The sequence below is a fragment of the Salvelinus fontinalis genome, chromosome 14 (genome assembly GCF_029448725.1).
Source record: "Salvelinus fontinalis isolate EN_2023a chromosome 14, ASM2944872v1, whole genome shotgun sequence".
In the NCBI taxonomy this organism is placed as follows: Eukaryota; Metazoa; Chordata; class Actinopteri; order Salmoniformes; family Salmonidae; genus Salvelinus; species Salvelinus fontinalis.
In genome coordinates this window covers 30,946,433-31,088,450 of record NC_074678.1, presented here as the reverse complement: position 1 = coordinate 31,088,450, position 142,018 = coordinate 30,946,433, and the positions used below count along the sequence as shown (strand labels likewise).

General features: G+C 41.7%; 9 protein-coding genes and 4 non-coding genes across 19 annotated transcripts in view; 10 read left to right on the top strand and 3 right to left on the bottom strand.

Moving 5' to 3' along the window:
* osbpl1a (oxysterol binding protein-like 1A) overlaps positions 1 to 13,178 on the top strand; it is a 23,180-nt gene extending 10,002 nt beyond the window's left edge. The window contains exons 13-29 of one of the 2 annotated variants that reach the window (XM_055861308.1): positions 343 to 465; positions 783 to 864; positions 1,170 to 1,276; positions 4,820 to 4,982; positions 5,477 to 5,648; positions 6,891 to 6,966; positions 7,653 to 7,787; positions 7,968 to 8,065; positions 8,195 to 8,377; positions 8,493 to 8,600; positions 8,721 to 8,810; positions 8,952 to 9,075; positions 9,441 to 9,554; positions 9,721 to 9,844; positions 11,162 to 11,252; positions 11,453 to 11,473; positions 11,781 to 13,178. In XM_055861308.1, the coding sequence (XP_055717283.1) occupies positions 343 to 465; positions 783 to 864; positions 1,170 to 1,276; positions 4,820 to 4,982; positions 5,477 to 5,648; positions 6,891 to 6,966; positions 7,653 to 7,787; positions 7,968 to 8,065; positions 8,195 to 8,377; positions 8,493 to 8,600; positions 8,721 to 8,810; positions 8,952 to 9,075; positions 9,441 to 9,554; positions 9,721 to 9,844; positions 11,162 to 11,252; positions 11,453 to 11,473; positions 11,781 to 11,883 (1,914 nt within the window). In that variant the 3' untranslated portion in view covers positions 11,884 to 13,178. The remainder of the gene's footprint in view (positions 1 to 342; positions 466 to 782; positions 865 to 1,169; positions 1,277 to 4,819; positions 4,983 to 5,476; positions 5,649 to 6,890; positions 6,967 to 7,652; positions 7,788 to 7,967; positions 8,066 to 8,194; positions 8,378 to 8,492; positions 8,601 to 8,720; positions 8,811 to 8,951; positions 9,076 to 9,440; positions 9,555 to 9,720; positions 9,845 to 11,161; positions 11,253 to 11,452; positions 11,474 to 11,780) is intronic. The other variant, XM_055861309.1, reaches the window with a different exon arrangement.
* Positions 13,179 to 30,296: 17,118 nt separating this feature from the next.
* Positions 30,297 to 48,297, bottom strand: LOC129810617 (tetratricopeptide repeat protein 39C-like). 2 transcript variants are annotated; one of them, XR_008752753.1, is made up of 15 exons: positions 47,513 to 48,296; positions 46,241 to 46,289; positions 42,334 to 42,462; positions 40,373 to 40,487; positions 39,790 to 40,150; positions 37,279 to 37,447; positions 37,041 to 37,134; positions 36,798 to 36,905; positions 36,572 to 36,681; positions 36,332 to 36,455; positions 35,519 to 35,616; positions 33,835 to 33,939; positions 33,679 to 33,717; positions 33,352 to 33,543; positions 30,297 to 31,223 (listed from the first exon to the last, which is right to left on the bottom strand). XR_008752753.1 is itself a non-coding variant. In XM_055861307.1 (15 exons), the coding sequence occupies exons 1-14, from the start codon at positions 47,659 to 47,661 to the stop codon at positions 33,439 to 33,441; spliced, it is 1,755 nt and encodes a 584-aa protein (XP_055717282.1). In that variant the 5' UTR covers positions 47,662 to 48,297; the 3' UTR covers positions 30,297 to 31,223; position 33,438. The 2 variants fall into 2 exon arrangements, 1 of the variants encoding a protein (XP_055717282.1); XM_055861307.1 differs by having other exon boundaries at positions 33,438 to 33,543; positions 47,513 to 48,297.
* A 19,722-nt stretch (positions 48,298 to 68,019) lies between these two features.
* On the top strand, positions 68,020 to 74,855 carry LOC129810616 (ankyrin repeat domain-containing protein 29). 2 transcript variants are annotated; one of them, XM_055861304.1, is made up of 10 exons: positions 68,020 to 68,495; positions 69,458 to 69,568; positions 70,072 to 70,170; positions 70,446 to 70,544; positions 71,258 to 71,356; positions 73,274 to 73,372; positions 73,528 to 73,626; positions 73,855 to 73,950; positions 74,120 to 74,218; positions 74,331 to 74,855. In XM_055861304.1, exons 1-10 carry the CDS (start codon positions 68,484 to 68,486, stop codon positions 74,412 to 74,414), a joined length of 897 nt encoding a protein of 298 aa, XP_055717279.1. In that variant the 5' UTR covers positions 68,020 to 68,483; the 3' UTR covers positions 74,415 to 74,855. The 2 variants fall into 2 exon arrangements, with proteins under 2 accessions (XP_055717279.1, XP_055717281.1); XM_055861306.1 differs by lacking the exon at positions 68,020 to 68,495 and having other exon boundaries at positions 69,476 to 69,627.
* Positions 74,856 to 76,299: 1,444 nt separating this feature from the next.
* On the top strand, positions 76,300 to 84,160 carry LOC129810615 (vacuolar protein sorting-associated protein 4B-like). Its single transcript, XM_055861303.1, has 11 exons — positions 76,300 to 76,519; positions 76,854 to 76,965; positions 78,277 to 78,427; positions 80,339 to 80,400; positions 80,569 to 80,688; positions 80,868 to 81,024; positions 81,182 to 81,330; positions 81,534 to 81,615; positions 81,822 to 82,041; positions 82,216 to 82,356; positions 82,737 to 84,160. The coding sequence occupies exons 1-11, from the start codon at positions 76,499 to 76,501 to the stop codon at positions 82,836 to 82,838; spliced, it is 1,317 nt and encodes a 438-aa protein (XP_055717278.1). The 5' UTR covers positions 76,300 to 76,498; the 3' UTR covers positions 82,839 to 84,160.
* A 1,441-nt stretch (positions 84,161 to 85,601) lies between these two features.
* On the bottom strand, positions 85,602 to 92,852 carry LOC129810613 (pleckstrin homology domain-containing family B member 2-like). Of its 3 annotated transcripts, none has more exons than XM_055861300.1 (8): positions 92,789 to 92,852; positions 90,039 to 90,087; positions 89,629 to 89,781; positions 89,411 to 89,513; positions 89,263 to 89,302; positions 89,051 to 89,137; positions 87,206 to 87,323; positions 85,602 to 87,034 (listed from the first exon to the last, which is right to left on the bottom strand). In XM_055861300.1, exons 2-8 carry the CDS (start codon positions 90,073 to 90,075, stop codon positions 86,892 to 86,894), a joined length of 681 nt encoding a protein of 226 aa, XP_055717275.1. In that variant the 5' UTR covers positions 90,076 to 90,087; positions 92,789 to 92,852; the 3' UTR covers positions 85,602 to 86,891. The 3 variants fall into 3 exon arrangements, with proteins under 3 accessions (XP_055717275.1, XP_055717276.1, XP_055717274.1); XM_055861301.1 differs by lacking the exon at positions 92,789 to 92,852 and adding an exon at positions 90,767 to 91,144 and having other exon boundaries at positions 89,051 to 89,119; XM_055861299.1 differs by lacking the exon at positions 92,789 to 92,852 and adding an exon at positions 90,767 to 91,141.
* On the top strand, positions 92,223 to 98,828 carry ing5a (inhibitor of growth family, member 5a). The gene is made up of 8 exons (XM_055861298.1): positions 92,223 to 92,364; positions 95,519 to 95,590; positions 95,753 to 95,919; positions 96,074 to 96,185; positions 96,280 to 96,379; positions 96,474 to 96,609; positions 96,747 to 96,808; positions 96,888 to 98,828. The coding sequence occupies exons 1-8, from the start codon at positions 92,328 to 92,330 to the stop codon at positions 96,925 to 96,927; spliced, it is 726 nt and encodes a 241-aa protein (XP_055717273.1). The 5' UTR covers positions 92,223 to 92,327; the 3' UTR covers positions 96,928 to 98,828.
* On the bottom strand, positions 98,752 to 100,413 carry cep19 (centrosomal protein 19). The gene is made up of 2 exons (XM_055861302.1): positions 99,940 to 100,413; positions 98,752 to 99,384 (listed from the first exon to the last, which is right to left on the bottom strand). The coding sequence occupies exons 1-2, from the start codon at positions 100,073 to 100,075 to the stop codon at positions 99,032 to 99,034; spliced, it is 489 nt and encodes a 162-aa protein (XP_055717277.1). The 5' UTR covers positions 100,076 to 100,413; the 3' UTR covers positions 98,752 to 99,031.
* Positions 99,861 to 112,398, top strand: pigx (phosphatidylinositol glycan anchor biosynthesis, class X). Of its 2 annotated transcripts, none has more exons than XM_055861296.1 (6): positions 99,861 to 99,966; positions 101,123 to 101,204; positions 109,895 to 110,030; positions 110,192 to 110,396; positions 110,571 to 110,671; positions 111,966 to 112,398. In XM_055861296.1, the coding sequence occupies exons 2-6, from the start codon at positions 101,146 to 101,148 to the stop codon at positions 112,122 to 112,124; spliced, it is 660 nt and encodes a 219-aa protein (XP_055717271.1). In that variant the 5' UTR covers positions 99,861 to 99,966; positions 101,123 to 101,145; the 3' UTR covers positions 112,125 to 112,398. The 2 variants fall into 2 exon arrangements, with proteins under 2 accessions (XP_055717271.1, XP_055717270.1); XM_055861295.1 differs by lacking the exon at positions 99,861 to 99,966 and adding an exon at positions 100,469 to 100,601.
* A 100-nt stretch (positions 112,399 to 112,498) lies between these two features.
* LOC129810610 (serine/threonine-protein kinase PAK 2-like) lies at positions 112,499 to 130,477 on the top strand. Its single transcript, XM_055861294.1, has 14 exons — positions 112,499 to 120,013; positions 125,065 to 125,171; positions 125,307 to 125,457; positions 125,545 to 125,576; positions 125,741 to 125,857; positions 125,955 to 126,087; positions 126,201 to 126,264; positions 126,410 to 126,458; positions 126,699 to 126,811; positions 127,003 to 127,120; positions 127,278 to 127,377; positions 128,678 to 128,874; positions 129,061 to 129,198; positions 129,378 to 130,477. The coding sequence occupies exons 1-14, from the start codon at positions 119,824 to 119,826 to the stop codon at positions 129,462 to 129,464; spliced, it is 1,596 nt and encodes a 531-aa protein (XP_055717269.1). The 5' UTR covers positions 112,499 to 119,823; the 3' UTR covers positions 129,465 to 130,477.
* Positions 130,478 to 133,145: 2,668 nt separating this feature from the next.
* trnag-gcc (transfer RNA glycine (anticodon GCC)) lies at positions 133,146 to 133,216 on the top strand. Its single transcript has one exon. It is a non-coding gene; the product is annotated as a tRNA-Gly (tRNA).
* Positions 133,217 to 134,953: 1,737 nt separating this feature from the next.
* trnag-gcc (transfer RNA glycine (anticodon GCC)) lies at positions 134,954 to 135,024 on the top strand. The gene has a single exon. It is a non-coding gene; the product is annotated as a tRNA-Gly (tRNA).
* A 3,408-nt stretch (positions 135,025 to 138,432) lies between these two features.
* trnad-guc (transfer RNA aspartic acid (anticodon GUC)) lies at positions 138,433 to 138,504 on the top strand. The gene has a single exon. It is a non-coding gene; the product is annotated as a tRNA-Asp (tRNA).
* Positions 138,505 to 139,103: 599 nt separating this feature from the next.
* Positions 139,104 to 139,176, top strand: trnav-aac (transfer RNA valine (anticodon AAC)). The gene has a single exon. It is a non-coding gene; the product is annotated as a tRNA-Val (tRNA).
* Positions 139,177 to 142,018: the final 2,842 nt, after the last annotated feature.

The following is a 142,018-nucleotide window of genomic DNA, read 5'->3' as shown; positions in this document are numbered from 1 at the left end:
AGGGAAGGGGTCTGAATACTTTTCGAATGCACTGTATATCATCAATACTGCTTTTCATTGCTTCAGTTCTTTTCTATAGCTTTCATAAGTTAAGGAACATCTTTTTTTTCAAACAAACATTATTTTGTGTTAGAAAAAAACAGCCTACATTTGAATAAACCTACAAACAGTCTGACATGCGCGCAGACAACAAATTACGCTATTCTCATAACCTAACCTAATTTTCATAAGTCATGTGAGAGCCCAATTATTAGCCTAAGAGCAGAACATGCAGCAGCACAGTACAGTGTACTTAAGTCCATCGTGCAGCTCAGATGAGTGCATATTTGTTCTGTCCTGCAGAGGTGGATGGATGCTATGGAGGAACACTCTGCCTACAGTACACACTACTGCTCTCAGGATCAGGGCAGCGAGGAGGATGAGGAAGAAGTCTTGAGTGTGGGAGAGCTGACGGAATCATTACAGGTAACATACCAGGCTACAACCTGTTTATCTGATGGTTGCTATTTCTCTCTTGCTGTCTCTCCTCACACCTCCATCCTCAAAATGTAAATTCTGCTTCTGCTATTTTTTTTAATGGGGAATCTTAAGATCATTAATATTCACAGTTAACGCTAGCGTACCTGTAGACTTCCTGTCATTGCGCTAATGCTAGTTAGAGAAGGTTACCAGCCACTGCTAACTTCCTTCATACTGCATGCAGAGACATACAAATGTTGCAGTATGCCTTTAAGTATGGTTGTCATGCGTTTCCCCTCTTTCTTTCGCCTCCTCCCTGGCAGTCAGCTGAAGCGTGTCACCAGAAGCTGGAGAAGGAGGTTGGAGCATTCCTCTCCTTGGTGAAAGAAGATGGACTTGCTGAGAGTAAAGCCTTTCCTTTCATTGGAACTCCATTGCCACAGACATGTAGTACAATACCCTCATTCATAGCATAAATGTCAAATGTAATTGCACTTTTCATTGTATTTCACTTCCAATAGAAGCTCGTGCCTAAACCAATTGACCCATCTTTAGGGTAAGACTAGGATGCAACGATAGCCCTTTAAAATTTAGTCTGAATTCAGCCGACAAGACTTTAGTGGTACATTTTATGTTACCGTTACAAACACTATTTGACTGTTCTCTCAGAACACCACTAAAATGTCCTGTGGTCTTGTTTGTCCCCTCAGAGCTGCCGCCCGTGATGCTGCAGAAGATGGAGGTGGTGTGTGAGCTGTCCAGTGAGACCTACTCTCATCTCAACCACTGCCTCAGCCTCTTCTCCAGACAGGATGGGGTACATCACTTCACTTCTGTGTCAACTAACTTCGTTGCTCTGCCAATAGACTTTGTTTTTACTACCGATAATCGCTCACAAAGTCACTTGATTACAGAGGATATACTCTGAGGACAAAGATTCAGGCGTATTTCGCATACACGCAGCCTCACAAAAACGCAAAGTGTCCCATTTCCCAGTGCTATGAGAGTAGAATCTGTGGTTTACAAACATTTGATTTGCACAGAGAGAATCAAGTTGAGTTCCAGTATATAACGGAGTTGAGCTCCAAAATAGGGATGGAGAACATTGGGGCTATTAATGAGGCACATTTGTCTATATGCTACCTTACGTTATCTGCTTCCGCTCCCATCAATTCCCAGCCTTGGTTACAGTTGAGCTGTACTGTAGTTCACTGTGGTGTGTGTATCTACCTTCACGACTTTGAGTTGCCCTCACCAGAAACTCTATCCTTGCTGTCTCTTGAAAGTTATTTACATTTTGGGGCTCATATCTGGCTTTATGCAGAGAAGTACCAGCCAAGCCACAGTGTTTCAATGGATCCAAGAAATTCAGATTTTGGACAGGAGAAGGTGTATGGTCATGACGTATATTTTAGGTATAGACCTTTTTTTGGAATGTAAACAATAACAAACTCATTTAAAACGCCAGTCCCCACTCTACATCCGGGGGGATAGCTAGCTCCCCCAGAGAACGCAACATGTCAAATGCAAGTTACAAGCAGAAAAGTAAACAAAGTCTACTTAGATAAATGGAAAAGCAGCGTTACATGTAGCCTAGTCAGTGTATGGAGGAGGCGGAGCTAGCCAGACAGACACTTCAGAGGACGTGGGCTACTTGGCCTGGATAGTGGTGAGATTGCAGGTAGTATTCCATTTAACCCATCTTCAAAGGTATAATTGTAGCTCTCATTTGTTGACAAAGTAAACATGTTAAAATGTGATTGTGATCATTTGAGACTAATATAATCTTTCACAATAAACAAATAATTCACATTAATACTCATAGTAATAATAGGCATAGTAATGAACTAAAAGTCTTTGTTCTGAAGATGCAGAATAATTTACATAGTGTAACGGATGTGAAATGGCTAGCTAGTTAGCGGGTACGCGCTAGTAGCATTTCAATCAGTTACGTCACTTGCTCTGAGACTTAAGTAGTGTTGCCCCTTGCTTTGCAAGGGCCTCGGCCTTTGTGGAGCGATGGGTAACGACCGTGCTTCGTGGGCAACCGTTGTTGATGTGTGCAGAGGGTCCCTGGTTCGCGCCCGTGTCGGGGCGAGGGGACGGTTTAAAGTTATACTGTTACATTGATGCTGTTGACCCGGATCACTGGTTGCTGCGGAAAAGGAGGAGGTTGGAAGGGGGGTGAGTGTAACGGATGTGAAATGGCTAGCTAGTTAGCGGGTACGCGCTAGTAGCATTTCAATCAGTTACGTCACTTGCTCTGAGACTTAAGTAGTGTTGCCCCTTGCTTTGCAAGGGCCGTGGCTTTTGTGGAGCGATGGGTAACGCTGCTTCGTGGGTGACTGTTGTCGACGTGTGCAGAGGGTCCCTGGTTCGCGCCCGTGTCGGGGCGAGGGGACGGTTTAAAGTTATACTGTTACAATAGCACAATTAAATAGTATCCAAACATAGCGTAATGGCAGTGTAGTACAATACAAGGAATCCATGTGCAGTAGAGACAACAGCAGTGTGGGTGTAGAGATCTTGTGACAAGAACAGAATAGACACTTTATCGTCCACTGGTTAGAACAGAAATGTGTCTTCTGCTTTTCCCAACACCCTGCAGTGCCCAACACCCTGCAGTGCAGCACCCCTAGGTGGTGAGCAATTGTGTGTGTGTGTGTGTGTGGGGGGGGGTTTAAGTGCCTTTCTCAAGGACACAATGGCAGGAGATGGTACAAGGAATCCTTCCAGCTGCCAGTTCAATTCCATACCCATTTTTTTTTTTTGGTCATCCTGGGCTTGAACCATTGTAGTCATGGCACCACACGTATTCATTGCTCCACACGTATTCATTGCTCCTGTAGTAGTCTAGCCATAGAGCAGTGTTTCCTGGTCCTAGGGGCCCAAAGGGGTGCACATTTTTGTTTTTGCCTTACCACTACACATCTGTTTTAAATCATCAACGTTAGATATGTAAATCATTTGAATTGGCTGTGCAGTGTTAAGCCAAAAATAAGAAGGCGCACCCCTTTGGGTCCCCAGGACCAGGATTGAGAAACAGAGGTTGGTGAGGTAGACCAGCAGCTGGAAAGTTGCTCGTTTAAGCCCCAGCCCGGGCAACACAAACATGGGAATGGAACTGAACTGTTGTAGTAGAGACATTAGGCTTATGATTATGGGCTAGCATTTCAATATATCTAGCTGGCTACCGTGTCTAACGTTAAGCCTAATACTATAAAATAATGTAGCCAAGTCCTCTATGATACTTAGTTAGTTAGCGCAAGGTCCATTACTGGGTTAACTTGACAAGCCACCCCGTCAGCTTTGGGTGTAAAAAGCTATAGCTATATCAGTTGTTTGCACAGAGCGCAGCTATGGTAGCTTAACAACAATAAATGGATGTAGCTATTGTGTCTCTCAGAATTAGCTATTCAAATGTTAGCTACTGGCTAACTAGATAGAGATGTTACAGCAACCCACAATCACATTTATTTTCCTGTTGCACAGTTATTTTTGGGTGGCATAGACGGCTTTTTACAGAATAAACAGCTTTAGCTTGGCCTTCAGACACCGATAGCTAGCATATTAGCTAATCAAATAACACATTCACGTTACCTGAAGTGAAATGTAGCCAGACCTTCATAGCAGTGATCCACGCACGTTGTCCTGTTTTAACAAACCTCAACAACACCGCACTTGACCCTTATACCTCAGTGTTCGCTACCTTTTTAGTAGCGAAAGCTTTCTAGCTAAAACTTTCACAGGTCAGAATGCGAATTACACATTTGGGACACAGAAAAGGGGAGAGGGGAAGGAGAGCTAGCTACAACATGTTGACGGCTCTCACTACAATCAAAACTAAACAAACTTGTGCCACGCAACAGGAAGTGGTCGGTGGCCAGGATTCAACAATCAACAGTTCTAGAAAAGTATATTTTTATGTATTGTATTTTCACAGAAGATCAAGTAACTAGTATGTATAATTGGCCATTTCCTTGCCTATTGTGGTCATCTGATCTCCTCTGTTCCAAGAGGATCATGTTCTCTGGACAGCCATTTGAGATGGCAAGTTTCAGGCACCTGTCCTCCACTACAGCCAAACAGGTCTTGTTCCTCTCAGCACTGCTTCACTCTGGCCCTGTGATGTCTGTCTGCTGATCTGAGCACAGTAATAAGAGTGATCAGTTAGTATGCTAATCTTGTTGTCTACATACCTACACAATTTAGGTCCTCTCATCCGTACAGCGATCTCTGCTGATATCTATACTCTATTCACTGTATACTATAACTTGCTTTTCAGTGTTGATATTTGTAGGCCATGAAGTGCCATCAAACATATACTGTATGATTATTAATTATTGTGTGTGTGGTTTAGGTGCGCAGTCTGAAATTGGAGCAGGAGGTGGAGAAGAATAAGATCCTGTCTGAAGCGTTACAGACTCTGGCTACAGAGCACCACGAACTTGAGCAGTCCGTTGTCACAGGCTCCTCTCCACAGGGCGCGCTCAGTGAGGATGACTTCCACGACGCTGTGTCTGGTGAGTATGGCTTGTTTTTATTTACGATTGGATTGATTTAGTGAGAGAACTTGTCTCACCTGTTTGACACGGATTATTTTCTTGATGCCTTTAGCTGTTCATGTATTTTATGATCTTTGTGTTTACATATTGTGCTAAGATGACTTGCTTGTTTGAATGTAGTGTGTGCACAAATTTAGTTGCAGTTGAGCAATGCCTACATTCCTACAATATAGTATTCAACTTTGAAAATGCTTATAACAGTCCTTTACAAGATGGCCTGTGATGAAATTTAGGATTTTTGTAATGATCGATTGACCGATGCCTTCATCTGTTGGTTCAGGGCACTTTAAATGCAACTCTATCCAGAGATCAGGTTTGTCCCCTCAGGGCTTTAGGGATGCTCAGGGAAAAGTGTCAGTTGCCGATAGCGACATGCAGTCATTCATAGCACTTTCCCTCATATTTCTAGTCCCTGTCTTTACAACATGCCTGCTTATACCTTTCCCTCTCAGACTCGGAATCGGAGCACTCTCTGAGCGGCTTTGAGACGGTGGCCAGCCATTCGTTCGACGAGGAAGGCTCTGTCCTGTTCAGCAGCGAGCACAGCAGCCCCACCAACATGTCTCGAGAGGATCACCATCAGAATGAGGATGAGTCCCAACCCAATGTGATCGTGAGGCACAGGTGAGCTGAGCCCCCCTGATACACCCCTCCTACCCACCCAGCTTCTATCCCATCCACCTTACATCCAAGCACACACAGACAAGTGCCCTGTTTACATTACACAGCTGTTTTTACTAGAAGGTAGAAGCTTCCGATTAAACATGGAAAGAAAAGTCACTTTGCCTCTTTGCACAATACCTTAACTTTTAAAGTCATATTTTTATTGTTTGTTAATGAACATTTTGTCCCTGACTTTCCATTTGAGAGAAACACTTTCTGTAAAAAATGAATTAGTGGTTTTTAAAACTAACTCAATTCAGAGGTGGAGTTTCTTCCAGCTCCTGAAGCTAAGTCTTGTTCTTTACCTTACTGCTTGTTTACTTGTGTTCCTAGACTGCCAGGATCATACCTATGGGTTATTTTTAGGGTTTTCCCTGTTCCTGCCAAGTCAGTCAGAGTGAATAATTTAGCGAGTCGTCCAGGCAGGAGAAAGGCTCTCATTGAGAAGGCCGAGCAACCTGTAGGACCAGTTAAACATTGAGGTCACAATGTAATGCAGTAATCGGAACGGTAGGATCCTATGTTCACTGGTCCATTCAGTCTGGAGGCTGATCAAGGTGTAGGAGTAGAGGGCAGATTCTTGGGATGGCCATTAATTTGATTGCTTTTTCCACTCGGTCTCATTCAGTGTCTTAAAGAAAGAAACATGAAAAAACAACAACCTGTGGTGGTTGAAATAGCCAAACTCAACCAGACTGGCAGTTAGGAAGTGAATTAAATAGCATATTCACTAAATGGGATGTGTGAACTAGAGTATCCACATGTTTTTATCTTCTTCCGCTGTCTTTGTGTGAGCAAGAATTTATGTTGAATGTAGGTGTTCATATGAATGTACATGTGTTGGTCAAATTACTCTAACCATAAATAGAGTAGCAGTGAAGGCCTCAAGGAGCAGATATTTCCATGGCTGGCTACTGGACACCTTGTATAGGGGTGTTATTTGTAGACCTGGGCCTTAGTCCAATAGTCCGCTCTGCACGTTCCTGAAACAAAACTGAAGGCTTTTGTTGCACTCAGCAGACTATAATGTCCTGAATAAGATATGACTCCTGCATTAGTGAAATAGCATCTGTTACACGTCTAATCCAATGAAACGCAGATCACTGTACCATAAGGGTAGAGTCAAAGTCAACAGAGCGCACAGTGGTACTTGTGTCATTTGTACATTTACCTTTTGTGTGTGTATGATGTCCCTCACTCCAGAACAAGTTTACCAGCACCCATGTTCTCCAGAAATGACTTTAGCATCTGGAGTATCCTGAGGAAATGCATTGGCATGGTGAGCTACCAACTAGCATTCTGCTTTATTGTGGCCATAATAGTCCCTGTATTAAGCTCAGTCAATCCTATACTGATGTTTTGTTCAGTAAGTAACGTACATCTATACAACAATGTGTGTCTTTTCTTGGACTACCGCTTAGAGCATGTACAGGCTCTAGCATGTCATGATCCTGATGTGGAATGTGGTTCAGTAGCCGAGGAGGGTAATATGTGTGTGTGTGTGTGTATATACATACATACATACATACATACATACATACATACATACATACATACATACATACATACATACATACATACATACATACATAACCCTAGTATGAAAACTAATCCTGTTCAATGTTTAGCTATGGCCCGGTACTGTAAAGGATTAAATGTCAGTGCTTCAGGTTTTTTGGGTTCTGTATGGACTAATTGATGCTCTGAGTAGGATGTATGTGTGCATTTTAAAACGGTATACACTAGTATTTACATTTACACCATTACATTTCATTGTTTCACTACAGCTTGTTATGCTATGATGAGACTATGGGATGTTTGAATTATGCGACCTTTCCTTGGTGCATTGCATAACTGCTTATTCCTCATTCCAAGAGAATTTCTTATTTAATGGTTTGAAGATGGGAATCACGTAGTACAACTACTTGTGCTCTCGTTTTCTCTCTTTCTCTTGTTCTCTCTCAGGAGCTGTCTAAGATTACCATGCCAGTGATTTTTAATGAGCCCCTGAGCTTCCTGCAGCGTCTGACAGAGTACATGGAGCACACCTACCTCATCCACCAGGCCAACGCCTCCTCTGACTCCATAGAGAGGATGAAGGTACACACAAGAGAAATGATCTGGAACACGGGTTTGATTATTGATTTATTTTTGTCAACTTTTTGGTACACATTGAGAGCGACAAGCATAGAAAGGTATTGTATAACACACATACTGCATGTAGGGGAAAAAATAGTAATGAAAAGTCTCTACATCAAGTAATCTGTTTTGCATTGACAGTGTGTGGCAGCGTTTGCTGTTTCTGCTGTGGCTTCTCAGTGGGAGAGAACTGGAAAACCCTTCAACCCGCTACTGGGAGAGACCTACGAACTGGTCAGGTAAGAGTGAGGGAGGAGTACATCTCTAGGACTGGTGATTTATTTGGAGGATGAGAAGTGTTGAGCCAGCTATTTTACAGCATTGGTTACTACTCTTACCCTCCCAATCCCCACCCTTTTCTCTGGCAGAGAAGACCTGGGGTTCAGGTTGATCTCAGAGCAGGTGAGCCACCACCCACCAGTCAGTGCGTTCCACGCCGAAGGTCTGAAGAAAGACTTTGTGTTCCACGGCTCCATCTACCCCAAACTCAAGTTCTGGGGCAAGAGCGTGGAGGCTGAACCCAAAGGCATCATCACACTGGAGCTGCCCAGGTAAGCATGCTCATTCATGCACTAACAATAGTTGTGATGTTTTCTCATGTTGTCTGTGTGAAGCCAAAATGTATTGTTCAAAGACATGTTGTTTTAGAGTTATTTGTACTTCCAGGTATAATGAGGCCTACACATGGACAAACCCAACATGTTGCGTCCACAACATCATTGTGGGGCAACTGTGGATTGAGCAGTATGGCAACTTGGAAGTGCTCAACCATAAGTAAGGGAAACACTCTCACGTGTTTAGATTAAGATAGGAAGTGCAATGTGTGAATGAGGAAGTATGACGAAAATGAAAGGGGAAATTATTAAATGGTGTTTTTGCTTTTTTTTTTCACAGAACTGGAGAAAGATGCTGTCTGAATTTCAAACCCTGTGGCCTTTTTGGCAAGGAATTGCACAAAGTTGAAGGCTACATTCTGGACAAAAGGTATGATTTTAATGTTGTGGCGGCTTTGATTTAGCCAGCCTATCAAAGTACCTCACGTTTTTCATATTTCTCCAGCATGTTGCCATATTGTCAGTGATGTCTGCAGTATTTGAACCGACAGTATTTGTGTTTTTGGCAAAGCAAAAAGAAGGTATGTTCTCTCTATGGAAAGTGGACAGAGTGTATGTACATAGTGGATTCTGCTGCATTGGAGGCACATAAGAGAAGTGGGAAGAGGGCAGAGGAAAAGAAAAGCAGTAAACAGGTGTGTATGTAAACAAGTGTGTGTGTGTATGTAAACGGGTGTGTATACCCCATAAACTCATGTAATCCCCATTACATGGCGAACAAATACTTTTGAGTTCTCCATTCCTGAGGGTTTTTGTTAATCCCAAGAATGTAATGTGCTGGGGTGTCAAGTTAAACATGTTGAAAGTGTAACATTTTAAAATGTACTGTGTTATGACAACTCTTACAGTTGTAAGTAGAAGAGCTTCAGTGGAGTGTTCCTGCATTAGATTTTGGATGTATTTTATGAAATTGTATATGCAGGGCTCCCTCTTCAAAGAGACCCTGGTCCCAATGGTGACTCCCTGATTAAATAAAGATAAATGCATTTGTGCTGTTCAGGGCTCTGGTGAGGAGGTGGAGGAGATCCCCCTACCAGAGGCTGACACCGTAGAGGTGATCCCAGGCAGCCAGCTCCTGTGGAGGATAGCCCCAAGACCAGAAAACTCTATAGAGGTTAGACACATAAGAAAACACTCCTGTTTAGATGGATGGTGTATTCAAGCATACAAAGATGCAGAGGCTTAGAAACCTCAAGACCATAAAGCATAATTTTAGTCTTCATGGCTTTGTATTGAAATATTCAGTCCTGGAAAAACAAAATGTTTGTGTATATTTGCAGATGTACAGCTTCACGTCGTTTGCCATGCAACTGAATGAGCTGGATAAGGATATGGAGGGGCTCATCCCAAAGACAGACTGCAGGCTGAGGCCAGACATACGAGCCATGGAGAACGGAGATATTGGTAAGAATCAGGATACGTGCTTGTGTATCATCTGCAAACACTTGGTTTCAAATCAAAGTTTATTGGTCGTGTACACAGATTTACAGATGTTATCGCAGCCATAGTAAAATGCTTATGTCTCTGGTTCCAACAGTGCAGCTCTATATCTAGCAGTACAAAAACAATACAAAAATAAACATTTTTAAAAATGTACAAGAAATTAAGACATCAGAACGATCAATAGCAGAGTCTGGATATATGTATAAAAATGGTGTGTCATTTTTATTTTGTATTATTTGATTGAACCTCTTATTTAACTAGGCAAGTCAATTAAGAACAAATTGTTATTTATAATGACGGCCTAACAAACCGGTTAAAATGCCTCCTGCTGGGGATGGGGGCTGGGATTAAAAATATAGGACAAAACAAACATCATGACAAGAGACACCACAACACTACATAAAGAGAGACCTAAGACAACAACAGTAGCAACACAACAACAACAACAACAACAGTAGCAACACAACAACAACAACAACAGTAGCAACACAACAACAACAACAACAACAGTAGCAACACAACAACAACAACAACAACAGTAGCAACACAACAACAACAACAACAGTAGCAACACAACAACAACAACAACAGTAGCAACACAACAACAACAGTAGCAACACAACAACAACAACAACAGTAGCAACACAACAACAACAACAACAGTAGCAACACAACAACAACAACAACAGTAGCAACACAACAACAACAGTAGCAACACAACAACAACACAGTAGCAACACAACAACAACACAGTAGCAACACAACATGGCAGCAGGACAGACATGGTACAAACAGTGTTAGGCATCGACAACAGCGCAAAAAAGTAGACACAACAATACATATACTGTGTATAGATCATATGAAAAGGAAAGGTTGTACAGCAGTAGTTATATACGATGAGCCATGCCTAGAATACAGTATATGCATATAAAGTGGGTAAAACAGTATGTAAACATTATTAAAGTGACCAGTGTTCAATGACACTATGTACATAGGACAGCAGTCTCTAAGGTTCAGGGCAGGATACCGGGCGGAGGCCAGCTAGTGATGACTGTTTAACAGTCTGATGGTCTGGAGATGGAAGCTGTCCCAGCTTTAATGCACCTGTACTGTCTCTGCCTTCTAGATGGTAGAGGGGTGAACAGGCTGTGGCTCGGGTGGCTGAGGTCCTTGATGATCTTCTTGGCCTTCCTGTGACACCTGGTGCTGTAGATTTAGCACTGAGTGCACAGTTCATCTAAGGTAGATCAGTGAAAACCCCTTGTGTTCTCCTTGTAGATCTTGCAAGTGAGGAGAAGAAGAGGCTAGAAGAGAAACAGAGAGCTGCACGCAAAACCCGTTCCAAATCTGATGACGAGTGGAAAACAAAGTAAGACTGAGAGAAATACATGTTTTGACAATTTAATTTGTTATATTCTCAATGTACACCAATATTTTTTTTATAGGGTATCCCTTCATTTAATCAATTTCTCTTTTGGTATCTGGTTTACTGCTTTATACTAATGCAAAGTCCTACTTTTCTCTTCCATTGTCATGTTCTCTGTATTGCACCTTTGCTTTGATGTGAAGAAACCCTGCCCTTGGCCCCAGGTTTGAGTTGCTTGCTCTTCTATGGTGTGCCTTACATGTGCTCTGCACTGTCAAACTGTTGTGTGGTATCGTCATCTACTGGTGCTAATAAATACTGTGCATGCATCAGTTCTGATCTCAAATTGGAAATAATTGCATACACACCCACTGACTATTTATTACACATAACCAATGCATGATTATCTTTTTAGACATACTGTTTTTTTCACTTATGTAATGTAGATACTAACTCTGATTCATAAAATTACATGATGAAATGCTGACCCCCTACCCACCCATGCTCACTGTATCCCTTCTGTATCTCCAGGTGGTTTCATCAGGGTCAGAATCCCCACAACGGCTACCAGGACTGGTTGTTCTCCACTGGCTACTGGGACCGCAACTATTCCCTATTACCTGATATTTATTAATGGACATTCCTTGAATAGTGAGATTTATTCTTATCCACGTCAACTTCCTTATCTATTATGTGATTCCATTCAACTAATTCATTTTTTTAGACCAGTTAATTACATCCAATATGCAAACAGGATATTAATACAATAAAGCCTTAATTTATTACAATTAAAATACTGTGTATGAAAATAATAACAATTGATGATTTTGTAATACAAAATGTTCAGCTGTTAAACATGCTTAAAAATGTAGCATTCGGTCACATTTCATGCAGCCATTTTAGATCATTTACTTTTTAGCATGTGTATTCACTCCATTGTAGCTTGGTTGACAGGGGTTCATGATTTGAGTCGCTGTTCTGTTTTAACTGCATGATGCAGTGTTTTGATTGTGTATGGTGTGATCTATCATACAGTATTCTATTTGCAAAATCCTACAACCTTGGCCCTTTAGGAACATACAGTATCCACACACTAAATCTGTTGCTCTTAATGTCATGTACAGCTGTGTTGTGTTAACAACTTCATGAAATGTTTCTGTTACAAAAAACAACTGCACTCACATAATGTACATATTCTCAGTGGTTGGGATTTTTTAGTTAGTTTATAACACTTTCTTTACTTATATTTTAGTATTATCCCACAGCTCAACTGTTGCTGATCCTCATTCCCATTACTTTTTAGTCCATCAATGCTCACATTCATTTGTGAGGTCACTGATTTGACGGATGCATAACACAGTGGATTGTTATTATTTTGGTCTATTGCTCCATTGATTGTAGGAAGAGAAAAATACTGGTACAATGCTTACTATTGAACGTTACAACACTGCTTAGATAATTATGATCAACACTACAAGATCTGCTCATGACAATCATTGCGGGAGAAAATTAACTCGACGGCACACATCTCTAAAGGTTATGGTAGTTACATGTTTTATGCACAATTCCCTTCCATTACATTTTTCAGAGCAGTAAGCTATGCAACTATCTAAACAGAGGATTATCCCTGTCTATTCTCTAACAGCTGTCCTTTTACATTCCTCTTTTCAACTGTGAAGAGATCCTATAGGACATGGGTCATAATAGAGAATAATCTAAGTTATGGACTGTTATGTCATTTAACAATAGGGCTAGTGTAATATGGTTATGAGACTTTGTATCATGGTTATAAGGGGGTAAACTTGGTAACAGGGTATCTGGTACTTTGAGGTTATCTGAGAAAATGTATGCAGAGGTAGTACAATCTAATTATTAACATGACCCTTTAACTTTGTTAATGAGTATAATAAAATATAACTAACTTCTAAATGTAAACAAGTTTGTTCATTTTGTCAATGAAATGCTTTACTTTTGGCATGGCTCTGGTGGTTCTTGAAGTCAATCTATGTTCCACAGAGAACATTGAGAGAAGTGCTCTGTCGAAGGCCCCATAGGATTTGTGCGTCTGCTTCTTCTAACGAACAGTAAGTAGTGTGAGTCCTCACCATTATGCACAGGTATGGCACGAGGCAGGGTGCTCTGCAGCGCAATGACACAGGTTTATTTGAGTTTGACAAACAGGCGAGTAGTCGTATGCGCACTGATGGTGGGTCGGTAATCCATGGTGGTTACCGTAGTCCTGAAGAAGGCACAGTGATGCCAAAACTTTGGTGATTTACCCAATAAATTACTTGGGAGTTTATATATGGTGTGCTACTCTTTATTATTTTGGTAACCGTAGTCTTGACATAGGATACTGGCAGGTGCACGCTTGATGATTGCTTCGCTGAGCGCAACAGAATGGCGCACGATATTGTATTGGATCAAATACTTTTCCATGATTCTTGCCATTGCTGATAAGTTTGACCTCTCCATGCTACTTCGTCGTGGCTGTAGTCATGGTTTGTTTCTGGTGACACTTCTTAATCTCTTTGGCGCTGAGTATCTTGATAGTTTTTGTCTGTAAGGCTAAGATGAAAAATCCCTAACCCGCTCGGATTTCTGTTTCTTATTAAAGATGTTTGATGCTTCATGGCAATAAGTAAGTTACTACCTCCAAATATCTTGATCAGGATGCGCAAGTGCTGCAGCGTTGAGTGAGCTCATTTTATTTTTGCGCCATGGAGGTCTCGGGCCTGCGCTCCTAGTGGAGGATTGCCCTGGCACTTGCGCACATGCATCGATCGGAACTCTTCTTCGTTTAGTGGTCAGTATATAATGTGTTTTGACCTAACGGAGTGGGCCTTGCTGAGATCGTGGACTACCTCTGTTGTCTCTTTGACAGGTTTAACTGGTGTGTCGATTCTTTCTTGGTCCTTTAGTTAGATTCGAGTTAGTTTGCTGTCAGTGCATGGATTACTGGCCGCCCCTGGACCGGTGTCTCCGACGGTCCAGTTTCCCCGAACCTCCACTTGATCGTGTATTACTTGAGTGTATATTGGCGCATTGGTGGTTCTGGGGGGCAGTGCCCCTGTGACAACAATTTTGGACCCCCTAAATGTGGAGTATGAAATAATTTTTACATAACTAATTTTTGCTATGTTCTTTTTCTACATCCGTTATTAGACAGTGGCTACGATGATGATTATGAACATGGTCTTTTGCCTGCTAATGCCTGCAATGCAGTGAAGAAAACAATGACAATAATAACGTCTAATGTAACTGGCCCCTCTAACAGTACAACTGGCCCCAGCTTGGCCCCCGCAGTTGAAATGGTCTAGAACCGCCACTGTATTGGCGGGCTCGTTTGGAGTTCCACCTTGTTTGACTTCGGTTTCTTTGCTTTGTGTGTTCACCGACTGCTGTTTTACACTGCTTGATTTAGGTCTCCAGTCAATTGGAACGGGCGTAAAACTCCATTGGTTTAACACGAGGGCAGATTTGGGTCGTGCATAATTATTTTGGCGGCTGTTGACCTGTAAATTGCTCTCCGTTACATTTCTGGATAGGACTGCATCCCCCTTATTTGCTGTGGACGGAAATCCTATTGACCCTGTCTGTAATTGAAAACAATGGTAATGGCTGGTTAATCTCAAGAGCCCCTGCCATGTGCCAACCAAACCAATATTTTTCAATTCTTCCTCAAGACCATTGTCACGTAAACTCTCGGCTAAAAATAAATAGTCGCATGTGAACAAAAATATAAACTCATCATGCAACAATTTCAAAGATTTTACTGAGTTACAGTTCATATGAGGAAATCAGTCAATATTAATTAATTAGGCACTAATCTATGGATTTCACATGACTGTGAATACAGATATGCATCTGTTGGTCATAGCATGGATCAGAAAACCAATTTGCCTCATGCAGCAACACATCTGCTTCACAGAGTTGATCAGGCTAATGATTGTGGGCTGTGGAATGTTGTCCCACTCCTCTTCAATGGCTGAAATGACGTTGGAGGCAGCTTATAGTAGAGAAATTAGCATTAAATTATCCGACAACAGCTCTGGTAGACATACCTGCAGTCAGCGTGCCAATTGCACTGTCCTTCAAAACTTGAGACGTCTGTGGTTTTGTGTTGTGTGACAACTGCACATTTTAGAGTGGCCTTTTATTGTCCCCAGCACAAGTTCACCTGTGTAATGATCATGCTGTTTAATCAGCTTCTTGATATGCCACACCTGTCAGGTGGATAGATTATCTTGGCAAAGGAGAAATGCTCACTAACAGGGATGTAAACACATTTGTGCATCTTGTATTTCAGCTCATGAAACGTGACACATTTTTACATGTTGTGTTTATATTTTTGTTCAGTGTAAATCAATGGTTGGGTAGACTGTCCCATGCCGGTCCATGGCATGGCCAGGGGACATCATCTGTGGGAGCATTGCCTGTCGGGATATGGTCTGGAGGAACACTGTGGCTCTTTGCACTGAGGTAAACATTGGCCCCATGGCCATATCTGGTTCTGGCGTGTGGGGATAGACCATCTATCCACTGGGGCTGACAACGTTGTAGTGGGGCCGGTACACCATTGCCGGGCTATGTGCTCTGGGGCCTGTAGAGCCCACTATGACTCTGTTCTGGAAGACCATCCCCTGGTAGGGTGGGTAATGCTGAGTGGCCATGGCAGAGGAGCTTCTTGGGATGCGCTGGTCAGCTGGATCAGTGTTTTCCAACCGTGGTCTTCGTGTACCCCCAACTGTACACAGTTTCGTTGTAGCCTTTGACTAATTCACTTCATTCAACTCATTGAGGGCTTGATGATTAGTTGAATCAGGTATGCTTGTACAGGGTTACAATAAACATGTGTACTGTTTGGGCTGCTCGAGGACCAGGGTTGGGAAACACTGAGCTGGATGTTAACTTCTCCACATACCAGATGGGCCTTTGCCTGTGCAGTTGAAAAACTGGAATGCCAAAAACAGAGTTCTGTTTGTGTAGTAGGTTAGGGGGCAGCAGGTAACCTAGTGGTTAGAGTGTTGGGCCAGTAACCGAAAGGTTGCTAGATCGCTTCCCAGAGCTGACGAGTTGAAAATATGGCATTCTGCCCCTGAACAAGGCCGTCATTGTAAATAAGAATTTGTTCTTAACTGACTTCCCTAGTTAAAGGTTAAATAAATAAATCAAAACAAAAAATACTGTTTTATTTGTGTAATGTGTCATTCTCCACATGCCAGTTATGATTGGACATGAATAGCCAACACAGTGGTGGCAAAAGTACCCAATTGTCATACTTGAATAAAAGTAAAGATACCTAAATAGACAATTACTCAAGTAAAAGTTAGTCACCCAGTGAAATACTACTTGAGTAAAAGTCAAAGTATTTGGTTTTAAGGATTCTAAAGTATTCATAAAAATAAAATAAAAACTCATCAATCTATACACAATACCCTATAATGACAAAGTGAAAACAGAGATCTTATTTACATAAGTATTCAGACCCTTTGCTATGAGACTCAAAATTGAGCTCAGGTGCATCCTGTTTCCATTGATCAACCTTGAGATGTTTCTACAACATGATTGGAGTCCACCTGTGCTAAATTCAATTGATTGGACATGATTTGGAAAAATACACACCTGTCTATATAAGGTCCCGCTCTCTCTCTCTTGCCCCCTCTCTCTCTGTGCATGTCAGAGCAAAAACCAAGCCATGAGGTCGAAGGAATTGTTCGTAGAGCTCAGAGTCAGGATTGTGTCGACGCACAGATCTGGGGAAGGGTAACAAAACACTTCTGCAGAATTTGAAGTTCCCCAAGAACACAGTGGCCTCCATTTTAAATGTTTTCTTTTTTTGTGTTACTTTTACTCCTTTTTCTCCCCAATGTTGTGGTATTCAATTGGTAGTGACAGTCTTGTCTCATCGCTGCAACTCCCGTACGGACTCGGGAGAGGCGAAGGTCGAGAGCCGTGCGTCCTCTGAAACACAACCCTGCCAAGCAGCACTGCTTCTTGACATAATACCTGCTTAACCCGGAAGCCAGCCGCACCAATGTGTCGGAGGAAACACCGTAGACCTGGCGACCGTGTCAGTGTGCATTGAGCCCGGCCCGCCATAGGAGTCGCTAGAGCACGATGGGACAAGAACATCCCTGCTGGCCGAACCCTCCCCTAACCCGGACGACGCTGGGCCAATTGTGCGCCGCCCCATGGGTCTCCCGGTCGCGGCTGGCTGCGACAGAGCCTGGACTGCGACAGAGCCTGGACCAGAATCTCTAGTGGCACAGCTAGCACTGCGATGCAGTTCCTTGGACCACTGCGCCACTCGAGAGGCGGCCTCATCATTCTTAAATGGAAGAAGTTTGGAACCACCAAGACTCTTTCAAGAGCTGGCCGCCCGGCCAAACTGAGCAATCGGGGGAGAAGTGCCTTGGTCAGGGAGGTGACCAAGAACCCGATGGTTACTTTGACAGAGCGCCAGAGTTCCTCTGTGGAGATGGGAGAACCTTACAGAAGGACAACCATCTCTGCAACACTCCACCAGTCAGGCTTTTATGGTAGAGTGGCCAGACGGAAGCCACTCCTCAGTTAAAGGCACATGACAGCCCGCTTGGTGTTTGCCAAAAGGCACCTGAAGACTCTCAGACCATGATAAACAAGATTCTCTGGTCTGATCATACCAAGATTGAACTCTTTGGCCTGAATGCCAAGCGTCACGTCTGGAGGAAACCTGGCACCATCCCTACAGTGAAGCATGGTGGTGGCAGCATCATGCTGTGGGGCTGTTTTTCAGCGGCGGGGACTGGGAGACTAGTCAGGATCGAGGGAAAGATGAAAGGAGCAAAGTACAGAGAGATACTTAATGAAAACCTGCTCCAGAGCACTCAGGACCTCAGACTGGGGCGAAGGTTCCCTTTCCAACAGGTCAGTGACCGTAAGCACACAGCCAAGACAATGCAGGAGTGTCTTCGGGACAAGTCTCTGAATGTCTTAGAGGGGCCCAGCCAGAGCTTGAACTTGAACCCAATCGAACATCTCTGGAGAGACCTAAAAATAGCTGTGCAGCAACGCTCCCCATCCAACCTGACAGCTTGAGAGGATCTGCAGAGAAGAATGGGAGAAACTCTACAAATACAGGTGTGCTAAGCTTGTAGCGTCATATCTAAGACTCTGGGCTTTAATCACTGCTAAAGGTGTTTCAACAAAATACTAAGTAAAGGGTTTGAATACTTATCTAATTGGGATATTTCAGTTTTTTATTTGTAATAAATAATCAAACATTTCTAAAAAACATTTTTTGCTTTGTTGTTATGTGGTATTGTGTGTAGGTGTAGGGTGCCGTCTTTCGGATGGGACGTTAAACGGGTGTCCTGACTCTCTGAGGTCATTAAAGATCCCATGGCACTTATCGTAAGAGTAGGGGTGTTAACCCCGGTGTCCTGGCTAAAAATTCCCAATCTGGCCCTCAAACCATCATGGTCACCTAATAATCCCCAGTTTACAATTGGCTCATTCATCCCCCTCCTCTCCCCTGTAACTATTCCCCAGGTCGTTGCTGCAAATGAGAACGTGTTCTCAGTCAACTTACCTGGTAAAATAACGGTAAAATAAAACAAATAAATAAAAGGTTGATGAGGGGGATTTTTTTAATCAATTTTAGAATAAGGCTGGAACTTAACAAAATTATGAAAAGTCAAGGGGTCTGAATACTTTCTGAAGGCACTGTATATACAGTGGGTTCAAATTACTGGTACCCCTGACTTGCAATGCACAAACAATACTTTAAAAAATATAAACAATATAATTATAGAGAAACTCAAAATACCAACATGAGAAATACTGTACTTTATTAATGTTTCAATGGAAACAACCAAAATCATACAATTATTTAATACAAAATACATTTAACCAAAATCAACGGTTCATAATTATTGGCACTCCTCATTTAGTACTTAGTGCAACCACCTCTGGCAAGGATAACAGCATGGAGTATTTTCCTGTAATGTTAAGGAACACATTTGGAGGGATTTTGGACCATTCCTCATTGCAGATCCTTTCAAGATCGTTCACATTTTTGGGTTTGCGATTATCAACTGCCCTCTTCAACTCGGCCCACACGTTTTCGATTGGATTGAGGTCCGGAGACTGAGATGGCCATGGCAGAACATTGATTTTGTTGTGGATCTTGAGGTATGTTTTGGGTAATTGTCTTGTTGGAAAGTCCACCTATGGCCAAGTCCCAGCCTTCTGGCAGAGGCAACAAGATTGTCAGCCAAAATTGCCTGATACTTGGTGGAATTCATTATGCCATCAATCTTAACCAGGGCCCTGAACCTCTTGAATTAAAACAGCCCCAAAACATCACTGACCCACCACCATGTTTCACCGTGGGTATGAGGTGCCTCTCCTTGTATGCATCTCTGTTTCGATGCCAAACATGCCGATGCTGTATCTGACCAAAACGTTCAATTTTGGTCTCATCTGACCAGAGCACCTTCTTCCAGTCATAATTTAAATGATGTTTGGCAAACTCCAAGCGCTTGCGCCTGTCTTGGGCTCAGAAAGGGCTTTCTTCTGGCAACCCTTCCAAAGAGCTTGTGGAGGTGGCGTCTGATGGTGCTTTTTTAAACCTGGTGACCCCAAGATGCCACCAAGGCCTGAAATTCTTTCACAATGATTCTTGGGGATTTTGTTGCTTCTTTCACCATCCTCCTTCCTATCATGGGGAGGAAAATGCATTTGCGTCCTCTACCTGTGAGGTTTTCAACTGTTCCATATCTTTTAGAATTTTTTAATAATTGCCCTGACAGTGCTCAGTGGTATATTCAATTGTTTGTGGATCTTCTTGTAGCCATTACCAGATTTATGAAGGACTACGACCATCTGTCTCTTTTGAACTGCCAGTTCTTTTGTTTTCTTCATGGTGTTGGATGACAAAAGGATATTGCATGCGTGTTACCTCATTTTTATACCCTAGTGAAACAGGAAGTGATGTAATGCCTCCATATAGTTCCTTAAGACTTAGATAAAATTAAATAAGTGGAATTTAATTCCTGGTTTAATTTTGGTTGATGTTATTTACAATAATCTTTAAGGGTGCCATTAATTGTGAAACCTTGATTTGGAGGATATTGATTTTTAATTCAATCAATAAACTATTTTGGTGGGTTCCATTGAAACATTAATAAAGTACAGTATTTCTCACATGTTGGTATTTTGAGTTTATCTCTATGATTATATTGTTTATATTTTAAAAGTATTGTTTGTGCATTGCCAGTCAGGGTTGCCAGTAATTTTGGATCCCACTGTATTTTTTATTAACATTTTTTTTTTTATTCACAAAATGTCAAAATATTCAGTATGTCAACCAATCATCTGAGCAGCCTGACTTGTTTGCAACCTTTTTTGCATAGTTTCTTTGAACCATAACATTTTTCAATTCATCATCGATCCAGGGGGCTCTAACAGTTCTCACAGGTATTTTCTTAACAGGTGCATGCTTGTCAACAATTGGCAAGAATAATTTTACAAATACTCCAAGTGCTGCATCTGGATTCCAACATAAAAAAAATGTTATCTTCAACAAAATAAACATTTTGTATGATCTCTTTTATAAATAACTTTAGGCCCTGCCTTTGTTACTTTGGATTTCCTTGTTATAGACACAATGTTATGGTCACTAGAGTCATAGGGAAATTATATTGCTCTGGAGCAAAGCTCTGCAGCATTGGTAAATATTTGGTAAGTACAAGTGGATGTCACAAATCCAACACTCCTGGTATACACTAGTGTTGTGTGATTAACCTGGGTCATGTTATAGGCATTAGTCACATTAAGAAGCTTCCTCTTGAGAGGACAACTAGATGACAACCAGTTATTGTTTAGATTACCAAGAAAATAGCATCATAGACCTTATCTAACATCACACACGTTCTCCAGATACTGACAGTTTTCACTTGGCCTATAGCAGCACCTGAAAGAAGAGGCTTCTGATGAGGCAGGTGAACCTGAACTACATCACTTCTACTTCATTCGTTATGAGATCCTCTCTGAGCTTTACAGGAATAGGGCTCTGAATATATACAGCAACACCTCCCCCTTGGACATTCCTGTCTTTTCTATAGACGTTATATCGTGCTGCTGCTCCAGTTTCAACTGTTCTGCCTGCGGCTATGGGACCCTGACCTGATCACAGGACGTGCTACCTTGTCCCGGACCTGCTGTTTTCGACTCTCTTTCTACCGCACCATCTGTCTCTAACTCTGAATGCTTGGCTATGAAAAGCCAACTGACATTTACTCCTGAGGTGCTGACCTGTTGCACCCTCTACAACCACTGTGATTATTATTATTTGACCCTGCTGGTCATCTATGAACGTTTGAACATCTTGGCCATGTACTGTTATAATCTCAACCCGGCACAGCCAGAAGAGGATTGGCCACCCCTCAGAGCCTGGTTCCTCTAGGTTTCTTCGTAGGTTCCTGCCTTTCTAGGGAGTTTTTCCTAGCCACCCTGCTTCTACATCTGCATTGCTTGCTGTTTGGGGTTTCAAGATGGGTTTCTGTATAGCACTTTGTGACATCAGCTGATGTAAAAAGGGCTTTATAAATACATTTGATTGATTGGTTAATATTATCTAAAATTAGCTAATTACTAATCTCAGGAACTTTGTTTCTGCGACTACTTATATTTATGTGCAAATTTTAACCTTTTCCTTGGTAGCTTATCTGAAACTGAACTCATAATGATAATAGGTTATATTTCTAATAATTATATTTCTGATAATAACAAAGAAGGAATTAATGTATTTTTGAGTAGATTATGTTCAGCAGATGATGCCTTATCTGTTTTAGCTTGGCTGTAGCAGGGTGCCATATTCTTCGTGCCATTTCAGCATAGCTGTCTTGCTGGACTGTTGGTCTCTGGGTTTCTAGCTTCTCTGGGTTGAGGTGATGGTCTCACTGGGTGTAGTGATGGTCTCACTGGGTGTAGTGATGGTCTCTCTGGGTATAGTGATGGTCTCTCTGGGTGTAGTGATGGTCTCTCTGGGTGAGGTGATGGTCTCTCTGGGTGAGGTGATGGTCTCTCTGGGTGAGGTGATGGTCTCTCTAGGTGAGGTGATGGTCTCTCTGGGTGAGGTGATGGTCGCTCTGGGTGTAGTGATGGTCTCTCTGGGTGTAGTGATGGTCTCTCTGGGTGTAGTGATGGTCTCTCTGGGTGAAGTGATGGTCTCTCTGGGTGAGGTGACGGTCTCTCTGGGTGAGGTGACGGTCTCTCTGGGTGAGGTGACGGTCTCTCTGGGTGAGGTGACGGTCTCTCTGGGTGAGGTGACGGTCTCTCTGGGTGAGGTGGCGGTCTCTCTGGGTGTAGTGATGGTCTCTGGGTGTAGTGATGGTCTCTCTGGGTGAGGTGACGGTCTCTCTGGGTGAGGTGACGGTCTCTCTGGGTGAGGTGACGGTCTCTCTGGGTGAGGTGACGGTCTCTCTGGGTAAGGTGACGGTCTCTCTGGGTAAGGTGACGGTCTCTCTGGGTGTAGTGATGGTCTCTCTGGGTAAAGTGATGGTCTCTCTGAGTGAGGTGATGGTCTCTCTGGGCGGAGGGCTGGACTCTGAGTACGAGGCTGTGGTGTTCTTATTTGCTGGCTTCCCATTGGCAGGATTATAATTCTTGCAGATGGGTATCTCTCTGTGGCCATAATGGCTACTTCTGTTATACAGCTGTCAGCTTGTTAATGTTTGGACTTAAGCTTTGGAATTATGCTTGGGGTCATTGTCCATTTGGAAGACCCATTTGCGACCAAGCTTTAACTTCCTCACTGATGTCTTGAGATGTTGCTTCAATATATCCACATAATTTTCCCTCCTCATGAAGCCATCTATTTTGTGAAGTGCACCAGTCCCTCCTGTAGCAAAGCACCCCCACAACATGATGCTGCCACCCCCGTGCTTCACAGTTGGGATGGTGTTCTTCGGCTTGCAAGACTCCCCCTATTTCCTCCAAACATAACGATGGTCATTATGGCCAAACAGTTGTATTTTTGTTTCATCAGACCAGAGGATATTTCTCCAAAAATTATTATTTTGTCCCTATGTGCAGTTGCAAACCGTAGTCTGGCTTTTTTATGGCGGATTTGGAGCAGTGGCTTCTTCCTTGCTGAGCGGCCTTTCAGGTTATGTCGATATAGGACTCGTTTTACTGTGGATATAGATTATTTTGTACCTGTTTCCTTCAGTATCTTCACATGGTCCTTTGCTGTTTTGGGATGGATTTGCTTTTTTCGCACCACAGTACGTTCATCTCTAGGAGACTGAACGCGTCTCCTTCCTGAGCGGTGTGACGGCTGTATGGTCCCATGGTGTTTATACTTGCGTACTAGTGTTTGTACAGATGAACGTGGTACCTTCAGGCGTTTGGAAATTGCTCCCAAGGATGAACCAGACTTGTGGAGGTCTACAATTTTCTTTCTGAGGTCTTGGCTGATTTCTTTTGATTTTCCCATGATGTCAAGCAAAGAGGCACTGAGTTTGAAGGTAGGCCTTGAAATACATCCACAGGTACACCTACAATTGACTCAAATTATGTAAATTAACCTATCAGTAGCATTTAAAGCCATGACATAATTTTCTGGAATTTTCCAAGCTGTTTAAAGGCACAGTCAACTTAGTGTATGTTAACTTCTGACCCACTGGAATTGTGATACAGTGAAATAATCTGTTTGTAAACAATTGCTGGAAAAATTACTTGTGTCATGCACAAAGTAGATGTCCTATCCGACTTGACAAAACAATAGTTTGTTAACAAGAAATTTGTGGAGTGGTTGAAAGACGAGTTTTAATGACTCCAACCTAAGGTTATGTAAACTTCCGACTTCAACTGTATGTTCTAGCTGGGTTGCTGTCTAACGTTAGCAAACTAACCAGGTGTGTCCTACTGTTCAAGTTCCAGGGACAAACACAATAATTCTAGCTTGCTAATTTAAAACTAGAATATCTAGCTAGCTGGTTAGGTAAATCGATGCATAATCAATGCTCACTCCATATAGCGTAGCAGTTGCAGCTCATTTTGGGTTTCAGTTGGAAGGTGAGAACACCTGCTGCCACTAAAATCCAGAGGCCGTTCCCTGAAGGGGAGATATAAATATTGGTCTTCACCCAATGATATTTAACTTCTACTGTTTCTATCTTATTGATTGTATTCAATACATCTAGCCTGCTAAATTAGCCAGCTAGGCTTGCATGACCCTTGTTTAAGTTTTTAAAAAACTAATCGGGTTGCCAAGGAAATCATTTTCAGTTAGCCACAGTAATTCATAACACTGTAGCTTAGCTTGGTAGCTAATATTTTACTTTTGTCATTTCTTTTACCAGGAATATTGATGTTTATTTCAAAATATCATCTGAGCAGCCTGACTTGTTTGCAACCTTTTTTGCATAGTTTCTTTGAACCATAACATTTTTCAATTAATGGATTTTTGAGTAGATTATGTTCAGCAGATGCCTTATTTATTTATCATTTATTTCACCTTTATTTAACCAGGTAGGCTAGTTGAGAACAAGTTCTCATTTACAACTGCGACCTGGCCAAGATAAAGCAAAGCAGTGCGACACAAACAACAACACAGAGTTACACATGGAATAAACAAATATACAGTCAATAACACAATAGAAATATATCCCAAACTACTTCCCGCAGCTATGCTTTGGGTGTAACTGTAGATCATGACATAACAACAGAAATTTTCAGGATTTATTGAGGAATGTTGACAGTTTTCAGGAACAATTGAAAGAAGTTGTTCAAGCCTGCCGGCGTGCTGTCGTTAACCTGGAATTTAGACAGAGTTATGCTGAATAAATTAGAGCCAAAATTACAGTCTGACAACACTTATTTCAAGACACATTTTAACTAATTACAGAGCAATAACATTGTCATATACCTGATTGAGGATCTAGATAATTGTTCTAACATCTCTGGATTACAACCAAATTATAATAAGTGTACTATATTACATATTGGTTCACTAAAAATACAACTTTTACAATACCGTGGAGTTGACCAATAAAATGGTCTGACGGTGAAGTGGACATACTTGCCATTCATATCCCAAAGGAAAGAAATTATCTCACTACAATACATTTTTATTGAAAGTTAGCAAAAGCAGACAAGATCTTGCTACTATTGAAAGGAAAATACCTGTCTATTTGTGGAAAAATCCCCTTCATTAACTCTTTAGTCATATCCCAGTTTACCTATTTGCTTATGGCTGTCTACACCTATCGACTATGAGAAAAAAATATTTTATTTTATTTGGAACGGCAAGCCAGACGAAATTAAACAGGCCTATTTATATAATGAATATGAATTTGGGGGGCAGAAATAATTTTCTGGAATTTTCCAAGCTGTTTAAAGGCACAGTCAACTTAGTGTAAGTAAACTTCTGACCCACTGAAATTGTGATACAGTGAATTATAAGTGAAACAATCTGTCTGTAAACAATTGTTGGAAAAATTCTGTTGTGTGACGGGAGTAGTACACGGCGTTGTACGAGATCTTCAGTTTCTTGGCAATTTCTCACAAGGAATAGCCTTAATTTCTCAGAACAAGTATAGACTGACGAGTTTCAGAAGAAAGTTCTTTGTTTCTTGCCATTTTGAGCCTGTAATCGGACCCACAAATGCTGATGTTCCAGATACTCAACTAATCTAAAGAAGGCCAGTTTTATTGCTTCTTAAAACAGCACAACAGTTTTCAGCTGTGCTAAAATATTGTCTGCATTGTATTTCTGATCAATTTGATGTTATTTTAATGGACCATTTTTTTTGCTTTTCTTTCAAAAACAAAGACATTTCTAAGTGACCCCAAACTTTTGAACGGTAGTTATATATATATATACACTGCTCAAAAAAATTAAGGGAACACTAAAATAACACATCCTAGATCTGAATGAATGAAATATTCTTAATAAATACTTTTTTCTTTACATAGTTGAATGTGCTGACAACAAAATCACACAAAAATTATCAATGGAAATCAAATTTATCAACCCATGGAGGTCTGGATTTGGAGTCACACTCAAAATTAAAGTGGAAAACCACACTACAGGCTGATCCAACTTTGATGTAATGTCCTTAAAACAAGTCAAAATGACCCTGTGGCACTCCCATAGAGACTGCCAGAGGCCCGGACAACAGGCCCTCTGATTTGACACACTGAACTGAATCAGAGAAGTAGTTGGTGAACCAGGCGAGGCAATAATTTGAGAAACCAAGGCTATCGAGTCTGCCGATGAGGATGTGGTGATTGACATAGTCGAAAGCCTTGGCCAGGTCAATGAATACGGCTGCACAGTATTGTTTCTTAATTGATGCAGACAATTACATCTATCCACAATATTAACGCTGATCTAACCCCCCCAAAAAATATAAATAATTGTCATATACCAGAATAATTCTGCACTAATGGATTTTCACCTGTTAGCATGTTGCTGGTCTCTCTGGAGTGTTCTGCTATCCCTTGCTGGTGGCCTGCATGGGTCCTCACATTGAAGGTGGATGACACTGCATTCTCAGTTTCACTGCGGGGACCATACATGTGGACAGGAGCATAGGCAAAGCCCTGGGGCTGCATGGGTGATTGTGTAGGGCAAGGGTAAGAGGCAACACTGTGAGCTGGGCTGTTGACCAGTACATAATGTGGAGGGATCACATCAGGGGCAGCCTGGCAGCAGCGATGGTCTGTGGGTTTGAAGGTAGGGGCCGTAGGCATGACTGGCATGTAGGCACCACTCATGGGGCAGCGGGTTTGAAACGAGCTGGCACCACCCATAGATATGTCATGGGTCCTGAAACGGGGCCCAAAGTCCTGGCACATTGGCAAGTTGGCCTGGTCAGGGTTGTAGCCTTGCTCTTGCCCACAGCCAATCACAATCCTAGATCCTCCTGGGAAAGCCACAGCTGTTGGCATCCCAGCCATAGTCTCAATGCATGCCAGGTGGCAGAGTATCCAGTTCCTACCACATGCTTCAGGTGTAACATACTGGCACTCTGGCATGGCCACAGTAGGCGCTGGGTCACATAGCCTTTGTGAATCTACAGGGATGATAGAGGAGATTTGTTAGGGGGGTTAATGACAATAACTACACAAAGAGGGTGAAGAACTGCAATTGGTACATTGGGTAGGTATGAGCATATTATATTTTCCTTCTACAACCAATCATTATTCAACTTACACGCTTCTCTGGACCAGCTGGGAATAAACTGATGTTGTTGTGGTTGAACATACATCTGTGGCACTCCCATAATGCTTTGGTAGACCAATGGAGTCACATAGGGTGTTCTTCTGTTCTCCTCATTCACATGGAATGCTTCTGCATTCCGACCAGTGCACAGATGCAGGTGGGGAGCAATGGCTTGGGGGAGTGGCAATGAAGGGGGTCTATTTTCCTCCTGAGCCAAGATTGATGGATAAAGCAGAGTGGCTGTTGTTTTTTGTGGAGCTGGTACATATGGGTTTGGTAAAGTGACTGCCCTTGGTCCCGCCACGGGTGGCACAATAGGAGTGCTAAGCAATGGGAGTGCTCCAATTTGTTGAGCAATATAAATAGGCGGGAGCCCCTGTCCAGCTGAAATTGGGGGGTACACCAAACTAGGAACACTTATTTCTTCTGCTGGTGAAACACTTGGTGGCATGAAGGTGGCTCCAATTGTTACCTGTGGTGTTGGAGGATACACCAAACTGGGGACACTTTCTTCTTGTGGAGCTAAAATAGGTTGACATACAGGAATGTTCACCACACTTGTATCCTTTGTCTCCAGTGGTGCTGAGATGGGTGGGCCCATAACATTGAAGCCTGTCATCTCATCTGACACCTTGGATAAAACACCAAAGTTCACCCCATTAATTTTATTCAGTATCATCTCATTCATGTAGGGGTTGTACCCGTTCACATCAGGTACTGCACTGGGGAAACATCCATCCTGAAGTGCTGAGTTGACGGGACCCATAATACCAGGGGCTATTATATCATCTGACACCATGGTTGACACATCTTCATTCACCCAGTTCATTTGATCCACTATCATTTCATTGAGGTATGGGTTGTAGGCATTCAGATCAGGTAATGCTATATTTATGTCCATGTGCTTGTAAACAGAATTATCTCCAGGTGAAAGAGGATTCCAACCAGGTTGGGTTAGGAGATCCCTATTTCCATCACCAGAAAGCTGAGTGTCCTCAGTCAGCGCTAGGGGCATGACCAATTGGGTGGCTGGCTGATCTTTGACCACCTGCGATGGGGCTGTAGGCGGGGTGAAACATGGTGTGCAGTCAGGCTGGGTGTTACCTGGGGCACCAGTGGCATCATCACCACAAACTGCTGCTTTTCGAGCGTTCCTCAGTGTCTTACTGACTGATGAGACTCTCTGAAATACTATGGTCTTCGGGACCTTGTCTGACTGCACCACAATCATGTACTCACAGGGTACAGAAGGTGTCCTGATCAGAACAGCATTGGATATGTGATAGATCTCACTCAGTGGAACCCTCTCGAAGAAAGCTGACTTGGTTTGCCGGCACCGGTCTGGAGCAGCAGAGTTGATATCACAGGTAGCCGTCATGCAGTCATTCCTGGATTTCCTGCGGAAGACTACATCTTTGGCTTGATCTGCTGAGATGGGATGAGGGGACACATTAGAGGTAACTGCCTGCATACTTCTCTGGAGGCCAGAGTCATTGAGGTATTTGCTTGGCAGGGAGGTTGCTTCTGCAGCTTCTTTGCAACCTGATAGACCAGGCAACGTTGTGCCAGTGTACAGAATGTTCTGGCCGTGGACCCAGGGCTGCTCAGCATCCTGCTCCTCCACTCCTGGAATACTGGGAAGAGTTTGGAAAATCCTGTCTGGAGGGTAAATTCCAAATGGTTGGACATATTGACCACCAGGAGACACTGCTGTGGCACTTTGATTCTGAACTGCCAGCGGAGCAATCACAGCTCCAATGCCATGACTTGGGAACTTAGGCACTATAAGAGAAAAATGTAATATAAGGGTCGCAGTGTTTGATTGACTTTGAATTGTGATTTCTTACAAAGCCAGGAGTCACATTAATTAAGTCACATTAATTAATGTCTTGTGCTGCCATGGACTTTCCATTTTTATTACAGTAGGCTACTCTTCAGGTACCTGTTTTGGTACTTGGGTATGGCCTTATCATTATTGGCTATTATCTAGTTAGGCCTACCTTTAGTTGTATTGAATTCTCTCACAAGGTCGTTGATGGCAAGAGTTGGATTTTCTGTGCCCAACATAGCAATGAAACATGTTACTTCAGTTTTCTCAACATATTTCATGATATTTTGTTTTTAAAAATGTAGTTATTCTCAACAAACATGTGTACCTGTCCTGAAGTGCAAGAGCTCGGCGAAGTAAAATGTAGCAAACTGTGAGATGGAATCTGGCCGTCTTTTCACCACGGACCGACTGAGGCCTTCCAAAAGAGTCATCAAGCCCTGGGGCACTTTGGCGGAATATCTGTAGGACATCTTTAACGGAAGATCACCTCGTTGAGATAATTCTCCTGAAGAGAAATATTATATAAATTAAATGAATCTAATATATCGGGCTATTACTTTATATAAGGAACACATCAGCTTCTGAGAATTTTTAATTTTAATTTCTACGTGCAACTATACAAGGTTGTCTGTGTTTTTCTGAAAAGTAGGCCTAGGTTAACTTACTCTACGAAAAAAACGTCCTCTTTTCTATTCCCGTATTCCAAATGCAAAGAAATATGTTGTCACATGAATTTACCAAGAGGTAACAATGGAATACGTCAGTAAACAATATACAGTATAAACATACAATTATGCAGTTCGTCATAATAACCGGCATGGCCCACGTGGGAAAGTCGTCAGAGTTTAAGATCACAATGCATGTAATCTGAAGTTGCCGCCACCACCTCCAAATGGTGCCAACTAATTATAGAATAGGGTCCGTTTTTCATATGGACATAAATTAAGCCACAAAACGGATGTTGTCAGCATAAAAGTGAAACAGCTCATTCGAAATGCAGGATTAATTGACAACACTTTATTGAACAGTATGTAGAGCTCTGACACCACATAGGAACAACTTCCTGTTACAATGTAACCATCTCCATCCACATAATCCTCCACAACAAAGTGGTATACATATGACATTTAACTCATTATTACATGTCATTCTAATATACTTTTCTCTTACAGCTGTGAACTTACTTTGTACCAGCACTTACTGGTCACACACTCAGTAGTCAAAATGTATACATCACACCACATCTTACATCCCTTTACACAATCACAGGAAAAGATGGGAGGTCAGTAACTGACTTTAGTGTAGATAAAACAATGTTCAAAAACAACCTTGAACATGAAAAAAAGAGTCCAACTTTAAAGGAAACATAGCATGTTGAAGCCTTCACAAGCCCTTTACCATATGGCCTATATAGATGTTTCAGAAATCATTCATAATAATATACCATGCTATATGAAGGGTGGCAAAGAGTTATTCAACATTTGACAAGCACCAGATGCAAAGACCGTTTATATCCCCCTTCATGTATACTGAACAGAAACATAAACGCAACATTTAACAATTTCAAAGATTTTACTGAGTTACAGTTCATAGAAGGAAATCACTCAATTGAAATAAATTCAATAGGCCCCAATCTATGGATTTCACGATTGGGCAGGGGCACAGCCATGGGTGGGCCTGGGAGGGCATAGGCCCATCCACTTGGGAGCCAGGTCCACCCACTGGGAAGCCAGGCCCAGCCATTCAGAATTAGTTTTTTCCCCACACATTAAGGCTATATTACAGAGACAAATACTCCTCAGCACCCCCCATCCCCCTCCTCAGACGATCCCGCACGTGAAGAAGCCGGATGTGGAGGTCCTGGGCTGGCGTGGTTACACAGGGTCTGCGGTTGTGAGGCCGGTTGCATGTACTGCCAAATTCTCTAAAACGACATTGGAGGCGGCTTATGGTAGAGAAATGAACATTAAATGATATGGCAAAAGCTTTGTTGGACATTCCTGCTGTAGGCATGCCAATTGCACGCTCTTTCAAAACTTGAGAAATCTGTGGCATTGTGTTGTGTGACAAAGCTGCACATTTTAGAGTGGCCTTTTATTGTACTCAGCACAAGGTTCACCTGTGGAATGATCATGCTGTTTAATCAGCTTTTTGATATGCCACACCTGTCAGGTGGATGGATGGTTTATCTTGGCAAAGGGGAAATGGTCACTAACAAGGATGTAAACAAATTTGTTCACAACATTTGAGAGAAATAAGCTTTTTGTGCGTACGGAACATTTCTGGGATCTTTTATTTCAGCTCATGAAAAATGGGACCAACACTTTACATATTGCGTTTATATTTTTGTTCAGTATAGTATGAATTAAAGAGTTTATATCACCCTTCATGTAGTATGAATTAAAGACTGTTTATATCACCTCTCATGTAGTATGAATTTGCTAATAAATGATTTGTGCTGTGTAGTGCTTGTGCTAAGCCTTCATAGCCTGGTTCCTCTAGGTTTCTTCCTAGGTTTTGGCCTTTCTAGGGAGTTTTTCCTAGCCACCGTGCTTCTACACCTGCATTGCTTGCTGTTTGGGGTTTTAGGCTGGGTTTCTGTATAGCACTTTGAGATATCAGCTGATGTACGAAGGGCTATATAAATAAATTTGATTTGATTTATAATTTGTTTATTTGTAAAGTGGGACTTGAAATAGCTCATCAAACTTCCAGTGTAAAATGAACAGACTCTTTTTGCTTTTTATTGCTTTGCCTTTTATTGCACCTCAGAGTGATTATAAAAAGAGTGATACAGTACCCTGCACTTTCAATTTAGTTGTAGACTGTCTTGAATGGTTCACTCGTTATCAGTGTGGCCTGATGATAGAAAAGCCCGATCAAACTAAAATGACAGAATATCAAACTTGAATGTCCAGTTTGAATAACTTAAATCCTATCGTGGTTATTACAATGCCTGTAGTTAATACGACCTTGTTGCATTTTGTTAAAAACCAGAGTAAATATGAATATAAATGTGTTCTGTGTCCTGATAAGGCTGTTGTCATCCAAAGTATCTCAGGAAAAAAAAAACATTCTCATTTATAGTACACAGCTGTAGAAAATAAGCTTTCAGGTCCCTGGGTTACTAATACCCCTGCACTTGTATGCATATTGTGCAGATCAATGCCCACTGCTTAGAAACTAAAATAAATAATGTTACTCTATAACATTGTTTGGACTAAAATTATGCTAAAATGTCACAATACATTTGGCTGTGCATATTACTTGTAAGCTATAATGTGAATGTCAGAAAAACATAACAGCAATTTCATACTATTCAGGATTCAAGGTACCGGACTCCAAAATGAAACGTTTTTACTGCTTAATGGTACGCGTTCCATGGCACGCTGCGTGATACAATACCACAAGGTAGCAGCCACTAAGTTCTTGTTCAATCATTTTTAGGGTTGTTGTCACTTTGACTTCACTATAACACTTTCTCATTGCAGAAAAATTACCTATTGATGAAAATGTTTGTTTGCTGCATGACAAGCAAAATTTGGCTATTTAATAAAAGACAAATTTCTGAGAAACCAGAGGAGAGAAGATAACTGTATGGATATTGGTCAATGAGAGGGTACTACAGCAGCAACAACTAATACATTCTAGAACCTTTGTCTTGCCTTGTCACATGAGGCAAACATACAATTTGACCACTTGATTATGGGTTATACTCAAACTAACAACTCTTCTACATGTCTTCCCAAGAATATGACAAGAACAAAAAGACAAAGTTTCCTACTGTTAACTGTACTATTACTACCTATGGTCAAGAAAACCTGAAATGGGAATAAGGTGTGCCTCTTCAAGAAGTTACTTGTATCCTATGGTCCACAGAATGGAAGGAGGGGTTGCAAGGCTAAAACCCCCCAAATACACTAGAATGGTATTGACTATGAAATTGTTGGTATTGACTATGAAATTGTTGGTATTGACTATGAAATTGTTGGTTTATTGTACTTGGATGTGTGTATAAGAAAATAAAAATGTGTCTGATGAGACTGACATACTGTGGTTTTGAATGGCTTTCAATGTATAGTAAAAGCCATGCTTCCCGTATCATCAAATGCACAGCTGGAGGCTGAGTTATCATTACATCAGTGGTCGGCGGGTCTTTGAGGTACCACTTCCTTCAGCGAGGCCATGGCTGAGTGTATGCGCACGTGAAGTCTGTTCTCAAAGTCATAGCCTGCATAATCCTCCTGTGGCAGAGCAAAGAAAACAATGACGAGCTCACAATCAGAATGGACTGTGTTAAGACAAAGGCTGTTTGTACCAGTAATTTCAAACAGGAAATCGCTAACTATTCATATATATATATAATCTGATGACTGAACCTTTGACTGAAGCAGAAAAGCTCTCCCTTTTCCCACCGTCTGGATAGAAACACAATGCAAAAAAAATATCATTAGTTTATTGAGAAAAATTCCTTAATTAAATGTTGAACACAAACACCCACATGCACATATTGTCTTGAGTTGAGATATCCTCACCTCTGGCTTGGCAAGCAGGACACATCCAAGCTCATAGCAGGAGTATGGCTGCACATAAGAGTTGGTCTGTCGACCAAACTCATCTCTGGCTGCCAGCTGGAACGACTAGATGTGAGGAGAAAGACCAAAGGAAAATCTAATGATATACAGTGTGTTCGGAAAGTATTTAGACCCCTTGGCTTTTTCCACATTGTTACATTACAGCCTTATTCTAAAATTGATTAAATATTTTTTTCTCCCTCATCAATCTACACACAATACCACATAATGACAAAGAAAAAACTGTTTTTTTTGCAAATGTATTAAAAATGAAAGCCTGAAATATCACATTTCACCTTTGGCAGCAATTACAGCCTTGAGTCTTCTTGGGTATGATACTACAAGCTTGGCACACCTGTATTTGGGGAATTTCTCCCATTCTTCTCTGCAGATCCTCTCAAGCTCGGTCAGGTTGGATGGGGAACGTCGCTGCACAGTCATTTCCAGGTCTCTCCAGAGATGTTCGATTGGGTTCAGTCCGGGCTCTGGCTGGGCCACTCAAGGACATTTAGAGACTTCTACCGAAGCCACTCCTGGAGCAGGTTTTCATCAATGATCTCTCTGTACTTTTCTCCGTTCATCTTTCCCTTGATCCTGACTAGTCTCCCAGTCCCTGCCACTGAAAAACATCCCCACAGCATGATGCTGCCACCACCATTCTTCACCATAGGGATGGTGCCAGGTTTCCTCCAGGCGTGACACTTGGCATTGACGCCAAAGAGTTCAATCTTGTTCAATCTTGACCAGAGAAGATTGTTTCTCATGGTCTGAGAGTCTTTAGGTGCCTTTTGGCAAACTCCAAGCGGGCTGTCATGTGCCTTTTACAGAGGAGTGGCTTCCATCTGGCCACTCTACCATAAAGGCCTGATTAGTGGAGTGCTGCAGAGATGGTTGTCATTCTGGAAGGTTCTCCCATCTCCACAGAGGAACTCTGGAGTTCTGTCAGAGTGACCATCGGGCCCTAATCAAAGCCCTTCGTCCCCGATTGCTCAGTTTGGCCAGGCGGCAACCAAGAGTATTGGTGGTTCCAAACATTTTACATTTAAAAATGATGGAGGCCACTGTGTTCTTGGGGACTTTCAATGTTGTGCCTCAACACAATCCTGTCTTGGAGCTCTACGGACAATTTCTTCGACCTTATGGCTTGGTTTTTGCTCTGACATAAACTGTTAACTGTGGGACCTTATATAGACAGGTGTGCCTTTCCAAATCATGTCCAATCAATTGAATGTACCACAGGTGGACTCCAATCAAGTTGTAGAAACATCTCAAGGATGATCAATGGAAACAGGATGCACCAGAGTTCAATTTTGAGTCTCATAGCAAAGGGTCTGAATACTTATGTAAATAAGGTATTACTGCGTTTTATTTTTTATACATTTTCAACAATTTATAAACACCTGTTTTCGCTTTGTCATTGTATGTAGATTGATGAGTTAAAAAAAAATGTAAATCCATTTTAGAATAAGGCTGTAACGTAACAAAATGTGGAAAAAGTCAAGGGGTCTGAATACTTTATGATTCACTGTAATTCAGCACAAATACCTAGATAATGAATAACTACTAAGTGCTTAATTGTTTGTACTGGCATATGATAATATAATGATAGTACAATCATGTGCTTAGGTACAAATGATCTAATTACCTGGATAGCATCTTTATTATTTCCATGGCATTTGTGAATGGAACCAAGAAGGAGGTTTTTCAGACCCCTGCACGATGCGTCATCCACACTCTGTAACACTAAAAAGAGAGGGAACGATGTCTTAAACACAGAAATTGTACAATACTTTACAATCTGTTAGTACAGTGGTTAGCACCCCACTGTGTCATAGGAAACTCCTTAACTAATTGATTCAGGCCTCCCGAGTGGCGCTGTGGTCTAAGGCACTGCATCGCAGTGCTAGGTGTGCCACTAGAGATTCTGGGTTTGAGTCCAGGCTCTGTCGCGATCGGGAGACCCATGGGGCGGCACACAATTTGTCCAGTGTCGTCCGGGTTAGGGGAGGGTTTGGCCGGCAGGGATGTCCGTGTCCCATCACGTACTGGTGGGCCGGGTGCAGTGCACGCTGACACGGTCGCCAGGTGTACGGTGTTTCCTCCGACACATTGGTGCGGCTGGCTTCCGGGTTAAGTGGGCTTTGTTTCAAGAAGCAGTGCGGTGCGGCTTGGTTGGGTTGTGTTGCGGAGGACGCACGGCTCTCGACCTTGACTTCTCCCGAGTCCGTACGGAAGTTGCAGAGATGAGAGAAGACTAACTACCAATTGGATACCACGAAATTGGGGAGAAAACAGGGTAAAAAAAGAAAAGAAAAGAGATTCAGTCTTCTCTCTAGGAAGCATTTAAGAATTTCATCTTTTTTGATAGTGTAATAGAAAGCTTGTGCCTGTTGTATTGCTGTTTAGATATGATGACATGTAAAGGATGATAAAGGTTCGGAAAAGCTCTAGCCCTTACCCTGATTCATGAGCTGCAGTTTGGAGGAGGAGCAGTTGGGCAGAGCCTTCCACAGGTACAGCACCTCTATGACTCCCAGAATGCACAGTTCTCTGGTGGGAGACATCTTCCTCAGTCTCTCCGCCTGCAGTAGGGTGAGGCAGAGAGGCCAAGGAAGAGAAACGGAGAGGATTCATGGTTATTAGTTTCACAAAGAGTGGATAAAGACATGGTAAATACACTTAGATGAAAATGACCCACCCGCTTGAGGGCAAACTGCTCAATCTGGTTGTTCTTCCTCTTGAACAGTTTCTGGACATCTTTGAAGACACACTTGGCACCATCCAAGTCCCCTGCAGCTCCCTGACATACTGTACAGAGGGGGGGGGGGGGGGGGTTTAAAGTGTGAGATAACTTTGAGAAGATGAATATGAAATGATGACGATCGATCAATGCTCCACAGGTTCCTGGGCAGTGGCTCTCTCACCTCCAGTCAGGTAGGCATAGTAACACTGTGACCACCGGGACTCATTCTTCAGCCTCTCAAATGACCTGAATGCATCCTCAAAGTTCATCTCTATCATACTGCACCAGCCTGAAATCAAGACAAGACAAATAGGTACAACAGATGGATTTGTCTCTCAGTGACTGTAAACAGTACATGATAAGTGTTTGCATGTCTGGGTGCTCATTTGAAGTTGGCATGCATGTATGTGAGGTTAACAAGTACCGATTTCATAGAGACACACGTGCTGGATCTCTCTTTGGTCTGATGCCAGCTCTAGTGCATCATGGAAGGACACCAGCGCACTGTTAATTTGGCACTGGAGATAGATGAGATATAGATGAGATGGAGATAGCACACAACTCATCACTTGACACAATTACAAGCTACAACAACTTACTGTCCTGTACAACACTAAGTGGCAACATACTGTTATTTAACCTTCAGATGACCCCATGCTCACCTCTAACCTCTGAACACGTCCTTTAAAGAACATGAAGAGGGAGGAATTGGGGTAGACCACAGCCTTCCTCTGCAGAATGGCCTTGGCTTCCTCCAGGCCTGCCTGAGTGTCAGAACCATCCAGTGCAAAAAAGGGCATCACTACTGTGTGGTACCACAGGAGGGCCAACCTGGGCAGGGAAGAGAGAGACGTAAACGGTTTGTTTGAATGACAATTTAAGATATTTTTTATAAATATTGATTACAGTACATTCAAGTTCTTAGATAGTTAACATGCAACAAGGTTTCCTTTCTTGTCGAATTAGAGCTTTGTAAAGATGCCATATAGAACAAAACCCCACTGCAGTAATTTGGTAAAACACCATCTAAATTTCATAAATAGCAAATTGTAGTTTGTTTCAGGGCCATTTTTCACCACTAGACATTCTAATAAGCATGGGCATGATTATTGCTATTCTTAGATCGACTAGTCATCATAAGTCACCACTCAACTGCCACTGAGAGCATGCAATTGTACTCAATATGTCCCCAATTCTCTATGACTTCAAATGTTACAAACACCTGTCCCTGGTTCCCAGTATTATACACAGAATAAATACGCCATGGTTATAATATGCAACTGTGATGCTCTATGAGATATGACAAAACAGATGGCCATGTATGAAACAGCAAGAACAAGAACTTTGCCAAGAGCTGGGAAAGAGATGAGCTGAAACACATCATGCAGAGTAACAACACATCATCCCAAATCAAAATCAAGACCTGCGCTCTGCTTTTCTTTCAAATGATGACATCATATCTACAGTGCCTTCAGAAAGTATTCACCCCCTTTACTTTCCACATTATGTTGTGTTACAGCCTGATTTTTCAATTGATTACATTGAGATTTTGTGTCACTGATCTACACACAATACCCTACAATGTCTAAATGGAATTTTGTTTGTAGAAAATGTTAGAAATTAATAAATTCAAAGAAACTGTCTTGAGTCAATAAGTATTCAAAACCTTTGTTATTGCAAGCCTAAATAAGTTCAGGAGTAAAAATGTGCTGAACAAATCACATAATAGGTTGCATTGACTCATTCTGTGTTCAATATTTTTTTATGAATACCGTATCTCTGTACCCCACACATACAATTATCTGTAAGGTCCCTCAATCGAGTAGTGAATTTCAAGCACAGATTCAACCACAAAGACCAGGGAGGTTTTTACAATGGATCGCAAAAAAGGGCTTAGAGACTCTTAGAGAAAGGTGCTTCTACAAAGTATTGTCCCAGGGGTATGAATACTTATGTAAATTAGATATTTCTGTATTTATTTTCAATCAATTTGCAAAAAACATGTGTTCAGTTTGTCATTAAGGGATATTGTGTGTAGGTGGGTGTGAGAAAAAACGTATTTTATAAATGTTTTAATTCAGGCTGTAACACAACAAAATGTGGAATAAATCAAGGGGTATGAAAACTTTCTGAAGGCACCGTACATATATCAGCTCATTCAAGCAGTAAAAAGAACTGACAGTGACCTGAACAATATGAACATTATCCCTTTGCTTGAATGTCATTCCCTTCAACTACTACACTGAACAAAAATATAAACTCAACATGTAGTGTTGGTCCCATGTTTCAAGAGCTGATATAAAAGATCCCAAAAATGTTCCATACGCACAAAAAGCTTATTTCTCTCAAATTTTGGGCGCAAATTTGTTTACATTTACATTTAAGTCATTTAGCAGACACTCTTATCCAGAGCGACTTACAAGTACATACATTCTTACTTTTTTCTTACTGGCCCCCCGTGGGAATCGAACCCACAACCCTGGCGTTGCAAGCGCCATGCTCTACCTACTGAGCCACACGTTACATCCCTGTTAGTGGGCATTTCTCCTATGCCAAGATAATCCATCCACCTGACAGGTGTGGCATATCAAGAAGCTGATTAAACAGCATGATCACTACACAGGTGAACTTTGTGCTGGGGACAATAAAAGGCCACTCTAAAATTTGCAGTTTTGTCACACAGATGTCTCAAGTTTTGAGGGAGCATGCAATTGGCATGCTGACTGCAGTAATGTCCACCAGAGCTGTTGCCAGATAATTTAATGTTCATTTCTCTACCATAAGCCGCGTCCAATATCGTTTTAGAGATTTTGGCAGTACATCCAACCGGCCTCACAACCGCAGACCACGTGTAACCACTCCAGCTCTATGCAAAGGAGATGTGTCACACAGGATGAGGCAAATGGCGCTCACACCAGATACTGACTGGTTTTCTGATCCACGCCCCTACCTTTTTTAAAAGGTATCTGTGACCAACAGATGATTATCTGTATTCTAATTATGTGAAATCAATAGATTAGGGCCTAATGAATTTATTTCAATCGACTGATTCCCTTATATGAAGTGTAACTCAGTAAAATCTTAGAAATTGTTGTTGGGTTTTTATTTAGTGTAGTAAGTCTCTCTCTCTCTCTCTCTCTCTCTCTCAAAAGTGATGTAGTACTCATACTCACGTAGCTAGTGGGGCCTTCATGTCCTTACTCTCACTGGCATACATGAGGGAGGACAAACCCTGGAGACGGTCACCAGGGAAACCCAGCAGGTTGATGATCTTGAGTAGGTGTGGTGGTACCATGGAGATGCAGAGGTGAAAGAGGCCGTAGCCGAAGCTGACGGAGCCCTTGAGCCGGTCCAGGGCCTCTTCAGTCACAGCGCCCTCCACTGGGGAGTTGTGATTGGCCTGGTCTGAGGACAGATCCTCCTCATGGGAGGGAAAGCGCCTCACACAGGTCTCCTGCAGCTGACTGATGTCACTGTGGCACTTATTGTACATCTTCCAGGCCTTACGGAGGATCCAGCCTCCCTTGATGTATGCTGTTGAGGAGAAGATACTGTAAGAGGCAGTCCAGTGGAGATGGAAAGTTAAATCCAGTTAACTCTCATGAATCCTATTTTACTTGTTTTCCAAAATCAGTAGACTGGTATTAATCATATCACATTATAGAATAGAAAATGTATCCTAAAGAATTTTGTTAAGATCCATTTTGCATTACAGTTGTTATTGAATGATTGTGGATTCAACAAATTATACATTACATGAGAGCTCCTGCTTGACGAAGGAAAGCACAGCAAGGTAGACCTGGCAGTCGGCCACAATGATCTGTCGCTGCAGGCGGTCCACAACCACGACCGCTGACCTCTGGGGTTCCAACTGACAGACAGAAACACACAGCAGTCTGGTCATTATCTGATCAACTCTCAACTAAACCATCAGCCAGTCCAGCTATGCAATGAAGAAGCCCCCTGTGTTGATCATAAACAGGTCTGCATTCTATTTCTTCATTCTATTTCAGAGAGTTACACCAATTACATTTAGTGTGGGTTTGACATGATCTCATAGTTGCCAATATCACTCTCAATGTAGAAGATTGTTAACAAAGATATTGTTTCCATTTTGGCTTTGATTATTGATACTGAAACAGCTGGCAACAATTATGTTGTTTAACTTCTTATGGCTGGGGGCGCTATTTTCACGTTCAGATGAAAAGCATGCCCAGAGTAAACTGCCTGCTACTCAGGCCCAGAAGCTAAGATATGCATATTATTAGTATATTTGGATAGAAAACACTCTGAAGTTTCTAAAACTGTTTGAATGATGTCTGTGAGTATAACAGAACTCATATGGCAAGCAAAAACCTGAGAAAAAATCTAACCAGGAAGTGGGAAAACTGAGGTTTGTAGATTTTCAAGTATTTACCTATCCAAGATACAGTGTAAATTTGGTCCGATTGCATTTCCTAAGGCTTCCACTAGATGTCAACAGTCTTTAGAACCTTGTTTCAGGCTTGTACTGTGAAGGGGGAAATAATAAGAGCTGTTTGACTAAGGGGTCTGGCAGAATGCCATGAGCTAAGTCACGTGCGCAGCCATGAGAGCGAGCTGCGTTCCCTTTAATTTCTAAAGACAAAGGAATTGTCCGGTTGGCATATTATTGAAGATTTATGATAAAAACATACTAAAGATTGATTCTATACATCGTTTGACATGTTTCTACGAACTGTAATGGAACTGTTTTGACTTTGTTTGGACTAAGTGCCGGCGCCTTGTGAATTTGGATTTGTGAACTAAACGCACGAACAAAAAGGAGCTATTTGGACATAAATGATGGACTTTATCGAACAAAACAAACATTTATTGTGGAACTGGGATTCCTGGGAGTGCATTCCGATGAAGATCATCAAAGGTAAGTGAATATTTATAATGCTATTTCTGACTTCTGTTGACTCCACAACATGGCGGTATCTGTATGGCTTGTTTTGGTGGCTGAGCGCTGTACACAGATTATTCCATGATGTGCTTTCGCTGTAAAGCTTTTTTGAAATCTGACACAGTCGTTTCATTAAGGAGAAGTATATCTTTAATTCCATGCATAACACTTGTATTTTCATCAACATCCAAAATCACTGGATGTTTTGGAAGCAAAACATTACTGAACATAACGCGCCAATGTAAACTGAGATTTTTGGATATAAATATAAACTTTATCGAACAAAACATACATGTATTGTGTAACATGAAGTCCTATGAGTGCCATCTGATGAAGATCAAAGGTTAGTGATTAATTTTATCTCTATTTCTGCTTTTTGTGACTCCTCTCTTTGGCTGGAAAATGGCTGTGTTGTTTTGTGCCTAGGCACTGACCTAACATAATCGCATGGTATGCTTTCGTCGTAGCCTTTTTGAAATCGGACACTGTGGTGGGATTAACAAGAAGTTTATCTTTAAAACGGTGTATAATACTTGTATGTTTGAGGAATTTTAATAATGAGATTTCTGTTGTTTGAATTTGGCGCCCTGCACTTTAACTGGCTGTTGTGAAATCGATCCCGTTAACGGGATTTCAGCCATAAGAAGTTAACTGACAGCCGAAATCAAGACAGAACTATGCATCCTACATTACCAATGTTGGGATATCCTAAACATGAATGCTCCATGTAAATTAAACATGTGTCTGCCTGCCTGCCTGCTTATCTGCCTGTAATCAGTCGTCCACTCACGCTCTTCTTGATTTTGTTCCTGATTGTCTCTATGACGCCAGCGTTGTCACTCTCACACAGCTTCTCCGTGGTTCTCAGGTCGTCACACGCCGTCTGCATCTTCTCCTCCTCAAAGGTCATCATGGCATTCTGCAACGTCACACATACACATTGGAGCTTTTCAGCTAACGCTGGCACAGTGAAAACACTCATGCAATGAATTAAAACAATAAGGACCAGATTGAATTAATAATAAGACCAGATTGAGCTTTCATTGGGGTGTATTGGCCACAGGTGTGTTGTAATCGGACTGAAGGAGGGTTATAACACAGGGGTTACACAATGCTTTCACAAAGCTGGCTCAGTACAAAGAGCCCTTTCTAGGCCACAGCACATGGAACACAGTGACATTGGCACAGACCATGGAACTGACCCTGTGTATAGCTTACTTACTTTCTCGTGTTCTACTTATTTCAATTTCTTGTGTGTTTTTGTTCTAGTTTATTTTATAGTACTACTGATATTGATTACTTTGATTACTGCATTGTTGGGAAAGAGCTTGCAAGAAAGGCGTTTCACTGTACTTGTGCACCTGACAATAAAACTAGAAATTTGAACTTGAAACATCGGAACCCTATTGTGTGTATCTGTGTGTTACACAGTGACATCAGGATTGTATGTGTGTGTTACGTGTGAGAGCCACACTGTTTGGTCAACAATCTCTTGTTCAGTTGCCTTTTATCACACTGTCAGTCAGAGAACATTTACTTGAATACGTAACTGGAGCGTTTCCAGAACCCCAGAGAGGAAGTCATGAAATAAATCTACTGATTAGTAGATACAGTTGAAGTCGGAAGTTTACATACACCTCAGACAAATACATTTAATCTCAGTTTTTCACAATTCCTTACATTTAATCCTAGTAAACATTCCCTGTCTTAGGTCAGTTAGGATCACCACTATTTTAAGAATGTGAAATGTCAGAAAATTAGAGAGAATGATTTATTTCAGCTTTTATTTCTTTCATCACATTCCCAGTGGGTCAGAACTTTACATACACTCAATTAGTATTTGGTAGAATTGCCTATAAATTGTTTAACTTAAGACAAATGTTTTGGGTAGCATTCCACAAGCTTCCCACAATAAGTTGGGTGAATTTTCACCCATTCCTCCTGACAGAGCTGGTGTAACTGAGTCAGGTTTGTAGGTCTCCTTGCTTGCACACGCTTTTTCAGTTCTGCCCACAAATTTTCTATAGGATTGAGGTCAGGGCTTTGTGATGGCCACTCCAATACCTTGACTTTGTTGTCCTTAAGCCATTTTGCCACAACTTTGGAAGTATGCTTGGGGTCATTGTCCATTTGGAAGACTCATTTGCGACCAAGCTTTAATTTCCTGACTGATGTCTAGAGATGTTGCTTCAATATATCCACATAATTGTCCTCCCTCATGATGCCATCTATTTTGTGAAGTGCACCAGTCCCTCCTGCAGCAAAGCCCCCCCACAACATGATGCTGCCACCCCCGTGCTTCACGGGTGGGATGGTGTTCTTCGGCTTGCAAGCCTCCCCCTTTTTCCTCCAAACTTAACGATAGTCATTATGGCCAAACAGTTCTATTTTTGTTTCATCAGACCAGAGGACATTTCTCCAAAAAGTACGGTCTTTGTCTCCAAGTGCAGTTGCAAACCGTAGTCTGGCTTTTTTATGGCGGTTTTGGAGCAGGTGGTTGAAGATATCCCTCTAGTGGTGTAGGGGGCTGTGCTTTGGCAAAGTGGGTGGGGTTATATCCTGCCTGTTTGGCCCTGTCCGGGGGTATCGTCGGATGGGGCCACAGTTTCTCCCAACCCCTCCTGTCTCAGCCGCCAGTATTTATGCTGCAATAGTTTGTGTCGGGGGTCTAGGGTCAGTCTGTTATATCTGGAGTATTTCAAATGTCTTGTCCAGTGTGAATTTAAGTATGCTCTCTCTAATTCTTTCTCTCTCTCGGAGGACCTGAGCCCTAGGACCATGCCTCAGGACTACCTGGCCTGATGACTCCTTGCTGTCCCCAGTCCACCTGGCCGTGCTGCTGCTCCAGTGTTAACTGTTCTGCCTGCGGCTACGGAACCCTGACCTGTTCACCGGGCGTGCTACCTGCCCCAGACCTGCTGTTTTCAACTCTATAGAGACAGCAGGAGCGGTAGAGATACTCTGAATGATCGGCTATGAAAAGCCAACTGACATTTACTCCTGAGGTGCTGACCTGTTGCACCCTCGACAACCACTGTGATTATTATTATTTGACACTGCTGGTCATCTATGAACATTTGAACATCTTGGCCATGTTCTGTTATAATCTCCACCCGGCACAGCCAGAAGAGAACTGGCCACCCCTCATAGCCTGGTTCCTCTCTAGGTTTCTTCCTAGGTTCTGGCCTTTCATGGGAGTTTTTCCTAGCCACCGTGCTTCTACACCTGCATTGCTTGCTGTTTGGGGTTTTAGGCTGGGTTCCTGTACATCACGTTGTGACATCAGCTGATGTAGGCTTTATAAATAGATTTGATTGATTGATTGGATATAGATACTTTTGTACCTGTTTCCTCCAGTATCTTCACAAGGTCCTTTGCTGTTGTTCTGGGATTGATTTGCACTTTCGCACCAAAGTACGTTTATCTCTAGGAGACAGAACGCGTCTCTTTCCTGAGTGGTATGATGTCTGCATGGTCCCATGGTGTTTATACTTGTGTACCATTGTTTGTACGGATGAACGTGGTACCTTCAGACATTTGGAAATTGCTCCCAAGGATGAACCAGACTTGTGGAGGTCTACAATTTTCTTTCTGAGGTCTTGGCTGATTTCTTTTGATTTTCCCATGATGTCAAGCAAAGAGGCACTGAGTTTGAAGGTAGGCCTTGAAATACATCCACAGGTACACCTCCAATTGACTCAAATGATATGAATTAGCCTATCAGAACCTTCTAAAGCCATGACATCATTTTCTGGAATGTTCCAAGCTGTTTAAAGGCACAGTCAACTTAGTGTATGTAAACTTCTGACCCACTGGAATTGTGATACAGTGAGTTAATAGTGAAATAATCTGTCTGTAAACAGTTGTTGGAAAAATGACTTGTTCATGCACAAAGTAGATGTCCTAACCGACTTGCCAAAACTATAGTTTGTTAACAAGAAATTTGTGGAGTGGTTAAAAAACAAGTTTTAATGACTCCAACCTAAGTGTATGTAAACTTCCGACTTCAAATGTACATACAGAATGCAGTGTATGCCTCCACCCTTTTAAATATGTGGTTTGCTTTTCAGATTATTTAAATGATCTATCATTAGTGCAACTATGAGGCCCTCTATGCATCAGTGGTCCTTTTACTGATGCATTATCCTTCCAGGCGTTTTGTTGCATGGGAGGGGAGAGGAGAATGAAGTCATCTCTGGCTTCATGGTGCTCCAACTCTGACATGAGGGGCAGTGACAGGGGGATTTTGTTTTGTGACCATGTTACGGAAAATCTGTTGCCTTCTCTCTCTTTTCCCCGACTGACTAATATAGTGTCAAACATCACTACAAAGAGAGTGATAGTCTCCACAGCTAAATTATTTTGATGAGTTGAAGATGCATCCATTATGGTAATAGTTGAAAATGAGGGGAAATGGACAATAGTGGGCATGATGATGTAATCCATTCACAAATTGGGTCGAGTCAAGTCTTGACACATCTAACTCACTGAATGCACTGTATGGTGTAATGTCACACACTAACATTGTTAGGATGAGTCATTTAATTAGCCCTGTCTCTCTTAGCTTGCATGCTTGTGGCGATGTCATGAGAGAGAATGTCAGTAGAGGTAGGATGTGAGCCATCTCCAGGAAAACAACCAAAGGGTAACGGCAACACATCTGTACTGTAGCCAAGATGCAGTCTGAGGAAACTCACCAGGAAGCTGACAAAACTGGCCCCAAAGCTCATCAGTGGACTGTGAGTCCTGAATGGAAGGGAGAGATAGACACATTAAGGACGGAAAGTATGGAGAAGATCACAAAAATAATATAATACTTACGAAGTGGGTGAGTGATAGAGACAGTTACTTCGGCCTAATACCAAACATAATTCAAGAAAGCAGGGGAAATAGTAGCCAGTGAATGTTGAGTATCGACTAAGAGGAAAAGGTATGTTACTAAGGAAACGAACTAAAGGTAAAGATCATAATTGATTATCAAAAATCATTCTTCAAATTGGTATAAAATAACCATGAACATCTTAGTCACTAGATATGTTTTCCCACAAAGTGCTCTACAGAGAGGGACATTCAGTCCTTTGTTTCAGCATCATCAGCGACTCATGGAGGGAGAGAGGCTTGATTATCCAGGGAGCTAAAATTAGCACAGTAAGTGGAAGTTTCTCCTGTTGGCACAAACATAGCTGGATTGCTGTGAGTGCAGTGCACTATCCTTCCATTTCTCAGTCACCATTACCCCTTCAACTGTTTGGAATGTCAGTGCCAGCATGTAGCACATAACCTAGTATTTCAGTTCTTGTTTGGGGGTGTGGGGGGGGGGGGGGGGGGGGTAGGCTATGGAGGGGGATAGTTTGAAGAGACAAGGCTGGATTTAAATTTAGACTTTCATTAGCCTATATTGTACGCTCTCTGCCTGTTTCATTACAGTATGTTACACCAACTCAATAACATTAATCTGCAGCTTTAAGAGGAAATAAAGGGTAAAGCAAATAATACATAATCATAATCACAAGTGCAAACAGGCTAAACATTTCAAATAAAACTATGCCTAACCATGGTCATGCACTGTTTGGCACCAGTGTGTTCTACCAAAGAGAACAAACTGTCTTTGTGTTTTGGACTTTAGTTGGACAGTGTGTTTGGGGAATTACTGATGCAATTGGCCACTGAGATTATAATACTTTAATGATACCAAAGCCTTGTATACGCCTAAAATATAAAATAGCCTGTATGGCTCTAATAGCTACGATCTCAAAGGAAATATGCTGAGCTCTGATGTTTTATCAATATTTCTGTCCAACCTTCAATTTGCTGGGTGGTACATTTGCATAAAATACCATGTGAATATTTAATAATGATGCAAGGTTATCTGTCATGATTAGATAGGTGCAGCATATTGCTTTACCTACATATGATCATATAATAGGCTAAGTTTTATGAAATTATGAAGGCCAGGAAGAATATCTCACCTATATTTTCTGAAAAGCTCGTTGCTTTCCTTGAATCCGTTGTTGAGAAGCATGTTGATACCTTGAAGAGCGAGCTCAGCGTCGTCTATATGTTCAGCTTTTTCCTCTACCTGCTGGGACTGCCCCTGGGACTGCTCCGGGCCCGCCATTGTTTATGCCTATCGTCTGCTTCTATATAATTAATATATTCAATACAGGCCAAAATGTGGTTCCAAAATTATTCTTCCCTGTAGACTATCCCACCTTGGTTATTGATGATGACACTGTGCCGGCATATCCTTTCGGACAAAATTCTGAAGGTATCACACCAGTGCAGCGATAAACCTCTTCAGAAGGCGACGCAAATTGGCCACCGGTAAATTAATCCTCGGCGCGCATCCGAGTTTCGTGCAAATGCACACAATGCACCCTTTACATGCTATTTCTAAGATTAAAATAGGTATACATTCATTTAGACATAGCTGTTCTTCCTGGTAATTTACAATGTGCTAGCTGGTCGTCATCATATTTGCAATGCACAAAGTCAAAGTCTCCTCAGCTTGCTGTGTTTTATGCTATTACATAACAAGAAGAAAGGGCTGTTTAGCTTTTTTGTCTGACCCACGCAATGATTGTCGTCAGTCGAAAAACTGATTGTCGTCATAACGTATAGCATAGCGCATCTCTAGTAGGAGGTTTCAAAGATGAAGCCTGCTGTGGTAAATCAGAAACCTGCCATCGCACTGTGTGCTGGCCCAGCTTCCCCTGCCTGCTGGCTATTCCTCTCATCAGTACCCTTTCCTATGTCCTGCTCTGCCCCCCTACTCAGAGCAAATTTGATGACAGCAACAACCTTTCACCTCACAGCCAGCCAATAGGCGCGAGAATCAGAACAACAACAGTGAACTGTCACATCCAATGGTCCAACCCAACCAGGGGTCACATCAGATCAAAGGCTACACACGCCTCACAATCCTCAGCGTTGAAAGGCAGTGGCGTGTATTCACGGATGCCAAGGGAAGCCAGGCTTCCCCCCAAAATTAACTAATATATATACAGTGGGCTCCAAAATTACTGGCGCCCCTGACTGGCAATGCACAAACAATACTTAAAAAAATATAAACAATATAATTATAGAGATAAACTCAAAATACCAACATGTGAGAAATACTGTACTTTATTAATGTTCCAATGGAACCCACCAAAATCATACAATTATTTAATGCAAAATACATTTCACCAAAATCAAGGTTTCATAATTATTGGCACTCCTCATTTAGTACTTAGTGCAACCATCTATGGCAAGGATAACAGCATGGAGTCTTTTCCTGTAATGTTTGACAAGGTTAAGGAACAAATTTGGAGGGATTTTGGACCATTCCTCATTGCAGATCCTTTCAAGATCCTTCACATTCTTGGGTTTGCACTTATCAACTGCCCTCTTCAACTCAGCCCACAGGTTTTCGATTGGATTGAGGTCCAACGACTGAGATGGCCATGTCAGAACAGTGATTTTGTTGTCACAGAACCATTTCTGTGTGGATCTTGACGTATGTTTTGGGTCATTGTCTTGTTGGGAAGTCCACCTACGGCCAAGTCCCAGCCTTCTGGCAGAGGCAACCAGATTGTCAGCCAAAATTGCCTGATACTTGGTGGAATTCATTATGCCATCAATCTTAACAAGTGCCTCTGGACCTCTGGAATTAAAACAGCCCCAAAACATCACTGACCCACCACGATATTTCACCGTGGGTATGAGGTGCCTCTCCTTGTATGCATCTCTGTTTCGACGCCAAACATGCCGATGCTAAACGTAAAATGTTGGTCTCATCTGACCAGAGCACCTTCTTCCAATCATAATTTAAATGATGTTTGGCAAACTCCAAGCGCTTGTGTCTGTGTCTTGGGGTCATTAAGGGCTTTCTTCTGGCAACCCTTCCAAAGAGCCTGTGGATGTGGAGGTGGCGTCTGATGGTGTTTTTTTAAACCTGGTGACCCCAAGACGCCACCAAGGACTGAAATTCTTTCACAGTGATTCTGGGGGTTTTGTTGCCTCTCTCACGATCCTCCTCCCTATCCTGGGAGGCAAAATGCATTTGCGTCCTCTACCCGTGAGGTTTTCAACTGTTCCATATCTTTTGAATTTTTTCATAATTGCCCTGACAGTGCTCAGTGGTATATTCAATCATTTGCGGATCTTCTTGTAGCCATTACCAGATTTATGAAGGACTACGACCATCTGTCTCTTTTGAATTGCCAGTTCTTTTGTTTTCTTCATGGTGTTGGATGACAAAAGGATATTACATGCGTGTTACCTCATTTTTATACCCTAGTGAAAAAGGAAGTGATATAATGGCTCAAAATAGTTCCTTAACACTTAGATAAACTTAAATTAGTGGAATTTAATTCCTGGTTTAATTTTGGTAGATGTTATTTACAATAATATTTAAGGGTGCCATTAATTGTGTAACCTTGATTTGGAAGACATAGATTTTTAAATAAATCAATAAATTATTTTGTTGGGTTCCATTGAAACATTAATAAAGTACAGTATTTTTCACATGTTGGTATTTTGAGTTTGTTGCTGTAATTATTTTGTTTATATTTCTTTAAGTATTGTTTGTGCATTGCCAGTCAGGGGTGCCAGTAATTTTGGAGCCCACTGTATATATATATATATATTTAGTCTCTCTGTGTTTCATAATTGTCCTCCAATTCGCAAGAGGCTGAATGTATCTCACAGGAGAAAAATCTAAATTCGTTTTTTTCCCCTTCCAATTTTTTCTCTCAAATTTTGTGCACAAATGTGCTTACATCCCTGTTAGTGAGCCTTTCTTCCTTTGCCAAGATAATCCATCCACCTGACAGGTGTGGCATATCAGGAAGCTGATTTAACAGCATGATCATTACACAGGTGCATCTTGTGCTGGGGACAACAAAAGGCCACTCTAAAATGTGCAGTTTTGTCACACAACACAATGCCACAGATGTCTCAAGTTTTGGGGGCATGCAATTGGCATGCTGACTGCAGAAATGTCCAGAGCTATTACCAGATAATTTAATGTTCATTTCTCTACCATAAGCCACCTCCAACATTGTTTTAGAGAATTTGTCAGTACGTCCAACCGGCCTCACAACAGTAAACAACGTGTATTGCATCGTGTGGGCAAGCGGTTTGCTGATGTCGACGTTGTGAACAGAGTGCCCGATGGTGGCGGTGGGGTTATGGTATGGGCAATGAACACAATTGCAATTTATCGACGACAATTTGAATGCACAGAGATATCGTGACGATATCCTGAGGCCCATTGTCATGCCATTCATCTACCGACATCACCTCATGTTTCAGCATGATAATTCACAGCCCCATGTAGCAAGGATCTGAACACAATTCCTTGAAGCTGAAAGTGTATCAGTTCTTCCATGGCTTGCATACTCACCAGACATGTCACCCATAGAGCATGTTTGGGATGATCTGAATTGATGTATAAAACAGTGTTTTCCAATTCTCTCCAATATCCAGCAACTTTGCAGAGCCTTTGAAGAGGCTTTCTTTCTCTACAGTATTTATGCTGCAGTAGTTTATGTGTCGGGGGGCTAGGGCCAGTCTGTTATATCTGGACTATTTCTCCTGTCTTATCCGGTGTCCTGTGTGAATTTAAGTATGCTCTCTCTAACTCTCTCTTTCTCTCTTTCTTTCTCTCGGAGGACCTGAGCACTAGGACCATGCCTCAGGACTACCTGGCCTGATGACTCCTTTCTGTCCCCAGTCCACCTGGCCGTGCTGCTGCTCCAGTTTGAACTGTTCTGCCTGCGGCTATGTGACCCTGACCTGTTCACCGGACGTGCTACCTGTCCCAGACCTGCTGTTTTCAACTCTCTAGAGACAGCAGGAGCGGTAGAGATACTCTGAATGATCGGCTATGAAAAGCCAACTGACATTTACTCCTGAGGTGCTGACCTGTTGCACCCTCGACATCCACTTTGATTATTATTATTTGACCTTGCTGGTCACTTATGAACATTTGAACATCTTGGCCATGTTCTGATATAATCTCCACCCGGCACAGCCAGAAGAGGACTGGCCACCCCTCATAGCCTGGTTCCTCTCTAGGTTTCTTCCTAGGTTCTGGCCTTTCTAGGGAGTATTTCCTAGCCACCGCGCTTCTACACCTGCATTGCTTGCTGTTTGGGGTTTTAGGCTGGGTTTCTGTACATCACTTTGAGATATCAGCTGATGTAAGGGCTTTATAAATACATTTGATTTGATTTGAGTGGGACAACATTCCACAGGCCACAATCAACAGCCTGATCAACTCTGTGCGAAGCAGATGTGTCACATTGCATGAGGCAAATGGTGGTCACACCAGATAATGACTGGTTTTCTGATCCACAACATCAAATTAACAATGGTTTAATAATCGAACAGGTCACGGCAGGCAGGGTTCAGTAAACCAGAGGTGGGGTAACGGTACCGGACTGCAGGCAGGCTCAGGCTATGCAGAGGTCAATAATCCAGAGGTGGGGCAAAGGTACAGGTCGGCAGGCAGGCTCAGGGGCAGGCTCAGGGGCAGGCAGAGTGGTCAGGCAGGCGGGCTCAGAGTCAGGGCAGGCAAGAGTCAGGGCAGGCAAGAGTCAGGGCAGGCAAGAGTCAGGGCAGGCAAGAGTCAGGGCAGGCAAGAGTCAGGGCAGGCAAGAGTCAGGACAGGCAAGAGTCAGGACAGGCAAGAGTCAGGACAGGCAAGAGTCAGGACAGGCAAGAGTCAGGACAGGCAAGAGTCAGGACAGGCAAGAGTCAGGACCAGGAGGACGAGAAAAAGAGTGACTGGGGAAAACCAGGAGCTGAGACACAAAACCACTGGTTGACTTGACAAACCAGACAAACTGGCAACAGACAAACAGAGAACACAGGTATAAATACACAGGGAATAATGGGGAAGATGGGCGACACCTGGAGGGGGGTGGAGACAATCATAAAGACAGGTGAAACAGATCAGGGTGTGACACTAATTAATTTATTTCAATTGATTGATATCCTCATATGAACTGTAACTCAGTAGAATCTTTGAAATTGTTGCATGTTGCATTTATATTTTTGCTCAGTACAGAAAAAAATCAGTTGCTCGCGACATGTTTTATTTTTTTTAAGTACACTATATATACTAAAGTATGTGGACACCTTTTCAACTTAGTGGATTTGGCTATTGCTTAACTCTACAGCATACAATTACTTTCTAAACGTTTCTGTGCTTCCAACTTTGTGGCAACAGTTTGGGGAAGGCCCTTTCCTGTTTCAGCATGACAATGCCCCCGTGCAGAAAGTGAGGTCCATACAGAAATTGCTTGTTGAGATTGGTGTGGAAGAACTTGACTGGCCTGCACAGAGGCCTGACCACAACCCCATTGAACACCTTTGGGATGAATAGGAAGCCGAATGCGAGCCAGACCTAATCACCCAACACCAGTTCCCGACCTCACTAACCCTCTTGTGGCTGAGCTGAAGCAAGTCCCTGCAGCAATGTTCCAACATCGAGTGGAAAGCCTTCCCAGAAGAGTGGAGGAGGCTGTTATAGCATATTAATGCCCATGATTTTGGAATGAGATGTTCGATGAGCAGGTGTCCACATATCTTTGGTCATGTAGTGTAGCTCTCATGCCAGAAAATGTTTGAGACCCCTGGTTTAGAATTAAATACTGTATTTAATTTAACAAATATATATTATGTATCCACCTCTTTGTTGTTCCTTTCTTCCTGGATTGCAAGCACAGACAGGTGCTGGTGTGATGTGCAGTGAGATATGTGACAAGGGTGTGTCCCCAACTATGAGGACAATATAAACAAATCAAAAAGATCCTGCATATTGACATTAGCATTTCATTATGTTTTATTTGATGTGCAAGATTGAGATACAGAGTGGATAGAGAGAGAGAAATAGTTGTCTGGACTCTGCGGTCCCTGGTCGCAGTATGAGCTAAGTCCAGACGTGCATTAGACACACATTAGTGCACCCTGCATGAATAAATGATGTGTGCCAAGCCAGGGGGTCCTAGCTTTGTGCAGTACTAACCTCCGTAGACTACAGCAGTTAGCCTGGAAGGAGAGTCTAGAACCCCATAACATTATCGTCTTCCTAGTCTTAATGACTATATGGCTTACCAATTGGATTTCATTACTCATTAGTATATCCATTTTATCTGCAGTCCCTTCATAATATTGAGAAAATTGTTCAGGCGTAAAATTTGGAATTCCTTTTACAAGTTTTAACAAGCATTTGGTTAAACTTCAACTTTTAGTATGTTGAAACCGATTGTGCAATCGTAGTTTTTGATATACAGCAGCAAGTATTGTTCAGTGATCAATGTCAGACATGGTTTTGAGATCAAATCAATTCTATTTTAGCCTCACTAGTGTTGACTTGTGCCAGCTCATCTTGAAGATATTTTACCTGTTAATTCATAAAATACACCAAGTCACTCACTAATTGAAAACATGTTAATGTTCAATTCATAAAACATTTAGAAAACATTGTCTTGACCCCAAAAGTGTGAATGACCTCGCAAAGGCAGCAACACAGTAATGAGAGCACTGCAGTATCCTCTAGTGATGTAAATTGTTAATGCACAGAGAGAGTGCTTTTCTTTTACATATAGTGAGCGCCAAAAGTATTGGGACAGTGAAATGTTTTGGTCATTTTGGCTCTGTACTCCAGCACATTGGATTTCAAATGATACAATGTAATTAGGTTGTATTGCAGACGGTCAGCTTTAATTTGAGGATATTTTCATCCATATCGGGTGAACCGTTTTTAAATTACAGCACTTTTTGTACATAGTCCTCCCATTTTAGGGGCCCAAAGGTATTGGTACAAATTCACTTATGTGTATTAAACTAGTCAAAAATGTAGTATTTAGTCCCATATTCCTAGCATGCAAGGATTACATCCAGCTTGAGATTAAACTTGTTGGATGCACTTGCTGTTTGTTTTGGTTGTATTTCAGATTATTTTGTGCCCAATAGAACTTAATGGTTAATGTCTTGTCATTTCTTTGTCACTTTAATTGTACATAAGAATAGAAAATGTTTCTAAACACTTCTACATTAATATGGATGCTACCATGATTACAGATAGTCCTGAATGAATCCTGAAAATGATCAAATCAAATTTATTTATATAGCCCTTCTTACATCAGCTGATATCTCAAAGTGCTGTACAGAAACCCAGCCTAAAACCCCAAACAACAAGCAATGCAGGTGTAGAAGCATTGTGGCTAGGAAAAACTCCCTGGAAAGGCCAAAATCTAGGAAGAAACCAGGCTACGAGGGGTGGCCAGTCCTCTTCTTGCTGTGCCGGGTGGAGATAACAGAACATTGCCAAGATGTTCAAATGTTCATAAATGACCAGCATGGTCAAATAGTAATCACAGTGAACAGGTCAGGGTTCCATAGCCGCAGGCAGAACAGTTGAAACTGGAGCAGCAGCACGGCCAGGTGGACTGGGGACAACAAGGAGTCATCATGCCAGGTAGTCCTGAGGCATGGTCCTAGGGCTCAGGTCCTCTGAAATAAAGAGAGAGAATTAGAGAGAGCATACTTAAATTCACACAGGACACCGGATAAGACAGGAGAAATACTCCAGATATAACAGACTGACCCTAGCCCCCCGACACAAACTACTGCAGCATAAATACTGGAGGCTGAGACAGGAGGGGTCAGGAGACACTGTGGCCCCATCCGACGATGGGGGTGAAATCGATGCTGGCCCAAGTCTCTGTTATCAACCCTCAACTCCAATCTGAGGAAATGTTGTTATGTCTGTTTGGAACAAATCAACTATAACATTGTACACTTCATTGCAATTTCAGAATATCAGATAAGAAACAGCTTGACAAATTAAAATGTCTTACTGTGTGCTATCCTTAATACAGTCAAGTAGTGCCATCTTTCATCATTATAGGTCTTGGTAGACTTCCATCAACCAATGAGAGCTGGAATCCATGACGCTGATCAATAAATAAATGGTGCAATGAGTGTTAACAAAAAGAGTGAAAAACTGTTAAAATCATTTTGTTAACTCCTTTTGATACTCTTGCTTGTATTTGAGGTTAAAATATGACACACCGAGAGCAGCCTTTGGATGATGCTCTATGAGAAACTTAATCCATTACTGAATAGTGGACTGACCTCTGACTTGGCTGGTCCTGAGAAGAACACTTCTATTCTCCTTGCTCCTGTACCCCAGAGAGACCATGGCCACAAGGGTGGTCCAGAAACCCTGTGAGTCCACTGAAAGGGAGTAGCCTCACAAACACCCTAAAAAGAAAACACATTGTACAAGAAAATTCTATAACACTGACTGTAAAATGTGTAAACTCATCCCCCACATTGTGCAGTCTGAAATGCATTCACAAAATGGTGTTGCAATTTATGAGGTGGTTTACCAAAAGAAAGGTTGGACATCCAACACTGACACCAATTGTTGTGTTAAACTCAATCTCCCGAGGTATTAAATTACATTATCTATACATCCTCTGATTGGAGGGACTGATGTTATCTGAAGGAAAATGGATGACATGGATAATTGCATCATTGAGAAAACATTCCAGGAAGACCCAAGTATCCCATGCAAGAGGATATTATGGCAGAAAGCCCATTCACAGAGTTCTGTACATTTCTCTCAATGATGCCGATAGACCCACCATGTAGAAATTCCTGAAACGTTCTTCTCCATGTACAACATGTACTTCAAATTGTGTATCCATTACAACTGTAAATTCATAGGGAGAAAGCAGAAGTAAACAAAAAAGTTGATGCAGACAAACTAAGCCTTTCTGGGTGAACTGTACACAGAGAGTCTGTTACTAACTTACATTACTGGGAAAGTTTCACTCACTCATGGCTTTGAGGTCTTAGTCGTCTGGTCTTCCCTGCAGCACAAGACAACCTCTCTCCACAATAACACTAGTGTACGAATCCTATGAAATACAACATTCATGACGACATTTACACTACACACAATCAAAAATCTCAACAAGGATTTAATCTAGTCATGTTCAACTGCAATACCTTGAATTTCCTGTGTGTACTTGAAGATATTGTATGCTTAATTGATTACACTACTTATAATGTAAACCAAGTCTTTCATTCACTAGCATGTACTAATTATTCAATGGTTTCTGCATGTGATTCAAATGAACATTTGTACCTGATATCAGATATACATACATACCTCATTTCCTATATAAAACAGTAATGCATTCCACACCCGGCTGTTTGTGTGGAACTTGACCAGTCTTCTCTGGATTTCAGGGTCTTTAATGTCTGTAACTAAACCGTAACCAGTGCCGTCCACGTAGAAGATCACACTGTTGGTGTCCAGGTTGAGGAGGCCAACTGCTGTGTTAACCCGCTAACTCTCCTTAGACAGGCTGTGATGTAAAGCTGTGTGTGAGACTGACCTCAGCATCTGGCTAAACTCTAGAGAAATCGAAAGCAAACAGGATTACAAAGGAGCGGTTTCCATCATAGACAAACTGCCATGTCATCAAGCTAGTATCAAATCCAGAATGTTTCCCCAGAAGTGTACCTGTTAAAGACCACCTTGTCAAAAACAGTGGAGTTCACTTTAGTTCTGGTTATGTGGTCGATGTTCAGCTCATGTACGACCACCCAGCTTGTTTGCACAGCGGAGTGTGTTATTCTTTATAGTCATTCCAATGAAGTCTTTCGATGACTGGAAGGGGGAGAAACAAGCCATAAATGAAAAGTAAAGAATTATGACATATACAGTACGTGCACTGGATTAAGTAAATAAACATCATACAATGTTTTTTTGCATCTATGATACAAAAATGCATCAAAAGAGTAATGAATCAATTGAAATTCCAAATTAATTCTCAACAATATTATGACTGCATTATTTACTCAGATGGCCCACTTGAGTCCTTGTTGCCAAGAGGCACAAAGAGGTTTCTGCCATCCTGTGTGTTCTGTCTGCGCCTACGGTCACCCCTAGGGGGCTTGTCTAGCGGCAGTTAAGCAGTACAGCGGCTGTAAATGCATTTAAATCCTCAATGTTTTGGGGGGGAGCTCAATGTGACCCTTCCCATTGGAGGTCATCCCAAATAGAGAGCTGGGGAGAAACACCAGGGGAGGAAATCAGATTTTTCACCTAGTCAACTCGGAGATTCGAACCAGCAAACTTTGCTTACTGGCCCGGCTACCTGACACCCTTTTTTTCTTGGCTGATATTATTTAGAGTGTCTGTTATGTCATTGAATGTGTTACTGGCAGCAGTGACAGCTGCTTTGGCAGAGTCTATTAGTTGCCCAATGTAATCTGAAACACACAAAAATAGTGTGTGTGAATAACATACCCATGTTCATGTTGTGGCAGAGTGTGTAAACTGCAGATGTTATTCTCATCTGTTCCATGTCATCATTAAAACACAAGCATAATCTTTCATCTTGTGTCCAAAAACTTCTTTGAATCTGTAACTGCAACAGCATCTTTTCTCATCATGTCTCTTTTCTTCTTTATCTGACCAACACGTTGCTTGTGGGTGTCAACTTTGGCTGAGGTCTGTGTGTAAAAAGATGCAGATAATTTGGAATATACACTGAGTATACAAAACATATACTCAGTGAATAGTGAATTGACCACAATCCCTCCATTAACAGGTTCAAAGTGCAAAGCTTTTTTCAACATCAAAGCAAAGCATTTGCCCCATATCATTTAGCAGGTTGGATGAAGTTCTGCCAAGTGGTCACTAGCTGGCACAGCCACAAAGTCTAAAATCTGATTTTAAACCTAATCCTTTTTAACCTTAGCCCTAACCTTAACCACACTGCTAACCCTAATGCCTAACCCTGACCTTAAATTAAGAGCAAAAAGCTCATTTTTGTTCTCATTAATCTTTACATATAGCTAATTTTGACTTTGCAGCTGGCCCATCTAAGGATACATTGCTCAGTTCTGCCTCCATGATAAGACTCATGACAATACATGTCGACCTGGAAGGATTGAGAATGGGTCAGTAACATCATACATTTTGGTGCAATTCTTGTTTCTAATGTAGCTTTGTGTCGTTAAAAAGCAAGAATTAGGATGATTACTACACCTTTAAGGTCTTTCTCGGCATTCATGGCCTCTGTCAGTAAGCTTCTTGCATTATTCTTTAGCTCCTCGGACCTGTTGGTCAGACCGTTCTCCTCCACATCCTGAAACATAAAGTTAAGAGATGTGAAATAATTTTGCATGGTATGTTATCTGTATTTTCCATGTCATTGTGAATTGAAAGTTCATGGTGGCTGTAACAGCCACAGTATAATCACCTTCAGAGCATTTTCGGCTGCCTCTTTGGATTTGTTGGCCACCATCTCTGCCTCTTCAATGGCTCTTCAATGAACAACCTAACCCCCTCTTTGTCTATTATTCTGCTGTAGGCTCTCACGCTTTCTGCAGCAGGTCAGAGCTGTTGGTGGCATAGTGTACTGCCCTGCAATAACAAGGAATACAACACTCACAGTGGTCCATTATAAAGGCACAAGGCGAGATCCAGATGCAGACACAGGAGGCAGATGGTTGGAGTCTTACAATGTTAATTCATCCAAAAAGGGGTAGGCAAGAGAATGGTCGTGTACAGGCAAAAGGTCAAAACCAGTTCAGAGTCCAACAGGTACCCGAAGGGCAGGCAGATTCAAGGTCAGGGCAGGCAGATTCAAGTGCAGGGCAGGCAGATTCAAGTGCAGGGCAGGCAGGATGATCAGGCAGGCGGGAAAGTAGTCCAGAGTAAGGCAGTGGTCAAAACCGGGAGGACTAGCAAAGGAGAAACAAAAAGGAGTACAGGGGAAAAACACACTGGTTGACTTGACTAAACATACAAGACGAACTGGCATACAGAGACAGAAAACACAGGGATAAATACACTGGGGAAAATAAGCGACACCTGGAGGGGGTGGAGACAATCACAGGGACAGGTGAAACAGATCAGGGCATAACAGTCCATACAAGCCCACACAAAGGTCGCGACATAGAAAACATCTGTGGGGTATGAAGAAATAGGCCCCCACCTAAGAACAACCTAACCCCCTCTTTGTCTACCTACATTTGTAGTTCCATTGCCAGTCTGTTTAGCTCCTCAGTATGCTCCTCTGCCATGACAACGACTCCTGCTTTGCTTTAGCGATATCATTCAGTGTCTCAGTGAGATTGGGTTTGGCTCCGTCTAACCCTATTACAGGGGCTGAGTCACTGGCTTTCTGGTGCTCTTCCATGCTGTCCCTAGGAGGGGTGCGTCACTTGAGTGGATTGAGTCACTGACGTGATCTTCCTGTCTGGGATGGCGCGCCCCTTGGGTTGTGCCGTGGCGGAGATCTTTGTGGGCTATACTCGGCCTTGTCTCAGGATGGTAAGTTGGTGGTTGAAGGTATCCCTCTAGTGGTGTGGGGGCTGTGCTTTGGCAAAGTGGGTGCCTGTTTGGCCCTGTCCGGGGTTATCGTTGGATGGTGCCACAGTGTCTCCCGACCCCTCCTGTCTCAGCCTCCAGTATTTATGCTGCAGTAGTTTATGTGTCGGGGGTCTAGGCTCAGTCTGTTATATCTGGAGTATTTCTCCTGGCCATGAGGCCTAGGACCATGCCTCAGGACTACCTGGCCTGATGACTCCTTGCTGTCCCCAGTCCACCTGGCCGTGCTGCTGCTCCAGTTTCAACTGTTCTGCCTGCGGCTATGGAATCCTGACCTGTTCACCAGACATGCTACCTGTCCCAGACCTTCTGTTTTCAACTCTCTAGAGACTGCAGGAGCGGTAGAGATACTCTGCGTGATCGGCTATGAAAAGCCAACTGACATTTACTCCTGAGGTGCTGACCTGTTGCACCCTCGACATCCACTGTGATTATTATTATTTGACCCTGCTGGTCATCTATGAGCATTTGAACATCTTGGCCATGTTCTGTTATAATCTCCACCCGGCACAGCCAGAAGAGGACTGGCCACCCCTCATATCCTGGTTCCTCTCTAGGTTTTATCCTAGGTTCTGGACTTTCTAGGGAGTTTTTCCTAGCCACCATGCTTCTACACCTGCATTGCTTGCTGTTTGGGGTTTAGGCTGAGTTTCTGTACAGCACTTTGATATATCAGCTGATGTAAGAAGGGCTTTATAAATACATTTTTGATTTGATTTGGTCTATCTCGGCTGCAAGGTGCTCGTAGTCCTGAAAGATTTAAATTACATTTTTAATGCCTCCTTCATTACAAGATAAATAATAATATCCACTGGAAACAATTTGAATTTATCTGCTTCATACCTTGTTGTGCTCCTTCATCATTTCCAAAAGGTTTGTGATATTCCTCAGTTTATCTTTGGTCATATTGATTGGATTGAATCACGTTTCCTCTCCAGCTCATCTTTTAGTTGCTAGTAAATTATTTGGAAAAGGGAGGGACATTTTTTGCGTTGTATCTGAGATCTACAACATTTCATAGATGTTATTCTTCAGTATTTGACATTACCATCAGGTCTCTTAGGAAGTCAGTACTGCTGTAGTTGAGGCTCCATGTCCTGTTCACCATATCCTCTGCTTGTGCCACAGCCTCTGCCAGATCACTCAACGCAGAGCCCCACGTCATCAGGGACTCGGCCGTCTCATTGGCTACAGCCAGGTTGTCATCCAATGGAGTTGTCATATTGTTCCTGATGAAGTCCAATACTGAGAGGGACACATGTATTACCCTTTGCACCTTGAGTCACGTCTATCAAGAACTTGTGTCACATTGATGTATGGAATGTCTCATTCAAAAGAATGTTAAATAATGTGCTGCCCTGTACTGTAAGTGACTTTAGTCTAATCCAAAAGGCCCAGATCTCACGTTTGTGAGCCTCCTCTTGCTCCCTGGCAGCCTCCTTGTCTGGTTACTGCAGCCAAGCTTTCTCATCTCCTGCACCATGCACTGCACCTCCTTCATCATCCTGGCCACCTCCTCCACTGCCACATTTATGTTGGGTATACTAGAGTTAGCCTCACTCAGCTGACGAAGGAGATCTGAGAGTGCAAGAAAAGAGGTGGGGATTATCATGATAATGATGTATCATATTATCATATTGAAATACTTTGAGTAATAGTTTACCTTCTATATGCATTAAGAGATAGAGCTTCAGGGATAAGACACCCACGACAGGTACTCTGGGCAGCATTGCTGTAGTAACCCTCTTTGCAGCGCTCACATCGATCCCCATCAGTATTGTACTGACAGTTCTGGGAAATAAAGTGTTCTCTCTGTTTATCAATGAAGCAGGCTTGTGGAATGTTGGTGGTATGGTTCATGATGTGAGAGGTAATGCAGTCTGGCATGAATGCTAATCTGTGGATATGACTGATATCCATCTGGATCAGCAGGTTTGGAAAAAGCAGAACTAAGCCATACAGTATGTTTACCTTACTGGTGAGTCAGGAATGATCTATCCTGCTGTGTGTGTGTGTGTGTATATGTACAGTGCTTTGCAAAAGTATTCATCCCCCTTGGCGTTTTTCCTATTTTGTTGCTGTAACGTCCTGACCAAAGTTCTTATGTGTTGTGCTTGTTTTAGTGTTGGTCAGGACGTGAGCTGGGTGGGCATTCTATGTTGTGTGTCTAGTTTGTCTGTTTCTGTGTTCAGCCTAATATGGTTCTCAATCAGAGGCAGCTGTCAATCGTTGTCCCTGATTGAGAATCATATATAGGTGGCTTGTTTTCTGTTGGGGATTTTGTGGGTGGTTGTCTCCTGTGTCAGTGTTTGTGCCACACAAACTGTGACGGTTAGTACGTCTGTTGTTTTGTATTCTTGTCTAGTTTTCATGTCATTAAATTATGGAAACTTACCACGCTGCACATTGGTCCTCCGATCCTTCTCGCCTCTCCTCGTCCGATGAGGAGGACGACTTAGACTGCCGTTACAGTTGCATTACAACCTGTAATTTGAATGGATTTTTATTTGGATTTCATGTGATGAACATACACAAAATAGTCCAAATTGGTGAAGTGAAATAAAAAAATTACTTGTTTCTAAAAATAAATTATGAAAAGTGGTGCGGGCACATGTTCACCCCCTTTGCTATGAAGCCCCTAAATAAGATCTGGTGCAACCAATTACCTTCAGAAGTCACATAAGCCTAGGCATCCCGCTAGCGGGACAACTTCCGGTGAAACTGGAGGGCGCGCAATTCAAATAAATAATGGATTCATGTAGTATCCAAAAAAGTGTTAAACAAATCAAAATATATTTTATATTTGAGATTCTTCAAAGTAGCCACCCTTTGCCTTGATGACAGTTTGCACACTCTTGGCATTCTCTCAACCAGCTTCATGAGGTAGTCACCTGGAATGCATTTCAATTAACAGGTGTGCCTTGTTAAAAGTTAATTTGTGGAATTGTTTTCCTTTTTAACGTGTTTGAGCCAATCTGTTGTGTTGTGACAAGGTAGGGGTGGTATACAGAAGATAGCTCTATTTGGTAAAAGACTAAGTCCATATTATGGCAAGAACAGCTCAAATAAGCAAAGAGAAATGACAGTCCATCATTACTTTAAGACATGAAGGTCAGTCAGACCCAGAGTTACCTCTGCTGCGGAGGATAAGTTCATTACAGTTAACTGCACCTCAGAAATTGCAGCCCAAATAAATACTTCACAGAGTTCAAGTAACAGACACATCTCAACATCAACTGTTCAGAGGAGACTGCGTGAATCAGGCCTTCATGGTTGAATTGCTGCAAAGAAACCACTACTAAAGGACAACAATAAGAAGAAGGGACTTGCTTGGGCCAAGAAACATGAGCGATGGACATTAGACCAGTGGAAATCTGTCCTTTGGTCTGATGAATCCAACTTTGAGATTTTTGTTTCAAACCACCGCGTCTTTGTGAGACGCAGAGTAGGGGAACGGATTATCAACGCATGTGTGGTTCCCACCGTGAAGCATGGAGGAGGAGGTGTAATGGTGCTTTGCTGATGACACTGTCTGTGATTTATTTAGAATTCAAGGCACACTTAACCAGCATGGCTAGCACAGCATTCTGCAGCGATATGCCATCCCATCTGGTTTGCGCTTAGTGGGACTATAATTTGTTTTTCAACAAGACAATGACCCAAAACACACCTCCAGGCTGTGTAAGGGCTATTTGACCAAGAAGGAGAGTGATGGAGTGCTGCATCAGATGACCTGGCCTCCACAATCACCCGACCTCAACCCAATTGAGATGGTTTGGGATGAGTTTGATCGCAGAGTGAAGGAAAAGCAGCCAACAGGTGCTCAGCATATGTGGGAACTCCTTCAAGACTGTTGGAAAAGCATTCCTCATGAAGCTGGTTGAGAGAATGCCAAGAGTGTGCTAAGCTGTCATCAAGGCAAAGGGGCGGCTACTTTGAAGAATCTCAAATATAAAATATATTTTTGGTTACTACATGATTCCATATGTGTTATTTCATAGTTTTGATGTCTTCACTATTATTCTACAATGTAGAAAATATTAAAAATAAAGAAAACCCTTGAATGAGTAGGTGTGTCCAAACTTTTGACTGGTACTGTACATGAAAAAGTAACCCCATTATGATATTTTGTGAGAATGTAAACCATGTTACTCCCACCTGTGATTCACCCACCTGTTTTGATGATCCAATAGTCTTGTCCCTCTTCAGAGCCATAGCCAACCAGCAGCACTGCATGACTGAGGTTGTTGGGGTTACAGCTTGGCTCCTCATATATTCCTGTTTGACCAATAATAGCACTAGTTACAATGAGGCAAGCTCAGATAGGGAAAATGCATTTTTTTAATGGAATCAAAAAACGTTTACCTGGACTACCAAAGTTAATATTATGTACAGTCAAACGAAAAAAAACACTACCTTTAGTTGTCAAGCTTCAAGGTATGAAGACCAACCTGAACTGTAGAACATGAAGCTTGGGTGATCTGCATCCACAGCAATGGTGATTGGGCCAATGGTTGCCACAGCGTCAGTCAGAGCCTGCTCATCTCCAGTAGGTATGAACCTCTAATCAGTAATCCTGGAAACTGACTGACTGCTTTCATAGAAACAGGGCTGGGAATCCTAGAAATACAGAAAAGTGTCACACCCCTTGTACTTCTTAAATCATATATTTCTATTAACATTACGTATTGTTGGTCTACACGGACAGGGATGTCCCCAGTCAGACTCTTACCACTGATGTGTAGGGGTAGGTGTCTGTGGACTAAAGCCCCTTTAGAAGCACATAATCATAGGCATTAGCCACGTGGAGAGGATCAGACAGGAGTATACCTGGCACCACCTGCTGGAAAGTTGGGCTGTCTTGTGTTCATGTTCTGAGACTAATTCCACACTCTGACCGTGACCGGTCATCACCGCCTCTTTCATTGCCTGTGATGAAGGGTGTGCTCCCCAAGGGCCTGTCTGAATCCCCATCACCTACACACAAGAGGGATATGCCAACAGGGGAGAAAACAACCCTTATTAGACAATCCCAGGTCACAGAGTGTAAACACAGTATGTCACTATTCAAAGTAGCCTACATCAGAGTTGTTTGACACTCCTCACAACAATAGCTTAGCAGTGCCAAGAAAATATGCTGGTCTACTCGAAATACAGCCCATCTCTAAAACCCTGCCAATTACCTACAATTAAACAGATACAACAACACCTCACGGCACAACGTGAACTTTGAAGAGAGACACACACACACAAACACACACGCATACATACTCTAACACACACTTTACACACACACACACACACACATTGTAGTATTGCACATTGTAATTGTTTTTATCCTGTTTGGACACCAGGAATGGTAGCTGCTGCCTTGGTAGCAGGCGAGCAGCTAATGGGGATCCTAATAAATACTAAAACATTATGCACCCTGATATTTTGATGTCAGGCTGTGCTTTTGTGTAGGCCCAGGCACCCATTGCATCATTGAAGCTTGTGCTTATCTTCTGAATGACTAGTGTAGCCTGTGAAAACAGTCATGTTTCTTCTCACAAAGTTCGTCACAAACTAATACATTTGAAACAGTTGTGCAGCAAAAGCTGCTTAACATGCAGGCATGCAGGGTAGCATGTGTCACAGTACAGACACTATTGTAAGATCTGAGTACAGGTGTATGGCTGAGGACTGGATAGAGTCAAATAAGTTTATTCAATGCAATGAATGCATTAGCCATTAAGAAAACAGATAATTAGTTAGGTAAATAATTAAGTAAACACAGTTCTTTCCTCAAACACAGATTCAGCTTGTCAATGCCTTATTTTTTGAATATTTATTTAACTAGGCAAGTCAGTTAAGAACAAATTATTATTATTATTTTTATTTTATTTTATTTTTTTATTTTTTATCCCATTTTCTCCCCAATTTTCGTGGTATCCAATCGCTAGTAATTACTACCTTGTCTCATCGCTACAACTCCCGTACGGGCTCGGGAGAGACGAAGGTCGAAAGCCATGCATCCTCCGAAGCACAACCCAACCAGCCGTACTGCTTCTTAACACAGCGCGCCTCCAACCCGGAAGCCAGCCGCACCAATGTGTCGGAGGAAACACCGTGTACCTGGCCCCCTTGGTTGGCGCGCACTGCGCCCGGCCCGCCACAGGAGTCGCTGGAGCGCGATGAGACAAGGAAATCCCTACCGGCCAAACCCTCCCTACCCCGGACGACGCTATGCCAATTGTGCGTCGCCCCACGGACCTCCCGGTCGCGGCCGGCTGCGACAGAGCCTGGGCGCGAACCCAGAGACTCTGGTGGCGCAGTTAGCACTGCGATGCAGTGCCATAGACCACTGCGCCACCCGGGAGGCCCCAAATTATTATTTTCAATGACGACCTAGGAACAGTGGGTTACCTGCCTTGTTCAGGGGCAGAACAACAGATTTTTACCTTGTCGGCTCGGGATTCGATCTTGCAACCTTTCGGTTACTAGCAACACATCTGGCACGCTGATCCTCAACACTGGAGCTCCCCAGGGGTGCGTGCTCAGTCCCCTCCTGTACTCCCTGTTCACCCACGACTGCATGGCCAGGCACGACTCCAACACCATCATTAAGTTTGCAGACGACACAACAGCGGTAGGCCTGATCACCGACAACGACGAGACAGCCTATAGGGAGGAGGTCAGAGACCTGGCCGGGTGGTGCCAGAATAATAACCTATCCCTCAACGTAACCAAGACTAAGGAGATGATTGTGAACTACAGGAAAAGGAGGACCAAGCACGCCCCCATTCTCATCGACGGGGCTGTAGTGGAGCAGGTTGAGAGCTTCAAGTTCCTTGGTGTCCACATCAATAACAAACTAGAATGGTCCAAACACACCAAGACAGTCGTGAAGAGGGCACAACAAAGCCTATTCCCCCTCAGGAAACTAAAAAGATTTGGCATGGGTCCTGAGATCCTCAAAATGTTCTACAGCTGCAACATCGAGAGCACCCTGACTGGTTGTATCACTGCCTGGTACGGCAATTGCTCGGCCTCTGACCGCAAGGCACTACAGAGGGTAGTGAGTACGGCCCAGTACATCACTGGGGCTAAGCTGCCTGCCATCCAGGACCTCTACACCAGGCGGTGTCAGAGGAAGGCCCTAAAAATTGTCAAAGACCCCAGCCACCCCAACCATAGACTCTTCTCTCTACTACCGCATGGCAAGCGGTACCGGAGCGCCAAGTCTAGGACAAAAAGGCTTCTCAACAGTTTTTACCCCTAAGCCACAAGACTCCTGAACAGGTAATCAAATGGCTACCCGGACTATTTGCATTGTGTGCCTCCCCAACCCCTCTTTTTAGCTGCTGCTACTCTCTGTTTATCATATATGCATAGTCACTTTAACTATACATTCATGTACATACTACCTCAATTGGGCCGACCAACCAGTGCTCCTGCACATTGGCTAACCGGGCTATCTGCATTGTGTCCCACCCACCACCCCCCCATTTACGCTACTGCTACTCTCTGTTCATCATATATGTAAAGTCACTTTAACCATATCTACATGTACAAACTACCTCAATCAGCTTGAATAACCGGTGTCTGTATGTAGCCTTGCTACCTTTATAGCCTCACTACTGTATATAGCCTGTCTTTTTACTGTTGTTTTATTTCTTTACCGACCTATTGTTCACCTAATACCTTTTTTGGCACTATTGGTTAGAGCCTGTAAGTAAGCATTTCACTGTAAGGTCTACACCTGTTGTATTCGGTGCACGTGACAAATAAACTTTGATTTTATTTAGTCCAACTCTCTAACCACTAGGCTACCTGCCGCCCCTTACAGCCTATATTAAACAATTAGTCAGGAAAATAATCCTACACTAACGTTACCTTGAATAGAACTAAACATTGTGCCAAATATAAAACAATAGCCTATGTTGCCTCAGTGTAAGCCGACTACTATCTTGGTTTTAATGTCTATGACTACTACCCACAAAATGAAACTGTAACAGAATCAAACTCGATGCATTTGTTTAAACAAACGACTTCAAGGAATTAATTCAGTGAGCAGACAGAGCCCCACACGGAATTGTGTCAGTGAGCAGACAGAGCGCCACACGGAATTGTGTCAGTGAGCAGACAGAGTGCCACACGGAATTGAGTCAGTGAGCAGACAGAGCGCCACACGGAATTGATTCAGTGAGCAGACAGAGCGCCACACGGAATTGAGTCAGTGAGCAGACAGAGCGCCACACGGAATTGTGTCAGTGAGCAGACAGAGCGCCACACGGAATTGATTCAGTGAGCAGACAGAGCGCCACACGGAATTGAGTCAGTGAGCGCGCCTGTCTGTGTGGCGGGAGCGGCACTGCAGAGGATATACACTGGCTGCGTGTTGTTTTTCCTTCAGCGCGCCAACACCCCGGGAGAAGCCCCAACAAATAGTCAAAACAAATACGTTTTAGACAGTTATTATAGTAATATAAGGGCATCGCATTTTTTTGCATACGCAAGAAAGATGAGTCACGAATGAGATCTGCAGGATGTCGTTCAAGGTAATCTCCACATTTTCCTGATGTTCTGCATAGGCTACTCTAACCAAGCTTGAAATGAAAAGAGAGTAGCATAATCTACTCACTACGAATGTTAACTTTCTTCGCGGCCATCGCTCCTAATGTGTGTTATGAATAGGTATATGATGAAGAGTATGCGCGTGTAATCTGCAGGCGGGTTGCGCGCAATAATTATGTATTAATGGAAATTAGATCTGCTGCTTGACCTTCAGTCAGAGTCCTGCCCTTTTGACCTGGCTAAGATTAGATTGTCATGTCACTAGAGTACAGTGACAGGTGTTGAGGTAGTTGATCATCATCTGGCCATGAGCAGCCTACCATTGCAGACCATGCCCCACCCACATGCAGTATTTGGAAATATCCACCAGAAATGAGTAAATCCCAATTTCTATAAACTTTGACACTTTGAACTGTTTGGCCCCATTGAATTACAGTCAAACTTACTGTCTCCATAAAGAGGCCTCATTATTGCAGTAGAGAATTCTATACTTATCTTTCAAACCATTTAATAACTGGACTTGGTCATTATTTGAATGACACATGATAAAATGTATTATTTTGTCTGGTCTGTGTTAGGTTTACCCAGATTTATTTGGACCAATGTTGGTGGGTGAGAGCTAGACTGTTAGAGACCACACAACCAGACCAGAGACCATACGACCACACCATACCCAATGCAAGAGCATAATCAATGTGTGTGCATGTGCAAAGAGCCTCTGTCCATATTGATTCATATTGATTGTCAACAGGAATTGCCTGACTGCAACTCATTTAAAATGGTTATGTCTATAACCGCCATTGTCTGATCAATACTAAACAAATTGCATGCCAAATTTGGAATTATGAGATGATACTGTAGATCTGTTACCTTTTATTATGATTATAGGTCTGTTTTCTGACACTAATGTGTTGTCAATGTTGTATCATGTGTGTTTGTCCTGCAGAAGGAGACGCCCCTTGCTAACGCCGTGTTTTGGGCAGCTCGTAAGGGGAACTTGGCCCTGCTTCAATTACTGCTCAACAGTGGTCGTGTGGATGCCGACTGCAGAGACAGTGTACGGACGCTGCATGCCCTGGTGGCTCAGCTGCACGCTTTACCCATAAACCACCTGTGGTAGGAGAGAAAGAGAGAGCTACAACCCTTCTGTTTGTCTCTGTGTGTGTGTGGATGTATACATGTCTTAATAATGTGTTGTAAGTCCACTTGAGTGCTTGCAGTTTTCATGTGTGTCACATCTAATTGTTTATTGTTGCGTGGTATCTGAAATGTAATGCTTTGTCGAGTCTCCGCTGACAAGTTCAACTACGTTTCAGCAACTTTCTCTAGAGATTATGGCATGTGAATGATTGGAAAGAGCATCAGGCAAGGAGTGTTATTTTGGAGGGGCGTGTGTGCAATTAGATTGTCTTGAGGAGAACCAAAGCACTTGCAAAACTTTAAAAAAACATGTGCACCATGTTTCTTTCCTGTACAGTTTTAATGACATGTAAACAAGGATCTGACTGGACTTAAGGACTGAGGGTGTTGATTGATTGTGATGCCTTGATCGCTTTCCAGTTTGGCACCACAGCCCTGATGGTGGCCTCCTACAGCGGCCACTATGACTGTGCCAGGGAGCTGATCATGCAGGGAACTGACATTAACCTGCAGAGAGAGGTACAGTAGATGACCACTTTAGTTCACTTTGCTGTCATTATAAGACTTACCTCGGTTTTAGTGTTGCTCGTTGATAAACTGCAAGCTTCCACTTTTCCATAGAGTACACAGTTCGGTGGTTGAAACGGTTGGTGCATTATTGATGTTGCTTTGAGACTAATGTGGTCAAAGTAGAAATCAATAAGCAGTAAAGTTGTTTTGAATCATTGAGAAAATGTGTACAGGTATGTCCGTTTAAGGTCTTTCTAACATTGAATGCATGTTTCTACCCTCAGACAGGCTCCACTGCCCTCTTCTTTGCTTCCCAGCAGGGACACAATGAAGTAGTGAAGCTCCTCTTTGAATTTGGTGGCTCAACTGAATTCCAGACAAAGGTATGCTGTGTCACCTACTTGGAGACAGAGAGGGAGAGTGAGAGAGAGAGTGAGATTACAGTGAGAGGGGCCTCCCGGGTGGCGCAATGGTCTAGGGCACTGCATCGCAGTGCTAACTGCGCCACCAGAGTCTCTGGGTTCGCGCCCAGGCTCTGTCGCAGCCGGCCGCGACCGGGAGGTCTGTGGGGCGACGCACAATTGGCATAGCGTCGTCCGGGGTAGGGAGGGTTTGGCCGGTAGGGATATCCTTGTCTCATCGCGCTCCAGCGACTCCTGTGGCGGGTCGGGCGCAGTGCGCGCCAACCAAGGGGGCCAGGTACACGGTGTTTCCTCCGACACATTGGTGCGGCTGGCTTCCGGGTTGGAGGCGCGCTGTGTTAAGAAGCAGTACGGCTGGTTGGGTTGTGCTTCGGAGGACGCATGGCTTTCGACCTTCGTCTCTCCCGAGCCCGTACGGGAGTTGTAGCGATGAGACAAGGTAGTAATTACTAGCGATTGGATACCACGAAAATTGGGGAGAAAATGGGATAAAAAAAAAGAGAAAAAAAAAAAAGAGATTACAGTGAGAGAGAGTCAGAGGACATCAGGGGGAGATGGACAGAATATACTGACAGCAGTGATCCAGAGTGTTTGATGCCTGCTGTGTTAAGTCATATTCCATGGGCCAGTCACTCCAGGATATGTGGCTAATCTGTATTCTCATGGTTTGGCAGGACGGTGGCACAGCCCTCTCTGCAGCCTGTCAGTATGGCCATTCTAAGGTGGTGGACACTCTGCTGAAGAACGGAGCCAATGTCCATGATCAGCTGCATGTGAGCATCCCTAACACCTATCTCACACACTGTCTGTTCTTTTCCACCACTCATTTTCCCTGCAGAACCCCACTGACAGTGTCCACTGCTGTAGTCCACAAAACAACAAAATCACACACACTCATGTTTCCGCTGAGTCAGACATGAGATCCATTTAGTTTTTTTCACTGTTAGGGCTGGGTGATATGGTCAAAATATCACATTACAATATTTTCAAAATGTTTGATGGTATTTGACGGTATTTGAGGTTACATTTAGCTAGCTAACAATAATACATAATAAAATATAAGAATACAAACATAAAGTAAATGGCAGTAGAATATAATAAACATTTTAGCATAAGTATAATACAGGAAGGCACAATTTATAGTCATACATTGTCATACGGGGCATTCGGAAACTATTCAGACCCCTTGACTTTTTCTGCATGTTGTTACTTTACAGCCTAATGGATTAAGTTTTCCTCATCAATCTACACACAATATCCCACAATGACAAAGTGAAAACAGGTTTTTAGAAATGTTTGTAAATGTATAAAAAATAAAACACAGAAATACCTTATTTACATAAGTATTGAGACCCTTTGCTATGAGACTACAAATTGAGCTCAGGTGCATCCTGTTTCCATTGATCATCCTTGAGATTTCTACAACTTGATTGGAGTCCACCTGTGGTAAATTCAATTGATTGGACATGATTTGGAAAGGCACACACCTGCCTATATAAGGTCCCACAGTTGACAGTGCATGTTAAAGCAAAAACCAAGCCATGAGGTCGAAGGAATTGTCTGTAGAGCTCTGAGACAGGATTGTGTCGAGGCACGGATCTGGGGAAGGGTACAAAAAAACAATATGCAGCATTGAAGGTCCCCAAGAACACAGTGGCCTCCATTATTCTTAAATGTAAGATGTGTGGAACCACCAAGACTCATACTAGAGCTGGCCGCTCGGCTACACTGAGCAATCGGGGGAGAAGGGACTTGGTCAGGGAGGTGACCAAGAACCCAATGCTTACTCTTACAGAGCTCCAGAGTTCCTCTGTGGAGATGGGAGAACCTTCCAGAAGGACAACTATGTCTGCAGCACTCCAGGCCTACAGGCCTTTATGGTAGAGTGGCCAAACATAAGCCAATCCTCAGTAAAAGGCACAGCCCGCTTGGAGTTTGCCAAAAGGCACCTAAACAAGATTCTCTGGTCTGATAAAAACAAGATTAAACTCTTTGGGCTGAATGCCAAGCATCACATCTGGAGGGAACCTGGTACCATCCCTATGGTGAAGCATGCTGGTGGCAGCATCATGCTGTGGGGATGTTTTTCAGGGCGGGGACTGGGAGACTAGTGAGGATCGAGGGAAAGATGAGCGGAGCAAAGTAGGTCCTCAGACTGGGGCGAAGGTTCCCCTTCCAACAGGACAACAACCCTAAGCACACAGCCAAGACAACTCAGGAGTGGCTTCTGGACATGTCTCTGAATGGCCCAAACAGATTCTGGACTTGAACCCGATTTAACATCTCTGGAGAGACCTGAAAATAACTGCAGTGACGCTCCCCATCCAATCTGACAGAGCTTGAGAGGATCTGCAGAGAAGAATACAGGTGTGCCAAGCTTGTAGCATTATACCCAAGAAGACTCGAGGCTTTAATTGCTGCCAAAGGTGTTTCAACAAAGTACTGAGTAAAGGGTCTGAATACTTATGTAAATGTGATATTTAAGTTTTTTTATTGATGAGGAAAAAACACAATTTAATAAATTTCAGAATAAGGCTTTAACGTAACAAAATGTGGAAAAAGTCAAGGGGTCTGAATACTTTCCGAAAGCACTGTAGGGTCTGTTACTATTCATAGGACAAGCCATACAGTGCATCGCTTTGTCATCATTTACTTTTCTGATGTGACATGTTTCTAATATCATGTTTTAGGATGGTGCCACTCCACTCTTCCTTGCTTCCCAGGAGGGTCATGTGACTGTCATACGTCAACTTCTGTCATCTGGAGCCAAAGTTAACCACCCTAGGGAAGTGAGGCCACACTCCCATACAATAATAGAGGACCTCAATAGAGGGACTGACATCTTCATCTCTCGTCTCACCCTCTTCCTCCTTATTTTATCTCCATTTAACTTTTCTCCCCTTCTTTCTCCTCACCCCACTCCCTACCGTAACCCCCTTTCCAGGATGGCACAGCCCCCCTGTGGATGGCAGCCCAGATGGGACACAGTGAAGTAGTTAAGGTTTTACTTCTGCGTGGTGCAGATCGGGATGCTGACAGAAAAGTATGTAGTCCTTTAGCAACCCAGTCGGTGCCCAGTGGGTTCACAAAGACAAGATGATATTCCTCCATGTGGTTGCTTTATCTTTCAAATAAAGTCTTTCAGGGTTTACTCGTGGAAAATACATAAAAAAATACATTCATATATTAAATCAAGTCATTTATTTAAATTACTTTCTTTGTGTAAGTTTTGAAATGTTAATGAATCATGTTTCTTTTGATCTCATTGAAGGACGGGTCAACTGCATTATTCAAGGCAGCTTTCAAAGGACACAACACTGTCATTGATGAGCTCCTCAAGTTCTCCCCTTCATTGGGCCTTCTCAAGGTAGGATAGATTTCAAGATAAAGCTTGCGCTTTGGCATCTCCTGACTTGCCATGAGTAGTTTTTATTCAAAAGTATATTGTGAAACATTGTATTGTAAAACATTTGCAGTATTTTAGTGATAAGAAACCGCTGTTAGTTACAAGTGTCTTAACTGTTTCATTTTTCCAGAATGGTTCCACAGCCCTCCACGCTGCTGTCATGGGTGGCAATCATAAAAGTGTAAACCTTCTGCTGGGGGCCAATGCAGACCCCACACTACCCAACAAGGTAAATCACTGTAGTGTGAGCTAGGGATAAGAAGGAAAGCAGAGGAGGAGGATGCATTTCAGGACGTCTTTCAGGTCGATCATTTTTTCATCTGGTTATGTTTTCTTTGCAGAACAATGAACTGCCAGCACATCTTACAAAGAGCAATCGCATCCTGAGGGCTCTGCGAACGCAAATCTTAAATGGAAGTAGTTGATGACAACCCTAGTTGTCCATGGTTAGACCATGACCGCAAACCTTAGACTATGGTTGTTTTATGGAGAGAAATGAGGGAAATGCACTGAGGGCTCTGAACAACAGAGAACAAACCAACAGGATTCAGTCACACAACAATAATATTAATATGGTGCTTGATTTCAATTGCAGCTTCAGACAATGTTATTTGGAGTAACCATAATTGGATAAAGCTAAAAGGATGGTTATATATGTAGCCTACTACAAAAATGCATCCGTTTGTGGCAATAGTTATTTTGCCATGTGTGCCCTTACCTTTGAGGTGTTGTTATAACTTTGCTGTATAGTTTCTGTTTATAAAACGTTTTATCCCTGGTGCTGTAATATTTCTAAATATTTAGCCATTTTAATAAATGTAAACTGTAAATTTGTTCAATAAACTAAGAATGTGAAATAACTGTCATATTTGGTCCTGTGAATCAGTCAATAACGTGTGATGCTTTGGGTCAACCTTTGGAATCAGTTCAATTGCCCTGGGGGGTGGAACAAAGGATCCGATTCGGGAACCTGTATTCCTGGTCGTAATGCTGGTGAGTTACTGCCGCTCTGATATCCAAAAGTTCTTCCCGGCTGTATGTAATAAACATAACATTTTCTGGCCTAATAATGTAAGAAATAACAAAACAAAAAATACTGCAGAGTTGCCTAGGGGCTAGAAGCACGGCTGCCCTCGGTGCCATTTTCTTCTGGTGACAGGAAAATAACCTCTCAACGTCAACAAAACAAAGGAGATGATCGTGGACTTCAGGAAACAGCAGAGGGAACACCCCCCTATCCACATTGACGAGATCGCAGTGGAGAAGGTGGAAAGCTTCAAGTTCCTCGGCGTACACATCACTGACAAACTGAAATGGTCCACCCATACAGACAGTGTGGTGAAGAAGGAGCAACAACGCCTCTTCAACCTCAGGAGGCTGAAGAAATTTGGCTTGGCACCTATAACCCTCAAACTTTTACAGATGCACAATTGAGAGCATCCTGTCGGGCTGTATCACGGCCTGGTACGGCAACTGTACCGCCCGCACCCGCAGAGCTCTCCAGGGGGTAGTGCGGTATGCCCTAGGCATCACCGGGGGCAAACTACCTGCCCTCCAGGACACCTACCACCCGATGTCACAGGAAAGCCAAAAAGATCAAGAACAACAACCACCCGAGCCCCTGCCTATTCACCTCGCTATCATCCAGAAGGCGAGGTCTGTACAGGTGCATCACAGCTGGGACCGAGAGACTGAAAAACAGCTTCTATCTCAAGACCATCCCTGTTAAATAGCCATCACTAGCACATTAGAGGCTGCTGCCTATATACGGACTTGAAATCACTGGCCACTTTACTAAATAGAACACTAGTCACTTTAATAATGTTTACATATTTTGCATTACCCATCTCATTTGTATATACTGTATTCTATTCTACTGTATCTTAGTCTATGCTGTTCTGACAGTGCTCTTCCATATATATATATATTCTTAATTCCTTTACTTTGATTTGTGTGTATTGTTGTGAAATGGTTAGATATTACTTGTTAGATATTACTGCACTGTTGAAGCTAGAAACACAAGAATTTCGCTACACCCGCAATGACATCTGCTAAACATGTGTATGTGACCAATAAAATGTGATTTGATTTATAACAAAAAAATCACTAGAGGTCACTGTACTCACCAAGAAACAGAATCCTTACAAATCTGTCTGATCTTGGTAACATTATTTCTAGCATATACAATGCACATACATGTTTATGGTTTGTTAATCAGAATTTCAAAGTACAGATAAAAATAGGCTGTGAAATTGACTGCACGAAATTGACAGTAAAGGGTCAGAAAAAGCTTTACTCGTCTCCTTTGTGTTGCTGTCACGTGTACATCCATAGGCGGAAGTGACACTCGACATCTTGATGCGGAAGAGATTCCGAACAATTGAAGATTTCACCAAAATGATAACAAAACACTAACCAGAGCTAATAACGTCGTGTTGTAGCTATTGCACGTTGATCTATTGAGACTAGAGTAAAGTTTTATTTTGGCAATTGTACGTATCCAGCAACCATGGCTAATAACAATTTACAGGTGAGTGAGTGTCCAGCCAGGGACAACAACAAACGAAATTAGCCAGCTAGCTAGGCTTGTTAGCTAACACTGTATTCAAGTCTATTGTTGTTTCGGATAGCGTTAATCCTTAGAATTGTCTAGTAAATATGACTCTTGACGCAGGTGCGTGCGTGCGTGTGTGTGTGAGAACTGTTTCATTATTTACTAATTACATTTTGACATACCTTTCTAAAATAAACTACACCAAATGACAATGATGATATCTGGCAGAACAAGATCAAGATGTCATGCTAATGCCCTTCCCTCTTTTGTTATGGCTCTTCTATAACATTGCCCATGCATTGTGTTACAGAAAGCCATAGATCTTGCAAGCAAGGCTGCAGAGGAGGACAAAGCTAAAAACTATGAGGAAGCTCTCCGGTTGTACCAGCATTCTATTCAGTACTTCCTTCATGTTGTGAAGTGTGAGTTGTCTTATATCTCAGTTCCACTTGCTGTTTACAAGTCTTAATTTGAGAAACACACTGCAAACACAGAACATCCACATACATTGTTATTCTATTCACTTTATTTTGGTAATATACACTCACATGCCAGTTTATTAGGTACACCCATCTAGTATTGGGTCGGACCCCCCTTTGCCTTCATAACATCCTGAATTCTACAAGGTGTTGGAAACGTTCCACAAGAATGTTGATCCATGCTGACGCGACGGCATCATGCAGTTGCTGCAGATTGGACTTGCGTCACCATGGACCAACATCCCTGTGGAACATTTCTGACACCTTGTAGAATTCCCTGAATAATTCGGGCTGTTCTGGAGGCAAAGGGGTGTGTGACTCGGTCTAGATGGGTACATTCATGCTGCGAACAGCCCATTCCATCTCATCTCAAAGATGCTCTATTGGGTTGAGGTCTGGGGACTGTGCAGGCCACTCAAGTAAACTGAACGTGATGTCATGTTCCAAGCAGTGTTTTTCCACTACTCAATTGTCGTGTTGGTGATCACGTGCCCACTGGATACGCTTCTTCTTGTTTTTAGCTGGTAGGAGTGGAACCCGCTGTGGCGGTCTGCTGCAATAGCCCATCCGTGACAAGGATTCGACGAGTTGTGCGTTCCGAGATGCCGTTCTGCACACCACTTTTGTACTGCGCTGTTATTTGTCTGTTTGTGGCCCTCCTGTTAGCTTGCACAATTCTTTCCATTCTTCTTCGACCTCTCTCATCAACAAGCTGTTTTAGCCCACAGGACTGCCACTGACTGGATGTTTTTTGTTTGTCGCACCATTCTTGGTTAACCCTAGGCACTGTCGTGCGTGAAAAGCCCAGCTGGGCGGTCATTTCTGAAATGCTGGGTCCAGCGCGCCTAACACCGATGATGATACACCGATGAGCACCACACTCAAAGTTCCTTAGATCACTAGTTTTGCCCATTCTAATGTTCAATCAAACTAACTGAATGCATCAATGCGTGTCTGCCTGCTTTATATAGGAAGCCACAGCCACTTGAATCACTGTCTGTAGGAGCAAACCATTTTTGCGAATGGGGTGGTGAACCTAATAAACTGTCCGGTGAGTGTGTGTGTTCACCCTTTGACCTTAAAGGTTGGAAGGAACTTGGAATGACCACAGGAGGACCTCTGGATAAACATAAATCATTTCTTAAAGAAACTATTTAAAATGTTTTTTCACTTTCACATTGAATGCCTGAAGATTGAGGTGACTTAGGGCATAATGTGATGTGACAGCCTGTGGTCCATTTCCTTTTCCTATAGATGAGGCCCAGGGAGACAAGGCCAAGCAAAGCATCAGGGGAAAGTGTGCAGAGTACCTGGACCGAGCAGAGAAGCTGAAGGAATACCTTAAGAAGAAGGAGAAGGCTCCTCCAGCCAAGCCTGTCAAAGAGTCTGGGTCTGATGACAAAGGGTGAATAGGGCTGTGGTGGTCATGACATTATGTCAGCCGGTTATTGTCATGCAAAAGTATGCCGGTCTCACGGTAATTGGCCGTTAATTAACATAGGATTAGCATTTCCAAGCCTCCATGCATACAAGACGCAGATGCGTGCTTTTGTAACATCTACTTTAAAAAAAAGTCTAAATCAACTTAAATCCATTATTTATTTTAGTCAGGTTTAAAGAAACAATATGATATGAAGTAAATGTATTTCAGAAGAACAGAATATGAGTTGGTCTACTGGCCTAAAATGTAATCTTGTCTTTTTGATTTAGAATGGCACATTTTCAAATGGGCAGAAAAAGGGGAAAAAGACATGGCGAACATAGGCCGCGCGCTTTCGCAACGGTTCGTTTTGTAGGCTACTTTGGTTTTATAGTGGAGCATGTGCTTGATATGAGCAGCTGGGAAATAAGAGAACACTTATTTCACTCCACGCATCAACCCCTGTTTGAAGTATGTGGACACCTTGTCGAACATCTCATTCCAAAATCATGGGCATTCATTTGCTGCTATAACAGCCTCTACTCTTCTGGGAAGCCTTTCTACTAGATGTTGGAAAATTGCTGCGGGGACTTGCTTCCATTCCAGCCTTGAGCATTCGTGAGATCGGGCACTGATGTTGGGTGATTAGGCCTGGCGCGCAGTCGGCGTACCAATTCATCCCGAAGGTGTTCGATGGGGTTGAGGTCAGGGCTCTGTTCAGTCAAGTTCTTCCACACTGATTTCGACAAACCATTTCTGTATGGACCTCGCTTTGTGCACGGGGGCATTGTCATGCTGAAACAGGAAAGGACCTTCCCCAAACTGTTGCCACAAAGTTGGAAGCACAGAATCGTCTAGAATGTCATTGTATACTGTAGCATTAAGATTTCCCTCAACTGGAACTAAGGGAGCTAGCCCGAACCATGAAAAACAACCCCAGACCATTATTCCTCCTACACCAAACTTTAAAGTTGGCACTAAGTATTGGGGCAGGTAGTGTTCTCCTGGCGTCCGCCAAACCCAGATTAATCTGTCGGACTGCCAGATGGTGAAGCATGATTCATCACTCCAGAGAATGCGTTTCCACTGCTCCAGGGTCCAATGGCGGCGAGCTTTACACCACTCCAGCCGACGCTTGGCGTTGTGTATGGTGGTCATAGGCTTGTGTGTGGCCATGGAAGCCCATTTCATGAAGCTCCTAACGAACAGTTATTGTGCTGACGTTTTATTTCCAGAGGCAGTTTGAATCTCGGTAGTGAGTGTTGCAACCGAGGACAGGCGATTTTTACGCGTTACGCCCTTCCTCACTCGGCGTTCCCATTGTATGAGCTTGTGTGGCCTACCACTTCGCGGCTGAGGCGTTGTTGCTCCTAGACGTTTCCACTTCACAATAACAGCACTTACAGTTGAGCGGGGCAGCTCTAGCAGGGCAGAAATGGACAAACTAGCTTGTTGGAAAGGTGGCATTCAATGACGGTGCCACGTTGAAAGTCACTGAGCTCTTCAGTAAGGCCATTCTACTGCCAATGTTTGTCTATGGAGATCGCATGGCTGTGTGCTTGATTTTATACACCTGTCAGCAACGGGTGTGGTCCAAATAGCCAAATACACTCATGTTGTATATACGGTGTAGTTAGCAAGTTGAGTACTACCAAAGCATGTCCAGAGTCATAAAAGGAGATTTACTGCCGTCATGACTCATGATTGCCAATGTGGCGGTAATATGGTCATCACAACAGCCCTAAGTGAGCATAATGAATCCTGAGATGTGTTATAATCCTCACCAATACTTCATTTGGTTCTGATTCTTTAGTCTTTTGGACTGTTTATATCATTTTTGTGTGGCCTCCTTATCAGTACAGTGAGGTCAAAACGACTTTGCTTTTTCTTTTGCAGGAATGAGAGTGATGAAGGTGAAGGTGACCCAGAGAAAAAGAAGTTCCAAAATCAGCTCTCGGGTGAGTTATAGCGTCAGCTACTTCCCTTTTCAGCATTTTTTGTGGGGCTCATACAAAGCTTTGATGTAGCCTTTTGACAATGAATCTGCATTTGATTTGTATGAAAAAAAAGTTTATACGGCGTACTACATTTCACCCACTTCTATCTATCTACTATATGTCTTACAGGTGCCATCGTCATGGAAAAGCCAAACATCAAGTGGAGTGACGTAGCTGGGCTTGAGGGTGCAAAAGAGGCCCTTAAAGAAGCTGTCATCTTGCCCATCAAATTTCCTCACCTCTTCACAGGTATGGATTATGGAATTCAAGCAACACATAACATTCTAGATAATAACGCATGTATTGTGACTTGAAGCAATGCATCTGAAGAGTAAATCGTTTTAGTCTTGGATAGTATTAACTATATAAGTCACAGGATAAGCCATGTAATTAAAGAATACATGAGTATGTTTGTCTTTGGTGTCCAGGAAAGCGGACTCCATGGAGAGGGATCTTGCTCTTTGGCCCTCCTGGTACAGGAAAGTCTTACCTGGCCAAGGCTGTGGCCACAGAAGCCAACAACTCCACCTTCTTCTCTATCTCCTCATCTGACCTGGTGTCAAAGTGGCTGGGGGAAAGTGAAAAGTGAGTGATGGGGCAAAGAGGATGGGCTATGCAATCAAATCAAAATAATATTTGAAGGATATTGCTCATACATACCCATCTTTATCCTCCTCTTCATTCTTCTCCCACACCATCCATTGGTCTCCTATTCACTTGCCGCCACTCTTTCTGTCATCAGGTTGGTGAAGAATCTGTTTTGCCTGGCCAGGGAGAACAAGCCCTCCATAATCTTCATCGATGAGATAGACTCTCTGTGTGGCTCCAGAAGTGAGAACGAGAGTGAAGCAGCCCGCCGCATCAAGACTGAGTTCCTGGTCCAGATGCAGGGTGAGAGTTTACGCAAAGCTTGGCCTCAGATCCTGTTTACCTCGTACCTTGAGTATTGACACAACTGCTTCGTCCACTGTCGTTTAGCACTGAACCTTTTTGTTTGTAAGGTATCACCAAAACAACTAAACTACACATTTTTTGGCTTTCCATTTGACTGGACCAGCTGTCTATTTTAAAGCGTTTTCTCTCTCTTCTCCCAGGTGTTGGAAATGACAATGAGGGAGTCCTGGTTCTAGGAGCCACAAACATCCCCTGGACATTGGACTCCGCTATTAGGAGAAGGTCTGTGTATATTTATCTTTTGATGATCGCAAGTCCTTTATCTTATTGTAAAGATGTATTATTCCTTGGCTTTTTTCCCATTGACTCTTATTAGACAGATTGTTAAAGATTAGTAATAAAGAATGAGATTCCCTCCTGTCCCTTGCTGCATCACCATATGTCATTCCCATATCAGATATCACAGCTGTCGTGTTTCTGTGCCTCAGGTTTGAGAAGCGGATCTACATCCCTCTGCCTGAGGAGCACGCCCGCTCCTTCATGTTCAAGCTACATCTAGGCTCCACCCCCAGTGAGCTCATTGAATCAGACTATGTGACCCTTGGTAAGAAGACAGAAGGCTACTCTGGAGCTGACATCAGCGTCATCGTGAGGGACGCCCTCATGCAGCCAGTCAGGAAAGTGCAGTCGGCCACTCACTTCAAACGGGTAAGTGACATTCAACAGAGGCGGGGCTCACCTAGGTGCAGCAAATCTTAATTGATTTCATTTTCATCATCTAATAGTTTTGAAGGAAGCATTGAGTCCTCTGAATGCTCTGTCAATGAAACGTCAGTAATCACAAATCCAGTTCCGTCCATGTCTTCTCCTGCATACACCCAGGTCCAAGGATCGTCATGGAACCATCCCAACCTCGTGGTAGACGACCTCCTGACCCCATGCTCACCAGGAGATCCAGACGCCATAGAGATGACCTGGATGGATGTTAATGGGGAGAAACTCATGGAGCCTGTTGTTTGCATGGTGAGAAGAACCCCAAAAACATATATTTTTTGAATATGAGGGAACAAGTATGTAATGCTAACTGATTGGACTGGGATGATACCTGTATCGAGATTCTCGTTAGTATCGTGGCAAGGAAACAAAACATGAAGCGGATGTAACTTTTTGGGGGGAAAACAGCCCTAATGTTGGGAACAAACATCATTATGTTGTCATCCAGAGTCACATTTTAGTTATTTTCCAAGCTATATCACACAACATTTTCCATACAGCAGGTTTTTAAAATCCAAACAAAGATTGTTTGATCTGCTTCGCGTTTTCATTTTTGCAGAGTAAAAAATATTGAGATACTGGTATTGTCTCAGCCCTACTAATTGACCTTTGTGATGTGCTGTTTACAGGCTGATATGCTGAGGTCACTGCACAACACCAAGCCAACCGTGAACGAGCAGGACTTGGACAAACTCAAGAAGTTCACAGAGGACTTTGGTCAGGAAGGCTAACACTCAACCAGATAATGCAAACGCAACTTTCCTTTCTCTTGTCGTTTTCCTCCACTGGTTCTCAGGCCTGTTTTTACTACTCTACTTTCTCTCCAAGTTACAAAGGGGTTTCATGTATGTTGATTTGTTTGCTTATTCTGCTAATACATACCCATAGTACATTACTTTTTCTTACGAAGCCAGATAAAGTTGACTAATGTGTAAAATGTTGATGGTCACAAAGAATATGGATTCAAGCAATGTATTTATAATTTATGCTTCAAAACACTAAAGTGTCTGTTTTGGCCTTGATGGCATCAAACTAACAATGCATGTCATGGTGCATTACATACAGCAACTCCTCCAAAAGGCCTCTACTCCTTGAAGTACATCTATGACTTGACAAGATAGATGAGGATTGCAGGTTTTGTTGTACTGTATGGTGTTAGGACCTAGTTAGTTTACTTAACTAGGACCTTAACTAGGACTAGAACCTAGTTAAACTTTAACTTTAACTAGGATCTAGTTAAGTTTTATTTATTTATTCATGTTGTATCCAAGAAGGGCTAAGTCTGTAACGTTCACTCTGTGTTGGTGGAGTAGCACTCATTGAAGCGGACCATATCATGATTAACTATCAGCAACTTTAATTTGATTTCAACTACCTTTCATTGTCTTTTTTTGTACAATATTCATATTCTTTTGCTGTAGGCTGTTTTTGAAAGAAGGCATTAGTCTGAGTTCCTTGCTGTTCAACAGCAAGTAAAAGTACTTTGGGATGGGTGGGTGGGGCTATGTTATGAAATAAAACCCAATGATTGATCTGGAAGATTAATCAGTAATTGAGTGTGCAATAATGTTTGGTCATTTTTTTACCTGTACCCCTTCAATTGTACAAGTTGTGCCTTGAAAGAGAATCAATGTATATCCCCTCTCACCTACTACTAAAGCCAATGAAACTTCAGACACCCTATGAAAGAGACACATATTCAGACCGTTACTTACTTGGTTATGATTGTATACAGCTCTTTCTATAACCTCTGACTTAAAAACACAAAAAAATGCTATAAATCTCAATGTACAGTAGTCATTCATTCTCATTTGAGCTGTTCACAAATATTGTCTTGTCACTGGGATGAGATTAGTGTAGAGTTGAACTATGCTGAGAAGGGAGGGGTGTCTTCATAAAAGAAGAATGGTCATTATGTTTTCTTTTGAAAATACATCTATGGTTGTGGGGTTTCCTAGAAATATGTATTCAGGTTTTTTTTCTGGGATGTTCCAGAGGTATCCAGTTGTGTTCTAATCTTGGCGTATGTAAATAAAAATATTACTTATTGAAATGACTGGTTTGGTTTTACTTTACACATCTTTGGATGGATGTATATTTCAATATATACATACACTACCGTTCAAAAGTTTAGGGTTACTTTTAAATGTTCTTGTTTTTGAAAGAAAAGCAAAAAAAATTGTCCATTAAAATAACATCAAATTGATCAGAAATACAGTGTAGTCCATGGGGTGACACACAATTGGCCTAGCGTCGTCCGGGTTAGGGGGGTTCGGCCAGTAGGGATATCCTTGTCTCACCCCGCACTAGCAACTCCTGTGGCAGGCCGGGCGCAGTGCGCGCTGACTAGGTCGCTAGGTGTACGGTGTTTCCTCCGACTCATTGGTGGGGCTGGCTTCCGGATTGGATGCGCGCTGTGTTAAGAAGCAGTGCGGCTTGGTTGGGTTGTTTCGGAGGACGCATGGCTCTCGACTTTGTCTCTCCCCAGCCCGTACGGGGGTTGTAGTGACAAGACAGTAACTACTAACAATTGGATACCACGAAATTGAGGATAAAAAATAATAATAGAAATACAGTGTAGACATTGTTAATGTTGTAAATGACTATTGTAGCTGGAAACAATAGCTGTACACATAGGTGTACAGAGGCCTATTATCAGCAACCAACCTGTGTTCCAATGGCACGTTATGTTAGCTAATCCAAGTTTATCATTAGAACATCCTTTTGACACTTGTCCTCTTGCTCAGCTGTGCATCGGGGCCTCCCACTCCTTTTTCTATTCTGGTTAGTTTTTAGCACAGCTGAAAACTGTTGTCTGATTAAAGAAGCAATAAAACTGGCCTTCTTTAGACTAGTTGAGTATCTGGAGCATCAGCATTTTTGGGTTTGATTACAGGCTCAAAATGGCCAGAAGCAAAGAACTTTCTTCTGAAACTCATCAGTCTATTCATGTTCTGAGAAATTAATGCTATTCCATGTGAGAAATTACAACGCTGTGTACTACTCCCTTCACAGAACAGCGCAAACTGGCTCTAACCAGAATAGAAAGAGGAGTGGGAGGCCCCGGTGCACAACTGAGCAAGAGGACAAGTACATTAGAGTGTCAAGTTTGAGAAACAGACGCCTCACAAGTCCTCAACTGGTAGCTTCATTAAATAGTACCCGCAAAACACCAGTCTCAACCTCAACAGTGAAGAGGCAACTCCGGGATGCTGGCCTTCTAATCACCAAAAGGAAAGCTAGACAGTCAGAGAGCATCGAAATTGTAAAAATTATGGAAATTTTGATGGGAAGGAAACACATCACTTTTCAATGCATCCCTCCGGGACAAATTAATAACTGGCACTGTTATTAATTTGCTTTGGACTGTGTTAAGAGCATTTCATGGTTAAAAGTGATATATTTTTCAAACACCATGTGACATCAAGCGGCTCACCTTGAGCCAAGGTGAAACTCAGAAGTTGCTAGGATTCACAAATAGTTTCCAAAGTGAATTCATGTGGATTTAATAATTTAATAAGTAAATTGTTAAAATGTCATACAATCGCTAAAGAGCAATAAACACCTCATTAATTCTGCATAACAAAATGTTTTCCATTTGAAATGTAAGGTATAATGGTTTTGTGATTAGATGAAAGCAGTTTGCCCCATCAAGCTCTACTTCATTTGATATCAAATAAATATAATCTGTTATCAATTGTATACAACATTCATGTCAAAAAAGGAAACACAATCTAGTATTCCAAATGTCTATACAAGGTGGTGTAACGGAGTTAAATAAGACTTTGAAATTGAATATAAAAGGTGAAAAAACAGTCGCTGATGTGTTCAGCGACAAATGAGGCCAATCAAATATTAACGTATCCAGTTAACCAAAGAGCACAATGTAATGAGTCAATAAATATCAGTAACATGAAAAATAGACACATATTTAAAAATGATTTTAGTAGTGGCGTAAAGTCAAAACAATTGAAATGTCAAGGAGTATCATTCAGTTCTCTGTTGTAGCAGCTTCTAAATGTAAGATTAGCCTGATGTTTGTGCATACTCTAGTTTACACATGCATCTCCTCACCTCTCACATGAGGTGAGATAAAACAAAAGACATGGTTCAACAGCTGACAATGAAGTAATAGGAAAACCAAGCAATAATGACTGTAGTAAAAAAAAAACAGATCCTAGATTCACTTCCAAAAATATCCAATATCCTTCCATGTTCAAGGAATGACAATAACAACAAATGAAGGCAAGTAAAATCTAGTGAAAACCCTCAAGAGGACATTGGATTTAAGACAGATGTGTAAAGTGAAGAATCAGGATTTTACAAGCTCAGGCATGTTCCAATAAAAAAAAACTCTAGTCCCACTCTTAATGACCACTCTACTATATGAGGCATCAGTTAGAAGACTTTACATTTGCTAGACCTGAAAAAGATAAAATAAGTTTAAATATATCAAAACCTTTTCTTCAGATGTGCATTAGAATATCACATATTTTGTGTTTCTTCAAACAAAAAAAGGCAAGTTGCAAAATAGCTACTGTGCCTAATAGAAAGCGCTACAATGTTAATATACATCAAAAGCTTTGGTAAGGACACAAAAGGAGTAATCTACTGGCACATCACAATCAAGCCTCATAGGTGAACAAAGCCCAACCATCACATACACATAACTCCTCCATCTCTGTCACATGGCTACAGAAATGCAGCTGCAGTGCTGCCAAAATGTGGGAATGTTGCGTGTCAGTTAGGGATAGGTATCGTTGTAAGCTGTTCCAATGAAGACACTAGAAGACAAAGAGAGACCCAATAGCCAATCCAGTCGCAGCTCCAGCAAGCATACTGAGAGCCACGTCTCCTCCATCATCACGTTGACGCTCGTGAACAATAACCTGGTCCATTCCTTGGGGATCCCTCATAGGATATGCTCCTACAAACCGTGGTGGGAAATATGAACTGCGGTTAGAATGGTGAAACTTCTATATTGCTAAAATAGTAATTGAAAGATGACATCCATTAAAAGGAGGAAGAAACATTTAAATCAATGTAATTATCAATGTAACCTTGCAGACTTAAAAGTGGGCATTCACCCAGTGCATACCTTGGTACTGATAGGGGTATGCAACTGCATAAGGCTGCCCATCAGCTGAATAAATTATCTGTGTGCCATGGAAAGGAGGAGCTGGGGCATAGCCTCCATAAGTGTCCGGGACATAAACCTATTGGAAAGGCAGAAATTACCTGTCACTATGGGAGAGTACCACCACCACCACCACCACCGTAACTAGAAAGCATGTATCCTAAAGCACAATATATAACAAACACCATGTTATATAGATGTATTATAAACTAAGGATTTACAATGGTTTCACTAAATCAAGGTAAGTACACTGAAAAAAAAACGCAACATGTAAAGTGTTTGTCCTGTTTCATGAGCAGAAATAAAAAAGAACCCAGAAATTTTCAAAATGCACAAAATTATTATTTTGCTCAAATTGAGCAGAAATATGTTTACATCCCCGTTATTGAGCATTTCTCCTTTGCCAAGATAATCCATCCACCTGACAGGTGTAGCATAATAAGAAGCTGATTAAACAGCATGCTCATTACACAGGTGCACCTTGTGCTGGGGACAAAAGGCCACTAAAATGTGCAGTTGTGTCACGACACAATGCAACAGATGTCTGAAGTTGAGGGAGCATGCAATTGGCATGCTGACTGCAAGAATGTCCACCAGAGCATTTAATGTAAATTTTTCTAGCATAAGACGCCTCTGTAGTTTTAGAGAATTTGTCAATACGTCCAACTGCCTACAACCACAGACCATGTGTAACCACGCAACCCGAGGACCTCCACATCCGGCTTCTTCACCTGCGGGATTGTCTGAGACCAACCACTCAGATAGCTTGATGAAACTGTGGGTTTGCACAACCTATCAGAAACAGTCTCGGGACAGCTCATCTGCGTGATCGTCGTCATCACCAGGGTCTTGGCCTGACTGCAGTTGGCGTCGTAACCGAGTTCAGTGGGAAAATGCTCACCGTCAATGGCCACTGGCACGCTGGAGAAGTGCGCTCTTCATGGATTTACCCTGGTTTCAACTGTACCGGGCAGATGGCATACAGCATCTATGGCGTCATGTGGGCGAGCGGTTTGCTGATGTAAACAGAGAGCCCCATGGTGGCAGTGGGGTTATGGTATGAGCAGGCATAAGCTACGGATAAACAACACAATTGAATTTTATCGATGGCAATTTCAATGCACAGAGCTACCGTGAAGAGATCCTGAGGCCCATTGTCGTACCTTTCATCTGCCGTCATCACCTCATGTTTCAGCATAATGCATGGCCCCATGTCGCAAGGATCTGTATACAATTCCTGGAAGCTGAAAATGCCCTAGTTCTTCCATGGTCTATATACATTCACCAGACATGTCATCCATTGAGCATGTTTATGATGCTCTGGATCGACATGTACGACGGCGTGTTGCAGTTCCCGCCAATATCCAGAAACGTTGCAGTCATTAAGGGAATACGGAGTAGGACAACATTCCACAGGCCAATCAACAGCCTGATCAACTTTATGCTAAGGAGATGTGTCATGCTGAATGAGGCAAATGGTGATGACACGAGATACTGACTGGTTTTCTGATCCACACCCCTACCTTTTTAAAGATATCTGTGACCAACAGATGCATATCTGTGTTCCCAGTCATGTGAAAACCATAGATTAGGGCCTAATGAATGTATTTCAATTGACTGATTTCCTTATATGAACTGTAATTCAGTAAAATCTTTGAAATTGTTGCATGTTGCGTTTATATTTTTGTTCAGTGTAAATGTCAAGACAGAATTCCAAGTGAAATAGCATAAGACACTGTGCAACACTGACTGCTCAAAGTATATTCACAAATGTAAAGGATAAGCAGCAGGCTCACATGTACTTACCGGAGGTGGAGGACCATATTCCGAATACGGAGGAGAGGCAGAAGCAACAATCTTCTGCGCAAAGTCAATCTGAGGATGAGCGACCACCTAAAATATAGATCATCTCTATGGAATGTTTTGAATGTGAATAAAATAGTATACTAATCTAACACTGTCAATAAGAAGACTAGGATATGAAGGCTGGGGGTCTTGGCAGACCAGTAGAAACTCACAGAGCTGATTCTGGCATCCTGGAAAGCCATGGTCCATGCACTGAAACAACAATGGGAAAACAAGAATTGACATGACTTATCAGCAGGCTATCCAATATAGACACAACTAACCACAGTAATATTGATTACAATGGGAGAGCTGTCTTACAAAGCATCATCGGCACTGTCTCCACAAATGCTGATGACCCGTCCGTCTCTGCAGACTATCTGGAGCAGGGCATTTTGACTCCTGCCCTCTGGTGGGTTCAGATCTATTGACAATGAAAATGTGGATGGAACAGGTGATTGATGGGTTGGTGCAGATAAACTATCCTAGGTCTAGTTGAGAGGATAGGATAGAAAAGTATAACAGATGTAGTCAAGTACCTTGACATGCAGTTGCACTGCGAATGTTAATGCAGTCCACTCTCATGTGGATCCCATCCTCCATATCTCGCCGGTGCTGGTCATCAAAGAATACCAGCCACCCATCAGACCACAGGTCAAACCAGTTTCTCTTCCACCGCCGCAGAATAGTGCCTGCATCAATTGTATTAAAATATTGTAGCACTTAGTGCAAACACAAGCCCCAAAGTCAAAGAGCAATGAGGTCATCGTGATGTGGAAAAACTCCATGAGGAAATGCAGTGAAGTGTCATGAAGAAACATTCAACTATAGAAATCCAACTTATTCTTGACCACACCTAGTACCTGTTACATTGGTAGTTGGAAACATGACAAGCATGATGCATGGCTAACAGGTTTGTGACATTTGTGTGCTGTACAGCTCCACTTACTCTGCCGATGAAGGAAGCCACTTTTCACAATCGACATCCTTAGGTCACTCTGAAAATAGAATACATAGAAACATTTGGAAACAAAAAATGCTTACTGCATATAGCGAAATCCATTTAGCTAAATGTACCTTCCTAAACCATCACTGATCCCAATCTAGTTAGCTACTGTAGCTGATTTAATCAATAAATTGACTGGTCCTTAATTAGAATGATGGGAATTGTAGTTTATATCAGTTCTATATCTACGATTACAAACTGGGTGGTTCTAGCCTTGAATACTGATTGGCTGACAGCCGTGGTATATCAGACGTATACCACAGGCATGACAAAACATGTATTTGTACTGCTCTAATTATGTTGGTAACCAGTTTATAATAGCAATAAGGCACCTCGGGGGTTTGTGGTATATGGCCAATATACCACGGCTAAGAGCTGTTCTTATGCACGACGCAACGCGGAGTATATACCACATCCCCTTGTGCCTTATTGCTTAATCACAACACGCACTGCCTACACCAGAGAGGAAGTTTACTATATTTATCTACACTCATTGTTTACAGTGCCGGGTATGCTAACTAGCTAAGTTAGTACTGTCTGTAACGTTACCTAGCTAGCGGACCTATTTACGTTGGCATTTGACCCTTTGGTAAAACTATAACGTTACTTTCAAGTTTGTGCTGACAGTATTTCTAGAGATTAAAATATGACTAACGTTACACATTCCATACCTGTATCTAAAAAACTAATTGTGGAACGCTGTTTTCAAAGCCCTGAGACGACAAACGTTAGCTAACTGCCTTGTTTTGAATGGCATAATCAATATCATTCTTCTTCTTCTGTGGTTTTTATATGGTGGTTGCATAGTCAATACATTGACCGGTCCTTAATTAGAATGATGGGAATTGTAGTTTTAAAAAGCGTGGCTTCCTTGCGTGGCAGTGTAAGAAGATGGAACGAGATGGATTTTGGCCGACATTGTGCAAATGTTCTCATCGATTAAATATTTGATTTCATTACAGTTTTCTGTTCCCAAAACTAAAATATGTTATGAGCAGAGTGGACTAAGGTTTGTAGACTATACCAGTTCGCGAAAGTAAAAAAATATTGTGTTGTGTAGAATGAGCGCAAGGGCGAATTGAGTTATTGCACACGCTCACTACACAGAGTAGGCGTTCTCTAACATAAATATGCAAATAATGCTAGACCGCGCCAATAGGATCTCGCTAGCTCATGCTTGGCTCTGCCCACTATGATTATTTTGCTCCCGGTGAATGGGCTTCCTCTCACTGTAACGCCAAGCGGATGCTTCATATTTATACATTCGGTGAAATATCGGTCTCATTGTTCTTCCTATCTGTGGTAAAGAGCTGTCACGACGTGCTGACCTGTCTCCCTCGTTCACGTAACTCAATCATATAATATATATATATAGATAATCTCCCTTATCTCACCTCACTTGCTCATATTGTATATAGACTTATTTTTCACTGTATTATTGACTGTATGTTTGTTTTACTCCATGTGTAACTATGTGTTGTTGTATGTGTCGAACTGCTTTGCTTTCTCTTGGCCAGGTCGCAATTGTAAATGAGAACGTGTTCTCAATTTGCCTACCTGGTTAAATAAAGGTAAAATAAATAAAAATAAATAAATAAAAATCAATCGTGGACTAAATTGCCTGCTGAAGTGTTGTTAACGTTCACTCAGCAACAGCATGTCACAGTGAAATATTTGTATATATTTTTAAGAGAAATGCCATGGCGGGCGCAGTCCAACAATATTTTCAAAGTAGCCCAAATGCAGAAAAACAGCGAACATGGCAACCCTGGCTGCATTATTTAAACGCAAACACATTAGCTAGCCAAGACAAACAAACTGAATTAACATCTCGTGTAACTTTGACAACCACCATATTTATGTCATCAAACCAGACATGTATACATTTTTTTAAAGTCGATAAAAAAAATGTAGTTCAATATTTACGTACTACCTCACGGCGTTCTGAGCTTGTGAAAAGCAAAATTACTTTATCTAAGACAAATAGTCATATTAGTAGTTATTCGTAATGTTACAATAATAATGTGTGTATGATCTTTACTGTTTGAAGCGTATTAAAATATGAAGGAGCCACACCTTAAAGTTATCCAATCAGAAGAACATATTCAAACCTGTATTTTAAGCCAATGAAAGTTGAGGACGTCATGAATTAGAAACGTATCTAGCGTTCGGCTAAGCTAGTTAGCAAAAAAACATGTTTACTAGCTAGTCCTGTAAAATACAATTGAAAAGATGGCGACGGCAATATACCTGGAACATTACCTCGACAGTGAGTATCTAGCTAACGTAATGTGAACAGTTGTTAATTGGCTACATTTCCAATCGTGTTTGTTTTTCAGTCTCGAACTTCTAAACTAACGTTAGATAGCTTGGCGAGCTAGCCACACATGTTGTGTCGTTAGCGAGATTACAAGTTCTCGGCATTACTAACTAGTTAGTTTACTACTATTGTTGTTGTTAGTTTTCTAGTAACTATGGTATTGAAGTTGTACGTTAGATGAAATGCCATAAATTGAATTTATCTATAGAGAACTAATGTTAGCTTGCGCACTGAGGGGCTATTTTTCCGCTGTCTTGGCTTATTTTGTAGCAGTAAACCAGTAACCGATGATGTTCTAACTAGTTACTAAACGGCAACATGTACATTAATCTCAGTGGTGCATGCCAGTATCATAAAATGTGTTTGATAGTACTTGCTAGTTTGCTATAGCCACGTTCCGAATTATGATTGACAACTTCCCTGAACAGCGAGCGCTTTCCTCAATGTAACTTTGGCAAGTTGGCGGGGAACGGCAGCCGCGCAACCTCGTTTCATACGGCGAGTCAGGTGTACACAGGGCGGAATGTTTGATTTCAAAGTGCGTCACGAGCACAAAGTATAACCAAATTCCAGTTCCACATCTGCCAAAATAATCGTATTTATAAAAAAAAATCATTAACAAATCAATACAAAAAGTACATGGGGAAACACGTGTGTGTGTGTGTGTGTGTGTGTGTGTGTGTGTGTGTGTGTGTGTGTGTGTGTGTGTGTGTGTGTGTGTGTGTGTGTGTGTGTGTGTGTGTGTGTGTGTGTATAGATAGATATATAATGGACATTTGGGCTAGGGGGTACAATATCACATTACACAAGGACCTTAAGGGGAATATACACATTAATAATTCTATTTTTTTTTGTTGACATTGTTTTTAAGTGTCTTAAAATATAGTTACATTTGTTTTTTCAAGTTTTTTTCAAAAAAAAATTTGTTTGTAAATTTGAAATATAATATTTGGTCTAAAGAATAATGAAATTAATTACATAAAATTGTTTCAACTTATTTCTATCATAAGTAAAGAATCAAAGCAGCATATCTCTCCATAATAGTGTAACATCTTCATAAATGTGTTCAATTATAAATCTACTGATGTCTTGCCACATCCATTTACATGAATACAATGCAAAAAAAATATGCAGCACTGTTTCTGGGTGGTCATTACAAAAGTTACGATTTTAATTTGTTTTTATTTTTTTACTTCTTAATATAGTGGTTGGCAAGATAATATTTATGAATCATTTTTAAGTAAACTTCCTTCATTTTGTTAATAAGTAGGTATGTGTGTGGCAACATCCAAACTTTTTCCCAACAGACATTATCAGTAAAACCATTCCAATAATGTATAGATAAAACCTGTTGCCACAAGGCTCGTTTAGCTCTATTGTTGTTGAATGGACTTAAAGAAAAACAAATCTTTCCTACTAATGAGTCAACCGGGTTAATTGTAGGTATGTTTTGAGAGTCAGGTCTCGACACGTTCCGGAATAATAAAGCAACCCCTAAGGGAATGGCATCTAAAACAATTGCAAAATCTTTAGGTGTTACAGGGATCTAGTTAAGTGATAAATTCCTTATAATTAAGTAAAATACCCACTTAATTTACAAGTTGGCTCACCGATAGGATATTTCGGAACCAATATTCTTATAACAAAGATTTATTTTTTTATACAGTATGTCCTGATTATTCCATATATAATATCTGTGTGGAGAAAAATTATGCTGATAAATTAAGGACTATGACAAGAGAACCTGATGAAAAGCAGAGTTTCACTGGAATTTTGTCAATATTATTATTGCAAACCAACATGAAGGCCACCAAAAGTAGAGAAGACATGATGAGGAATAAAGTTCCACATAGAAGTGGGTCTTCTTAGGAATTCTTTTATCCAATTGATCTTAAAAGTATTCTTTAAGGTAGTTAAGTTCAGAAAATTCAGCCCACCATACACAAGTGTTCCATTATATCAGTTTTTTCTTAATGTAATGTTTCTCCACAGACCAAATGCTTTTCAACTTTCTATCGCTTTGCTTATTTTACCGTCAAGATATAAATATAGAGCAGCATATGTTAGTCTAGACCTTCAGCCTTGGTTATTAGGACTCTTCCTTTTAATGATAAGTCCCTATGTAGCCATTGATTTAGCTTCTTCTAGTTTTTTTTAATGAGGGTTAAAATTTAGTAAGCCTCTAGACTTCTGATCCTTAGTAATGGTTATGCTTAAATATGTAAGTTCTTCTTTCACTGGAATACCATAATATGAGGGTGTCACACAATCTTTGACAGCCATGAGTTCACATATAGACCAGATGCTTTGGAAAAGGATTCTATCACATTGATCGATATGGGAATCTAACTAGCGTCTTTCAGAAAAATTGTAGTATCGTCAGCCAGCTGGCTTATAATAATTTCTTTACCAGCTATGGAAATGCCTTGTACAGGACTATTATTTAAAGAATTTGTAAGAAGTTGTGTGATTAATAAAAATAGTGAGATCGAGAGCGAAATAAGGAAAGGTTGTCCTAACTCAAATCTAGGTGAGGTGCCATGTTTCAGTTTGATAGAGCTGTTACCATTCGTATAGTCTTAATAGCCTTACAGAAAAAATCACCAAAGCCAAATGTCTTAAGGGAGTGGAAGATAATATAAAGCTATCCTCTACCGTAAAACAAGATTATTTTGGGGGTCACTAGTTACCACAGTCATAATAATTATGGCTAAACCCTGCCTATTTCTACAATTTTTCTTCTGATTTTAAAATGAACCTTAACCACACTTTTAACATGCCTAATCCTATTTTAAATTTGTATTTTTGTGTGTGGCCGTGGTTACTAGTGACAACCTTGTTTTCCATGGGGGAAAACGTTTAGGTTGAAGTTATTTTGGTAGTACAGGTGTTGTGATCCAGCTACCTGGCTAACATTATCCATTTTGTATGTGGCCACCTGTTATCTAGTATTGTCATCAGACTGCAGTGTATTCATTGTAGAAAAGTGAACATGAACCATGAGCTGTCAGCTGTGTGTTACCATCAAATCCTATCTTGTTCTGAGGATGAAATATTGTAGTTACTGATGACTGCGTTTAACAATCATGACGTATTCCTCAAGGTATCGAGAATCTGCCCTGTGAACTACAGAGGAACTTTTCACTGATGCGGGACCTGGACAATAGAACTGAAGGTACAAAACATGAGATTGACATCAGTTAAACTACACAAAAAATACATTACAAATTGTATTAGTTTTGATCACCTGATTTACAACATGGTTTCATGCCCATCACTATTATATTGTTCAGCATATTTCCTTTTCCAGTATTTAAATTGTCCTGCAAATGTGTAGAGAAAAAAGGAGAGATCGACAAGCTGGCAGAGGAGTACATCTCAAGTGTAAGGAACTTGGCTACGGAACAGAGGGTTGTGCACCTGCAGAAGATCCAGAGTGCTTACAGCAAGTGCAAAGAGTTCAGCGATGACAAAGTGCAGCTTGCCATGCAGACATATGAAATGGTCAGTGCTCCAACACTGTCATGAGTACATAAAGATGTCAATACTTTCACTATTGGTTGTATAGTGCTCCAAACCTGTCATTTGAGTACAAATTAGTGTCATACTGTTGGTTTTGCATAATCTATTGACCAATCTAATTGTTTGCATGTCATAGGTGGACAAGCATATCCGCAGGCTGGATGCAGACCTGGCCCGATTTGAGAATGAGCTGAAGGAGAAGCTGGAAGTGAGCGGCTATGACAGTCCAGAAGGAAGAGGGTTAAAGAGTAAGCAGGGAGACTGTCGGTGGGAAATACTTCTACAGCACATTTACGCCATGTAACTAACTTCCATGTGCACATCTGTGAATATCTGCTTCAGAGGGTGAAGGTCGGGGACTGAGGGAGAAGCGTGGACCCAAGGGGAGAGGCAGGAAATCATCGGATGAGGATTCTCCCAGGAAGAAAAAGCTTAAAAACAGGTATAGAAAAGATTGTATAAACAAAATACCATGTATGTGTGTCTGCCTGGTTTTTACTCTAACTCAATGTCATTTAACCCATTAATATCTGTAGCCCAGAATTGAGTGACGCTCTCCTGCCAATGCAACCGTCAGATGTTTTGGACATGCCAGTTGATCCAAATGAGCCAACATACTGCTTGTGCCATCAAGTGTCATATGGAGAGATGATTGGATGTGATAACCCTGATGTAAGTTTTTATTGGTTGTCTTGTTATTCCAAAGAATGCTTTGAAATTAGTGGCATTTTTATGTAGATCCAAGAAGTTAATTGAAAGATTACTGTAATCTGAATGTCTTCTTACCAATATTTTCACTTTTCAAACAGTGCCCAATTGAGTGGTTTCACTTTGCTTGTGTTGATCTTGCTACGAAGCCAAAAGGAAAATGGTAGGTGAATCTTTTACAAAGTTGGTGATTACACGCATTACTTTTTTGTACATCTTGTATTTAGTCTATTCTCTTTCAGGTTTTGTCCACGATGCACCCAGGATAAGAAGAAAAAATGATATATTTCTTAAGTACTTTTCTATAAATGTTTTTGTCTGTAGTAAAATTAGTGTAATATATTTACAAAAATATTTCCCTTTCTATTATGGCTGTGCATAAATATGATGATCTAAATACAAAGCTTTTATTCAAAGTACTTGAAATTTGTAAAGGTTTTAGTATTTGACAAACAAATTTAACTGCTGTTAACATTTTCTCCATGTTTTAGTTTCAATTTTTTTTATTCTGTCCTCACTCAAGTGATACGATCTCATTTGTGTCTGCATTTTAGTTACCTAGCTACCTCTTGGGTTCAAGCACACACATGCAGAAATTTTGTATACAACAATCTTGAATCCTGCCAAAAAATCTTAAACCAAGCAAACAAAAACGTTCACTCCGTCCATTCTTGGACTAATAAGCTATCTGGTAAAAGGTGTACTATATTTTTATATCGACTGTCAAAAGCAGTTGCCCGCTCTTGAATGTATGATGGTGATAATGGTCAGACATTTAGGAAGCTACTGGGATTTCTTTGCCAACATAACCAGCAAGCATTAAAGCACTTTGAATTAAAATCAACTGCTCACCATTAAATCATTAGCAATTTAACAATGCTTAGATAAAAACAAAAAAATTCTGGGGAATGGTGTTCCAAAGATATCTTATTCAAACTGCTGTAAAGTACGGAAGAAAGACCAGCAGTAGCTAGGTTTCCAGCCAATTTGCGACTGATTTTCATGCATATATTCTAAAATCTGCATACAAACTGCATTTTCCCCTCCAGAGGGGTGTTTCCATCAAACTTCTGGTGGTTGTCACAAAAACTGTTGCGATAATGGTCAATAGACAGTTCGGACAGGGTAGGTTATATGATGAGATATATAAAAAAATCCAGATCACTTTTAATTGATAATAAGCAGCCAAGCACTGACCAGCATCATTCAGATTATAGCCTTTGAGCTTCATGCAAATTTCCACAAAATATCATCACCATATGCTCTTATCCAGTGACTTACAGGAGCCATTGGAGTTAAGTGCCTTGCTCAAGGGCACATCAACAGATTTTTCACCTTTTTTGGATTCTGGGATAATTTTGGGGTTACTGGCCCAATGCTCTTAACCGCTAGGCTTAACCGCTACCTGCCGTCCACTTAACCACCATAACACCATGATGTTTGTGAAATAAGTTAAAGTTCGTCATAACTTATCTGCCGATAAACTCTGCATGCTTTTTCACTTCGTGTTAGTAGAACAACGAAACATATCATTCATTGCATGACTTCAAGCTTACTGGGGTTTTTACATGTCAATATTTGTGCGTAAAAACGTTTCCAACGCAATTGTGGCAGTCTTTTTCACCAACAAAAAAATATCCCACTGTCTTGCGTATTTTGTTTTGGCAACATTGGGAAATGTACCGTTTCCATGAGGCCTGTCGTGAGTTTTTTTTATTTTTATGCCTCAGGTAATTAATCTGCATGAAATGGTTGGATAGAAACCTGGTTATTTGAAGAAATTGAACGTTAATGATTCTGAGCTACTATCCACTGTAAAAAAAACACTGCTATTGCTTTTTAATATTTTGTTGACCTAAAATTTTAAATGTAGAGAGATTCAGATGATATTTGATAGTTGTTGCATGTGCTACTTTTTATTCTAACCTTACACAAAATACTATTGTACTTGATATAGGCTACAATGTTGACAATGACATGTGACAAGAATATTACTTTCCAAAGATTGTTACTTTAGATAATTCTTAGGGGTTTAGCATAAACTTGTCTTTAGTTTACTGTGAATATATAAATCTTGTACAAGTATAATGCTGTTGAAACAGAGGGTCAAGGAGACAAAGTATTTGTATTTTGTAAATGTAAGTTTCATATCAATAAACATGTACAACTATTCAATATTTCAATAGCATCTGTAAGGATATTATTTTTTTTTTTTTTTTTTTTTATCCATGTCCAGTTGGATATGGTTGTTGTTGATGGCTTAATTGAGCAAAGGGCCAGAATAACAACTGCCCTGTGCAAAGGAATGAGTATTGTTCAATCACTAAAGATCAGGTAGGGTGCTTTGTTGACAAACTAAAACACTCCCAGTCTGATCTGTGTTCTTTTAAAATCCATCATCAGACTCCTCTTCATCCCAGCTGCATGGTTCCCGAGCAACCTCCTCTTTAAATTCCACCTCCAGGTCATAGACAAAGTCAGGGTCATCTTTCCGCCTTCGGTTGTGCTCAAAGAGATTGTCCATTTGGGCCTTCTTGCGCGCAAGCTCCTCATCATCCAGCTTGTTGAGGTCCTCCTCAGGGTCCAGGCGGAGGGAGGCTAGAGTGTGCTCCAGGCTGTGGCCCTGCATGTGATCCCGAAGCACTATATGAAGCCTCTCCAGTTGCCCCAATGAAACACTCTCCAGGTATGCCCTGTGCCGAATATGGTGCTTCATTCTCTCCGCAGCCATGCAGCAGTCTGTGGGTGAAATAGAATTAGATTACCTCATGTTTTTAGTATCTATATGGGTAAAACACCATTTAGTGGTGGTCACCAACCATAAATCCTCAAGAAGAGTGCAGGTGTTCCTCTTGTGTTTTTGTGCTGGGCTTGTAATGAAACCTGCACACACTGCAGCTCTCAAATACTAGTTGGGAAAGCATTTTCTATGATCTATTTGCCTCGTGGGTTGGCCATCTAGAATTTCAGTTGTTGCATTGGACAACTTAGTAAGTATAGCAATGTGTTGCCATATGTATTGATCTGGCACTAAAATAACTTGGGAGATCACTATGCCATCTGAAAGCTCTCCATAACAACGGTGACCAGGGTAGCGTTTCCCAGTTACTACACAACTGATTCAAATAGTCAACTAACGTTAATCATCAAGCTTTTTATTATTTGAATCGGCTGTGTTGTGCTAGGGCAAAAACCAAACACCCCTTGGGGTCTCCAGGTCCGAGTTTGGAAAATGCTGGACTAGGGGATGCTCATCCTTTCTGTGATAAGCAGTGTACTGTGTAATTTTCCTACCTGAACATTTCGAGAAGTTCCTCACAGGTATGATTCTTTTACGCATCTTGTTTGTATCCTTAATATTACCTTCATAAATTAAAACGATTGAAGGTGGGCTGAATTGAACACCGCATCGTTTAGCCACAAAAGGCATTGTTGAGTATTTTATTTTACTTATACGAACGTTTTATGTAGATTTATCAAAGTACCTCGCAAGGTAATTAGCTCGCAAACATGTTTGCCATGCATACTATCTTGAGTTTTGAAAATAAACAAAATACAGAAAGGCAGGCACGCAAAAAAATCTAACGAATCGACCCAGCTAGTTTCTCACAAACCTCGTCTAAATCCTGGGCTACACTCCAATTGCCTGTACGCTATGGGGTGAATATGGCTTCTACTTTTGTTCACAGTAGGTAAAAAAAAAATGTCTTCACCGTTAAGATTTTTTATGTAGTTATCGCAATTAATTTGAATATGAGAATAATATATATTTATCTGGTTTCATAATGAACCACATATTGGAATGGGTCCTTAATTTCAGTTTGTTTCCGTAAACACATGACGTAGCTGGCTGACATTTCTAGCGTCGCCCAGGGTTTAGGAAGGCAATTTACTCATGTTTGTATTTTTCAGCACATGTACTGTTTACTTGGTTCTTTTTGGATCAACGCAAGCAGGTAAATGATAACACATCAAAGAAAGTAATTTTGAATAAATACGGCAATGTTCATTGAGGGCGATGGCTAGTAATGTTAGGTACTTAATGTAACGTTAGCTAGCGCCACTTCGATACAAAGTGATTTTTCGTAGCAGGTAACTTAGCTAGGATAGCATTTCGCTAACATTGACCTGCGTATCCTAACCTGGTACATTAATTATCTAAACCTGCTATAAAAAAGTAAAGGTATCGAAGTGACGTGAAAATTGTTTCCCAGCTAGTTAACGTTACACGTCAAATGTGTCATGCCATTCGTTAAGCCAGTCTTTTTCACAGGTAGCTATGCACAGTAGCTAATCGTGATAGGCATGAATCGATGATGTATCTTCAATGTATGAAGTTATGTGCAAACAGCAGAGCCACACTGGATTGGCAAATTGTCAACCAACAATGTCCACACAGACAGTCACTGACCCTATGCTTTTAGATGGCTGCTAGTTTGTCATGTGATGTACAAAGCCTCTGACCTTTTTTTTGCAGACGAGAACAGCTGTGGTTTGTCCATGACATGGCTGGAGACTGTATCAGTAACGATGGATGTCAGCAAAAATGGTTTTCACAGGTAACTAACTGTGTAAGATGACCGTCTGGCGAATAGATGTCTGCAAGGTTACCAAGAGCATAGCTAATAAATGCAATTGAAAGATGTTGACATCTGATTTTGACACCTAATCCCAATCTTTGGTTACTCTGGGGCCATACTTGTGAACATTAGAAAGAGTTACATTTAAACAGTTTCTCAATCTGCATCAGACAATTAAAATTGTCGACATTGTAACTGATTCCATTGGATAACCTGGCACACGTTAGACCTATGCGAACCATAGCCATGGGAAGTAGAGGTGCTGAGGGTGCTGCTGCACCCCCTGAAATTTAATTAAAAAAATATTTAAATATATTCGTTTTGTTTCCTCAGAGGTAGTGCACTGGGTCTTTACTAGTCCTGTATAATTTCTGTGTTTCGCCCACCAAGCGAGGAATTTTTATATGGAGGTCAATGAGTGTGTCGAATAAAAAATAAAAAAATCCATAATGCTTATTATGTTGTTATGAGTGTACTGATAAGTAGGACACGTGACATCCCGGTAACTTTGAGGGAAAACACTTTATATTGCCGTTGTCTCGACGCAAATTCATGGCACAAGACTAGTAGCATAGCATCTCCATCGAATACAGGCGGTTGACATCAACAACCCTCATTGAATATTCAAAAAAGATTACAATAATCAGATGTATCCACCAATCCAAAGACAGGATATGCGATAGATATACAGCCCACCGTGCTGCTTTGTTGACAACGACTCCCATTTTTAGGGCAGAAAGACCTGTATCTTGCCAGTATATCCATAATCTTCGGCTGACCTCACCAGGAAATAATCACTGTCATCTGGATCAAGTAACGCATCAGCCAATTACAAATATTAACGTAGATGGACTTGAACAAACACTTTTCATAAGAGCATTATCATCCTACAGATTCCAGTAACTGTGTTTAATTATTTTAAAGAAGTTTATCGCGAGTCCGGACTCGAACCCACGCAGGCGAGTTCCACACTAAAGGAAAGTTTATCATTCTACAGTACACCTGCCAATCAACGCATTCTATTGCACGCTCTATGCCTAATTAAAGGATCCACCCCCAGAGGAAGATGCTGCCACTATTTTGTTGTAATTTCCTGTTCTAGAGAGGAAATGCATGTTTAGGTTCCACCTCCTGAAGAATGACGAAGACCACTTATACGTATTCACGAATTACATCTGGAGTTGATAAACATCAGCAAATGTGTAGCTAGTATGCTATCCTTATCTTGCTAACTAATGTTATCTGTTGCTGTTTATTTTACGACAATCTATTCAAAAGATTAGCCTGCTGGTTCTGGATTTGTCATCTTCCATAATTGCGGCCGCAAATCCGCAATAGAAATAGTTAAGAGGTGCAAACTAATGTTATTCTATTTTAATTTGCTCCATGGCTCAGGTGGCCAAGTGGACGCAAGGCTTTTTGGCTAGAGGTTAAGCATTGGGTTAGTAACAGAAAGGTCACTGGTTTGAATTAGAGGTCGACCGATTTAATTAGGGCTGATTTTGAAGTTTTCATAACAATCGGAAATCGGTATTTTTGGACGCCGATTTTATTATTTTTACACCTTTATTTAACTAGGCAAGTCAGTTAAGAACACATTCTTATTTTCAATGACGGCCTAGGAACGGTGGGTTAACTGCCTTGTTCAGGGGCAGAACGACAGATTTTTACCTTGTCAGCTCGGGGATTCAATCTTGCAACCTTACGGTTAACTAGTCCAAAGCTCTAACCACCTGCCTTACATTGCACTCCACGAGGAGCCTGCCTGTTATGCGAATGCAGTAGAAGCCAAGGTAAGTTGCTAGCTAGCATTAAACTTATCTTTTAAAAAACAATCAATCAATCATAATCACTAGTTAACTACACATGGTTGATGATATTACTAGTTTATCTAGCATGTCCTGCGTTGCATATAATCGATGCTGTGCGCATTCGCGAAAAATGACTGTCGTTGCTCCAATGTGTACCTAACCATAAACATCAACGCTTTTCTTAAAATCAATACACAAGTATATATTTTTAAACCTGCATATTTGGTTAATATTGCCTGCTAACCTGAATTTCTTTTAACTAGGGAAATTGTGTCACTTCTCTTGCAACGGAGTCAGGGTATATGCGGCAGTTTGGGCCGCCTGGCTCGTTGCGAACTGTGTGAAGACTATTTCTTCCTAACAAAGACAGCCAACTAAGCCAAACGGGGGATGATTTAACAAAAGCGCATTTGCGAAAAAAGCACAATCGTTGCACGACTGTACCTAACCATAAACATCAATGCCTTTCTTACAATCAATACACAGAAGTATATATTTTTAAACCTGCATATTTAGCTAAAATAAATCCAGGTTAGCATGCAATATTAACCAGGTGAAATTGTCACTTCTCTTGCGGTCATTGCACGCAGAGTCAGGGTATATGCAACAGTTTGGGCCGCCTGGCTCGTAGCGAACTAATTTGCCAGAATTTTACGTAAATATGACATAACATTGAATGTTGTGCAATGTAACAGGAATATTTGTACTTATGGATGCCACCCGTTAGATAAAATACGGAACGGTTCCGTATTTCATTGAAATAATAAACGTTTTGTTTTCCTAATGATAGTTTCCGGATTCGACCATATTAATGACCAAAGGCTCATATTTCTGTGTTATTATGTTATAATTAAGTCTATGATTTGATATTTGATAGAGCAGTCTGACAGCGATGGTAGGCAGCAGCAGGCTCGTACGCATTCATTCAAACAGCACTTTCGTGCGTTTTGCCAGCAGCTCTTCGCAATGCTTCAAGCATTGAGCTGTTTATGACTTCAAGCCTATCAACTCCCGAAATTATGCTGGTGTAACCGATGTGAAATGGCTAGCTAGTTAGAGGGGTGCGCGCTAATAGCGTTTCAATCGGTGACGTCACTCGCTCTGAGACTTGGAGTAGTTGTTCCCCTTGCTTTGCAAGGGCCGCGGCTTTTGTGGAGCGATGGGTAACGATGCTTCGAGGGTGGTTGTTGTCGACGTGTTCCTGGTTCGAGCCTAGGTAGGGGCGAGGAGAGGGACGGAACTGTTACTGTTACACTGGCAATACTAAAGTGCCTATAAGAACATCCAATAGTCAAAGGTATATGAAATACAAATGGTATAGAGAGAAATAGTCCTATAATTCCTATAATAACTACAACCTAAAACTTCTTACCTGGGAATATTGAAGACTCATGTTAAAAGGAACCACCAGCTTTCATATGTTCTGAGCAAGGAACTTAAACGTTAGCTTTTTTACATGGCACATATTGCACTTTTACTTTCTTCTCTAACACTTTCTTCTCTAACACGCATTATTTAAACCAAATTGAACATGTTTCATTATTTATTTGAGGCTAAATTGATTTTGATGTATTATATTAAGTTAAAATAAGTGTTCATTCAGTATTGTTGTAATTGTCATTATTACAAACAAATAAAAAATAATCGGCCGATTTAACCGGTATCGGCTTTTTTGGTCCTCCAATAATCGGTATCGGCATCGGCGTTGAAAAATCATAATCGGTCGACCTCTAGTTTGAATCCCTTGAGCAAGGCACTTAACCCTAAATGTTTATGTGAGTCGCTCTGGATAAGAGCGTCTGCTAAATGACTAAAATGTAAACCATGCCATGCTGATGGGTGTTAACATTCAAATAAAACCTAGCCATGAAACTAAACGTAGGCTGAAAATAATTTGTATGCCTTACATAGGAAAATACATCACATTCACACAGATTTGCACGAAGTGGGCAGTTCGAATTTGTTACTTCATCCCAAATATATCATACGTTGACTACAATTATGACTTGTTGACTTTAAATCATAGTGCAACATCAATCGTGGGTAAGCTCTGTTAGCTCGAATAAGTATTTGTACTGGTGTGGGCATTTTTAATAAGGTGATTACACAAGACCATTCTGTGCTTTCAGGGTGTGTTTACAACTGTAAATAATAAACAAAATGTAGCAATTCAACAGCCAATGCTGTTTAGCCTGCACATCTTTTAGAGCATGTCAAATCAAAGTTTATTGGTTACGTACACAGATTTGCAGATGTTATCGCAGGTGCAGCAAAATGCTTGTGTTTCTAGCTCCAACAGTGCAGTAATACCTAGAAATAAATACACACAATCCAGAAAACATTTAAAATAAGTCTTATAGGATGAGCCATGACTAGAATACAGTATATACATATAACGTGGTTGAAACAGTATGTCAAGATTATTAAAGTGACCAGTGTTCAATGTACATAGAGCAGCAGTCTCTAAGGTGCAGGGTAGAGTACCGGCTAGTGATGATTGTTTAACAGTCTGATGGCCTGGAGATAGAAGCTGTCTCTCAGTCCCAGCTTTGATGCCCCTTCTAGATGGTAGCGGGCTGAACAGGCTGTGGTTGAGGCCCTTGATGATATTCTTGGCCTTCCTGTGACACCGTGGCGTGTAGATGTCCTGAAGGGCTGGCAGTGTGCCCCTGGTGATGCGTTGACTGCAACACCCTCTGGAGAGCCCTGCGGTTGTGGATGGTGCAGTGCCCGACGATGCTTTCAATGGTGCATCTGTAGAAGTTTGTGAGGGTCTTAGGGGCCAAGCCACATTTCTTTAGCCTCCTGAGGTTGAAGAGGCACTGTTGTGCCTTCACCACGCTGTCTGTGTTAAGGGACCAAACTTGATGATTGAGTTGGCGATGTGCGTGGCAACACAGTCATGGGTGAACAGGGAGTACAGGAGGGGGCTGAGCATGCACCCCCGTGGGGGCCCCCGTGTTGAGGATCAGGGTGGCGGAGGTGTTGCTGCCTACCTTCCCAACTTGGGGTCAACCCGTCAGGAAGTCATTGCTTGCCTCATTGCGCAAGTGATTTCCATTTTTCAATTGGTTAATTCCTTTGGATCTTTTTTCACTGTGCTCATCTCTCTGTCCTGTGCAACTACACTGAACAAAAATATAAATGCAATATGTGACAATTTCAAAGATTTCAGTTCATATAAGGAAATCAGTCAATTGAAATACATTCATTAGGCCCTAATCTATGGATTTCACATGACTGGGGATGGAGATATGCATCTGTTGGTCGCAGATACCTAAAAAATACAAAAGTAGGGGCGTAGATCAGAAAACCAGTTAATATCTGAAATGACAACCATTTACCTCATGCAAGGCGACCTCTCCTTAGCATTTGCTGATCAGGCTGTTGATTGGCCTGTGGAATGGTGTCCCACTCCATTAATTAATCTGTGAAGAGCACATTTTTACAGCGTGCCAGTGGCCATCGATGGTGAGCATTTTCCCACTGAAGTCTGTTTGCGAAGCCCAGCTGCGGTCAGGTCAAAACCCTGGTGAGGACAACAATCATGCAGTTGAGACAGTGTCTGACAGTTTGTGCAGAAATTCTTTGGTTGTGCAAACCCACAGTTTCATCAGATATCTGGGGGACTGGTCTTCGATGATCCCGCAGGTGAAGAAGCCGGATGTGGAGGTCCTGGGGTGGCGTGTTTACATGTGGTCTGCGGTTGTGAGCACAGTTGGACGTACTGCTAAGTCCTCTAAAACGACGGAGGCGGTTTATGGTAGAGAAATCAATTTCAATCTGGCAACAGCGCTGGTGGACATTCTTGCAGTCAGCATGCCAATTGCACGATCCTTCAAAACTTGAGACATCTGTGGCATTGTGTTGTGTGACATAACTGCACATTTTAAAGTGGCATTTTGTTGCCCCCAGCACAAGGTGCACCTGTGTAATGATCATGCTGTTTAATCAGCTTCTTGATATGTCACACCTGTCAGGTGGATGGATTGTCTTGGCAAAGGAGAAATTCTCACTAACAGGGATATAAACAAATTTGTGCACAAAATTAGAGAAATAAGCTTTTTGTACATATGGAACGTTTCTGAGATCTTTTATTTTAGCTCATGAAACATGGGACCAACACCTTAAGTGTTATGTTTTTTATATTTTTGTTCAGTGTATTTACAAGGCATCAGTGCAACAATGTTATCATAACCGGCCAAAGTGACACCACCAATGCAGTTTCTGTCAACTTTCCCTGACCGGTAATTTGGCCTATGTTGTAGCCCTGTTTTACATACAGCAATTTGCAAGAGCAAGTCTGCTTCTTTCCCAAAATAGCCTATTAAAAGCACAGTAAAACCATATTTACTAAACAACATAAATTGCTCACTTCACAATGCTTGGCGGGGTGGCACACTGTAGGCTTAGGCTACCCTTTTTAAATGTAGGCCTACACTAATTGTGGTAGTGTGTTGTGAAGAGAAGTTCAGGCAAAACCTTGTAAATGTAAGATTACAAATGCATTTCATGAGGAGCTTCCTGTTGGAGTCCCTCTTGCAGACGACACAGGCTACTGGCACTGCTACATAAATAATTATCACTACTAGACGTGTAGGCTACACTTATTCATAACGTTTTATATGCATTTTTATAATCCTCTACTTTTTCACATGCGTTATTTGACTGGAGGTCCAAGAGTGGAATTTTTCTTTTCTTTTTTCGCTCAAATAAAAACCTTGCCTCGAGGGGGATTGAAACTCAAGGCTGTCGTACCTTGCTGTCTCTGGGCTTACCGTCTTAGTGGATCACACCACTAATTTAAACCTTATTCACACTGGTAGTTTGACTCATCCTATTTTGGATTTGAATCCTATGCGATTCTACATTTAGATTTTCTTTTGCATTCTGAACAGCCAAAAAGCACATGGAATCGGATATTTCAAACCACCATTGATTCCTGGCCATGCAACATGTCTGAACGGTCAAATCTGATTTATTTGCCCTCAAGTGGTATTTAGACTTATTTGGCATACTGTTATTTTGACAAGAACGTGTGGTAGCTAACTAGCATGTTAGTTGTTTACAAAAAAATGGCGAACGTACTAGAAATTTAACAGCTAGCTAGTTGACTGCTGTGGTTAGCTGAAAAGGACGTGTTTTGAAAGTTGGATCTTATCCTTTGAGGCTTTAAGTGTTCATACACTGATTTTGAACACTCAAAGCAACTGGGAAAAGTCCATGGCAGGCATTGTCACCTTAGCTTGCTAGTTGCTCCATAACTTCTAAGTGATAGGAGGCACAAGCACCACCACCAATCAGCCTACACCACTGCTCACACACCCATCATTACTATGACTACTAGCGTAGCCATGTCTGCAAATGACACAACCAATCTGATTTGGTCACTTACAACTTGCTGTTTGGACAGTCAGTAATCCAAAACGTACACAGTATTTGAGCATTTAAGGTCTGCAGTGTGAACAAGACTTTAGTCATAGCAGTAAGGGTAAATTACGGGTATTTGACAAGACCACGAGTGTACAAATATAAACTTACATGTTGTACAATCAAATGTTATTTGTCACATGCGCCGAATACAACAGGTGTAGTAGACCTTATCGTGAAATACTTACAACCCCTTAACTGCATTGTTGGTAAAGATGAGAGTCAAGAAAATATTTATTAAATAAACTAAAGTAAAACAAGTAACACAATATGTGTTGGCCCGTCAGGGATCCAGGTGCAGAGGGAGGTGTTTAGTCCCAGGGTCCTTAGCTTTGTGATGAGCTTTGTGGGCACTATGGTGTTAAACGCTGAGATGTAGTCAATTAACAGCATTCTCACATAGGTGTTCCTTTTGTCCAGGTGGGAAAGGACACTGTGGAATGCGATTAAGATTGCGTCATCTGTTGGGGCGGTATGCAAATTGGTGTAGGGTTTCCGGGATGATGGTGTTGATGTAAGCCATTACCAGCCTTTCAAAGCACTTCATGGCTATAGATGTGAGTGTTACGAGGCAGTAGTCATTTAGGCAGGTTACCTTGGTGTTCTTGGACACGGACTATAGTGGTCTATTTGAAACATGTAGGTGTTAGACTCGGTCAGGGAGAGGTTGAAAATATCAATGAAGACACTTGCCAGTTGGTCCGCGCATACTTTGAGTACACGTCCTGGTAATCCATTTGGCACCTCAGCCTTTTGAATGTTGACCTGTTGAAAGGTCTTACTCTCATTGGCTATGGAGAGAGTGATCAGTCATCCGGAACAGCCGGTGCTCTCATGCATGCTTCAGTGTTGCTTGCTTCGACGCGAGCATGAAAGGCATTTAGCCAGTCTGCTAGGCATGCATCACTGCCCAGCTCACGGCTGGGTTTCTGATTCTTTCTAAATCTGTATTGCTGTGAAAGCACACGTGTGTGAAATAGATAGGCAGAAGCCTGGGATTTTGTAATGTATGCAAACATGTTGTCTGTTAGTACTAGTAGCTTGTAGTCTATTCAAGGATGCATCAATGCAATATTGTCACACAGCATTTTGACAGAGACCAATGGAACAAAAGTAAACCAGAATTTGTAGGTTTAAAATATCTCACTGGTTACCAAGGTTGGCCTATTTTAAGAAATGCCATTGGTTGGTGGATATAAAGTGTAAGATATTTGATAACTGATTATTCTGCATCAGCCTATCTGGTGAGGTTAGCATAGGGCTAACGTATGCCAGTTTATCTGATAGGACCAACAACATTGTACCTGGTCCTATCACGTGCAAGTAAATTGACAATTGTAATTGGGTGACGCACATTTGAGACTTGAGAAGCTGTTTACTTTTTAACTGTTTCTAATGTTAGGAAGTATGGTCCCTCTGTGTTTTTAGAGACCTGGTCACCACAGTTTACTTCGGTCCTGGTTTTCCAGATGGCCTCGAGGCTCTGCTGGTTCACAGACTACCCAGTGGGATCTACATTGATCAATACCAACTTGCATCTCTGAAAGAGGACACTGGTTTACAGGTAAAAAATGACAATGACCGTAGCATTATACAACCACAGTGCAGAAAAGTACAGGATAAAATTATTATACCCAACTCCATCTGCCAATTCTGAGATCTATGTTAGGCCAAACCTAATACATGCTATGCTAAGTAACACATTTGATAATCTTTTTCTGTTAGGTGCTTTTGGGTTCAGAGGTTGATTTGGAGGCTCCAGCACACACATCTGAGGAATTCATTGTTCTTGTGTATCCTGCTCTGGACCAAGGAAGTCTCAAAGCAACACTCCCTATCCATGGCCGTTATCACAAGCCCTCTCTTGCAGGGAAGAGATTTGAACTTGTTGAAATTAAACTTCCAAAGCTAATACTCAGGACAGATACATGTGCGTTATCGTGTTTATACCTTTTACGCATGACCATACTTACCAATTTCCTTCAGGGAGATTATGCTGTGTCTGTAAATAATATTAACCTTTGGTTATTGGAAGTGGACCAACTTATTTTATGGCAAATATGCTTGTTTTTACCATTATAACTAGTTTTTATTTTGTTTTAAGGTACACAGCTCATTTCCTTCCCTCCTTACAAAATTGTGGACTCACCCTGCACTGTCCACAATTTAAGCATATGCCAATGGCTTGAGATCCAACATCAACAGGTAAATCTATCAGCCAATGACATTGTCGCATACACTACATGACCAAAAGTATGTGGACAACTGCTTGTCGTTGGGGCATTGTCATACTGAAACCGGAAAGGGCCTTCTCCAAACTGTTGCCACAAAGTCGGAAGCACAGAATCGTCTTGAATGACATTGTATGCTGTAGCGGTAATATTTCCCTTCACTGGAACTAAGGGGCCTAGCCCGAACCATGAAAAACCGCCCCAGACCATTATTCTTGCTCCACCAAACTTCACAGTTGGCATTATGGATTTGGGTAGGTCGCATTCTCCTGGCATCCAAACCTCAATTTGTTTGTCCACACAGCCAGATGGTGAAGCGTGATTCATCACTCCAGAGAATGCGTTTCCACTACTCCAGAGTCCAATGGCGGCGAGCTTTACACCAATCCAGCCTTTGCTTGACATTGCACATGGTGACATTAGGCTTGTGTGCGGCTGCTCGGTCATGGAAACCCATTTCATTATTGTGCTGACATTGCTTCCAGAGGCAGTTTGTTACTCGGTAATAATTGTTGCAACCGAGGACACACAATTTTTACGCCCCAAGCGCTTCATCACTCGTTGGTCCGTTCTGTGAGCTTGTGTGCCTACCACTTCGTGGCTAAACTGTTGTTGCTCCTAGATGTTGCCACTTCACAATTACAGCACTTACAGTTGACCTGGGCAGCTGATTTGCAGAAATTTGACAAACTGACTTGTTGAAAAATTGGCATCCTATGACGGTGCCAGGCTGAAAATTACTGAGCTCTTCAGTAAGGTCATTCTACTGCCAATGTTTGTCTATGGAGATTGCATGGCTGTGTGCTCGATTTTATACACCAGTCAGCAACGGCAAATAGCCAAATCCACTCATTTTAAGGGCTGTCCACATACATTTATGTGTGTTTTAGCTACAGTAAATGATGTTTGGAGAACACATTTTTTTAACTAGGCAAGTCAGTTAAGAACAAATTCTTATTTACAATGACGGCCTACCCTGGCCAAACCCGGACGACGCTGGTACAATTGTGCGCCTCCCTATGGGACTCCCAATCACGTCCGGATGTCATGCAACGTAGTGTTGAATGTATCATTACTATCATACATTTACATTTACGTCATTTAGCAGACGCTCTTATCCAGAGCGACTTACAAATTGGTGCATTCATCTTATGACATCGTACTTAGTAACTAACTTGTTTATTTTCAATAACAATGTTTCAAAATTAACCAACTGTGAATATGAAAATGACTTGAATCCACTTACCCAAATGTTTATTTCTTTTTAGGAGCAGGATCCTGTGAGTTTGGAGATACCACTTGGTGATGGGTCTCTGGTGGAGCCTGTGTGTGCTGGAACTCTGCTTGTCACGCTACTGTGCTGTGCCATCCTTTCAAGAAGTATCTGGAGGCATGGTGTTTTTTTAGACAATGTTATACTGACTTAATAATGTACTGTACAGTAAGAAATCCCCAGGGATTAATTTGCAACTGGACTATTTAGCTTTTTTAAACATTTTTATTAAATAATTGGCACACGGCTTCCATATGTTTTTGTGTCATCAAAGAACCGTTGATTGGATCATTGAAAGTAATGTGCCATACATTGACTCTACTATAGGGTACTGTAGGCCTATAGAAATGTAGAGTTGAACTACCTCAACCAAAATGCTGTTTGAACCTGGGTACCTTACCTTCACTAATAAACTGTACTGCAGACAAGTTATTTTTTAAGTAATTTTTATCACCAGGAAAGTACACACAGAAACAAATACATTACCAGACAGATTTAACAATATGCAGTTGGTACCGTTTAATATAGTTGTTACACTAGTTGCTTGGGCGGTATTTCCGCCTCCCCTTCGCCATAGTGGAATTATTCCCGGGACGAAAAGATTGAGGAAAAAGTTATGTAGAGAACTGAACTATTGAAAACACAATGGATTACGCTGTGTAATTTATGCAAACTCTACATAATGTCATAACTCTCGTTTTACGTATGTACAAACGTTTTCATAGCGTCTAAGTTTTATTCATGTTTCCTGTGGAGTCTTTCTGGTAAGTTGCGAGTCGCAGAACAACGTCATTATCAAATAAGTTAGTGCTTGTCCTCGGTACCGACAATCGCTATCTAGCTAATCAATGGATTTATTTTGCTTACCAAATTAACATGTGTATTATCAAGCAGGGTTCGTTATTGTCTGGCATTCGCGCTACTGCACTTGGAGGACAAGCTTGCTAGCTAATTCACTCACATCATGCAATTTCTGCTTTTCTAGCAGTGCTAGCTAACGTTAGTTAGCTATGTGTAATTAGAGTTCTGTCTAACTGAACTCGGGTAACTGTTAGCCTAGCTAACCTGCTTTAACTAGCTTAGTTGAATATCTAAAATAATTAGCACTAATATAATCGTGGAATCAGCTAAATAGTTAGGCCTAACGTAGCTAGCAAGGTTCACTTGCAAGACGACAGAGCATCTGATCTTTCACTGTGACTTGCAAATACATAGTTGGAAGTACTGAGGTAAAGACAGTTTCAGGTTTGATATTCGCTCTTTCTTGAGCCACAGAATCCAAATTAGTGTCATGATGTTGTAAAAATTGCGCACATTGCACAGGTCTTATTTTCACGATTTTGACATTAATTCGTTTTCCAAAGCTAATAAACGTGGAAATGTGAGCAGCATTTTGTATTCCTAGTTGAATTTGTTAGGGAGTGTAAACAAAGTACAAAGTACTTTTTTTCTTCCCAATTTCGTGTTATCGCGAGAGGCAAAGGTGAGAGCCGTGCGTCCTCCGAATCACAACCCAACCAAGTCGCACTGCTTTTTTACACAATGCCCACTTAACCTGGTAGCCAGCCGGAAACGCCTCTGACAGTGTCAGCATGCACTGCGCCCGGCCTGCCACAGGAGTAACTAGTGCACGATGGGACAAGGACATCCCTGCCAGCCGAACCCTCCCCTAACCCGGACGACACTGGGCCGATTGTGCGCCACCCCATGGGTCTCCCGATTGTGGCCAGCGGGTACAGAGCCTGGACTCGAACCCAGAATCTCTAGGAGCACAGCTACAGCTTAGACCACTGCACCACTCGGGAGGCCCACAGACTTTTTGTACATTCGAATTTCAATAGCTCATTGGCCATGGCCATGTGACCTACTGACTTCAAGGTACAGAATGTACACTCAGTGGGCCTACACAACCCTTTAGTTTGTCCATTCTCACATTTTTACATTAATTTTTCAACCTTTTTCTAATTTCAATAGTTCTTTGGTCATGTGACCTTCTTGACTCAAACAAGGTTGAGAATGTCCACTGACACCCTTCTATATTGTACACCCTTTAGTTTGTCCATCTTCATCTCACATGATTTTACATGAATTTTTCAAAATGTTACATTTCAATAGCTCCTTGGTCATGTGACCTACTGACCTCAAACTACTTTCAGAATGTCCACGGACTGGCGGAGATGGGCGCCGCGAGGCGTCCAGTGTGGTAACGTGACCAATCTCTCCCCGGGGCTCCCGGGGTTTTCTTTGAAGGGCAGGGCGCCCTGGAATGGGTTCTCCCCAAGAGAGGGGCCCAAGTCCTGGAAAGCGCTGCGGTTCTGGCGGCGTCCGTTGAGCTCTCGCTGGCCCTTGAAAATCCGGAGCTTTCGCTCCGTCGCCCTTCTCTCACCACCATTGTAAGTTTGTTGTAAGTTCATTGTGCGGCCCATCTCGCTGTCTCTTGTGCATGGTCTCGCAAGGGGCTGCGTGTGGGGGTTCGTCAGGGCCGAAGGCGGACAGATGGGGGATTGGGTCAGGCAGTTGGTGGCGGCAACTCTGGACGTGCGCCGGGGCCTTCTCGCGGATCTCCCCAGCTACAGTGCTCGCCGGCCCTGTTCGTGCTGGGTCTCCGGCGCCTAGCAGCTGATTTAGAGCTGGTGCGGACCAAGGGAATCCGTCTGCTTTAATTAAAACAAAGCATCGTGAAGGCCCGAGGTGGGTGTTGATGTGATTTCTGCCCAGTGCTCTGAATGTCAAAGTGAAGAAATTCAATGAAGTGCGGGTAAACTGCGGGAGGAACAATGACTCTCTTAAGGAGTGCTTAGCCTTAGTAAGGTAGATAATAAGGTATCCCTCTAGCAGGGCTCTTCCAATCCCTCCCTGTATGTCACCTGTTTTCTGGTGTCGCTAATGATGCAAACCAAACAGGAGTTATCTCGGTACTAGTCCGTACGCAAAGTGAGTCCTGCAGATGGTGATGGCTGTTGATTGTTAACGGAAGGCGGCAGTCAGTCCTGGACTATGGGGCTTTTGGTCAAGCATGAAAATGTAAGGGCGGTTCCACCAGACTCAATGTTTTGCTGCTGGGCTCTTGTAAACGAATCCTGACTTTGGCTTCCTGTCAATCAGAGAATGATGGCTTGAACGCATACCTGGCTTTGGCTGGGAGGGTTAGTTACGTACTGGGAGACGGCTGATGAAAGTGTACTACTGGCATCAGTCTGATCACGCAGCGGCTGTGGTGAAACGTTTAAACACACGTCCCCCGTATACTTAGCTAGCTCTAAAGCGTGAAGGTTTGAATCGAACGCTGGTTTTGGCTGGACCCGCTAACGGTGGAGCACTAAATGGAGATGGAATGTGCTTAGCGGTTATGGACACTGCCTGGTCTCAGGTCCGCCTGGGTGCGGGACTCTACACATTCTATGTTGGAGCTCTCCTCCATGCTCCTTGGAGCATGTAGTGGAGATTGCATGTGCCTTACCATTAGCTGACACTACCAAGCCTCAGGCTTGCCTCATTGCGGGACACCACACATTGTAGGTGGGGAGGCCTCTACTAGAGGTCGACCGATTTATGATTGTTCAACGACGATACCAACGACGATACCAATTATTATTATTTGTATTTCATTAACCTTTGACTATTGGATGTTCTTATAGGCACTTTAGTATTGCCAGTGTAACAGTATAGCTTCCATCCCTCTCCTCGCCGCTACCTGGACTCGAACCAGGAACACAGAGTAAGGGGAACAACTACCCCAAGTCTCAGAGCGAGTGACGTTTGAAACGCTATTCGCGCACCCCGCTAACTAGCTAGCCATTTCACATCGGTTACACCAGCCTAATCTCGGGAGTTGATAGGCTTGAAGCACAGCGAAGAGCTTCTGGCAAAACGCAGGAAAGTGCTGTTTGAATGAATGCTTACGAGCCTGCTGCTGCCTACCACCGCTCAGTCAGACTGCTCTATCAAATCATAGACTATTTTTTTTTTTCACCTTTATTTAACCAGGTAGGCAAATTGAGAACACGTTCTCATTTACAATTGCGACCTGGCCAAGATAAAGCAAAGCATAACATGATAACACACAGAAATAGGAGCCTTAGGTCATTAATATGGTCGAATCCGGAAACTATCATCTCGAAAACAAGACATTTATTCTTTCAGTGAAATACGGAACCGTTTTGTATTTTATCTAATGGGTGGCATCCATAAGTATAAATATTCCTGTTACATTGCACAACCTTCAATGTTATGTCATAATTACGTAAAGATTCTGGCAAATTAGGCGGCCCAAACTGTTGCATATACCCTGACTGCGTGCAATGAACGCAAGAGAAGTGACACAATTTCACCTGGTTAATATTGCCTGCTAACCTGGATTTCTTTTAGCTAAATATGCAGGTTTAAAAATATATACTTCTATGTATTGATTTTAAGAAAGGCATTGATGTTTATGGTTAGGTACACATTGGAGCAACGATACGCTACCGCATCGATTATATGCAACACAGGACACACTAGATAAACTAGTAATATCATCAACCATGTGTAGTTAACTAGTGATTATGATTGATTGATTGTTTTTTTATAAGATAAGTTTAATGCTAGCTAGCAACTTACCTTGGCTTCTACTGTATTCGCGTAACAGGCAGGCTCCTCGTGGAGTGCAATGTAATCAGGCTGTTTGAGCGTTGGACTAGTTAACTGTAAGGTTGCAAGATTGAATCCCCGAGCTGACACGGTAAAAATCTGTTGTTCTGCCCCTGAACGAGGCAGTTAACCCACCGTTCCTAGGCCGTCATTGAAAATAAGAATCTGTTCTTAACTGACTTGCCTAGTTGATAAAGATTAAATTAAGGTGTAAAAAAAAATCGTCCAAATCAGGTGCACGAGGAGGCCTTCATCAAGGTGCGGTGCACTCAGAGTCCGAGCAGGGGCGGCCGGACTTGGGGGGGCTGGGGGCAGCACTCCGGCCATGGAGGTTGGAGTGGGGACTTAGTCTCAGAGTGGAAAAAAGCAGGCGGGTCATCAGGTACACAGAGCATGTTTCGGATTACCAGGTGCACGTGGTTGCTGACAGCGGGAAAATAGATGTGTTAGTGTCCTGGAGGGGGTACTTAAGTGTGGGTGCCCCAGTTCGCCTGATGGGCAAGGTTATGGAGATGGCTGAGCCCCGGCCGGGGCGCGGTGATGGGTGATGCCCAGTGAGAGGGGTGTTGACCGGGTAGGGAGAGTAGGTGTGGAGGCCTGGAGGTCTGTAGTTCCAGGGAGTAAGCTATACACACTCAGGCCCAGGGAGAGGGCAGGCAGGGAGTGTAGGCCTAGAGGCCTGGAGTTCAGAGATCAATGGGTGCCTGCCTGGAGGTCAGGAAGGCCCCAGGGGGGATGCCCAAGTGAATAGGTGTGTGAGTGACACTGTCCTTCAGGGGAGCAGAGCAGGCAATTAATGTAAAAATGTGTGAGATGAAAAATGGACAAACTAAGGTGTGCAATATAGAAGGGTAGTCAGTGGACATTCTGAACCTTATTTGAGGTCAGTAGGTCACCACATCAAGTTGTATTTAGACCTTACAGTGAAATGCTTACTTACAAGCCCTTAACCAACAATGCAGTTTTAAGAAAATCCCTAAAAAAGTAGAAGATAGTAATAACAAATAATTAAAGAGCAGCAGTAAATAACAAAAACATAACCAAGGAGCTATTGAAATGAGAAAGTTTACAAAATGTATCTAAAAACATGAGGTGAGAATGGACAAACTAAAGAGTGTGCAATGTGTAGGCCCACTGAGTACGTGCTGAACCTTGTATGAGGTTAGTAGTTCATGACCGAGGAGCTATTGAAATGTAAAATAAATAAAAAAATATATATGTAAAATCACCTGAGATGAAAAGGGACAAACAAAAGGGTGTGCCATATAGAAGGGACATTCTGAACCTTGGTTGAGGTCAGTAGGTCACATGACCAAGGAGCTATTGAAATTAGAAACATTGAAAATTAATATAAAATCGCATGAGATTAAAATGGACAAACAAAAGTGTGTGCTACATGTAAGGCTACTCAGTGGATATTCTGACAGCAGTTTGAGGGTTGTAGGTCACAAGACCAGAGAGCTATTGAAATGTTTTATATTTTTTAAATTGTAAAATCTTATTAGATGCAAATTGACACAAGGGTGTGCAGTAGGCCCACTGAGTGTACATTATGAACCTTTTTTGAGGTGTTGGTCACATGACCAAGGCGCTATTGAATTTCAAAAATGCTAAATTAATTAACACGAACCAGTTTTGAAAGTTTTAGGAGTAATGGTTAAAGATCTATTGACATTTGTTGATTTGTCACTATGTTGACGACTCCTAACTGCTGTTGGTGGACATAAGGAAAACTACAGGCGAATATCTGTGTAATATCTAACCTGAATCTGTCTTTACCTCTGTGTTGGATGTCGGGGTGTTCTGGAATGTAGAACTAGCTAACGTTACTATGCTGCACATTTCAGAAACCTTGGCCTAATGTTAGGTAAATGCTATTGAATGTGTGGAGTGATAGCATTTATATGTATGCCTCTATCTTCTCTCCTTTCTAACTAGCTAACTTTACTGATCTTGAAAGTTGATTATGATGGTCATCATACACAGTCCATTTATTGTTTCTCGATAGTGTGACATGGCTTCCTGTCTTCATTTACTCTCTATCATCTGCACTGATCTGAGAAGATGGATAGATGTGAGAATAATAGTGGAATCGGATGTCCTCCAATTAATTGGCTTTCCCCTGGCCACTTCTCTCATAATTAGATGGAGATAGCAAAGAATACAAATGAAAGGGAGACAGTGCCACACTGGTGATGCTGCTTCTTTACTCAAGGTATTCTCTCCCTATTGTTGATCTCTACTACATCAATTATAAACCTCTAAAAACCCACCACAGTCTGCACTCGCAGTGCTTTCCTTAGCTCTGTATCCCACACCTTTCTGATAAATGACTGATTGCAGCATATCTATTCTAGACCCTACTGATCTTGTCGAGGCCTTACCTATCACCTCTGCACCACAACTTATCCAGTGTTGTTGTTGTCCCCTGCCCCCTCCTTCCATAGACACAGAATTGTGTTTAGAGTGTGAATGAGTATGCGATGATGATAATATAGGAAATATGGTCTATGCTCAAATCTCTCCATAATCTCAGTGGAATGCTGAAAACATGCCAGGGAGAAAATTACCTCTGCAGGACAGAGCTTCCTGTCTACATAAATGTGCTCCTCTGTGTAAAGTCAAGGTCACCCACAGATATGTACTGTATAGAGACCTCTAGTGCCCAAAGCCCATTTTAACATGGGCAATGCCATTTAAGACTTTCACCATTTTGAAGTACTCAACTGGGTGGGAAGGATTACAATTTCATCTAGGTCACCAGGAGGGATCAGCCAACTAATTATACTTGTGAACACACATTCTGCCAGTGCAGCTTTCAGTAAATTGCCAACCTTGGCTTTATACCTGTTCAATCAACACACTCGAAGAAGTACTAGAAGAATAAAATGGAGATGGCCTCAATGGCGCTGCCCCTGCTCTCACAGGTGCCATAATTGGACAGATACAACTTTGCGATATCTACACATCTCTATGGTGTCCACAAAACTGAACTGGCCTCCAAAAGCAAAACCACCTATTATGTTATGTAATGTGCAAGTGCTCTTGTTCACCTGTCATTTGTGTGGTCAAGCTGATTATGTCTCTGTCTTGCAGATATCACTCTGCGCTCTCCTTCTATTCTGATTCCCATTCCTGATCTCTGCACACACCTCTATTCCGTGCACTCTCACTCTGTCTGTCTCTTTCTGTTACCCTCTCTGTTCTCCCCCCTCCCTGTGGCCATGTGTGATAACGGTAATCCCGAGGACAAGCCCCCTGCCCCCCCGGTCCGGATGAGCAGCACCAACTTCAGCACAGGCTCCAGCAAGGACCCACTCTCAGCCAATCACAGCTCCAAACCCCTGCCCTCGGTTCCAGAGGAGAGGAAACCCCGCAACAAGATCATCTCCATTTTCTCCGGCGCAGAGAAAGGTCAGACGAGTCCATAGAGGTGGGGCACTGGGAGGGGCTCTAAAGCGTGGGTCGGCTGTCCTATCTTATTTTTTTTAACACTAGAGAACCACTGGGCCTCGAGGGACCCCCCCCCCTTCAAGCTAATGGGTGTAACATTCTAACAGTGTAATTAATACATTTCTTAAACCAGGTTTCCATCCAACCTTTTTATGCGAGAAAAGCCGACAAAACACGCTAGACAAGGTGAGATCTTTTTATTTCGTACAATGAATTATGCAAGAAATGTCGGTGGAAATGGTTTTATGCGTAAATATTCATATAATAACCATCATGTCGAAGTAGACCCCCACTACAACTCGGGAAAGCATGCAGTTTATTAGGCTACAGGTGAAATAAGTGATGAACTTCACAGGGTGGTGAAAGTGCACGCTGATGAGCTTGATGCTCAGTTCCAATAAATATCAAGGGTCTTATTCTGGTGACATGATCATCGATGCTTGGCTGCTGTTTGACAAATACAAATAACTTCGCTCTTTTGTCCATAATAGTCTCATCATGTATGCTATACCCGCACTGTATCTGCCAGCTGTTGGCTAGAGCACACCCGCCAATACCAGAGTTGGCACACTTGCTATGTATTGCAAATTAATTTTTTTAAATGTGCATTACACATAGTTGAAAATGCGATGGAAACCCATTTAACTTGTATTTTTTATTCGGTACATGGGAATTTACCTGCAAAAGGTATTTTATGTGCACTACGTCATCACGCACAGCGTTTTATCCACAACAAGTCAATTTGATGCAAACATAGCTCCGGTGGAAAAATATCATTTTTATGCAGATTGTAGAAAATTTGCATTCAGAAATCTGTCACCAATTAGATGGAAACCTAGCTATATATGCTATAACAAAAATAATAATTTGGTTGTTTATGAATGTCTTGTGTTGTGTTTAAGAACATTAAATATATATTTCAAATAACACAATAGCATTTTCATTTGTTTCTGCTCCTATAGGCTATATGTAAAAACACTAAAACACATTCAAGTGTTCAATACATTTTATTCCCGAGTGGCGCAGTGGTCTAAGACACTGCGTCTCAGTACAAGAGGCGTCACTGCAGTACCTGGTTCAAATCCAGGCTTTATCACATCCGGCCGTGATTGTGAGTCCCATAGTGCAGCGCACAATTGGCTCAGCGTCGTCTGGGTTTGGCCGGGGTAGGCCGTCATTGTAAATTAGAATTTGTTCTTAACTGACTTGCCTAGTTAAATAAATTAAACTATTTGTGGAATGCCTTTGTGACAACTATGAAACATGAAGCATAGGCTATGTGTTGGAATGTGGTAACAGCTTATTTTTATAACAACAAAAACAACAAAAAATACCCCAACCAGGTCAGCAAGACACACGTGTCAAATGATGAAAACATCAGTAGCCTAAACATCATTATAAGCACCAAGTGTGCTTAATAAATAGTGTAAATCATCAAAAAAGCAATGATGGTATTATAATGAATGTGTCTGACAGCAATCAAATATGATCAGCTTGTGCTTACATGGCGTGCGTCTAAACGCAATGGCCTCATGTCACATAAATAACGAAAGCTGCTGAGTGCGTTGCTGATGTTTTTGCTTGATGTAGGGTCCTCTCTCTCTGTGATGACATTTTGTGCTGATAATTGTCCCGTAGCATTGTCACCGGCTTATTCTATCCAAATCAAACGGTGCCGTCCCTTCCTCTCTCCTGTCTCACCGTTCCATTTGGTGGTGGCGCAGGCACCTGCTCATTGCACCATTCATTTAAAAAATGTTTTTACCTAGGCCTCAGAGGTGTGTGTTCAGGAGAATAAGAATAATCATCAGAGATGATTCATTTCTTCCCCACTATCTGAGCTGTTTGCATTCAGATTTTGTAGCAACGCTGACGCAGCAAGTGCATCCAATCATCTTGGTCTTCTTGACATTGTAAATGACGCACACTTTCACTGTGTACTCCAAGTAGGCCAGAGTAGACATATAAGACTGCTTGGATTCAATGGGCTGATAGAGGGTACATACCATTTTGAAATGAGATAGATCAATACAAGAGAATGGCCTGCCTTGTTCTTCATTCACAATTGGTGATTTACAACATTTGCCATTGTTAGCTTCCCCTCAGTAATCAATTCACACTTTCTCACCCATCATACTCTAATTTATTTAATTTGTTGTGTGACGTTAGTCTGTGTATAGTTTACCTTAGGTTCAGTTTCGAGGCAATTATTGGGGTGATTATCAACTGGGCACGGCACCTCCAACTGCCGGGAGAAGGAGGGGATTAGGCCCTACTGTCGTGAAGAGTGGCAACGGGGGAAAACCATTCAAAAAATGACATGCCCTCCTTAAACTGGTTATAGCTCCAGTTCATTTTGTGATATTAAGATTCTAGTAAAGAACAAGAAGGCCTGCAAATTGTTATAACTCCCAATTCACGGCTTTGTTGACAATGTTTCCATCTAACGGATCTTTTTCAAGTCAAACTGAGTGCTTACATCCCAAAATATACATATTTCACCTCGCATGACCATTACGCACATGACACATGGTTGGTGTAAAAACTATTTACGTATCTCTAATCATTTGATATTAATGGGATTGGCACATGTGGTAGTTACAGAAAAGTATCTATATTTACAAAATGACCAAGTAGGAGACCTGGAAGACAAGACAAATCAAAGTGACATATTCATGTAAGAAATGGTCTGATATCAAACTCTTGGTTCAGACCTCTAGGAGACATGGTACACATGGTGAATCCAATACAATATTATTGAGAAGATTATCAGTACCCCCCCCCCCCCCCCCCCCCCCCCAGGAGTCTTAACATGTTCGATACCGATGTGTCCCTGAGAGCTAATGTTGTGACGAGCCTCCATGAAATGCGCAGCCACATGGTTTCTCTGGTCAAAGGTCCTGATATTACTCCTTGTTTTCAGAGATTGTTTCGTTTTTCCTACATAGCATAGACCACACACTTGATCAGGTATATCGCATTTTTTGTGGAACATGTAATGATGCCCTTAATCTTAATTACCTTGCCCGTAATAGGGTGATTGAACATTGTGCATTTGTTCGTAAAGCTACACTGGTTACATCGGCCACATCTATAATTACCGTTCGGCACATTGTCTAGGAAAGTACTACGTGACACTGGTGTAAGATCTGATATCACCACCATTTGATTGATGTTAGAGGCGCGTTTGAAGACTACCCGCGGGGGTTGTTTAAACGTCTTTTCCAGTTGTGGATCAGTGCTCAAGATGTACCAGTGTTTTTTAATGATGTGGTTGAACTGTTTACCAAGTGGGGAGTACTGAAGGAAGCAATGAACGCGTTGGTCAGGAGGACGGGGTGGTTTGGGCGTGAGGCTGTCATCCTGGGTCATAGTTTTATAATGATCCCTTGCGTCATGCAGCCATTCCTCTGGGTAACCCCGCTGCCTGAAATGCTCATCCAGATAGTCAGCTTGTTTGTCATAGTCCCTCTGTGTACCACAAATCCTGCGTATGCAACTGTATTGGGGCAGCAGGTGGTTGTGGTTAGAGCGTTGGGCCGGGTAACCAAAAGGTTGCTGGATCGAATCACCGAGCTGACAAAGTAAACATCTGTCGTTCTTCCCCTGAGCAAGGCAGCTAACCCACTGTTCCCCGGGTGCCGAAGACTTGGAGGTCGATATTTAAAACCAAATACTTTTAGACTTTTACTCAAGTAGTATTTTACTGGGTGACTTTCACTTACTTGAGTGATTTTCTATTAAGGTATCTTTACTTTTACTCAAGTATGACAATTGAGTACGTTTTCCACCACTGCCGTCTGGTCACTGCACCATAAAGGCCTGATTGGTGGAGTGCTGCAGAGATGGTTGTCCTTCTGGAAGGTTCTCCCATATCCACAGATGAACTCTGGAGCTCTGTCAGAGTGACCATCGGGTACTTGGTGACTTCCCTGACCAAGGCCCTTCTCCCCCGATTGCTCAGTTTGGCCGGGCAGCTAGCTCTAGGAAGAGTTTTGGTGGTTCCAAACTTCTTCCATTTTAAGAATGATGAAGGCCATTGAGTTCTTGGGGACCTTCAATGCTGCAGACAGTTTTTGGTACCCTTCCCCAGATCTGTGCCGACACAATCCTGTCTCGGAGCTCTACAGTCAATTCCTTCAACCTCATGGGTTGGTTTTAGCTCTGACATGCACTGTCAAATGTGGGACCTTATATAGACAGGTGTGTGCCTTTCCAAATCATGTCCAATCAATTGAATTTACCACAGGTGGAATCCAAGTTGTAAAAATATCTCAAGGATGATCAACGTAAACAGGATGCACCTGAGCTCAGTTTCAAGTCGCATAGCAAAGTGTCTGAATACTTATGTAAAAACAGTTTCTGTTTTTAATTTTTACTACATTTGCAAAAATGTCTAAAAACCTGTTTTCACTTTGTCATTATGGGGTACGGTGTGTAGATTGATGAGGAACATTTTTTATTTAATCCATTTTAGAATGAGGCTGTAACACAACAAAATGTAGAAAAAGTCAAGGGATCTGAATACTTTCCGAATGCACTGTAGGGTGGAAGCTATCTCCATGTAAAAGGGAATTCCTGTCCGTTGGCTTCCTTTATAGGTCTGTGCTAAAGCACCCCCCTTCCTCTTAATCAAAATGTCAAGAAAGACTCTAACAACTACAGTGTGTTAAATAGACTTATTTAGGAAAAGTCTCAAGGACAGAGAGGGGCATGACTTTAAAAATGGCACAGTAATTTAAAAAAATACATTCATGAGCAGTCCAAATGACTGCTTTAGTGGTTCTGGTGTTAAAGGTGCGTTACCAGTAGAGGCTACATTTCATTCAGTGCATCTTAGTTCAGAACCAATCCATCTTATATTAGTTTCCATCTGTGTGCATCAGACTATCCAGTGGCAGTAGAGGTTGAATTTTGGTCTTTCAATTTGTCTATCCATTGTTGGATCTGATTTACGTTTCAGCCCATTTATTAACAGAGAATGTAATGATGGTTTATTGATTGACTTTCAGGTGGTAGAAAGAAAGACCGGGACAAAGAACGACCAGAGATCTCTCCTCCTTCAGACTTTGAACACACCATCCACGTTGGCTTTGATGCTGTCACTGGGGAGTTCACTGTGAGTAGCCACACTTTCCTCCAACTCTTCATCTCTTACTCCAGGTATACTCAAATCCCAGCCTGGATGGATGTAGTACTGCTAGTTTTCTTAGTTGATTGACACACCCCCCCCTTGTATCCTCCTCGCTGATAGGGCATGCCAGAGCAATGGGCACGACTTCTCCAGACATCAAACATCACCAAGTCCGAGCAGAAGAAGAACCCACAGGCTGTTCTCGACGTGCTCAAATTCTATGACTCTACGGGCAACGGCCGCCAGAAATACCTCAGTTTCTCCTCCTCTGGTGAACTTTCATATGGATTAGACTTGACTGTTTTCTGTTTGTTACAGACTTTTTAAAGATTGCAATTTTTTTCCCTTTCATTTTTAGAAAAGGATGGTTTCCCCACAGGACCCCAGTCTGTAAGTAATACATTTGTTTTAGTGATGACTTACTAGCTACCTGAATAATATGGTGCTGCGATTTCTTGTTCCTTGACCTCACTCATGGCAGCCCAGAGAATATGTGACAGATATATGTGTGGGCTATGTATGAAATGTGTGTTATATCTTCTATTTTGCATTAGCCGGTCAAAAATGTCATGGAACCCTTATCGACCAATATCAAGGACATTGATGATGATGATGATGATGATGAAGCTCCCCCTCCCATTGTGGCACCACGTCCAGAATACACTAAGAGTGTGAGTCATTTTGAATGGAGCTCACAACCTCAACTTCTCTTTCGACCTTATTCTCTCATGCTTATTTATTGTGTGTGCCTTGTGTGTTGGCTTGCAGGTGTACACTCGCTCCGTCATTGACCCCATCCCCGCTCTAGCCACCTGTCCAGATGGAGACTCGGCCTCCAAGTCTGTAGACAGACAGAAGAAGAAGGGAAAGATGTCAGACGAGGAGATCATGGACAAACTTAGTAAACAAACTATATCTTTACAATAGCAATGTTACAGGTAGTTATTAAGACCCGTTTGTCAGGGAAAATCAGTATTGGTCTGGTCTGTATAATAATAATATATTTGCCCTCAGGAACTATAGTCAGCATTGGAGATCCCAAAAAGAAGTACACGAGATATGAAAAAATTGGACAGGGGTAAGTGTACGTTTATTTAAAGGTGGTAATTGGGGTGTATTTGAGTGCAGTGTGTATGGGGCCTTATTTGTGCATGGGGAGAGTGTGTGACAGAGGTGTGTGTGTCCGAGTTATAAAAAAATATGTAAACATTGTCCACACACAGGGCTTCGGGGACAGTGTACACAGCCATTGATGTCGCCACAGGACAAGAGGTAAAGGGGAATTAAGGGTTGTCATTGGTCGACTGACTGGGGATTGATGCATAGAGGAGAATAAGTGAAAGGAAGGAAATATTGAAAGAGTAGAGGATTGACGACAAGAGAGTCAGAAATGGGGAAAGAGTTTGAGAACTGTTAGCCTGGCAGCAGATGAGAAATTGCAGGATAACTAATCACTTACCCATTTTAGAGGCTCATGTTGAACGTTTCCTTCTTTCTGGGTGTTTTTCACAGGTAGCCATTAAACAGATCAACCTACAGAAGCAGCCCAAGAAGGAGCTGATCATAAATGAAATTATGGTGATGAAAGAGTTAAAGAACCCGAATATTGTCAACTTCGTAGACAGGTAATAGAATGGTCAAATATATAATTAACCTTAACATCACTAACTTTGGTGTCAGTTCAATGTACCAAACCTCCTCTCCTGGTGATGGTGAGACTCTAGAGGTCCTGGAACACATTGGGTGTACAATTTTTTACAATACAATATATCCTAACGACCTCTCTGGCTTTGGTGTCTGTGTGTGTTTATGTCAGTTTCCTGGTGGGAGAGGAGCTCTATGTGGTGATGGAGTACTTGGCTGGTGGCTCGCTGACTGATGTGGTGACAGAGACCTGCATGGACGAGGCTCAGATAGCTGCTGTCTGCAGAGAGGTGACCAGCTCTTATACGGCACACAGCGTTAACCTTTACATATTTACCCTTTAACACTGGCTCGGTGAGAAACTTGTGTGTTTGTTGACTGTTTTCTCCTTCATAACCATCCCTCTCTGTGTCTCTCTCTCCCTCTCATTGGTTTCCCAATCTGAAGTGTTTACAAGCACTGGAGTTCCTTCATGCGAACCAGGTCATCCATCGTGACATCAAGAGTGACAACGTGCTACTGGGGATGGATGGCTCTGTCAAGCTCAGTGAGTCTCCCTCTACCCCCTAAACAACCCCAGGCTGGTCATGGTCTATGTAGAGTTGTAGAGGAAGCAAAAGCACTAATAGTTGGGGGTAGATATTTACCTTATTGACAGTGGTAGGGAGGGGTGCGTGAGTCAGCTGTTTGTTCACTCGCACATGCCCACAATTGCTAATAACCCATCCTTAACTGCTCGACTATATGTGATAAAGTGAAAATCTGAGTCTCACACTTGCACCCTGCTTACATACTAAAAAGGAACAAAAAGTCCTTGTCCTAATTCTGACTAAAACTACACACATCAGATTTATAGAGGTATGATTCTAATAAATTTCATACAATCACACAATGACAGGGTAGTTTTAGTTATTGTTCTACGTTAAATGTATACATAATTTAGTCATTATTCATAAAATCCATAACAGCTACCTATAGTCAGAGACGGCAGATTGATTTTTTGACAAGGGGTGCAGGATTTGTTTTGCCTGATTTAGATATGTTTCTGCTTATAATATCCAACGTTTTGGTAGTCAAGCTTCTCTTCTGTCATTATAGGTTGCCCTAGAAGACTAAATAAACCCTTGTACCCCAGAATGTCATTAATAATTAGAATTAAAAAGCTGATAGTATTTCAACCACATAAAATCCAAGCTGATGTCATTTGGAAATTTTACACAGAAAATCTTTCCCATTTTATTCATTTGTTACTGCATTTTCTCCCAGGTCCCTAAACGTCTGTTCCGCAAAATAAGCAGAGATGAAAATAAGCAGAGAACTTTACCGATGTCAACTAGATTGAAGCATTGATTCCATTGATCTATTACATTTTCTGTTGAGTATGGGTTTATTTAGTCTTCTAGGGCACCATATAATGACTAAAGAGAAGCTACATGTATATAATTATAGACACTTGATTAACAAATAGCCTACCAAAATGTTGGAAAGTATAAGCAGAAACATATCTAAATCGGGCACACAAAAAATATCCTGCACCCCCTGTCAAAAAAATCCTTCTTTGACTAGCCTACAGCACATTTTCTACATTAGCGGGTTAGGGTTGGGTGCGGGCCTCAGATTTCCACTTTATCACATATAGACGGGCAGTTGAGGATGGGTTATTAGCAATTGCAGGCGGGTGAACAAACAGCTGACCCATCGAACCACTAATCTACATCCTATGAAAGAGAAGTACCATTTTGACAAGGATAGTTAACAAATGACTATTATGCTAGTGCTGCTGTTTGTAGTGCTACCATTGTCTCCATCTCTCTCTGAGTTGTCCCACCTCTCTTCTCTTTGTGCAGCCGATTTTGGTTTCTGCGCCCAGATCACACCAGAGCAGAGCAAGCGCAGCACCATGGTGGGCACGCCTTACTGGATGGCACCTGAAGTGGTGACCCGGAAGGCCTATGGGCCAAAGGTTGATATCTGGTCCCTGGGCATCATGGCCATTGAAATGGTTGAGGGGGAGCCTCCATACCTCAATGAGAACCCGCTAAGAGTAAGTGAACCGTACAGTAGCACCCTTCTAAGATGCAATTTCTTTGTTTTACTGTATCATAGTGCATCAAAAACTAGTTCCATAGTGATACAAGACTGACATGGATGTAACAGGCAGACTTTCCCAGCACATTTGTAAGGTATCTCACAGTTCTAGTCTTCCCCTCTGCACTCTCTCCTCCCCAAGGCACTGTACCTTATTGCTACCAATGGCACTCCAGAGCTGCAGAACCCAGAAAAGCTGTCCACCATCTTCAGAGACTTCCTTAACCACTGCCTAGAAATGGATGTGGAGAAGAGAGGCGGGGGAAAAGATCTGCTGCAGGTGATGCCCCATTTTATCTATGGCTTCCCATGTGATTTGCTCTTCTACTCGTGTCAACTTGATTGGTTGGATGTGGCTGTATATGCCTCCATCATTACACCATCTGCATGTACTACAATAGAGATGAGCTCCAATGTTAACCTTACTCTCTTTTTCCTCCCTCTTTCCTGTTTGTCTAGCATCCCTTCCTGAAGCTGGCAAAGCCCCTCTCCAGTCTTACACCTCTCATCTTGGCTGCTAAGGAGGCCATGAAAGGCAACCATTAACCGAACAAACAACCATGCCTTCCCATGCTGTGCCAGATTTGAGGTTTTGTGCCAGACAATAGACTGAGTGACAACCCAACTATATGCTCCAGCCTGATAAGCCCTGACAAACCTCACTGTGAAGACCAAAAACATCCAGAGCACAACCCATCGCTGACCATATGAACTCTTTGATTCTCACTCAAACGTTTGAAGACAACTCAAATGAAAGTGCTTATTTTCAGATCCAGGCTTAGTTATTTTGTACAAGAAAAAACAATGTTGGGGCTAGATTTGTATTTAACATGGAATTAAGATATCTAGTTCTTACTTTTTGGAAGAAATATTACTGCCTTAAACAAATGCAAAACATTGCCTAATGTATTGTTGACTGTGTCAAATTATTTTCCCATAATTGTTTTTTTCTTTGTAATTCTTCCTTTCCAGTTTGTTAGTGTCCTCTTAGGCATTTTGATACTTGAATTTCATTTGTGTCCCCACTGTGATCACGTTAAGGGCCTCTCGCTTAATGAAACTGTTATTCCCACCTGGTGCCACATTTAATCTTTGGTCTTTTCTCATATGTTATAGGACAGACATTTCAAAACATTCCCATTATTACAGTGAATATGGTGATATGGATGACGATATAGGTTGCCTCATTTGGCAGTGCTACCATCATTTTCCTCCTGTGTCATTAGTCCCTTGGTAGTAGATGTGCACCCTTATGTGCAAATTCAATTGAAGAATGACAGGGTTTATTCTTGCTTGGGCCAACGTTCTTTGTTCTCATAAAAATGTTTTGCTATATTGTATATGTCAAATTCTGTACTTTTTGTGTATTTAGGACTGTAGCTTAAAAATGTGCTTGTTCATGTGTATATTGTGTACCTAACTAGACGGAAAACTGGATATCAGGCCGGGTACCTTTTTTATAGGCTAGAAAAGGCAATGTATATTTACCGTTTCTTTTTGGATTACTAACAATCTGACAATTGCCTGCAAATTCAAATAAATGCAGCTGTTTGTCCTTATTGTTGATTTAAGAATGATTATTTCTGTATAATATGACTAACTTGAATGGAGACTTGTGAAAGTCACACATTGTAAGATACCATCAAAGAGTGGGCTCAAGGAATGACACTCCAATAGAGCATTATTTTTAAACAAGATTTGGAGCATTTTGCATTACATTTTGTTAAAGTAAACTTCACCAATATCAACAATCGCTTTTGACAGTGACACTGAATGGATACGAAGTTACTGGGGCTAGTCGCAAGTATATATCTGTTTTGTTTGGATTGAGCATTTTGTTATTTAAATGTTGCATGATTTAGAAAGGTACATTCTCTGCAGCACTGTCTGCACGTAATGGATGCGGTGGCAACAGTTCTGGTGAAGTTATTTTGGCCTCCTAAGTTTAGGCTATTTCTCCGAGCTAGAGCGCCACCTGCTAGTCATACTATTGATGTGTGTATTGATTTCTAATTTGATTAGATGGTTCCCATTTGAGATGCAAATGATGAGTGTCGTATTTCATGTTATAGGGATGTAAACTAGTCACCTTTCGGCGAAATTCGCCGTTTTGAATCCAAAATAGGTGACCTACGTGATTCGTGTAGATCCGATGAGAAAAGTTTGGGCGAAGGGGGCTTTGTACGCAACGAGTGATGCGCGTGTGGAGCAATACTGTGTGTTTCAAAGGCTAAACCAATCGTTCACATAACAGAATGCAGCAAGCGACTGGAGAGACTTAAACTTCCAGTTGTTTTTCGATTACAGCTCAGGAAGTATGTTTCTTCACCGTCTCTGTGGTCATAACTCTTCGTGATCGTTCAGGGGACGCACTGCTTTATTGCCTTTCAACTCTCCGCTCGGTCTTTCCAGAGCTCACGCTGATGCTGTAACTAGCACATTGGTTGTCTCTTCTCTCTCAAGGTGATGGAGAAAGTGTGGTGGAACAAGTGTTGTTAGCATTGTTACGTATCTTGCTACCTAACCAATTCGCGATAGTTACTATTAACTGGTAACGTTATCGTGCATAAATTTATTTTGCCACCCCACACCAAACGCGTTCACAACACGCAGGTTAAAATATCAAAACAAACTCTGAACCAATGACATTAATTTGGGGACAGGTCGAAAAGCATTAAACATAATTAATGTTAATTAATTAATGGTAATTTAGCTAGTTAGCTTGCTAATTTGTCCTGGGATATAAACATTGAGTTGTTATTTTACCTGAAATGCACAAGGATCTCTACTCCGACAATTAATCCACACATAAAACGGCCAACCGAATCGTTTCTAGTCATCTCTCCTCCTTCCAGGCTCTTTTATCGTTTCAATTATATGGCGATTGGCATCTAAACTTTCATTGTATTACCACGACTACCGGCAAAACAGTTCGTCCTTCTATCACACACGTGGGTATAACCAATGAGGAGATGGTACGTGGGTACCTGCTTCTATAAACCAATGAGGAGATGAGAGGGGCAGGACTTGCAGCACGAACTGCGTCAGAAATGGGAACGACATCTATTTTAGCCCTTGGTGTCGCAGACGCCTGTTGGCGCGCAAGCAGTGTGGGTGCAATAATTTTCTTCTAGATTGCAATAATTGAATAACATGGATTTCTAAATTTATTTTGCAACGCTGGCGCACGTGACGTGTCCGGTTTGGTCAGCCTGTTAGTTGCTTACTGGACCCTGGAAATTTGTGTGAAATGTTAACCAGCTAATGAACTAACAGTATTTTTTCCCTCTACAGTATGTGTTTAATTTTCAGAATGAGACAAATAGGTGAAAATGAGGCGTTGCTTGTTAAACAAGTGTAGCTGGAGCTGGGCCTTGCTTAAACTGGATGCCACTATAGAGGTGGAAGGAACACCACACGCTTTCTCTCTTTCTCACTTTTTCAATACAGTGGATAAAAAGGGGTATGCCAGGTGTACTCTCTGCCTGAAAGAGATCAATTATGCCAACAAAGGGTATCATGCTCTGCTGGCACATTGTAGAACCGATGTCCACAGGCAGAAAGTGTACAATGTAATAATGTAGCCCAAAGATTTTGCTTTAGTTGTGTTGAACTTGATAGTAACACTTGTGTGTGAGTGAGGGGGGATTATTGAAATGTTTTACTCAGTGAACATTATTTTTGCACACATGTAGCCTTGTGCACTTGCATGTTGCCTTGTGCATCGATATCTACTATAGTGGCCACTATAATAGAGCAAAAATAGAATGCCTGTTTGTTTCATTGTATTTCAACTTAAGCTGTTTTTTCCCCAAGTGCAATATGTATGTGTGTGGTCACAAGTGTTCTATTATAAAGGCTGTCATGGCTAACTGCAATATTAGTGTATTGTTTTTTAAAGGAAGCACTCGAGTGTCATTTGCTGTAAAGTCTAGGTAACAAATAACATTGGATTGCTTCCTTTACATTTTTTTGCTGTGAGTTAGGTTCACATTAACCACTTTTTTATTTTACACACAGAGACTGTAGATCATATTCTTTGTTGTTTAATTAATTAAAACCTGCATTTCTCCCTAGCAGGGATTTTTTGCATGTTTCAATGCAACAAAAAAAAGTGTCACCTCTTTGGGCCCAGTTTGCATCCATCCCTGCATATATTCTTACCAAAGAGAACTGCTGCCATGCAAAAATCACTGTTTACAGACCTAGATTTTTATGCTGTAATAAGCATTGGTGGTTCAGTGGTAGAATTCTCGCCTGCCACGCGGGAGGCCCGGGTTCGATTCCCGGCCAATGCATTAACATGTTTTGCTTTGGTCACCCATGTTATTTAAGCAATAAGGACCGAGGAAGTGTGGTATATGGCCAATATACCACGGCTAAGGGCCTCTCTTTTGCACGATGCAATGCGGAGTGCCTGGACACAGCCCTTAGCTGTGGTATATTGGCCATATATGTTCAGAAGGTATTCAAACCCCTTGACTTAATCCATGTTTTGTTGTTACAGCCTGAATTCAAAATGGATTAAAAAATAAATAAAAATCTCAACAATTTACACCCAATACCCTATAATGATAGTGAAAACATGTTTTTAGACATTTTAGCAAAATGTTTGCAAATTAAATACAGATCTCATTTACATAAGTATCCACACTAGGGATGTGACTCTCCTAATGTTAGTGTGCGTGCGTAGGTTAGAAGAATGTTATACAAGGAATATCTTTGTATATGAACGGCAGAACGTTCTCTGAATAAACTGTACTATCTTTTTGCATAAGCTGAGTCTTTGACTAATCCTGATTAAACCCATGGTCTTACAAACCTCGGGGATTGGTCAAAGCTATTGATTTATCGATAGTTATTATCATTGGGATTGAAAATTCTCTTGACACGTTTCTAATCATAGAATTACATAGAATCCCTATTAATTCAGTATGCTCTCTGGGCCTTGTTGTTAAGATTTGTCATTTAACTTTTAAAATGTATTACTTTTTTTATTGTGGCATCAACACAACCTGTCATGTTTTCATCTGATTGTCAATCACTTCAAAGGACTCCTTTGCTAGGATACATGTGCATGTTCATCCACTCACAACATACAGTATTTCCAGCCTCCAAACAGTGGTGAATGGAAAGAGACATCTGTTACACAAAACATGAAAAAGTGTAATGACATTTTGCGATTGTAATTAGGCCAGAATTTTTTCGTCCACTGTTGTCTGCATATCTCTTTGTTGGTCACTCATCTCAGCCTTGGCAAAATGTCAGGGTGTTCGTCTAACCACATCGCATTGTTGAGCAAAGGTTCCACCAGTTTAAGTCAATTCGTTCATTTTTCATGCCTGACATGCTGTGATGATAACAAGTGGTGTAATAGCCTACAGTTTTCTTGACATTTTAGTTTTAATTATTGTGATAGGCTCATGTTTTACAGGTACTGCATACCCCCACTATTTATTTTGCGGGACACCGTATTGGACCGTATGAGCTTACGTTCACCCCTGGCTGTAACACAACAGAATGTAGAAAAAGTCATAATGTGGTGTGAATAGTTTCTGAAGGCTCTGTGCCTCCGTTAATAACTACAACCCATCACATGCAAAAACGATAATTAGGTTGTCAGTGTTATTAAAACCATTGGATACAAAGTGACTGGGGTTAATCGCAAGTGTATCTATCGGTTGTTTTGTTTGGATTGAGCATTTTATGATGAACATTTTGTAGAAATTGCATGATTGCACTGCAGAGAATAATGTAGGTTTCCAATCTGCACGTCATGGATGTGGTGGCGACAGTTTTGTGGAGAAGTTATTTTGGCCTCCCAAGTTTAGACTTTTTCTCCGAGCTAGAGCTCCACCTGGTGGTCATACTGTTGATGTATTTTTGTATTTATTGATTTCTAATCTTTCTCATAACGTTTACAGTTGTCCAATTTCAGATGCAAATGATGAGTGTCATATTTCATGTACTCTTACCAAAACTGCTGTCATGCATAACTGACTGTTGTATAGATCAATGTTTTTATGTAATGCTAAGCATTGGTGGTTCAGTGGTAGAATTCTCGCCTGCCACGCGGGAGGCCCGGGTTCGATTCCCGGCCAATGCATAAACATGTTTTGCTTTGGTCACCCATGTTATTTTGGTTTATAGAAGGGTTGATTGTTGAGCAACAAAACCGACAAGTGCGTAACTATGGGGCAAAACAGACATGTTTGGCTTAGATTGTTGACATGTAAACTATATTTTGTCTCCAATGTTTATTGAAAACAAATACATTTGCACAATGAGCACTTGTTGTCTCTCAAATATATTGTTACAGTTGTTGGTTAGCTAGCTAGTGAATTTTAGCCATATTAACATAGGTAATTAAAATACCTCAAAACAAGACATGGTATCAAGAACAAGATAAAACTAGCTGAAACGAGACATCGATTATTCCCTACATGACAGGTTCTTGTCATTGTTGCTAGTTATCTGACCATCAGAATCACAACAACATACTGACTTCTGCCCCATTGAAAGATCCGCATCGTTTTCGTGACGTTGTCAGCGAATCCATGTAAATTGTTATTATCCGCTCTTCCCCCTACCACTTCTTGTAGTATGTTAACCTGCTCCGATCCCTGTAGTTGACTTATTTGTATTTATTATGGATCCACATTCTTCCTGGAGTCTGGCAAAATTAAGGCAGTTATACAATTTTAAGAACATTACAATACATTCATAACAGATTTCACAACACACTAAGTGTCAGGCCACTACTTCACTATCTACAACACCAAATCCATTTGTACTGTGTAAATAGTGCGTATGTTATCGTGTATGCGTGTGTCTGCCTATGTTTGTGCTGCTTCACAGTCCCCGCTGTTCTATAAGGTTTATTTTTATCATTTTTTTCAAATCTGATTCTACTGCGTGCATCAGTTACCCGATGTGGAATAGAGTTCGGTGTATTCATGGCTGTATGTAGTACTGTGCGCCTCCCATAGTCTTTTCTGGACTTGGGGTCTGTGAAGAGACCTCTAGTGGCATGTCTTGTGGGGTATGCATGGGTGTCTGAACTGTGTGCTAGTCGTTTAAACAAACAGCTGCTTTTAATATGTCAATACCTCTCACAAATACAACTAGTGAAGTCAATCTCTCCTCCATTTTGAACCAGGAGAGATTGACATGCATATTATTGTTTGCTCTCTGTGTTTATCCAAGGGCCAGCTGTGCTGCCCTGTTCTGAGCCAATTGCAATTTTCCCTCTTTATGGCACCACCTGACCCCACGACAGAACAGTAGTCCAGGTGTGACAAAACTAGAGCCTGCAGGACCTGCCTTGATGATGGTGCTGTTAAGAAGGTAGAGAAGCCCTTAATTATGAACAGACTTGGTCAGTCAGGAAGTCCTGTTGCCTTTTCATACATATATTTTTTAGGTAGGTACATCATGATTTAAAGATGCACTATGCAGAAATTGCTCTGCCATTTCCTGGTTGCTAAAATTTGAATAGTTCCCCTAATTCCAGTTTATGTGACAAAACGAGCAAGTTTAGTTGCACTGTTTAATCTCCGCTAAAATGTTCAGATTGTGCCAAATGAAAAATGTTAGCTAGCTACAGTGCCTTCAGAAATATTCAACCCCCTTGAATTTATCCACATTTTGTTGTTACAGCCTGAATTCAAAATGGATTAAAGATATAAAAATGTTCTCACCCATCAATACACACAATACCACATAATGACAAAGTGAAAAGATGTTTTTAGACATTTTAGCAAATGTATTGCAAATGAACTACAGATCTCATTTACATAAGTATTCACAATTGTACAATTTCTCTTAATGCATATTCAGCAATATTCACAATTCAGATGTGGTTCTGCATATGACCGCTAGGGGGGACAATGCAGTTCAATGTACCGATATAGACAATTTTGACTTTGTGGCTGTGGCAACTAGTGGAAAACTTACCAGATGGCGCTCGCTCACCTTATGGCTGGCCCCCACCCACTAAGCAACGATGATATTAATAACGTTTTAGGTTCTCTGTTGTGTGCCTCTTCTCCAAGTTGTCAGTACGTACCACATGTCTCACTTCCCTGACCCAGTCTGTAATACCTACATGTTTCAAACAAACCACCATAGTCCCTGTGCCCAAGAAAGCGAAGGTAACCTGCCTAAATGATTACCGCCCCGTAGCACTCACGTCCGTAGCCATGAAGTGCTTTGAAAGGCTGGTCATGGCTCACATCAACACCATAATAGCGGAAAACCTAGACCCACTCCATTTCACATATCGCCCCAACAGATCCACAGAAGACGCAACCTCAATCTCACTCCACGCTGCCCTTTCTCACCTGGACAAAAGGAACACCTATGTGAGAATGCTTTTCATTGACTACAGCTCATCATTCAACACCATAGTCCCCACAAAGCTCATCACTAAGCTAAGGACCCTGGGACTAATCACCTCCCTCTGCAACTGGATCCTGGACTTCCTGACGGGCCACCCCCAGGTGGTAAGGGTAGGCAACAACACATCTGACTCGCTGATTCTCACCATAATTAAAACATGTCCCTTAGGATGATAATCGGGCCTGTTAGGGGAAGTTTCGTGATACCTGCCCTGAATTTTAATTTTGTCAATTAAAATTGAAAAATTATTTCGGTTAGGGATTTTTTTGATTAAATTTAAATGTTGACACCCCTAATTCACACCCCTGAGTCAATACATGTTAGAATCACCTTGGGTAGCAATTACAGCTGTGGGTATTTCTGGGGAAGTCTCTTAAGAGCTTTCCACACCTAGATTGTACAATATTTGCATTATTCTTTATGCTCCGTAAAGTTGGTTGTTGATCACCGATAGATCATCGCTAATCATAGAATTACATAGAATCCCTATTAATCCAATCGGATCTCTCTGGGCCTAGTTGTAAAGATTGGTCATTTGACTTTTAAAATGTATTACCTTTTTATTGTGGCATCAACACAACCACTCATGATGTTTTCATTTGATTGTCAATCACTTCAAAGGACTCCTTTGCTAGGATACATGTGCATGTTCATCCACTCACAACATACAGTATTTACAGCCTTCAAACAGTGGTGAATGGGAAGAGACTGTTACACAAAACATCAAAAAGTGGAATGACATTTTGCGATTGTCATTAGGCCAGAATTTTTTCGTGCACTGTTGTCTGCGTTTCTCTGTGTTGGCCACTCATCTCTTACTTGGCAAAAAATTGCAGTATTTTCATCTAACCACATCGCATTTTGGAGCATAGGTTCCACCCATTTTCAAGTCAATTCGTTCATTTTTCATGCCTGACATGCGGTAATGATAAAAAGTGGTGTAATAGCCTACATTTTTCTTGACATTTAGCTTTAATTATTGTGATAGGCTCATGTTTTACTGGTACTGCATACCCCCACTATTTATTTTGGACACCATATTGGACCATATGAGTTTACCTTTACCCCATGCCTGTAACACAACATAATGGAGTGTGAATGCTATCTGAAGTAGTCCTCGTTAGTATAGTGGTCAGTATCCCCGCCTGTCACGCGGGAGACCGGGGTTCAATTCCCCGACGGGGAGAACACATTTTTTTAAACGTTTTTCAGTGTTGATTTGTAATCGATATACCTGAAACCTCACCATTTTACTTGGATGGACATTTGTGTTCGTTATGCGAATCAGTAATTGGTTGTCATGGGCAAGAGAAAATGTAGAATATGATCATTAAACGCCATGATTGGCTGTAAGGAGAACAGTATACATACATTATATACTACACAAGCTTACAACTTACTTAACTTGTTATAGTATAAAAAACATGAGATACCAAACACACTCACCGGGTAAGGTCTCCACCGAATTAGGTTTTTCCGCTTTTAGTTTAAATGCACCTTATTGCTGGAACCAACTGCAAAATGCAGTGCAATTTGACGCTCTGCAATTTAAAGATATTGATTGGGGAACTATTTGCTGAGGAATGCTTCTGTTTTTCTTGATTGTTGTGCTTTAGTTTTGTTTGTATTTGATTTGGTGTATGAATTGTATGTGCAGGGCTTCCTTGCGAAAGAGACCCTGGCCTTAATGGTGACTCCCTGTTTAAAAAAAGGTATAATAATAATGCTATAGGTGAAGGTAATATGTAGTTGGTTTATTTGGAGTACTTTTGCTTGCTAAGTTCAGTTTCCGTAGTGTAGTGGTTATCACGTTCGCCTAACACGCGAAAGGTCCCCGGTTCGAGACCGGGCGGAAACATATTTTCTAAAAGTAAACAGTAGTGTTAATCTATGGCCAATGTCTGAAAATAAACAAACAAATAAATACAATATTCATGTGTTGCACAATCAAGAACAATATTGTTTTGAACATTCTTTGGGACATTGACTTCCGACTGAACGTTATACTCAATGCACTTATCAATTGGTGTTGATTAAGATGTAGTCAAAAGTGCATTATAGTAGCTTGGAAATACAATACATTTCTAAAGGAGGCAAAAAAATGGTAGGAAAACCTTTTGTCTTCATTGTGATGTCGTCAGTTTGACTTGAAGATCCAGTATAACGTTAGCCAGAAAGCTCAAACTAAGGGGAGCGCACCGGATTATAGCTAGCTAACTTTAGTATGGCTAGGTCATTTTTTTACAAACTTTGCTAGGTTATGGTAACATTGCCATCTGTCCCCAGTAAAGTTGAGGACATTGTAATGATGACAGTTGTTTCTTACTAATTATTTGCGTACTTTAGCACTCTAATTGTATTTCCAGGCCACTGTTCATGGCTTGCTTGCACACTGTTACAATATTGTTATGAAGGTTCTCTTGAGGTCTGGTGCTTGACTGAAAGTTCTACCAAAGATTGTTTAGTATGAAGATGCCTAGAAACTGCTTTTCAAATAGGCGTTCCCGGAAGCATTGGCCCATTTCGCCCTTTGGGTTTAAAAACGATGTTCTTCTACTCAATGCATTCTCCATTGGGGCTGACAAAGATATTTTCTATTTGTAACAAAGTCATTTAAATGTTTTTTATTTAAGACCAAGGTCTCTTTAACAGATGAGCCTTGAATTACATAAATTACAGAAAATACACACATCAAAATACAAAATGCAAACAAAGATTAACACGGTCATAAAAACCAAACACATTCATCAGTAAAAAGGTCCTCAATCAGCTTTCTGAATTGGCTTAGAGGCACCAAAACATTAAATTTAAGAACATTTTCAAACTGTTTCCACAAATAAGGTGCAAGAAACTAAAAGCTGATTTACGTATCTCCGTAGAGACCAAAGGGATTTTCAGAGCTAGCCATCCCTGAGACCGGGTGTGGTAACTCGTATGCCTAAAGTTTAGTAATCATGTTAGGTACAGTGAGACTTTTGTAAAAGGGCTTTATAAATGAAAACATAGCAATGTATCAACCTATGTGACATCAGTGGGCCAACCATCTTTCTGGTAGAGAACACAGTGAGAAGTACAAAAATTGTCACTTGTAATAAAGTGCAGTGCGCTATGATAAACTGCATGTAATGGCATTAATGAAGTGGCAGCTGCGTTTATTGAGATGATGTTGCATAGTCTAGGACCGATAGGAACGTCAACTGAATAATCTGCTTTATACTATTCAGCGAGAGGCAGGACCTAGTTCTAGGGGTGGGCAGTATACCGGTATGAATGTGAATTGGTCTCTGACGTGCAATGATATGGATTTTGCCATATCGTGCATATCATGATACATTTATTAATTTATGAAATAAGGCGTTTTTGTTTAGTAAAAATGTCAGTCGAGTGATACAGCCTGGTAGGATAGTTCAAATAGTTTTTTTTCTTCAGTCGAAAGTTTAGAACTACTGAATTATTTATTAAAGCACCGTATATAAAAGCGGGAGGAAACCCAATGTGCAAAATAATAAAGTACTCAGGAAATAGTAGGAGAGATTCCTGTCAGGAAAACAAGCAACATTTACAATAACCGACAAAGACAAATGACAAATGGGTGTTTCAGACACCGGCTACACGTTGCTATTGGTAAGTTTCAACGTCCAAAAAACACAGACCTACTGCCAAATTCTCAAAAACATTGTTGGAGGCAGGTTATGGTTGAGAAATTAACATTAAATTCTCTGTCAACAGCTCTAGTGGACATTCCTGCAGTCAATATGCCAATTGCATGCTCCCTCAACTTGATACATCTGTGGCATTTTATTGTGTGACAAAACTGCAGATTTTAGTAGGCTTTTATTGTCCCCAGCACAAGGTGTACCTGTGTAATGATGATGCTGTTTAATCAGCTTCTTGTTATTTCACACCTGTCAGGATTGTCTTGGTAAAGGAGAAATGCTCATTAACAGGGAAGTACACACATTTGAGAGAAATAAGCTTTTTGTGAGAATTGTGAGGATCAAATTTGAGGTTGCTTGTTATCCTACAAAACAAAGAATTATCACTTTAATACCGTATTTAGAAAACTGAATTTGAAAACGGCATCTGACAAGTTGAATGTATGAAACTTGGGTAAATTTGAAATTGTTCTTTGTAAACTTGATACACAGACAATGACTACAGTATCTACCATATTGAAACTCAGTATACACTCAGTGGCCATCTAGTACGGGGTCGGACCCCCCTTCTCCTCCAGAACAGACTGAATTCTTCCGGACTTTGAAATATTAGTCAATTGGTATCAAGGGATCTAACGTGTGGCAGGAAAACATTCCCCACACCATTATACCACCGTCACCAGCCTGTGCTATTGATAACAGGCAGGATGGGTCCATGGACTCATGCTTCTTACGCCAAATCCTGACTCTGCGATCAGCATGACCAAACAGTAACCAGTATTTGTCGGACCAGGCAATGTTTTTCTACTCCTAAATTGTGATGGGTTGGTGATCGCATGCCCACTGGATCTACTTCTTCTTGTTTTTAGCTGATAGAAGTGGTACCTGGTGTGGTTGTCTGATGTAGTAGCCCATCCGTGACAAGGACAGATGAGTTGTGCATTCCGAGATGCCGTTCTGCACACCACTGTTGTACTGCACTGTTATTTGTTTGTTTGTATCTTGCCTGGCACCAACGATCATACCACACTCAGTTGCTTAGGT

Coding starts and splice junctions, on each gene's coding strand:
- LOC129810617 (XM_055861307.1), bottom strand. CDS start 47,661: ATGGCGGGCCCGGAGCAGTCCCAGGGGCAGTCCCAGCAGGTAGAGGAA. Junction 40,151..40,372: donor CGTCAAGCAGGAGCTCTCAT/GTAATGTATAAT, acceptor TCTCCTCAACAG/CATACATCAAGGGAGGCTGG. Junction 33,940..35,518: donor ATAATAAAGATGCTATCCAG/GTAATTAGATCA, acceptor CCTCACATCTAG/TCGTTCCAGCTGGCAGCCAG.
- LOC129810616 (XM_055861304.1), top strand. Junction 73,373..73,527: donor AAGTTAACCACCCTAGGGAA/GTGAGGCCACAC, acceptor CCCCCTTTCCAG/GATGGCACAGCCCCCCTGTG. Junction 73,627..73,854: donor ATCGGGATGCTGACAGAAAA/GTATGTAGTCCT, acceptor ATCTCATTGAAG/GACGGGTCAACTGCATTATT.
- LOC129810615 (XM_055861303.1), top strand. CDS start 76,499: ATGGCTAATAACAATTTACAG. Junction 81,025..81,181: donor TGGCTGGGGGAAAGTGAAAA/GTGAGTGATGGG, acceptor TTCTGTCATCAG/GTTGGTGAAGAATCTGTTTT. Junction 82,042..82,215: donor CGGCCACTCACTTCAAACGG/GTAAGTGACATT, acceptor GCATACACCCAG/GTCCAAGGATCGTCATGGAA.
- LOC129810613 (XM_055861300.1), bottom strand. CDS start 90,075: ATGTCGATTGTGAAAAGTGGCTTCCTTCATCGGCAGA. Junction 89,138..89,262: donor AGGATGCCAGAATCAGCTCT/GTGAGTTTCTAC, acceptor TCTATATTTTAG/GTGGTCGCTCATCCTCAGAT. Junction 87,324..89,050: donor AATATGGTCCTCCACCTCCG/GTAAGTACATGT, acceptor CCTTTCCAATAG/GTTTATGTCCCGGACACTTA.
- ing5a (XM_055861298.1), top strand. CDS start 92,328: ATGGCGACGGCAATATACCTGGAACATTACCTCGACA. Junction 96,186..96,279: donor AGAAGGAAGAGGGTTAAAGA/GTAAGCAGGGAG, acceptor TATCTGCTTCAG/AGGGTGAAGGTCGGGGACTG. Junction 96,380..96,473: donor AAGAAAAAGCTTAAAAACAG/GTATAGAAAAGA, acceptor TAATATCTGTAG/CCCAGAATTGAGTGACGCTC.
- cep19 (XM_055861302.1), bottom strand. CDS start 100,075: ATGCCTTTTGTGGCTAAACGATGCGGTGTTCAATTCAGCCCACCTTCA. Junction 99,385..99,939: donor GAACTTCTCGAAATGTTCAG/GTAGGAAAATTA, acceptor TTTCACCCACAG/ACTGCTGCATGGCTGCGGAG.
- pigx (XM_055861295.1), top strand. CDS start 100,541: ATGTTTGTATTTTTCAGCACATGTACTGTTTACTTGGTTCTTTTTGGA. Junction 110,031..110,191: donor AAGAGGACACTGGTTTACAG/GTAAAAAATGAC, acceptor TTTTTCTGTTAG/GTGCTTTTGGGTTCAGAGGT. Junction 110,397..110,570: donor AATACTCAGGACAGATACAT/GTGCGTTATCGT, acceptor TTTTGTTTTAAG/GTACACAGCTCATTTCCTTC.
- LOC129810610 (XM_055861294.1), top strand. CDS start 119,824: ATGTGTGATAACGGTAATCCCGAGGACAAGCCCCCTGCCCCCCCGGTC. Junction 120,014..125,064: donor TTTCTCCGGCGCAGAGAAAG/GTCAGACGAGTC, acceptor ATTGACTTTCAG/GTGGTAGAAAGAAAGACCGG. Junction 126,265..126,409: donor TATGAAAAAATTGGACAGGG/GTAAGTGTACGT, acceptor GTCCACACACAG/GGCTTCGGGGACAGTGTACA.